General features: G+C 38.5%; 1 protein-coding gene across 4 annotated transcripts; it reads right to left on the bottom strand.

Annotated features, from left to right (window-relative positions):
- Positions 1-28,982: 28,982 nt before the first annotated feature.
- On the bottom strand, positions 28,983-126,855 carry col11a1a (collagen, type XI, alpha 1a). 4 transcript variants are annotated; one of them, XM_053494016.1, is made up of 67 exons: positions 126,630-126,855; positions 119,461-119,625; positions 117,430-117,643; positions 114,707-114,869; positions 99,770-99,895; positions 95,945-96,034; positions 95,134-95,238; positions 92,439-92,738; positions 89,207-89,272; positions 88,206-88,247; positions 87,954-88,016; positions 86,127-86,201; positions 85,700-85,783; positions 85,224-85,280; positions 84,520-84,573; positions 84,288-84,341; positions 82,172-82,225; positions 81,992-82,045; positions 78,876-78,929; positions 78,739-78,783; positions 78,096-78,149; positions 77,972-78,016; positions 76,794-76,847; positions 76,210-76,254; positions 74,246-74,299; positions 74,035-74,079; positions 73,186-73,239; positions 73,051-73,095; positions 71,966-72,019; positions 71,752-71,859; positions 71,253-71,306; positions 67,658-67,711; positions 65,907-65,951; positions 64,971-65,024; positions 64,796-64,840; positions 63,485-63,538; positions 63,304-63,357; positions 59,428-59,481; positions 58,985-59,092; positions 58,757-58,846; positions 57,836-57,889; positions 53,031-53,138; positions 52,701-52,808; positions 51,089-51,142; positions 50,555-50,608; positions 50,052-50,159; positions 47,367-47,420; positions 46,421-46,474; positions 45,714-45,767; positions 45,321-45,374; positions 43,249-43,356; positions 42,872-42,925; positions 42,687-42,740; positions 41,235-41,288; positions 38,474-38,527; positions 36,277-36,384; positions 35,936-35,989; positions 35,742-35,795; positions 35,327-35,434; positions 33,653-33,706; positions 33,532-33,567; positions 33,395-33,448; positions 33,062-33,302; positions 32,133-32,245; positions 31,287-31,355; positions 30,597-30,830; positions 28,983-30,415 (listed from the first exon to the last, which is right to left on the bottom strand). In XM_053494016.1, the coding sequence occupies exons 1-67, from the start codon at positions 126,748-126,750 to the stop codon at positions 30,269-30,271; spliced, it is 5,454 nt and encodes a 1,817-aa protein (XP_053349991.1). In that variant the 5' UTR covers positions 126,751-126,855; the 3' UTR covers positions 28,983-30,268. The 4 variants fall into 4 exon arrangements, with proteins under 4 accessions (XP_053349991.1, XP_053349993.1, XP_053349994.1 ...); XM_053494018.1 differs by lacking the exons at positions 92,439-92,738; positions 95,134-95,238 and adding an exon at positions 95,469-95,636; XM_053494019.1 differs by lacking the exon at positions 92,439-92,738.
- Positions 126,856-144,179: the final 17,324 nt, after the last annotated feature.

Genomic DNA, 144,179 nt, shown 5'->3' with positions numbered 1-144,179 from the left:
ATTCTGAACATGGTGAATTTTAAATATGTGTCAATAAAATCCCATAAATTGTAATATTTCTTATTATTTCTTCAAAAACACTATAAAAATACCAGGGTTATGAATAATTTTAAGCACAACTGTATATATAAAACTATGTTTATTTTAGGTTATTTATTTCTATATATGCTTTTGTGAAACAATTTTATAAGCCAGACCAGACAATAATAATGTGTTTTCAATTATTTAACTTATTTTCATAAATGCTCATTTATTTTTAAATATAAAAAAAATAATCATACATTTTCAATCAATAAGTTCATGCAGCTGTACATTTAATGCTTTTTGGGTCAGGATCACCTAAGTTTTGGATTCAGTCCCTATGATTTTGCTGTATATCAGAACATCATCAGCAGCAGCAGCTCTAACAAACATGATGCCACTCACAAAGATACAAGACCAACAGACTTAAATAACTAAGTATAAATAGAACCCTGAGGCGACAGAGCAGTAAGAAGTAAATGATCCCATACGTTTTACAGCCTTATATGTAGCCACACCACAAAAGAGTAACATTTATCTACACATAAGGTATGTGTCTGGTTCTTCATTGTGAACACAACTGGATAAGATGTCATCAAAATGTTTCAGGACAAGTTTTGTAACGCAGCAACAGAGCACCGACCTTCATAAGTCAGTGTGCCAAAAGACATCGTTCTGTGTACATCAGAAGCTGTGCAACTGCTGCGCTATTCTGACCATGTGCATTATCTATGTCTGTGATTTCTTCATTAACCAGTCTGGTTCGAATAAACATGAAGCATGAAACTGGGCAGATTTTCCGTGATGCTGCAATGAGTCATTTGAGGTGTTTTGAGTGGCATGCCTGCCTCAAGAGCAGAAGAACATCACTGGAAGATGACAACGAGAGATAAAGAAGACGAGCTCAACAAGCCCAATCTCCCAAAAATGTTGAAACCATTTGGCACCTTGTGCATGATGATCGTCGGAGAACAATTAACAACATTGCTGCTATTGTCAGTGTGTCATACGAAACAGTCAACCATCAGAGAACATTTGGAAACCTTAGCAAAGTGATCTTCATGTGAACTAATTCATACTTCATTGCATAGCATTTTTGAGTCCCTATGTTCCCAGGGTTCTATGGTCCCCCAATTTATATGACACATAATGTGAGCAGGGCAATGAGTCTTACGTTTCCAGAGCTCTATGTTCCTCTGGTTCACAGTATATACCTTATAATGAAAAACTGGAAAAGATCATCCCTAGCTTACTTTTTTGATGAGTGATTCAAAACTACATTAATTCTTCTTCTTCTTTGTCTTTCGGCTGTTCCCTTTCAGGGGTCGCCACAGCGAATCATCTGCCTCCATCTAACCCTATCCTCTGCATCCTCTTCTCTCACACCAACTAACTTCATGTCCTCTCTCACTGCATCCATAAATCTCCTCTTTGGTCTTCCTCTAGACCTCCTGCCTGGCAGTTCCAACCTCAGCATCCTTCTACCGATATATTCACCACCTCTCCTCTGAACATGTCCGAACCACCTCAATCTGGCCTCTCTGACTTTATCTCCAAAACATCTAACGTGGGTTGTCCCTCTGATAAACTCATTCTTAATCCTATCCATCCTTGTCACTCCCAAGGAGAACCTCAACATCTTCAGCTCTGCTACCTCCAACTCTGCCTCCTGTCTTTTCTTCAGCGCCACTGTCTCTAAGCCGTAGAGCATCGCTGGTCTCACCACTGTCCTGTACACCTTTCCTTTCATTCTCGCTGATACTACATTAATTGGTGACCATTTTTTTGTTGTGTTTAAATAATTTTTAAGCCATGTTTCAGTAAAGTGGATAACACTAAGGATTTATTTTATCTTGAAATGGGACATTTGTCTCAAATAAGAAAGGAGGGTTAAAGTTTGTTAACTAAAAAAATAACTAGGGATCGCAGCATTCTAGGAACAAAAGACCATAAGAACATACAAACGGTTTGTTTTATATTCAGTCCACATCTATCTCCATGAAAAGAAGGTATGTTTTCAATCATTAAAAAGCTTTAAAATTATTCTTTTCATGACAAAGTCGGTGTGAAGTTAGGTTTCAGAAACATGACCAGTATAAACGCTGAGGGAGTGTGACCATCGTGACATACAGTACACTTGTGTATGTAAATAAATAGAACTTCTGTTAGAAACAAGTCCTTCATAACTCTTTATACTCTACTTTAAACTGAATTCACTGCAGTCGTGATTAAGGTAGAACGTTTATGGAGTCCCTGTTGTGCTCTAATCAGAGTTCATTGACAAGCAGGTGTATTTTCTTGTCAATGATTACACGTTAAGTCCTGTGAAATGTTGTGCATTGTGTGAAAGAGTATAACTGATACAGAAAGTCAATTTTCAAGCACATTGTTAATGCTGTTCTAAGAGCCGCGAGTGTGATTATAGGGATTTTTAGTAATGTGTTCTCAACTGAAGAAATCATCATGGATGTAAAGTCTAATGCTTTGTGTTTAAACAAGGTTCTCATCATTATTGTTTCCATGGAAACAGCTCGTTCACAGTCTTGTGAGTCTTGTACATCAGTACATTACACTAACCGTAAAGGACATGTTTATGCAAGAGTCACAGGTAAAGCAGGAACTTTTTCCTTTAAAGTTTTACTGGGACCTGCTTACTTCGGAATCAAACCGAGGTTGACGGCAGTGAGAGCAAAAATCCCTGAAACGGCAATAGGAAGAAACCTTCTCAACAGGGAACCCATCCTCATCTGGGTGATAACAAACAGCAGGGATTGATCTGCACTCATACTGTGTGTTAGGAGGCTGAAAGTTCAGTATAACAGAAGATGTGTTTAAGTTAATATGGAGTCCAGTTCATTATTGAAGGCTCCGGTACAAAACTGTAGAACATTCCAGTCCTGACTATGGAGTGACTGCAGCCACAAGTCCTCAGAGAACAGCTGTCTCCATCAGCCGAGGCCAGGACAGTCTGCATGGTAAAGTGGAACCGTCCCCAGACACCACACGCATCCCAAACACATCCATGTGACCAGATCTCCAACCAGAAGAGGGACACCAGTCCTCCAGAGGACAGAGAGGTTCTAGATCAATGACAGCTCAGGAGCGGCATGTGTAGCTCAACAGAGAGATAGAGAAAGAGTGAGAGAAGAGAGGGAGAAATAACAGTTAGGTATGGTCACATTCACACAACCTATAATGTGAATGTACTGTATATATTTAGTGCAGAGTGCAAGCAGGAACCAACTATAAGAGCATACCTAAAAGGAAGAGCCAGAGGGAAACACAGACATGAAGGGGAACGAAGATGTTAAGCGGCCAATCACTTCACCGTGAACAAACCTGAGTGATCAATGAGAGTGGGGAGGACAGCGTCTAAACATACCAGTTCACCATAATACTCTACGTCCATGAGTCCCCCGGATTTCATCATATTTTCTGATAAATAAAGCTCTAAACGAATAGTTTTTCCTTATATGGCTTTGCATGTAATATTATGTCCACTGGACTATCCAGTATAAATATCTTTTCTTTTACATGTTAGTCATGTTTGGTTCTCTTTTTTTCTCAATATTACCTCTTTTTAGCTACAACTGCAAAGAAATGAGCTCGATGTTCATGGCGATGGCGATCTCCTCCTCCAGAGAGATCAGACAGTGTTATTATGAGTATAACATTATTTTTTATCAAGGTGGAAAATACCTGCAAGGCCCCAGGCTCAGCGAGGGAAAGTAATTTAGCCTGCTGTCTGCTTCTGCTATTTATTGAACGGCTTCTCATCTACAGGCCTGACGAAGATCAGACATGAAGCGATGCACGGTTTTGTGAAGGTTTTTCTTTTTTTTTGTCCCTGCATCTAAAAAAAAAAAAAAAAAAAAAGCTCTGAAATGTTGATAATTGATATAGTGTGTGACGGGGAATTCATTTCAGCTTGGTGAGAGAGAGTTTGCCGACATCGAGTGTAAGTGTATTGAAGCACGCTGGTTTGAAGCGACATCATTGACTACGGGAACAATCGAACATTCTGTGAAGAAAAAGAACATTTTTTTTTTAAAATGCTCCCACAGGGCATTCTGTGTAATCTGCAGCTTTGCAAGTCCGAACTGAGATAAATGAAACTTTTAGATTCGACCTGACGAGACATTCTAGCCAGATGCCACATCTTTTATATCTCAATGTAAGAGAAGACCAGATAATTACCATTGGGACAATGACCATTGTTAAAAGCGCTATATAAATAAAATTGAATTGAATTGAATAATCAGTAAATTCATAAGTACGCACTGAATCAAGAATTGACATGTACAGTATAAGTATTATTATGTGTATCTATTAAAATCTTTAAAAAAAGTGTGTATTATAACATAAAAGATTTTTTTACTGAACTATTTACAAAATTTTGTACAGATACTGTAAATCCTAATGTAATATAGATTTTATTATTATACATATTATTATATATATATATAATACTGTATATACACACTGTATGTTACAGTTACAAATAAACTGATGTAACACGTTCACACGCACACAGCAGTGACTGGGGAGACAGGAGGCTACTGCCGAAAGCGCTGATAAGACCATGCAACCATCAGTAGTTCAATTCAATTTTATTTGTATAGCGCTTTTAACAATTGACATTGTCGCCAAGCAGCTTTACACAATCAAAAGAATTATTTAAATTTGTATGAGCATGTATGAATCAAAATGATAAGCTCATCCTCACCCTGGTATTCCTCACAATGCACTGCAACTCTACAATAAAATACTGTATCATCTCAAGTCAAACAAAGAATATTTGCTTCCAAGAGAATTTTAAATAAAAGCGACCTATTATGCAACATTCACTTTTTAGTCATTTCAGACATACAGGTGGCTCTCCAGTGCGAGTGTAAAAAGGGATTTTTTATTCATTTTTTTTTTTTTTGTTAATTTCTTTAACCAAGGTAATTAAATTTCTACCAGCTTGTTGGTCAACTCCGCTGTTCTCTGGTGGGGGTGTGGCTCAGCAATAACTCATTTACATAGAAGGTGAAATGGTATGCTCGGAGGAGGAGTGAAACAGAGCGAGATTGAGAAAGATCTCATTATCTGACAACTATTTCATTTGCAGCATTAAGCGTTAAGTGTGTGTGTGTGCCCGTGTATACACGCGTGCACACACACACACACACACACACTTTGGAGGAGTGCTAAGACCTGTGTTATCTTGTTTAAGAAATAGTCTAATGTAGAACATTCACCTGGCCCCATTGGGAGTCACGCCCCTCCCCTTCAATCACATTAGTAATGCTTGAGCCAGTGCTCCTGTCTATCTTGACTTCCCTGTGTAAATATACTGTACAGCGTCCTCACTTTCTGCCAAAGTGAAGGTTCGGACTTCATTAATTTGACATAAAATCCATCATTGTGTGTTTGACTTGCACTAACAATAGACATAATCTATCATCAGTAAAATCAGCCGAAAGTAGCACTTCTGGTCTTAGGCCAAAAAAATGTAAAATTGAAAAAACAAAGACCTTGAAATAGAAACTGATTAATACAACAGTGAAAATATCCTCCAGTTTTATGTCTTTTACAGTTTCAGAATTAGACAAGCAAAGACAGACAGATAACAGAAATAACGATGGAAAGAAAGATCTATCTAGTTTTGAAAATGTGTTGTATTTTGTTCACTCCTTACTGTGTTTTTTTTCCGCCTAAAATCTCTGCTGAAGGTATTGTGTAGACTTGAGGTCTATAAACAGAAAGCTCAAGTGTTTGTGATTCTCTGTGTGTTCAAAGATTTCCTACAAATCATAATGATCAAAACTCATGGGTCAAGACACAGCTAAGGTTCAACAAGCTGGATATGGGCTGCGAAGTGATAATAGCCGGAGGTGAAGAGTGAACACAAACACTGGATTTGATTTGAGATAGCGTGAGAGAGTATTCTTAGCCGTGTTGATGATTTAAAGATGCAAGGCGGTGTGTAAGGGGACGAGATCATGTTCTGGAGGCTCGGCTTTATCAGGGGAATCGACTTGGCAGGAACAATTAGTGCATTCTTCACGCTACAAGCTGAAGATCATAAGGGTTAGGACCTTGTCTGAGCGTTTGAGAGTTGTGTTGGAGTAAAATTCCACGCTACAACACTTTCATATAGATATATGTGGTGTCTGGTGATTAATCAGTGATTTATTTGTAGATAAAGAGACGTTTCATTGTAGCAATACAACAAAATTGGTAGCACTGAAAGCAAGAATAAAGAAAATGTACGAGTAAGACAAAAAAGATAATTAAAATATAAAGAGGAGATGTCTGCACTAGTGGAGTGAAAATGTGCAAAGTAGTGATGCTCCAAGTGACGTCATGATGCTGTTGGAAGAATTAAGATGAAAGTGAACCTTTGGAGGCTGATCTATTTACATTTAAGCATTTGGCAGACGCTCTTATCCAGAGCGACTTACATTTTTATCTCATTACACATCTGAGCAGTTGAGGGTTAAGGGCCGCGCTCAAGGGCCCAACTTACACCAATATTCACTGTACGCAGACACAAGATTGCCTTACAACTCTTTGATGGTTGATTATTTTTTCCATTTTTCTTTTAAAAGAAACAATACTACATAAGGCAAATTATTTCCTAGTAGTCAATCAAAAAGATCAAAAAGATATACTTATTAGAATTTTGCTCCTTTAGTTTTCAGGCTAATGTTTCTATCAAGACTTAAGCACAAATATAACCATCAAATCGCACAGACTAGCTAATCTGGATTAGGACACTGTACACTTTAGGTTTTTATAAACATTTTATAAACGGACATTTGGGAAAACTGACATTCTTTCAAACTGGTTCTGTTTTCTTTGTAAATAACAAGAGCTAAAATAACTAACGATTTTATAAAATGATTCGGGGTATTAGTTGCAACAACATTTAATGCTTTCATTACAACAAATCTTTAGATCTATTTCTGTATAAACTTATTCAAGACTTCACAACAAAAGCCAAAGAAAGCCTTTAAAGTCGCACCAATCAACCAGAGTAACAAGTATCAGGTGTCGCTAATGAGTGAATTCAAACCAAGCTGAGGAACATGAATAAAGAGAGAAGGAACTCTCTGATGTTTATGGCTACTTTGTGTCGCAAAATGAGATATTGAAAAGGAAATTGCTGCATGAAATCACTAGAGATAATTCCTCTGTGACTAAACTGCTCCTAAGAGCTTTAGTTTAAACTTGACTGATGGGTAATGAGAAGTACAAACCTCCTGTGATTATCAAGCACCTGTTCGCTCTTAATCAGTCCCTTTGTGGTCTCTCCATTTCACTCTTACTCGGGGTATTTCTGAAACCTATCAGGATTCAGATTTGCGTGAAAAGCGTGAAGATGTGAAATGTTTCTCCTCCGACTGGGATTATTAGAAAGATGTGAAGACTTTATAGGAAAATAAAGTAATAACTTCAATTTCAAATTCAACTTTTCTCACACATATAATACAGAACCAGATTTCCAATAATTCCTCAAAGTAAATTCTGTAAACTCAGAAAGAACTTGTACAACATGAAAGGAACGCAGTAGAAGCCCATAAGGACATAGCAATGTCTCCCTTGACGTGGAATTGCCACACTTTAAAAGAGCCTATTAAAAATTTTTATCAAAGCAAGATACAGGAAGAGCATCAGTGCAATTAAAACCTTTTAGGGACATCATTAACATACTGATGGCATGACACAGATGAGAATGATTGGATGCTGTTGAGAGTGAGATGGTATTAGAATATATGAACATGATAGGTACATGCCATGATGTAGAAGAATGCATTAAGTTTGTAATACATTCCCCTGGTGTTTATCATGTTTATGGAGCGCATGCAGCAGGTTATCATTGTGGCTGTTCCACGTTTAGAAAAATTCGTATTAATACTAGATTCCTCAAACCTGCATTTGTCGCTGTATTTAAAGCAACCTGCCAAAGGGCATGATAAAAGCCTGGCAAGAGTGTGGTGTGATCTGATGAGATGTACAGTAGGAATAACCCAATTCGATCTCATTTGACCTTGTGAGTGTATCATCACGTGCATGATAAGAAATTAATGATAAGATGATGCATCGAGAACCTGAAAGGAATGTGGACAGGGAGTAGTATGAACATGATGTATAGTATGCACTTTTTTTTTTTTTTTTCATTTTGACACCAACTTCTTGGTCTTCCTTAAAATGTGATGGGGCCCAAATATAACTGTCCATTTATTATAAAAAATAAAAAAATACTCCAAAAAAATTAATTACAGTACAAATGAAGAATAAATGCTAGAAAAGAAAATACAATCATATTATGTACAAGATAAAATATGCAAAAGTCGATATTTAAAATTGGGTTATGAAACTAAGATAAAATTAAAGCAGAAATGTAAACTTTAAACATGTGAAAATATAAAAGTTATTATATAAAATATTATCATATAAAATGTCAAACACACATACTACATGTGAAATATTGCAAATAATTGAAGATACAATAAATCAATCTAAAAATAAATAACTAATGCATGAAGAACAAGTGTATGAATAGAACCATCAGATACAGCAAAACAAGAACAGCGTTGCATGTACAGTAAAAAAGCCCGTAAAGCGTACAGTAAGTGTCTAAAAACCATGTGTAAATGTGGCCTGGTCAGAGCTTGATGTTTTGCGTTGATGTGTCTCGAGCTGTGTGTACAGGAGAAGGTGAGTTTGTAGACTTTAATCTCCCTGGACCGCCTGCAGCTGCCTTAAACCCAGGTTTAACATTGAAGCTTTTGATTCCCACATGAAGGAGCAAATTCGTGTGAAATAGCTTTACTTTATAAAGGATCCAACAAATTGAGGTTATCCTGCTGCGATTGCCGAGCTTCCACACATAAACTTCTATCTACTTTCTTCTAAAATGCATTTTTTTTCCACCTAAAATTGCTTGTAACAAGCAGTTTTCTGCTTCCGCACCGTGTCCATGCACTTTACACTGCTGTATGATCCTCACAGATACCAAATGATTCTGGAGTTAAAGGACACAACCGATTGTGTGTGTACTGTAGGCGAGTCTGCCAGTAGACTTACAAGTGACCACTCTGAAGGTGCAGATAAATATAGTTTAGTCTGTAAATATTTCACATTAGATGAAGCCTGTTAGCGTGGTATAAAAGGTGCACACGAGTCTTTTATTTAATCCCACTCCTGCTTGCTCCTGAAGGAATTCCTCCTGCAGTTATTTTTGTTGACATTTAAAGCTAAATGAAATCGGGTGCTCTGATTCGGAGCAACCAGCGTTGTGTGAAAAAGCACTTTCAGAGCCTCGTGCTTGCCTCAAAGGGTCCGAGCCACACTCGGGTTCAGAAGCTTTTAAGGCTGGAGAAGAACAAAAACTTCACTGCAGAACTACAAGCCCCACTGTTTGATCTTCTCCCATAAGCTTAACTACTAACCTTAACCCATAAGCAGGTGTACACACACACACACACACACACACACACACACACACACACACACACACACACACTCCAGTATGAAACTGTGAGTTATGTCCATCACCTGGACTTGTGATTGTACTCCACCTAGGCATGTGAAACTTAATCAAATATGATTCCAACCTCAAGCACTTTTGGTTCTGCATCTTATAATAACATCTCAAGTGCTTTATACTGAACATCTACTGCAACATTAAACTAAATCAAGAACCTCTGCCACACTCTTTGTTCTTTTATTTCCTGACGTCCAAAAAATGATTTTAATATGGTGCACATCCTTAAATACTGCTATTTTTTCTTTCTAAGTTCATTGTTTGCATTCAATTTATTTAAAGTATATATTACAGTGTAGCCTGTTTATGACGGTGTGTAACTGAACTGTGGTTTGTCCTATTCGTTGCCTCATATAAGCAAAGGATTTTTAAAAGAGCAACATCCTGAACCTGTTATAGCTTTATCTATTGAAACAATGACCTACAAAAGTTATCATAGTATTTCAATAGGACTTTACAGAACTTTTGCTTTGAGATGCATGATCTATAGAATTATCATTTACTTGCAATAAGTATCTTTAGAACTCTATACACCTGCAATAGGATTTATTAAACTTCTTTCTCAACATGCATGGTCTGTTAAATGTTGTCTATAGAAGTCTATAGAAGTCTATATACCTGTATAAGGACCCCCCACCCCCTAGACCCCCCCCCCCCACACACACACACATATATATATATATATATATATATATATATATATATATATATATAAGTTTGGACACCCCTTGTTAAATAACAGATTTTGACTTTTTAACTTAAAAAAAAGATGTTAAAACAGTCTTTCTGAGCTGTGCCTGCAAGATGAAGAATATTACAGAATAAGAAGCCTTTTGCAAAAAAGAATGGGAGAAAATCCCAAGTACAAGAATTGAAAGACTTTTTATAGCCAGCTTTTTATAGCTGGCTATAAAAAGCATTAGCAAGTTGAGATATCTGCCAGAGGAGGTGTTACTAAGTATTGATTATATAGGGTGCCCAAACTTTTGCGCAGCGCCACAATAATGTTTTTATTTTTTTATCTCGGGAAGAATTTATGACATAAAAAATAACTATGCATCAATGTTTGCTGAAAATATATTCAAGAGAGACTGTGTTAACATCTTTTTAAGTAAAAAATTATCAAATTCTGTTTTTTATCAAGGGGTGCCCAAACTTTTGCACAAGACTGTATATATTTGCTTCAAAATTCAAGCCTTTCATAGATTTCTCTATTATGCAATGTTCTATTCATTTCTATAGACCTCTATAATATGCCTATATTAAATGTCTATAGAACTTTCTATTTAAGATAGATTTTTTTGTTACTCACTTCTATAGAACACTTGATCTGCAATAGGTATAGAACTTTACTTTCAAGATTTATCCTTTATAGTATTTTTTTCTCATGTCTCTAAAACTTTGTAGGCCAGCAATAGGCTTTTATAGAACTTCTGTCTCAACATGCATGTTTCATGATGTGTTTTTGTTTTTTACTTACTTTTATAGATATCTATATACCTGCAATATAACTCCATTAAACTTCTGATTTAAAATGACTGTTCTATTGAATTGTGTATTAACTTTTATGGAACCCTACAGATATGCAGTAGGATTCTGTAGAGCTTTGAGATGCATATTCTATAGAATTTCTAGTCACTTTCATAAAACTCTGTAGAACTTCAGCTTTAAGAAACAGTATTTGTTTCTTATAATATTTTATTATTTTCTGTAGACCTCTACAGACATGTAATAATTATATTTAAGTTATATATACTCTCTGATATAGATCTTTATAGACCTGCAATAGAATCATATAGAACATTCACTTTAGGATGCATTTTCTATAGATATTATATATCTATAGTATATATATATATATATATATATATATATATATATATATATATATATATATATATATATACTCATTATTATAAAACACTGTACCTGCATTAGGACACCATACTGTACAGCTTCAGCTTCTGATGTATGTTATATAGCATTTTTACTAATTTCTACAGAACTCTATAGACATGCATCATATATTGCCATTTTCTACTCCCTATCTACTGTGTAGAACTCTGTAGGGCTGCGCTGGATCTCTACACAACTTTGCACTGACTTGGTTTTGTAGAACTGTAGGGAATTTCTGATAATAAATGTATCTTCTGTTGAACTTTTATTTTGTTTACAACTTTTTCCTCTTAAACAAATCCCATAAGCTATTTAGAATTCTCTTTTATCTGCACTGCTATAAATATCTTTAAGTTACATTAGAGCTCTTCTTGTTTGTCACAATAATTTAAAATGTTCAGTCTTTGATGGATTATAGATTCTCTTTTATTTCTTCATTTTCATCTCGTGAGATCTGCACACAGACATGTTTCAATTAATTGGAGCAAAGCCTGCAGCCCGTTTCTTGGTTCCTTTACACCCATTCTATTTCTTTCATGCTGGGTTGTTCACATTGTCTTGTCATAATCATGTAATTTTGTTGACAGGGGTTTAGAAGAAGTTAGTCTTGACCGAGTATTAATTAATGAGGTGCAGGTAGTGGAGACAAAGGATTTCATAACCAGCAAAGCTCAATACTTTACTTAATACTTAATACTTCGAGACAAGAGGGTAGGTTCCCTGGTAAACTGTTGGCTAGAATTTTGTGCTTCCACCACTGGGGCCTGGACCCAACACAGCAAAAGCCACTGGGGGGTTACACAAGCCAGTGCAGTCTTAGGGTTGGGTCCGTAATGGAGGCTTGTGTCAGGAAGTGCAACTGGCATAAACCTTTACCTTTACTCACCACTGAACCATTTTTTATGACGCTTTCTACAAAACTCATTTCTATAGATTCTTTTGTTCTACAGAACTTCTATGGGATTTAAATTATTTTTTGTTATACACATTCATTTGAAGGGAGGTCGACTACTTATGTGTGGAATTTCAATTATGAATCGAAATCAGTCCGATTAAAAGTCCACACTATGACTGAAATATGGAGTTCTGCTTGGGCGTATATTTTATTAGGACTGTACTGGTTAGTCTAAACCAGCTTTAGGTCATTACTCAATTGCTTTCAGGTCATATGACAGAATGACAAACTTGCCCTTGGCAGGGCCGTGCTGTTTTGTGTCGACCATCTTCACAGGAAATCGTTCGTTATGCATTAGCTCGGAGTGTGATTCCCTCTGACACCGTGCTTCCTCATATTCAGGGCCAAGGCAATGAACCTGACTGAACTTATTTAAATGTCTGCGTGCTTTGAAGTGTGCTGACAAAGAGCCTTTATTTTTGTCTCTTTGACAGACTCATAGGTCTCTGGAAAAGCCAGAATGCCTCCAGGCCCATTCACCATCGTTTCTCCTTCCTCTCTGATCACTCTTCCTCGCCTTTCAAATTCACCCTTGAAGTAGCCTGAAAGACAACATGCAACGGGATGTCGCTTCACACCACTTCCCGCTCCGGAATGCCAATAAAGTTCTCCCCCGCCTTTCCCATCTCGCTCTGTTTGGACAGGGTGTGCATGCTTCAGCGGCGGCATCTCAAATGAGTGCCAGCGAAAATGAACGAGCGCTGCCGGGTCACCGAATCAAGCTCGTAATTAGAGGCAGAGTTAGCCAAGCATAAACACGCGCATCTCCAACCGAGCCCGGTCCAGGTGCCATTATCTCCCGGTTCAAAGATCAAGGGTTTGTCTTTGGAGTTTTTAACGACGCCTGTGTGCTGCTCATGCAAGGTAATGAATCGTTAGCTGATGTGTTGGCCATAATGAGCCAGTTCCCACCTATTGCTTTCATTTACTGTGTGTTATGGAGGGTGATGAAGACGTGGTTGAGTGGAGATGATGAGGATTTACCTCCACAAGGTTGTGAGTACGACTTCAATTAGGCTGATTTGCTACTTCAAAAGAGGATCGATAGCTACAGTAAGCTCTAAATGCCTGTAAGGACTCCGACCATGGTTGATCAGCTGACACTGAGCTCCACTTGTGGTTTAATAAGAAAAGCTTATAGCCACCAGCATTATCCTTCAAACACACTGTATGATGAGCTTTTATCTATAAACGTGGATGATTGACTGATTGAAATCCTCCTCAATCAAACTCAGGTAGGAGGTGTGGCATGAATATTAAGGTGTAAGTTTGTCATTCTGTCATATGACCTGATAGCAATTAACACACGTAGATGGTAAAAATCTCGGCCAAGAGAATGCTCTATAGAAACCCTAAAACAAAGTCTATAGAACATAAATAGCAAAAACTATTTAAAATCCTGTAGACTCCATGCGGATGTGGTTTCTGACTCTGTATGATGCGTTGTGACCTACGGTATAAACGTGGACAGTAGACTTGTTGCCATCTTTCTCACTCAGCCACAGATAGGAGGCAATATTAAAGGTGGTATTTTGATATAAGAAGGGATTTAGATGATTCGAAAAGGGTATTTGAGATATGTCACCTCACACCTCATTCATTATCTCCCTCATTGTCTATATCATGCGTCCTTTACAGGGTCACAGGAGGCCGCGAGTCTATCCCAGGAGGCTCACACACAGTACAGGCAATTTGGAAATGCCAATCAGTCTCATCTGCAAGGCTTTAGACGGAAGGAAAGCAGAGTACCCGGAGGAGACCCACCAAGCACAGGGAGAACATTCAAACTTTACACACACACACAAACCAGGACTTAAACCTTTAACCCCGAGGCTACAGTGCTAACCACTACGTGCCCATGCTGCTTCACACGTTACAATGCTGTTAACATGTTAAATCTGCTGGATCAGAAGGTTGTTGATTAGTTTTCTATAACAGAATGTGTTTTTTTCTAAGCTTTTATCATTTCTTTAGTAACTGCTCAGTCACAGGGAACATTTTGTTTGGTGAAGTTTTCAGTAACTGTACCATGTAGAAAAGGAGTCTCCAGTGTCAGTGCTTTATAACAGTCAGAGATTTGCACTTTGTTATTTCTGAATAATGTTACTCTCATATATCATCTGTAACATAAGCATAACATAAAAGTAGTAGTAAAAAAGTCATTATTGACACATTGCTGTTGTATTAAAGGAATAAAACCATGCAAACAAACTTTACTGATTATTCGTGATTATTTTCCTACAACAGCATCATTTGTTCTAATTTCCGTGTTTACTGTATGTAAGATCATTTTTCCTTCGGAACTAACACAAGCTCCTCCTCCATTTCTATAACTAAAGGTCATTGCATTTTATCCCTGGCCACTGCCTTTCATCTCTCTGAGACATTTTAACCATTTCATCCCAGTTCATCGATGTGGCACATAGCTCACTTCAATGCGGCATGATCAATAGCGTTGCGAGATGTTTCGGGTTCGTCCTCAGAGCTCGGTTATCTCATCAGACAGCCGTGTTCCTGAATCTATAGGTCACGCTGTGTTTACTATAGTGCTCCGGCTGTGCATTAGTATGGGTGAGATGGGGCTTCTGGAGCCTGCCTCTGCCTAGCAATAAGGCTCTACACACATTTTGGGCTGATTTCACGGTGGAGTGTGTGAGCCGCCTTCCTTATACACACACACACACACACACACATATACACACACAGCCACACACACACAGCATGTTCAGCAGTGGAGATGCTTTTCTTTTCTTTTCTTTTTTGAAGTCTCAAAGGGCCACTCGATGTCTTTTCCAGGCAGCTCGATTGTAAAAGATATTTCTTTGAAGATTTTTGGGAGGAAAATATCACAGGGAAATAAATAAAAAGATGAAACAAAGTAAAACCTCCAACGTCAGAAATGTGTGGAGCACCGGTAATGCTCTCCAAAGTCCATTAGACTGCTGCAGTGGATCTTGTGTGTGTGTGTGTGTGTGTGCGTGTGTGTGTGTGTGTGTGTTTGACCCTGATTCACTGAAGGTTGTCTGTTGTGTTGGCTGCGTCTGGCATACGCACACAGACACACACACACACACACACACACACACACACACACACACACACACACACACACACACACACAGACAGACAGACAACCATTCTGTATATTTTTCATGGCTGGTTTTTACTGTTTATTGTGATCACTGACATAAAAACTATCATAAACCTCGAGCTGGTTTGCTTTAAAACTCATCTGCTTTTATGGCTGAATATATTTCACATTAGAGCTTTTTGGACATTTTTATTTCACAGATCTTTAAGACCACACAAAATTGAAACTAGCCCAAAATCCAGTCATTGGGAAAAAACGAATGTTTCTTTTTTTTTCTTTCTTAGTACTTGCACCATAAGATCACCATGGTGTGCACGCATTTCTAAAGCATGGACCATATCCAAATTTGGAGAGGTACACATCAAGCCCTCTGTACCTCTCCAAATTTTTGCAGTATACACTATATCCAGTTCCAGATTACCTCTTTTCTATGACAATAAGTTCCATTTGAGGTCAGGTGCTGATGTTGGGAATGTGAGGATGCTCCAGCTCCAATCCCCTAACCGGAACTGTAAACTGCGGTTCAGTTTAGTCAGGGCTTTGTCTAATGTGCTCAAGGTCAATCTAAACACTTTTGTGCCTACCATACTGTAGAATCATCATTATCCGGGATAAGGGTTTATTTCCAGTGTAGGGAATATGTTTTGCAGCAGTGTATAGAGATATTTTACACAGCTGAGCTATCAGGGAGAAACACATACGGATGTGATGTCAAGGGAGCACATACTTTTGTCCACATACTGTACAATAGAAAATGTTCTGTTCTTTATTTCTTTTTTTTATTTTGTTATTACTTTTATGTACAGTATTTGAAATAAGGTGCAACGATAAAGGTGTAATGAAAAAGACTTCAGTTTAAGAACTAGGGAACATAAAGATCAGACTTTGGAGTGATGGAAAAAGGTCATGTGACTTGATGAGTCCAGACTGAGTCTATTCCAGAGCGATGGGCGTGTCAGGGTGAGAAGGGAAGCTCATGAAGTGATCATGCATAGTGTCCACTGTACAAGCCTCTGGAGACAGTGTTATGATCTGGGGTTGATTTATTCTGCATCATCAATATAAGATCTAAGGAAAAGTCTGGATTGAAATAAATGTTGAATAAAGATGAAACAATGGCATTTATATAAACTATATGTACTTTTTAGTTTGACAGTGTATGTTAAGCTTTGCATTAAGATTCCTTAAGATAATATAACCCGTCAATAATATTAATTAATAAAGTGCCAGTTCAGTTATTTTTTAAAAGAACAAACCTTTACAGAAATCTATCACTTACATATGCAGTACACATTATATACACTATATTTGCAAAAGTATTTGCCCCTCTGCCTTCCCATACATATGAACTTGAGTAACATCCAATTCTTGATCTATATGGTTTAATATGATGTTGGCCCCGCCCCCTTTTGCAGCTATAAACGCTTCAACTCCTCTGGAAAGACTTTCCACAAGGTTAAGGAGTGTGTTTAGAAAACACTGAATGTGAATGTTAGGTCAGAAAGTAAAGCTGTCTAATCAGAAACTTATGAGTTTTTGATCAGTTTATGAGAATGGGCAACAGAGACATTTCTGAATGTGTTATAGCTTCAAATTAAATTCTGTTGTATTGATCTAATGTTATTGGTTAACTGTTTATTGATGCAGACTTGGGTGCAAACTGTTTATGGGGTTACCAAATAAATAATATCATATATTAATAATTTATTAACGTTTTCCTTTTACATAAATATAGATTTTTTTTTGCACTGAATAATTAAATAAAGATTTATTTTTAATGAAGTTGAATCTCAGTAGTGACTATTTCAATTTCAACAGATCCTGTAATCAGTGGACAAATCCATATTTCTGAACTCAGCGGTCTCCTAATTAAGGGTTAATCTAAAACCCCTGAACGCTGGTGTGTAACTCTGAGTAATCAGGGAGGAAAGGCAAAAAATAAAAATAAAAACCTATACAGAGGTGTATAGCTACAGTAAGTGATTTCTTTAAATATGAATTCACTGTACTTGGTAATGAAACCATATATACAAAGACAAAGTGAAAAATAAACACAGGATTACAGTAACTTATTTAAAGAACAACCCCCTGTGTGTTTGTGTGCGTTTGTGCTAAAGGTGAGGAAATCAGGAAGAGTTTTTAAAGGGTAAACGTATTGTTCTTGTCCTGTTCAGAGACGTGCCAGACGTCTGCTAATTAGACACCACTGCAGGATGAACGATATGCAGAAGTAATTAATTTAACAAGCTCAGACTCATCAAACATTCATTTTAACCCCTGCGTGGGGTGTAATTATGACTCTCCATCTTCTTTCTTTTTTTTCCCTTGTTGCTATGATTACTCCAGAAGGAACATGCCTTCTCTCCAATATCTCAAAATGTCTCAAATATCTGTGAGCTATTAAAAAAAAAGTGTAAATCCTTATTTTTCAACACTATTATGTGCAAAACAGAAATTCTATGAACATGAATAAAAAATGATTTTAAATAAAAGTCTATTCTGCAACACTTTAAATACTGTATGTTTGGGTTCAAATATTCACCGCTCCAGGGCCAGGGGTCAATCCAGAGCTCAGGTTGCTCTAAGTGGAGGTTCCTCTTGGTTGTCCATTTTTTACGTCTTTCAAAAACAATATACAATAATAAGTTAAAAAAAAAAATTCCGCACAATTTATTTTAATTACCCTTGAAAAATAAAAAAAACATACTCATCGCTTTTCAATACAGTTTGTGAGGATGTTTTACAACAAAGTTTTACAGAGAGTCGACAGTGTGGGCGCTTAATCCAAGGTTTAGGCTTTTCAAAAAGTGTTTCACTGTAACGTGCACTGTTGATTGTTGAACCTTTTCTCTCATAATGTTTCAATACCGGCCCTTGAGAATCCCAAAAAAATGTAAGCATTGATAAATTTTCCAGCTGACTTTGGGAATTTTTCTCAGTCTGTGATTGGGGATGTTTCTGTTCCATACTCTGCTGTTTACTCTCAGGCTTGCAGTGATGAATTTGTGTCTCATCACCAGTAATGATTCTCTATAACCTGTCTGGATTTAGTTTGCAGATGTCCAAACATTTCCGTTTATGTTCTTCCGTGAGTTGTTTCAGCAGGTACACCCTCACAAAAAAATCAATTAATGGACGACATTTTTTTTCACACTGCAGATACAAATGAACTGATGCAACATGTTCACACCTGCACAGTGATGACTGGGGAGACTGGAAAAAAAACATGAGACAGTGCGGCCAAAAGAAAATTTAAAAAATAACTGGAGTGAGGATCATTTTGACTCACCCTCATAACAGGCGGGTAAGTGAGACCATAACCAGGTTCATACATTCACCGGTCACCTGCCTAAGATTGTGTAGGTCCAACTTATGCACCCAAACACTGTGAGATGTCATGGGCTGGACCCACACTGAAGGTATGTGTATCTGGCACCAATCCGTCAGTAGTACATCCTTTAAATCGTGTAGGTTTAAGGTTTGGCCTCCATGGATACAACTTATTTGTCCAACAAATTCTACAGATCCTTAGATTGAAATCTGGAGAATTTGGAGGCCAACAACACCTTAAATTCATTGTTGTGTTCCTCTAACCATTCTTGAATCGTGTTTGCAGTGTGTCAGGGCCCATTATCCTGCTGTAAGAGGCCACAGCCATGAGTATACTACTGCCATGGTACTGGGAGGACATGATCTCAGCAATGTTTAGGTACAGTAGGTGGCTTGTGTCAAAGCAACATCCACATTAATGGCAGGATCTGCATTTCACCAAGCAGAACTTCACTCAGAGAATCGCAATGCCTCTGCCAGCTTGGCAATTTTATAATGCATCCTATGATCCCAGAATTCATTAGACCAGACCATTTCTATTTTGAATTAATGGCATTTACTTCACCTGTCAGTGGTTTTAATTTTATGGCTGATTGGTTTAAATAGTGATAAACTATTGCATAACAGTGGAGAAATGGAAATGCAGAAAAACTCATTTATTTATCTTCAGTAACCATAACTTTAACAGTAACTTTATTATAAACAACAACATCTAAAAAAAAAAAAAAAAATTCATAAGAAAAATGAGCATTTGTATATATAAACAGGACAATGAGGTGGGGTTCTTCTTGGGCTCTTGTTCACAGTGTGGATCGTTGCAGTGGATTCAGAAGTGGTGCAGCACTACATTTTCATGATTAGATAACAGTAGGCTCATGTTGCCAGATAAATGTCTTGAAGTCATCTCTGCTGTTACGTTGGTGTAATGAGCCGCCTAAAGCAATAAACCCATTAGATACAGTAGGTTGTAGGACATCCTGGTGATCGTACCTCTAACTGATAAGCCGTACCCTGCTACATTAAGGCGTACTCTATGTGCAGCCTACGTTACTAGATTTCTTTGCCTACCAGTTTCAATTTTATGCTGTTATGTAAAATATGAATGCTGTTAAGTGTAAAAACGACTGAGCTAAAGTTTCAGGTCTGCTTTTTTATGATAAAATTCTATAGGGAAAGATTTGATCTCTAACCTGTAATAGTGTCTCCTCCACGCTTATAAAGCTCAGTGAGTATCTGTTCTACAACATCAGGCCATGGCAGCTTTTATATTGTTGACTCGACTGCTGTTATGGAGTGCTGACTTTTTGTCAGGGAGGTAACATTTTGTTTGTAATGGCAGCATCATGATCTTCAAGCTGTGATTTACTCTTATGTTTTGTCTATGTTGCCCTACAAAATGTCCAGTTTGCAGCAAGAGATACAATGCAAACAGAATACAGCTGATTATTTTATAATAGCTTTTGGTCACAGTGAAGCTTGAAAATATTAAACTTTCCTGAAAAGCACTGAGTGATATCAGGCACTTTTTACCTCCTGCCCATTTAGGATGCATTTAGGGGATAAGTGAGGAAACACAACAACATGGAAGCCAAAGTAAGGAGGCAAATGCATCTTGTTACACTGGGAAAAATCTTGAAATCAAGCCAAACCTATCAATAATTTCTTACAGCCCTACAGTATCTCACCTGGTCACCGCAGTTTCGGACATTGAAACGTTGGTGTGTGTGAGTGTTAACGTTTGTAATGTGTGTGTGTGTGTACAATAGGCCACAGATGCTGGAAAATAAGCCTTACACTATGATGTCACTGAACGTGATGTCACTGAATATAAGGTCACGCAATATGATGCCGCACAGAAAGTTATTAATCACTTTTCTGTGTAAGTTTAAGACATTATCACGGCTGATCGTATACATTCCCTAGGAGGCGTACTCTATACCAAATCCATCGAGTGCGTTTTTGCAACCACCGGCCTCCTGTTGAGTTTATCCCAGGACATGCAGTGCAAAAGTTGTTTGGCTCAATGAGTTCTAAATGTGTACCGAGATTTTTAATTCTGTGCCTACGTGAAAGTGTGTATGAGCTTTTCAGCAAAATAGCGTGTGGGGGCCCCGGGCCACGCGACTCAGGCATCCTAATGGCAGCAGATCCCAACCTGAGATTTTGCTCAACCTGAGCATGTTAAGACCCCCAAAAAGCCCAAAAGGGTGGGAAATTTTTTTTATAATCCTTTAGGAAGACAAGAGGGTCCTGCGCACCCTATAATGCGTAGGGGTTAATTATTAATCTTAAGCTTATTTCTAGTTAAATGTTACTAAAATTGCAAGCCAAAAATATCTTATTTAAGTAGCTTGGTAACTAATTTAGTTCCTTTGAAAATAAATTTCTAAAACCTAGCAAGTTTATCTGCCAACAGAACAGGACGGTTTGTTCCCCAGCAATTTTAGTAACATTTGACAACTATAAATTATCTTAATAATCTTATGTTCGGTTTGTTGTAATCTTTTTAACTTGTTTCTTATTTATTGAAATATTATAGATATGTTTGGCTAGATTAAGGAATATTTCACTTGCTAAGATTTTAAGTTTTTTTTTTTTTTCTTGCAAGCCAGTGAGTGAATACAGTATGAGCAGATTTATTAGTATTAATAGAATATTTGATAACCAATATTGTAGGTCTAAATAATAACTAACATCTAATATGCTGCTAAAATCTGTTGATTTTCTGCCGAAAAAGCAAAGTCAAAGTGGAAGCCTATTTCTTCTCGCTGAAGATTTTTTTTTATTTTTATTTACCAAGTCTTTATAAATAGTAATAAAATGTATATTAAATATCTAAACATAGTAATTTTTCTCGTTTTATTCATACTATGATTCACCGCACATTCACATCTCTGATGCCAGCAGCATAGAAACAGGCTGTAATCTTAAACTTATAAATTTTAGCTTAGTTTCTATTTAGTAATTAGAACAGTTTTTTTATTAGCGTTCTCTAATTAACGTCACACTTAAGAACAAATCACACACAGAGAAACCTCGGTTAAATATTTTATCTTCAGTTTCTTTGCGTACAGTATCATTTACACAGTCAGCCTTCATAGTAAATCACCGACCAACACACCCACTAACTGCAGGTGTAATTTATCAGATTGCACACGTGTATAAGCACCCGCTTTTTTTCGTAAAGCTTTATAAATCAGGACCATAGTGTTTTGCATTTGCCATTACTTTTGGGATATTGTGTGATAAATGCCTGCCAGGCTGCGAGGGTTTTGTAAAAGTTTCACAGCAAGACTTCGAGAGTCATCATTTTAAAAGGGTTGAGATTAGAATGCAAAATATCATGCCGTGCATTCAGTTAGAAATTCCTGACTGTGCTGGGAGATTGTACATCTCATTTCTAGAGTAGTAGTAGTGTTGATTTTACCTCCTGGATATCCTGGGTATCCGTGATATCTCTCACTGCTAAAAGTGTCCTTATTTATCAACTGTACATCTGTATGATTTTGTGCATAAACTATGAGCGTTTATGCGATGAATGGGGTTTGGCAAGTTTTGCTTTCGTAGGAAAATGCATGTATATTTCCATAAACTTCTCATCATGCATATGAAGGAACCTTTTGTGGTAGAAAAGGTCTTGAACCTGACACTGTACTGGCAAAGCCTCACACTCATTTTACCTAGTAGTAATGTACAGTGTTGTTGTGCTAGTTACTATTAGTCAATTAATACTATATGCTTTATACTATTACTAGTTGCAACTAGTTGCTTTTTATTGAAAGTAATGTGCAGTATGATATAAAGTACAGAATTTTTTTTAAGGTTGAGTATCTTAAGCCAAGTTGTACTTCATTGCGGTCATTTCTGTTTCTTCCCCATACTCACGGTAAACAATTGCTTCGATTGTCTCTGTTGAGTGACGTGAAAAGCCACACTCACTGTTTGGCCAAAGGCGCTTTATACTGTATGTCCCAAAAAGAAGTTGGCTGCTGTGAGGTAATCTGGCACAAAACTGCTCAGAATATCCCTTCAACTCAACATTTTTATTTAAATTATTGGTAAGGGAAATGTTGTAAATCTATATTACTATTACTAGTTACTATCTACTCTAATTACTTTTTTTCCCCTTACTTTTAAATGTACTATTCCTTTTAATTTTATTTTACTAAAGGAGTCAGAATGGCGGTGATGCAGGAGCAGTTACAGTATAGGAGGTTACCAGAACATTTAAACAGAGCATACAGTGGCTGTAGTCATGGAGTCAACAAGGGAGCTTTTTTTTAATTTATAATTTATTCAGATAAAAGACTGGCATATTACTTCAAGGTCCAGTCTGTCCATTTTCACCTGATGCACATGAAATATCGTGACGTTATTCCACCTCAGTTGACTAAATTATTATTTAAGTCACATATTCAGTCCCCTTAGGGAAAAAAAAAATAAGGTAGGGACGACCAGCAAATGCCCTAATAACACTTCCGCCTGAATGAAGAGACCTCTCACCTCTGATTCACACATGTATCGTGCCCTGGGCCAACTCTCTTTCAGCACCGTACCAAAGAAGAAAAAGAAGAAAAGATCCTTGTCCTTTAGTGTTACCATTTCCCAGACATTTAAAACATCACAAATAAATAATAATAGCATTTTTTAATATATATAAATATAAATATAAGAAATACATATTTAAAAAAATAAGGGTTAGGGTTAGGATGTCTAACCCAAGATATCATGATGCACAGTTTCTTTAGAACAGAAACCAAATTAACCTTCTTGACCAATTCTAAGCATATTCACCATAAAAGGATCATTAGGTATGAGCATGATGTGTTTTAAATTAGCCCACACCAATGTATATCCCTCAGGAACAGCTAGTTAGGTTGTAATGGTTTTGCTGCAGTCGTCAGACATTATCAATTAAAACTGTGTAAAATCATACCCATACCCAGTAAGGTAGCAACACAGCAAGACAGGTTATTAAACATATGTGCTACCCTAGCCTATTTAATTACATACAATATTATACTTATAACATTTATTACATAATTTCATACCTTTTATCCTTTGCCTGTTTCTGTTTCTCTTTTATTTTTTTAAACTGGGCAGAGAACCAAACAAATGCACCATGTCTGACACTTTAGAGTTTATATTGGTTAATGAATGAACTGTGGTTTATTTGGTAGCATTTTGTTATGTGATTGAATTTACTAGTTGCATTGCTGCACAAAGTTAGAGCATGCAAGTATGCATTTCCCCACAGTCTCCTCTGTAATCACACTTCCATTAATAAGACCTAAGGTGGTGCCCACCTTCTGCCATGTCCCCATCTTGTACACTACTGCAGTAGCTTGCCTCAAAACTAGATCCAGGGCACCAACCACAAGGTAACATAAAAAAAAGTTGCATGCAAGTGAGGAAAAGAAAATCAATCACGCAAGTGTCACCACTATTCAATTTTTTTTTTACGCTTGTGCTGTGCCCCCTTTGCCACAATGCCACCTTGGATGGTTGCCTATGTCACCCATGTCTAAATCTGCTTCTACTTATCAATGAAACTCTTTTGTAACAGTTCTCCTTAATAAGCAGCAATCTTAAACTCCATCTTGTCCAACATTTTGACTTAGCTAGCCACAAGCTTTAGCTGTCGCCCACATTTGATTACATCACATGCCAAAACTATGTTTCTACATTCTGAAAGGCTCTTGTGTTATGGTGCCCATGTGGGTCACTTGTATGTTGAATCAATCAGCAGCCACATATATGCATAGTGATGGACAGAAATATAACATAAGCACATTTGCATCACTAGTTCCTAAAAACATATATTACTATATATATATATAAATATATATATATGCACTGTCTTATATTCTGACATAATAAAAGCCTGCATTTGGACACCGCTGGCAATCGGCAGTAAATTGAAGCCTGAACATAATAAGATATGTTGGATGTTTGTTCCTGAAGGTCACCTCACTGTAGGCGATCATAGTCGATGCAGATTCAGACACACCCTTCATTCTTGGGTATAAAGATAATTTTTTTTCTTAGGAATGCAGTCATTTATACCTGGAGATTCTTGCCTTAAAGGGGTGATAACTATAATCTCCCTTGCTAATGCCTAGTGTCAGGACGAATTTATATACATGATTGCATAATCATAGGCAGAGAGTCCTTACCTTTGCAAAATCACCACTGCCAAGTTGCTGTAATACTTCAGGGCTTTACCAGATCTATCCTTTAGTTAAACAGAACCTTAAATTTGTCTGGTAGATATGTAATTGTTATTGATAATAGTGAATTAAATTTCTGTCAATTTTTTTTTTCATTCCCAGCATAAACAGAAAATGACTGAGAAAAACTATTCTTTTGTGGTCCAGTAGATAGGCCATAACCTTCATTGATAATTGTGGGCCTCACTGGCATACATTCCTATCTCTGGTATGATCATCATACCCAGGTACGATACAATAGTATGCATTTCCCCACAGTCTCCCCTGTAATCACACTTCCATTGGTGAGACCTAAGGTGGTGTCCACCTTCTGCCATGTCCCCGTCTTGTACACTACTGCAGTAGCTTGCCTCAAAACTAAATCCAGGGCACCAACCTTGTGGAATCCATGGAGGTGTGATTACAGGGGAGACTGTGGGGAAACGCATACTTGCATGCTCTAACTGCTGGACTTTCTTTTCACTGGGCTTCTGAAACAGATTTTTGGTTTGCTTTGTCGAATGACTGACTTACTGTATGCACCGATATAAAGCAGTAAGGATTTGTTGAAAGGATGACTCGGCAAGACCTCTTGGTGTGTGCTGTGGTGTCTGGCACTGGGACATTAGTAGTGGATCCTTAATCAAATTAAGACTTGGGAAATTTGAAGGCTGAAACAACACGCTTGAAATCTGTGCCTCCTGGGACCCGCATGTAGCAGACTGTGGTGCACTAGGTGCATTAATACCTTTCTATCATGGCTAGAACTTACCTTTTTTTTAGCAATTTGTGCAGCATTCGCTTTTCTGTGGGATTGGCCCAGACAGGCTGACCTTTCTTTTTCATTTGAAACATTTATGTCCATTTTCTGATTGCTTTATTAGGGCCCAACCACTAGTGTATGCAGGCCCCTCTTGTTTTTCTAAGGATTTTTTTCCACCATTTAAGCCCCTTACATGAGATTTTGCTGCATAGCTCATATACCCTTGCATCTATGCACACGAAACCCAGTACATGTAGAGCTCATTGATCTAAACATTTTCCGCATTGCATGTCATGGGCTCAACTCAACAGGAAGTCATATCAGGTCGTTATTTTATATTTTGCAAAACGCACCCAATGTAAATTGATATACTTGCCCTAGGAAATTTATACCTTCCCCAAAAAACCAGACCTATGTGACCTCAAGACGATGAGACGCAGGGTGCTTGGACCCGCTCATTGTTGCTTGTAACTATATTTTAGTATTGAGTTCCTGATACAAATGATAGAATCTTGTACGTTTGTAAATTTACATGTTCTAATCCTGGCATGCAAGCTGGGGGATGTAACTCGCCCCAGGCTGTTGATTTAAGCGCAACCATTTGATTTCTGCATGAAGGAAAGCTGCGAGAAGACTCCTGCGGCACTTATACTATAACGAAGAGCCAGCCCTCGGGATCCTGCTGTTAAAGAGGAAAAAAAGGCCACTGTGTCCCATCTTAAGGCCCCCATTTCCAGCCAGGAAAGCCACCTATCCCTCTAAACGTCAAAAGGAAATCCCACCTGAGGCCGCACCCAAAGGAGAGCTGGGAAGGGCGGGATGGCCAAGACAGCAGGTGGAGTTGCTCAGGTAGCATGTAGGAGCCGCCTTTTATGCAAGCCCACTTTGCCTTCTGCCATCGCTCGCCAGACTCATGCCCACATGCTAGCTGGGCACTGCCTCCAAAGCATTACCTGCACCCTTTACTATTTTTCATCCCTTTTTTCCATCCTTTCTCCTTAAACCCTATTCTTTCCCTTTTTTAGAAATAAAATTACCTAAATATAATAAAATTGATAAGGCCTCGTCTCATGGCCATGTGTCTGCGCAAAACCCGTTACACTTAGAAATTATGATTCCAGTCAAGCAGTGCTGTTGGACAAAACGTAATGCAGTGTGGAGTGTGATACAGTAGGAGCATTGAGGTAAGTGGCTGCTGCACTGACTTTTCTGTTGGATTGGCCAGGGCAGGCTGACCACCAGATTGCTGGTATTTCATTTAATTGTTATTGATGACCAATGTTATTCAATTCACCTTGTGGTGATGTTGATGTTGTGGCTGATTGGTGTATGTAGTGCATGAAATATCACCCTAATTAATTTTAAACCAGAAGGAGCATGGTAGTGTGGAGTAATAATCAGTGGCAAGCAAGGCCTGAAAATGTAAGTCAGTGTTGTCAGTTAATCGACTTTGTCACTAGATTCCCTGACCTTTTAGAACCCTTAGACCCTCATAAATATTTTTAAAGAGCATAGAGGCAATTACTTTAAACAGCTGTTAGTAACGGTCCTGCATTTTAATACAGTTTAGCTCAAAATATAACTGCCAGTCTTAGGAGAGTTTGCTGTTCGCTTGACTCACCCCAAGACAAAAGCCAATTTCTGGTCTTGGGTGTTTCCAACATCCAAACTCTAATATTTCCAATTACTGATCTCTAGTGTTTCAAACTACTTATATTAACTGTTTCCAACATCTAGTCCCTGTTCACCAGTGTTCCCAACATCCAATCACTAGTGTCTGATGTTCATCCAGTCACTGTTCCCCAGTGTTCCCAACATCCAAGGTTACCCCAGGTTACTGACTAGAAGTACCATCAGTCAAACACTTTTATTTTTTGATTTTATAAAAGTTCTATAAATGAGTGACTTGGTGGACGAAGTCATTAGGTACGGACCAGTACGGACATCTAGAGAAAGTCTGTCCCACAACAGAAAACAGTCTAGATGCAAGTCTTCCTTGATCCTTAAAAGATGTTGGGACCAGTCGAGCAGTGCTGGAGGTTTAAGGGGAACATGTTTCAATGTGGGGTTCAATAAGTGCTGCAAGGTAACTGACTCTGTTGGACTGTTTTTTTTTTTTTAGCTTGAAGGCAAGCATCAGATTTTTGAATCTGATGTAGCAGCTACAGGAAGCCAGTGAGGGAGCAGAGTAGCAGGGTGGTGTGGCAGAACTTAAAGGCAGGTTAAAAACAACTTGTGTAGCTGCATTCTGGATCATCTGCAGAGGAAGAATGGTGCTCAGGGCCAGACCTGCGGTAGTCCAGTCTCGAAATAACAAGGGACTTAACATCCACCTGAGCAGACTGTGTGAGGAGGATGCTTTGACTAAAATAGTCTGTGTTGACAATTTTTCATTTTTTTCTTTTAAAAAGTTTTAATCTTCGTGGCAAAACACAGCTTTCATTCTGAAGTCCCCAGCAGATTTAGGATCAGACGAGCGTTTATAAGTAATCGTGTGACACACAGTATAAAAAACGCAAAACAAAATGAAACTTTACAGAAACTTGGCAGCTTTCCAGCATCTTACTTCGGTTCAGCTCGCACGAAAGACACACACACACACACACACCTCTCAGCCCTAATGACTGAAAGAGACAAAAACAGCAAGTTAAATAACCATTAACAAACGAGAAGCAGGTGCGCCATGCTAATTTGCTCATTTTGCCACACTCCTGCCACACACTCTCGACTCCTGTTTAACCACACCCACACCTGTGACACTTATTTTCTGGTTTAGTACAACTCTGATCTTTTTTTTCTAAACACATTTCTGCTTTATGTAACATGCATTTATTTGTTTCCTATAGTGCTCATCCTGCACAGAGTTGTTGGGGGGCCTTAAGAGACTTTGGGCACGAAGTGGGGTACACCCCTAACAGGGTGCCAATACATCGCAGGTCACACACACAATTAACCTAATCTGCATGTCTTTGGACTGTGGAGGAAACTGGAGCACTTGGAGGAAATCCAACAAGCACTGAGAGAATGTGCAAACTCCACACATACAGACCACAAGAAGGGAATCGAACCCTGGGCTACTACTGTACACCACCGGGCCACTTTCATGTAACACATTTAAAATATTTTGAACATTTCGCCATCGATGCCCCCCAAAAAAATGACTTGAGAACACACACCGGTTTTCACGGTTGGTTTGGAATCCAGTTTTTAATATTCAGACGAACCATAAAGAACACATTTTAAACATTTTCTCATTTTAGTTACAAAAAAATAAAGAAAAGGGGGTCACTGAAAAAAAGAGAGCGTCTCATTTCATTCACAGAAATAATTTCGGAACAGAAGAGGAACAGCCTATGATATATGTTTGGTATTTTCAATTTTATAATTAGTTTTCCTTTTTTTAAAAGAAAAAAAAAATCCCTACCCAAATATATATAAAATGAAATGTGTAATCAAAGTATATTATATACAGGGCACGCTGGCCTGACTTCGCTATTGATAATAAGAATGTTTGAGGTATACGACTGAATGGACAAACTGGAAAAAAAAATAAAACAGATTGAATAAAATTAAATAGAAGGTGATTGAAAGCCACGACTGCTTAGAGGAGCGAGCACACGAGGCAGCGTTAGCGAGGCGCTTTGCGCTCGCGTGTGCCGGTGCGTCTCTCTGCTTCGGCGAGGTGTTCAGGTGGTCAATATATACAAAGGACATACGTTAGCGTTAGGAATGAGGGATGATTTCAATGCTGGCTTTTATTTTGGTTTAATAATAGGTACACAGTATTTATCACAAAAATATTATTTATTGTTTTTATTTAGTCTTTAATTTATAGATGTCGACTTCGAGAGCCGGATGCCGATACACATGCAAGTTTTGAAGTGGAATTGGAAAAAAAAAAGAACAGTAATGTACAAAACAATAATTACAGTTTTCAGCAAAATACACCTTCTTTCACTTAGCACCTCTTATTTTATTTAATTATTACTATTTTTAATAAAAATTTTTTTTTCATTTTACTCAAGCACCATAGTTGTTGACGTTCCTGTATGTCGTTTGTGTTGCACAGCACCGATCCGACTCCATTGGGGAGATCTTCCATTCTCTCTCTCCTTCCCTCTTCGTTCTCTCCCCGTGTTTGTCTCGCAGCTCTCCGTTCTGCCACTTCTCATCCGTGTCCTTCTCCTTTTTTCCCCCTCTTCTTTAACATTTTTATTTTTTTTTTGCTTTTCACACCCTCTAAACAGAAGGTGCCATGACTTATGGTATTATATTCAGCAAAAAAAAAAAAAATCATCCTTTACATCAAGACTATCATTCAAAACTTGCATGTGGCTTGAACGGAGGCTGGGTGATTCGACGGTACAAATAAAAAAAATGATTGAAAAAACAAAACAAAAGTCCTTCCCTGTCAAGTTTTTTTTCTGTTTTTTTTGTCATCGTGATGTCGTTCTCGGTTTTGATTTTAGCCAAGGAAGCAAGCCGGACCGACTTCGAATCCGAACTTCTGGTTGGGATCCCCGAAGTCGTTCAGCATGACGTCGGCGATCGGAAGCTGCTCGATTTTGGGCGTGTCGAACTCGAGAACGGTTTTTCCGTGCCCTTTCCTCAACTGCAGGACAAACGGAGACAAAAGTGTGTAGGTTAGACACACATTAACACTTTCAACATACAAAGCTGCAGGGAACATCATCCGACCAATCGGAATGCCATACTCGGGAGCAATGTGTTGTAACGAGCAATATCCTTAATTAGTGTGTGAGTGAACGTGATGTGTGCGAGGAGTTTCATACCGAGCAGGTGTCGGATAAGGCCTTCATGTAGGGGTTGTTTTCGTAGGACATCTCCTCGTCGTTAGAGCCGAGGAAGCGCAGGGCTCTGTCGTAGCTATCCGCCGCGGCATCGTGCCAGCCCACGGACTGGTGGCAGATGTAGGTGAAGTTTTGCCTCACCGAGGCCGTCAGTAGTCTGAGGAACGTCATCTGCACCGAGTTTATCGAATTGCCCTCGGCGTCCACGTACGACAGCTGGTGATGTCCACCGAAAAACAAGGGGAAAAAAAAAAAACAGGATTAATGGCAGAGAAACATTAGCAAACTGTTCTCTGTAAACTCTCTCTCTCACACACACACATACGAAACAATATTATGCTTTTAGGGTGTACAGAGAAAGGCTTGAATACTTGAATAGAAGTAGATATGTATTACACATTTTTGGCGTCCCCCCATTTTCCCTTTGAATGCATTAAATATGGATACAGTGTGTGTGTGTGTGTGTATGTGTGTGTGTGGCCTAAGTACGCCTTTTGTGCTCAAGACCTGGGGTCAGCTCATCTTAAAAACCATTTCAAAAGCAAATCTGCTATTACAGTGCATTTCTATGGCAGAGGAGGACAGTGCAGAGGAGCACGTTCGGGCCCTTTTAGCTCGGAGGAGAAAACAAAACCAAGAAGAGAAATGGAAAAATGGGACGAGTGCACTTACGAGATGGCCGTGCTTGAATGAACTGTACCATGAGCCGGGCGTCTCTTTGGGCCAGGAGGAGACGTGGACCTTTAAAATAAACAGAAATAGAGGATTCATAAACACACACACACACACACACACACACACACAAATGCTCTGCAAGCATTCAAATAAAAACAGGGATTTCTTTTTAGTGTTAGTGAATGACCTGCTTTAAATAGACTCTAATGAAACATGTTGAATGAATAGGTACAGAAAATATCAAATTCGCAGGCAGTAGAGTGACGAGAGTATAAAGTGGAGTGTATTAGTGCTGAGCAGAATGATTTACAATATGGGAAGACTTAAAGACATAAATTCCGTGCTATGTTTAATAGTGAAAGAAAGTGATCTCTCATCATTGGGACAAAAACAGCTGACCATGATCTAAAAAAAAGGCTTCAGTCTGCTGGAAGCTTAAAGATTGGACCTCAGGGTGATGGAACAAGGTCATGTGGTCTTGTGAGTCTGTTCCAGAAAGATGAGGGTAAGAAGGGAAGCGCATGAAGTGATCATGCATAGTGTCCACTGTACAAGTCTCTGGAGACAGTGTTATGATCTGGGGTTGATCAGTTACTCAGGTCGAGACTCAGTAACGTTATGGGGCAATAAAATGAAGTCAGCTGACCACCTGAATGTACTGAACCACCAGGTTATCACGTCTATGGAGGGTTTCTTCTTCCCTGGCCGTGGGTTAAGATATAAGTAAAAAAGTGTGTGTTATAAATGTTCCTGATTATTAATCAATTCTTAACGATGTTAATCAATCCACATTATCGCGTTAGCTTCCCGAGATATTATCTCTGTTTCAGTCATGACACTCACTCTGCTGGACCTCCTCTCAGGGAAGATGCAGGTCTCGCCTCCTGCTGTGAAGTTGCAGTAAACTTTGAAGGAATCCCCGGAGCATCCCTGATTAGGGTCGATAAAGTATTCACCTGGGGAGAAGCAAGCAAAGCGTCAGGACCCTCAGACTCTCCCAAACTGAGCTTATTCACCCAGAGTTACACATCAGTCACTTAGTTCAGCTTTAACAGTTTTTACTCGTTATTACTTAATTGATAATTAAGAATGCACAAAGATGGCTAGGGTTTTAAGTAGCAGTATGTAAATATTTATTACATTTAATAATGGTTTAATTAAAAAATATTTGCATTTATAATAACATTTAGATATAAGTGATAAATAAAAAGAGATTTATATTTATGTTAAATGCATTCTTTAGTGATTTTATATAGCATGCTATCCTTTATTTTTTCTTATATAATTTTTTTTTTTTTAAATAATAAAATAATGTTTAATAATTTTTAAGCTGTTGTATCATGTACATTTTTTGATTGCAGACTCACTAGCACAGATCAATAGGTATATTAGGGCACTATGATTAAACTACAACATAACGATGATCTTCCCCGTGTAAGTGACAGCCTGAATTGCAGATGAGGTGAAGACAGCAGAGGTCAAGACACCATAATTGAAGTTAATAAAAATAAAAATCCCTGTGATCAGGAACACTTTTCACGATGTATGAGTTATCTGACACATCGTAAAACTTCCACAATAACTTCATTTAGGTTTCCTTGACATCTTGATTGGACGCTAACGTTTGGGACACATCCCTGGTCGGTGTCTATATATACAGTATATCAAGTCTTTAATTATTAATTGATAAACGAAAAATGTTGCACTGCCTCCAGCGCTTGTGTTCAGATCTGTCCTTCATGTCCGGACCTGGTGCCGTTCTGTCCACTCACCATCAGGGAAGTCGGGCTGAGACAGCTGCAGGTCTTTGCAGGACCTAGCTGGGTTGTTCTGCGTGCCCATGGGGTACTTCAACCTCTCAATGTCCTGTTTGAGATTATTCAGGGAGCTGAAGATGTCCTCCATGCCCTCGCCGTAGTCCAGCCCCGCCTCGTCAGCCTGCATCTCGCTGGCACGTCGTGTCTTCTTAGAGGAGCGGATGGGCAGCGGCTCGATGATCTCACCCGGAGGACCCTGACGTTCCACAACAAAGCGAGGTCAACCTTTTAATCTTTTAGTTTCTCAGATAAAATGTGATGTTAAAGACATGAACGTGATATACTCACAGGAGGACCAGGAGGTCCCACCACTCCGGTGTCACCCTTGGGACCAGCAGGACCCTGAGGAAAACAAAATGTTAGGTTAAGTCAGTTTGTTTTGAAATGTTTCTTTAAGAAGATGCAAAGAAAATATACACACTTACACTTGCACCCTTTGATCCCTTTGGACCTTGTGGACCCTGATGAGCAAAAGAAATGATTAATGAAAGAATTTCTATAAGAATATAACACGAGTGTAGAGTCAGATATGAACGAGAGACTCACAGGAAGTCCAGGAGGACCAGGAGGACCGAGGGGTCCAGCAGCACCAGATATACCCTACGGGAAAAACAAAAAGAGTGAGAAACCGTACAAGTGGTAAAAAGGTGGTTCTGCTCACACAGGGGAGGAAATTAAGGATTAATAATGCATACGGTGTCTTCTTGGTTCTTATATCTGCGTGTGCGTGTGTGTGTGTGTGTGTGTCCGTGTGCTTGCAAACATGTCACTTCCAGACGGAACAGAACAACTTCAGGAAGAGTTTTCAGTGGAAATCAATGGAAGTCCTACAGTAGTAGAACAGAATCACAGCAGACTATGTTTTCAGTGATCTTCAAAAGCTACTTATCCATCTGTCCATCATTACCTACCTACAGTATTCACCTGCTTATTATTGCCTTCATCCATTCATCATCAAGTTCAAGTTCAAGTTCAAGTAGGCTTTATTGTCATTACAACCATATACAGTTAGTACACAGTGAAACGAAACAACGTTCCTCCAGGACCAAGGTGCTACATGCAACATAAATTTACGACATAAATTAACATAGACACTAAACTAGCTAACCAAGAGGCCTAGTTAACTGGCTAGCAGAGACAGGACAGAGAGACCTAACATAAATTACAACATAAATTAACAATAACTAACTAGCTAAGTAACATTTTTATAGACAACATAAAGTGCACGTGCAAATGTGCATCATCTGCCCATCCATACATATAGCAGGTCTCCTGTTGTCTCTCCATTAATCCCTATTTCATTCATTCATCTATTAAATAATCCATTGTGATATACAGTACAGATATTCGTCTATACATCACTTATCTATCCATCAATTCAACTGGCTATTAAACCATCCATTACTCTAAATATTTATCAATCAATATTCCACCCATGTATATCTGTTAACCCTCTAATTACTCATTAATCCAGAGACTAGCTGTTTATTCATCCATCCATCCATCCATCCATTCAATATTGTATTTAGTTATCCAATTTGTCTATCCTTCAAATAATATCAAATATAATTTTGTATAAAATAAAATGAAAAAATTTTGGATTGATAGACAAATTGCTGAATAGATAAATCTCTGCATGGAAGGATAATTAAATACAATATTGAATGGATGGATGGATGCACAGATGCACGGATGGATAAATATTTAAATATAAATAACTTTTTTTTTTAACTTAGATTCAATGTGTGTAGAACACACATTCAGTCATCCTTTGATGATCTTTTCATTCATCTGTCTAACTGTAGATCATCAAAATCTCTACCTACACAATATCTACCAAGTCATTTATCCCTTCATTTTCCGTTAGCTATTTTCCTGTTTGCCTATTTATTTATCCAGCTACTAAATCTCCTAAATCCCTTTCTATTCCTCCATGGATAATCCATCTGTCTGTTCATTTCTCCATTAGACATTCACCTACTGTACAGACCTTACCATTTATCTATCTGTTCAGACCTTTATCCGTCTATCTATAGACTAACTCGCTATTACTCTGTTCTTTCATTCATTTATCCATTTATCTTTTCCTGGTGGAATCTGGGATGAAGCAAGTGTAAAAGCAAGTGTACAAGTGTAAAAGAGGTGAAGTATAGTCTTACAGTTTTGAGGTGGGATGAAAAGAGAAAGAGAGAGAGAGAGAGAGGGATGGAAGTCACTTACAGAATCACCCTTTACACCAGGTGTACCCTGAGGTCCAGGTAATCCACGGTCTCCCTTCTCTCCCTGTTCACCAGGAGGACCAATCAGCCCGATCAAACCTGGGTGTCCCTGTATACACACACACACACACACACACACACACACACACACACACAACCAAATAAGCATCAGTGAGATACAGCAAGGTTTATTAACTGAAAATATCCATGACCATTAGTCTATGCTCGGACTTAGCCCTAAAACAGAGATCATTAACAAACTTTGATTCATGAATGACAGGTTTGTAAGAGTTTAAATCTCACGGAAAAGATTCCACGACAGGATTTAGTAGTGAATTCACATATTTCTGGCCCTGGAATTGGTGTAACACACCGCCAGACGAAGGTGACAGGGTGGAAAATTGATTCTGACTTACCTTCTCACCCTTGGACCCAGGGTCACCTTTCAGGCCAGGCAGTCCAGGAGGTCCCTAAAATTGAAGAGCCAACACTGATAAATCAGCTCACATACAGTAATAAGGTGGAAGAGAGGGAGCAGAAGCAGATGAATAGGAGAGAAGCGATAAAGAGTAAAACAGGAGAAGACAGGAGAGAAGTGAGGCGCTCTCACCATCGGCCCGGGTGGCCCGTCTTGTCCAGGTGCACCGGGAAGTCCTTGTTCACCCTGCGAGAAGTAGAAAAACCATAGATTGTGTTATATGAGGGATTATTGCCTCTGTGTTGCACTTCCGCCTCGCTATCGATTGGGAGCGGATGGCAGGATGATTAATCGCCTGTGAAAAAGTCTGCTCAAAAAATGGAGAAAGAAAAAATAAAACACTTCAGACACCCATAGAGGATATCGATTATTCTCTTAGGGTGCCCAAGCTGCTGCTTGACAATATCTGGATTTGTGTGTGTGTGTGTGTGTGTGTGTACATTGCCCAAGTAATTGCCTAAACTGACACTCACCACAGGACCAGGGATTCCTCTGAGACCCTCAGGACCAGGCTTTCCGGAAAGCCCTTGGGGTCCAACTGGACCTGTTTTACCGGGTGGACCCTCGGCTCCTGCTTCACCCTGCACACAGACGGTGGTACTTTCAAATCAATTGAAAAATCATAAATGACTTAAACAGTGATTTTTGAAGTTATTTGGGGGGGTCTAAACACAAAATCCCCTTGTTTTCTAAAATTATGTCATGAGGGTATTAGTAACACCGTTACTAATGTTAAATGCCACTGTGCCTATTCTCTTTCTAGTGTGCCTGGGTGCAACTACATATAATTTCTTTTTACACCATCCAGGGCTTTTTGGGGTTCTTAACATCGTAAAAAAAAAAAAATCATGACAATCGGCAGACAGTTTGAAATCTGCTGGACTTTTGTGTGTGTTTTTTGGCTGCTTCCTGAATTAATTGATTGAAAAGTTATAGTTGTGTGGTGTTCTTTGACAGCAGCAGGTTCCCTGGGTTCGCGTCCCAGTCAGGGAACTAGCTTAATAGCTGTAAAAAAAAAAAACCTAACATTAATAGTATAATTATTTCAAGGTTGTATTATAATGTATAAAAGTTGTTTTAAAGTATTTGCAACAAGATTTTGGGATCGTTCGTTTAACGTTATCCCAGTGTCGCAGAGTCAATGTTGGTCTAATGTCCTTTTATTGAAGTAACTCAAAAACACAGGCTAATGGTTCAGCTAGCGGTGCCGTGTCCATTCTACTTGCGCGGATAATTGCCGCCTTAATTTGTTTCAATTAGATGGCTGTAGAAACTGCTAGATACCATATTTGAAGTAGGAGTATTTATTTGCCTTACTAATACAATTCTCATGCCCAGTTGTGCTTTTCTGTAAGTTTATGTTCTCATTAGAAGTCTGAATGGAGCACACAGACACCCCTCTCTATTTGGGGTATTCGGTTTATTCCAACGGAGAGCGCTGAGTAGTATTGGCTGAACCGCTCACCAGCACGGCTGTAGGAGTCAAACAGAGATATTACGATCTGAAACACCCCGGTGTCGTGTTGACCGCGGTGTGAGGAACCAATAACCAATCTCAGCTCGCCACATGACAACGGTATGACTTTAATAAATGTGTAAATCACAAACCGCTTCAGAATGTCTGTTTGTAGAGCATCTTTAGCATCAGTGTTAAACTCATAACTGATAGTGTTAGTGTTAATGTTAGCTTGTTAGCCTGTGCTACGATCCAATCGAATAAAATGAACACTACAGGGCCTCCGAGTGGCGCAGTGGTAAAGTGCTCGTCCTATCATCCGGAGATCGCTGGTTCAAACCCCAAGTGATGGTGTTTTCCTCTCACAGCCGGAGGTCTAGAGAGAGCTGATTGGCCGAGCTCTCTCAGGGGGGAGAGATGAAAGGTACTCGCGCTCCCACATTAATCACGGCTCTACAGCCAATCAGGGGCGTCTGTGAGCTCGCACACGCGGAAGCAGCGGCTAGCGTGTGTGACTCCGCCCCTAACGGTGCGTGAGCAAGCAGTTCGAAAAGATGGGGTCGGCTGACATCATGCGGTTCGGAGGAAACACGTGATTGTCTTCGCCCTTCCGACTGAGGGGTAGTAGTAGCTTTAATGTGGAGCCCCCTAGTGACGGGGAGGAATTGGCCACGACTAAATTAGGGAGAAAATTTTAAAAATTAAAAAATTAAAAATTAACACTACAGCACTAAAATATATCCAGACTGATATATAGTACTGTATTACTGTGTAGATTTAATATAGTTGAATTAAATATGAATTCGTATGAACAATGTACATTTTTGATGACAATGCCGTGAAATTGTGCCACCTTAAAAACATTGAATACGTGATGCCTCTGGATATATACTGTACATATATAAATATATATATATATATATATATATATATATATATTTTTTTTTTTAAGCCTGGACTTCTGCTTGCCTGAGGCTCTATACACAATAAAGCTAATGCTGATTCATCTCATCTGTTAATTTCCAGGTTCAGTGGTTATGTTTAGGTGTTACTACCGTACACCCCGGCCTCACACAACATCCCTGGACTTAAAAACCAGGGCCTTTTTTTTTTTGGTATTTAAACACAACCCCCTGTGTGTTTCAGGCTGCGCAGTATGTACACTCACTTTGCTATTCCACTAAAGACATTTTTATGCCGAGATCCCATCTTACCTTGGCTCCCTTCTCGCCCTGCCTGCCCTCAGCTCCTGCCGCTCCTGGGGGTCCCTGAAGGACAGGAAAAAAAAATTAGTATATGTGATCGTGAGAGTGTATTTCTTTTCTCCATCTTCCACAGGAATACCTGATACCTCACACAGCACCTGATATCTGCTTCGGTTCCGAGAGAAAACTAGAAACCCAAGATAAAATATTAAAAAAATATATCTTAGAGCAAGTACAACTCTGATAGCTAGTGGCTATAAGTTCTCTCATTTTAATACCTGCATTAATAAGTAAAGCAGAGTTCTGTGAAAAGAGCCAACCAGATATCTAAGCTGTTTTCCAGAAGAAGAAGAAAAAAAGATTAAACGCGGATTTTACATTCATAGGGCTGAATTACGGATGCAGATGGTGAGAGAAAGAGAGCGTGGTTCCTCCATATTAAACATCTCTGCTGATTAAACAACTCTTTTTCCCTCTTTTTAATCCCTCAGTCATTAGCAACTGCATCTTCTGCCTAAAAGTCTCATCATTTTGTGATCATATTGTACAAAGAAGAAGTGATTTTTTTTTTTCCCCTGCCTGAATAACGCATACGTGAGGAGTGAACTTTGTTATCAAGCTGGATGAAATTTTAAAATGAGCAACCATGAAGCACGAACGAAAATATATATTTTTTGCTGCGGAACGGATTGTTCTTTATAGACTCATCTATCTGTTAATCTGTTGAATTTCCTTGAGTCTGTCAATTCTTTTATTCACGACAAAGATTCATTTATATTTTGATTCGATGGCACGTTTACTATTCGCCACTGCAATTCATTCCTGACTCGACCGTTCAGCCAATCATTTGGACGTGACCAAGATTCGGTTCTTACTTCTTTATTCGATGAATCAATCTGTCATATCAGAGCAAATCAGAGATTCACTCCACCTCACTCATTTCTTCGACAAATCATTTAGCCTCGACTGAGTCACTCCTCCTGTTCAGCGAGCGACATTTCCTCGTCTCTCGTCCAATAGATCAGAAGTTACATTTGTGGAAATTTTTTTAATTTACAGTATGACTTAAGAATTAGATGAATCATTTGGTTATGTATTAGATTTCCTCCTCTCTTATTCAGCAGCTTAGTGTTAAATCATTTTCACTAATCTATCAGAATTAAGAGATTTCTTCCACTGGTGGATAGATGATCTTTGTTTGAATCAGTGAATCCTGACTTTAAAGCCTTTAAAACCTGAATCCTGTTCAGACTTATTAGATGCGTCTTGGACCTTTTCAGCATTCTAGACATGAACATACGATCTGGATATTAAGTAATTCAGAAGCATGGCAGTGGTGGCTCAAATGGGTAGAGCTCTGGGTTACTGAACAGAACGTTGAGGGTTCAAGCCCCAATACTGCCGCTGTTGAGCAAAGATGTTAACCCTATCTGCTCCGGCGGTATTGTATCCTCTCTGACCCCAGCTTCCTAACTGAAATATGCGAAAAAATCCTTTTACTGTTATCCTATACAGTATGATAACCTTCCCATACACACTGTATAATACTGTATATATTTTAGACATAAACATGCAAGCAGATTATATTATAAGCATTCTGAGTGTGTGGAAAGGTTACCATACCTAATAATTACCATTTCATTATGTGTCATATATCTGTTATCTTTACAATATTTATGGTATTTATTGACCATCTCCACTTCTATGAACACACTTGAAACAATTTGCATGTAATGTTATATGATCAAGAACTTGAAACAAGCTGCTAATCACAAATATCATAGTGGATAAATCCGTTGCTTTAACCTGAGAAATCATTTTTTAGTTGTGTTTGATTTGCAGGATGATGATAAGTAAATTGAGTCAAAGATTAACATGATATAATTTGCCAGCACACGTCATACTGAGACATTTTTCCCCCGTCAGCATTACACATTTTGTTTTTTGACAACACCGCCGAGACGTCGAGCCCAGCCCTGAGTGTTTCAGCAGGAGTGTGGAGGTGAGGACAGGCAAATGAATTAGAAAGCACCAGGGGGGCTGTGAAAGAGAAAGCTACTTCCTATCCATCACCCTGTAGGTCCTTAGTGTGTCTATTAAAAAGACAGAAGTGCTGTTTTAAAAGGTGATACCGATAATTCATTGCCTGATTCTACAAAAAAAGCCAGTCCTCAGGTGAAGGCTGCTCCGCTGTTTCAGAGCACGTTTTATTAATCTAGTAAGAATTTTTTCGAACTTAATCCCACTGGAGTCGTGACATCGTGTCTACTGACGAGCCAACTTTAAAATGGGTCGAATATGACGGCTGAACTCTCTCGGCTCTTCCTTACACGCTTCCTAAAGTAAGTTACGAGATTGTTTTCTCATCACTGTCACTCAGGATCGATATTGAAACGTCTCTCGACCTGATCGTCCGAGGAGTCGGAAATGAGCACGGGCTCAGGTGCTTCTCTGCGTCTCGATCACGTAAATGATGAATTATCAGCTGCTCGAAGTCGCCTAAAGAGTTTCTTTATCCGAATGAAGGATGACTCGGCTCTCTACACGTCTCGCCGGAGTCAAACGCAATTTCCTCTGAACATTTAAAAAAATAAATAAAAATGATAAAGTGTATGATAATGTTGTTTCTGCTGCCTCTTAAGACAAACAGACAAACAGCGCCAGTTGACAGGGCTGAGATTTTCCCCAGTCTCTTAAAGATAGAGCCAAGTGGAGTGTGTTGATGTGATAAATGGGGGAAAAAATACAACAACAAAAAAAGTAGACTTACTCGTTTTCCAGGAGGTCCTGGAGGTCCAGCTTCTCCAGATGGACCAGGAGGCCCCTACAGCACAGAAACAGAGGTTATAATAAGGTAAGAACTATTAATATACTTTATAATCAATCTATTTTATGACACTATCAATACTGTATTTCATCATCTAAAAGTTACAAAATAAATCAACAAGTTTATGGACATGAGAAACCCTGAGCTGTATAATTTTTAAATGTCCAGTTAGCACATGGACTTTGAGCTGTTTTATTATTAAATATTTAATGACTTTTTCTTGCTGTAAGCAGTATTATGGGATGCTTTGGAGCCCCTCCAGACCACCAGGGGGTGCCATTCATTTTAATAAATATATGAAAGGGGAAAAAAATGCTGTAAAAAGGAAAAAGAAAAAACTAATATAATTTATAAAAAGGCATAATGTGTTTATTTCAATCTTACCCAAAAATTAAAAAATTAAATTAAATTAAAAATAATACAGTGTGCAGCAGCTAAATCGACAATCGTGATTAGCTTGTTCGCGGCTCTTACAAACATTACATTTCATTTAACAGAAAAATCTTAACAGTTTCTTCCTTTTTTTTCACTTTCCCACAAGTTTTCAAAGTATCAAATTAACAAAAGAAAATAAACTTAGAGTTAGCTATCTGCATAGAAATAAAATTTACACGTAATTATCTGGAAATCAAACAGACGCAAACAAACGCTGAGGCTTACACAATATTATATTCGAAGCGCATCGTGATGAAAAGCACACGGCCGTGATAAGCTGAAAGGAATTTACGAAGTCACTCAGCTGTGTGATAGAGCCGTATAAATCTCTAATCAGAGAAGAGAGCTCGGATGGTTCGGTGTGAAGGTTTCATAGCACTACAAATCTCTCCTCATTAAACTTTAATAGGACTGCAGGGTGGAGATAGGGCGCCGCATTAAAGCCGGCCGCACAATGCACGAGCCGACACGGCAATCTGTATAAAACACAGCCTTCAATACCTTCTCTCCACTGGAAGGTAAATTAAAGATTTTCCTCGTGGCCTGAGAATCTAAATTACATTCATAAATTATAAGAAGGATCACGATTTATAGAGGCTGATGAAATACAAGAAAATCTGTCCTTCCTATTTCCTGATTATATTTCACCTCATTTATTACTGCATATGCATGCCATCATGGATGGGAAAAAAAGCTCTACTACAAATTAGTTTATTTATATTTATAATAAGATTGAATATGAAATCGTTTAAGCGGTATCCGAACTGCACGACACTCATATAAAATCCCATCAAGGCCAGGCGTAAGCAGGTTTTCAGATTTGTAATAGCAACAGCAATCTCTAGAGGGCGTTTTTCAGTGTCATGCCCGGATTTATATTACTGATGAGCCGTGATTGCATCTATTCAGTTTTGTTTTTGTTTCAAAAGTGATACATAGAATCAGATTTTGGGTACTTACAGGCTGACCAGCCTCACCATCTTCTCCCTTGTCTCCTGAGCTTCCATCAAGTCCCTATTATTGGGAGTATAGTTTGGAGTTAAACAGGAACTAATTGTGCATTTTCTTTTCTAAGTTCAGATGAATACTAAACCATTTGATGACAAATTGCATATTTATAGATACACATAGAGTTTAATACTCACAGCAATACCAGGCTCACCAGGAGGTCCAGGGTCTCCAGGAAAGCCAACAGGACCCTACAACAACAAATGATCAGGATACAGTGAGTTTAACTAAATAAAAACTGTGGATTATATACAAAAACAAAGTACCAAGGACACATCTGCTATAATGATAAGTATAAAAGTCATGAGATGTTTTTAAACAATATTTGAACAAGGAAATGAAAAATGTTGATGAGTCATTAAGGGATAATTATTACACTAGCATGAATTTTCAGTAATTTGTCTTAAAGTGCACTATGCAGGAAAGGCTAATAATTCATATTGCTATAATAGTCAATTAACTGTATTCCATTAGCATATCCGTCAAAAAATATTTTTACAGTAGATGCACTTACAGGATTTCCCTTAGGGCCGTCATCTCCAGGTGGTCCTTTAGGTCCAGCAGGTCCTGCAGCACCAGGTGGTCCAGCTTCTCCCTTTTCTCCTCTCTCACCCTTGGGGCCCTGCAGATAAAATCAGAAAGATGAGTGTACCAAGCTAATGCCATCGATGTACACCAAATATCTGAAGCATGCGTGGGCCAAAAATATCAGAAAAGCACGAATCAGGAATGAACACACTACCTTAGCAGTCCATAAAAACACCAAAAAATAAATTGACTAAATGCATGTCTTTGGGGTACAGCCAAAATCAAAATCATGTCTCTGAGGGACGCTGTAAAATATGACACATTAAGTGGACCAAGCAGAAATTCCTGAGGTATGAGTGGATGGAAATACTGTTCCTAACATACACTGTTGGGTAATAAATATGAATGCAATGGAATTCTGTCCGTGAGGTATTCCAGAAAATAACAAATATGAGTTGAGTGAACATATCCATGGGGTATGCCGCAAATACCTGAGGTATGTTGTAAACCCCAGAAGCAAATCCCTAAAGTATTCCATAAATCCCAGAGATACAGTGAAGATCTCTGCAGTACACCGCAAATCTTTGAGGTACTCCATAAATCACTGAGGTAGGGCATAAATTGCTGAGGTACCTCATAAATACCTGAAGTAAGATGTAAATCCCCGAGGTATTTTTCCATTTTTCTAAGTTACCAAGTAAATTCCTGAGGTACTCTGTAAATGTCTAAAGTAGACAATAAATCACGGAGGTACACCATAAGTCGATGAGGTACCCGGTAAATCCCTGGGGTACACAATAAATCCATGAGGTACCCAGTAAATCTTTGAGGTACACCATAAATCCATGAGGTGCCCTGTCAATCACTGAGGTACACAATAAATCCATAAGGTACCCGGTAAATCCCTGAGGTACACCATAAATACATGAGGTTGCCAGTACTGTAAATCCCTGAGGTTCACCATAAATCCATGAGGTGTCCTGTCAATCACTAAGGTACACAATAAATCCATGAGGTACCCAGTAAATCCCTGGGGTACACCATAAACCAATAAGGTACCTGGTAAATCACTGAGGTACACAATAAATCCATGAGGTACCCAGTACCTCCCAGAGGTACACCATAAATCCATAAGGTACCCGGTAAATCCCTGAGGTACACCATAAATACATGAGGTTCCCAGTACTGTAAATCCCTGAGGTTCACCATAAATCCATGATGTGCTCTGTAAATCAGTGAGGTACAGTACACCATAAATACATGAGGTTCCCGGTAAATCCTTGAGGTACACCATAAATCCATGATGTGCCCTGTAAATTACCGGGGTAGACCATAAATCCCTAAGAAAGCTTGTCATTTGCTAAGTTACACTATAAATCTCTGAGATACAGTGAAAATCCCTGGGGTACCCCATATACTGAGGTATGCTGTAAATCCTTGAGTACATCAAATTTGCTAAGGTACACAGTAAATCCCTGAGGTATAATGAAAATCATTCCCTGAGGTACACTACAAAATGCTAAGGTGACCCCTAATATTGGTGAGGAAGTACATCACAAATCCCAAAGGTTTGGTGGAAATGACTGACGTACTCTGCAAACAACTAACAACATAAATTACTGAGGTATGGCATAAATAAATAAGGTGCTCTGTAAATCACTTAAGTATGGTGTAAATCTCTAAGGGACACACTAAATCCCAAAGGTGTGGTGTGAATGGACTGAAGTAAGTCAGGTCACAAACTCTCTGAACACTCCTGAGCATTCCTGAGCTACATTTTAAATGTAAATGGACCAAACTGATGTACCTGATGTACACCATAAATCAGAAACCTGCATGCAAAAAAGATTTATTAGAATAAGAAGATACTACTTAAGAAAAGTAGTATACATTTAAGCATTTCAACTTTTGCAACTGGAGAACTACCTTTCCACTAAAGAAACATCTTCTTAAGACATATCTCACATGAGAAAATCTGTTTTGAAATGTGATTTGAAAATTCCGATTAAAACTTCAAAGTTAAACACACCCACACACACACTCACACAGGCCACTTACTCCTGTTCCAGGCTCTCCAGGAGGTCCAGGATTGCCAGCTTCACCTTGTTCTCCCTGTAAGAGATTTTACTGGTTAAAAGCTTCACCATGGTAACCAAACCCAGATCTACGGCGCTGCTTGTCAAAAAAGGCAGCATAATTAAATATGACAGCAGCACGGCTGAAATAACACGAGCAGCAGTTGACAAGCTCTCGCTTTATTTCCGTCGATATACATGTAGGTGAGCTAAATGCGGTCATCTCTGTACCAGGCTATTCCCAGATCTCTTAGCAGGACAAACATCCTGGAGGTCTCACTCCAAAGTCATCTCATCAACACAATTAAATATTGATACTGAGAGATGAGACCTGACAAATAACAACATGACCAGAGGAAGAGGAAGCGTTACTAACCTTCTCTCCCACTGCTCCCATGCCTCCAATACCACCAGGTGGGCCTTGAGGTCCCTGAACAACAACACCAGGTTAATAAGAGAGGTCTGTAGAAAAGTGTGTTTCTATGTGTGTGTGTGTGTGTGTGTGTGCACATATCTTCCTGCAATCTAAATGGCTTGCCTATACAATAACATGAAGTAAATAAAAAACAACAGATTTAAGACAAAAGACAATAAATGTAATCATGAGCAGCGTTTGCGGGGACCAAGCACCAGTTGCAAATAGTTCCCCTAGTGGCTAATTATTGCCAAGTACAAAAAAGTGACTGTAGTGAACACGAACAACAATATTTTATATTCATTTTCACTCTAAACCAAAAAAGTGCATACTTAGGACTGATTGGTGTTTACTATTATTATTAATAAAAAAAAAAAATAATAATAATAATAATAATAGCACTTATAGAGCACTTTTAGATGTACACAGTAGTAAGATATAGAATAAAATAAAAATAAAATGTACTTGAGTACAACAGGTAAAATTAAGGATAAAACAAATATAGTGTATGTGCAAAAACAATCATGAGAAATAGAACGTACACAAATACAGAACAAAAATAGCTAGTCATGTAGCATATGAAAACTAAAACATTAAAACTATAATTTTAGAATAAACAATCTATAGAAATGTAGTAAATTTAATTTAATTCTGTTTAAGCTACTTACATCAGCACCAGATGGACCCTGAGGACCTCTTGGACCCGGTGGACCAGGTGGACCCTGAAGACAGAGACACATGGACATCATTTATAAATATTGGGCACAATTTACTTTAATTATTTAATCAACAATTAATATATTCTATTGTATTTTATTTTTTTCTATTCTATTAATAATTATGTACCTATTCATGTAACAGAATACAGCTTCAATTATTGTGTTTGTGTATTATATAGGGCTGTAGCATTTGGCAAATTTCTGACAGATTAGACAACAAATTAATTTCGTAATATAATGAACTGCATCGTAATATAATGAACTGCATCGTATTGTAATTTACAGGAGCATAAGAAAAATGTGAGGTCTGCGTAGGAGTATTTTATCCAAAAAATTACATATGGAAGATTTTTAATAATGATTTCTGAAAGATATTATCGTGTTTATTCCCCTAAACAAAACATTTGTCTTTGTTTGATGTTTCTTTATTTGTAGCATGGAAATTGAGTTTTTTTTTCCTTTTTTTGTTTTAATTAACAAAAAAAAAGTTATCATTGCGTAAATGATAACAATTTATTAACGTTAGGAATAATCCAAAAAGGAAGCTCTGACTCTAGTGCTAAACTCTGTGTGAACTTCGGCTCACTTCCAGGAATTTACAAAGAGCTAAAATTCAAGTACCGAATAACAGACTATATGTTGAATTAATTGGCAAAATATATTTTTTTTTTACTAAGTTACCAAACCCCTTATTTAAATCTATATGATAAAATAAGATTTCTACAAAGTTTTCCTTGTAAAAACAAACTCACACTGGCCATACTCAGGAACCGCACATGAAACAGTAATGACACATGGTATCAAATTGGAACGTGTTGAACCAGGAATCTAAAAACATTCCAACCTCAAATCACCGAAATGCCACTTAATACCTGATTAAGGACCAGACACTCACCATAGGGCCGACATCTCCGTTCTCTCCCTTCTCACCTGGAGGTCCAGGAAGACCCTGCAGAAAAAAAGCACACATACTTAATCAGGAGGAAGGAAGGAAGGAATTGGCTCTGACAATGTGCTAGTGGTGGAGATTCCTTCCCTCCATGATAACTAATACACATATCTGTGAACAAGCTGTTACTAGAGAAATGGTCACCAGCACATTAGTGTAAACTTGTAAAAGTGAATCAACACCTCCTGACCAATCAGAGTGCAGGATTAAACAGTGATGTAAATGTGAAACAGGAAAGGGACAAAGTGCAGTGTGTGTGTGTGTGTGTGTTTGTGTGTCGCTTGAGGTTGGAGTGCAAGCTGATGTGAGACTGAATTGCTAAAAGGATGAGCTCGTCGTTAGTGATAAACACTCGAGCATAGGAATGAGAAAGAATAAAAGAAGAAAACTTGGCGTGGATGGAATTACACACTGCTGTCATGCGGGCAGAGAGAGAGAGAGAGAGAGAGAGAGAGAGAGACTGACTTTTTAAATCATTTCTCCACGGCTGTGCTCTTACGTGAAACCGGATTTTAGGCTATTTAAACTCATTTTCTGCCTCTCGCTCCTTTTTTCTCAGCCCTTGGTGGGCAGAGTTGTGACCTCAAGACACTACAAAAGCTTTTCCGCCCACGCTAGAGCGCTGGGGCTTATGCAAACGCGCCACACACACACACATCTCACGGTTCAAACACAAGGAAGGTCCACAATTGTTCCTGTCTTTTTATCTACTGCCACTCTTTCTTATATTGCTTTCATTTTAAAGCTTTGACGTCTGAACTTTAAAGCCCTCTTATTTTACTATTTCTGTAACACATTAACGCAGGTCTCAGAGCGCCCCCAATGTGCGTGAGTGTTAATGCGCCAGCTTAAATAACCCTCTTTTTTTTACACCTCAAATTCCCTTGATTGCACTCCTCCTCTGAACACACTGTTTCAGTGTCTATGTAAATGCGCGACAGCTGAGCAAAAAAGCCAAGGGCGGCCGATCTTCTTTTCTGAGGTCACACTAGGGGGGAAATGTAGGTGTTTTTTTGTTTTTTTTATTAATTTTTTTTTATCCCAGCCAATACAAAATGTAAAAAGACCAACAATAATTTTAATGTTATGGCCCTTTTTATTTTTTTATTTAAATTAAACACATATTTAAAGTTTATTCTCTTAGAAAATTTTTACTTTATTGATGTCATCTGATTATTTCACCCCAGCAGTAGTGTACACTAGCCCTGACATTTACTCTAATTGCTCGTCTGGTCTTCATCCGGCTCTCCATCTCAGTCTGACGTCTAATTCTCTGTGATATTTACACTCCAGGTATTGAGGGGATTCACGCAGCACGCCCTCATGGTCGGACACAATTAGCAAAAAATAAAATAAATAAATAAATAAATCGGTCTTTAAGGCCAGTGGAGAGCAAGCGTGGTATGAGAACCAGTGTCCTAATGCGTAGTGGAGCGCATCAGCACTCCAGAGTAATTACTGCAGGCACATTACGGCCAATTAAAGCTGAATCGAGTCGAACGGCTCGGAGGTTTGGTGGCCATCGACGTAGTCGATCTAATCTCATTGTGGTGCTGATTCCACTTCATGGAGGCGAGCTCGTAATTCGTTTGATGATGAATTGAGAGATCGGAGATGCTGATGGCTGCCTGGGATATTATTATCACAGAGACAGGCATACTGCACACTCCCCTCGGAGCGCTGCATTTACTCGAGAAAAATATACTTTAGGAAATAATAATGATAAAGAAATGTTAATCGAATTAATTAGAAAACTAGTTAAAAAAATATGCCCAATAAAAAATAGACAAAAACGGCAACAAAAATTTATTTTTTTATATGACAAAATTTGATTTAAAAAGACTAAATCTAAAAGCAGGCAAATTTTTTTAAATATACAGAGCATTAAATGCTATGTATATTTATACAATTTTCACATTTTATTTATTATATATCATAAAAGTATAAATTAAAAATTGAGTAACATAATATTAATTAAATTAAAGTAATAAAACATAAGTATAATAGTGATAAATATAAAATGTAAAGCGTCTTTATTTAATATTAATACATATTAGAGAATGTCAATAAATATTAATATTAATAATGAATAATAATTATAAAAAAACAATATAAACATTTTTAAAATAAATGCTGTTTATAAATGGTCAGATATATATGACTGGTTAAGGGGCTGAGTAACTAAACATCTGATTGGTCAAACAGTTTTACATTGAAGGTCATGGAGTAACAAATTTATACCTTTTAAACTAAATCGTGGATAAAAAAATTAACAGAATGCAGCTTTATATTATATAAAAGTGTATAAAAAAGTATATAACTCGTTAAAAGTATAAAACCCGTGTTTCTGTTATGCCACAGATTTCATAATTTATGTAATTTATTACATAAATTAATATAATACTGATTATCGATTACGTCTCCTGATCTCTGTATATGTGTATATAGACCTCATTGCCATGGAAACCTCTTTTAATTCTCTCCTTCAGTATACAGCATTGTGTTTAGTCTCTGTGCCTTATCCGTGACATTAAACGCCTGAAGAACTAAAGAAATAGTTTGAAGGCTCGTCTTCAATATTGTAGCGTTGTGAGTAATACACTGGTACGAGAGACAGGTGCGCGGACTCACCTGCAGGCCGATGGGTCCGGGTGCTCCGGGGAAACCTCTCGTTCCTTCGTCTCCTTTCTGTCCGAACATTCCCTGCTGTCCTCGAGGACCGGGCTCTCCATCCCCTCCCTGCAAACACACACACACACACAAATCAGATCTAACTTTTGTAGCTGTAGCCTAACTAGATAATAAAAAAACTAAACTTATAATGTTAATTAAAGTTAAAAAAAATTTCACTCTTCAGTTACGTTCACAGATTTAAAAAAATTGAAGCAAAATCATTTATTATATTTCCAGTTAATTAAACAGCGAGTAATAGAGTAGTAGTGTGTCCTGATTATATATAACATCATATAATCATGATTAGCTCATTCATATATTAACTCATTCATAATTATAATAATGATTGTAAAATTATTTAACATACTTTAACGTGACAATGAGTCTGTGTTTACACTGAAATAAGGTGTGTGTGTGTGTTTGTGTGTGTGAGTGTGTATGACCGAGTGAGTTCTCCTTACCGCTGGTCCTGGTGCTCCGACTGGACCCTGCAGACCTGCTGGACCTGGAGGACCCTGGAGAAGAAAAAAAAAACACACAAGATTACACATCAGAAAATAATTACTAGCTATTTAGTATTTTTTTCAATTTGTATAATTTTATAATTTATTCATTAATTAGACAGTCAGTAATCACATGATGCCAAATAGTTTTTAGTTTTAGTTATAGTTTGCTTTAACATATAATATAATATAATAAAATATAATATAATATAATATAATATAATATAATATAATATAATATAATATAATATAATATAATATAATAGTCGCAGAAGGACATGTGATGGTGAAGGAAAATAACTGGTTAAATATACAAACAAATAATTTGTCAAATTTGTTGTTATTTAATGTTGTTTGTGAAAACACACTTGGTGCCGTGCTCTTGTGTGCAATTTTATTCAAACCTAAAATTTAAGTCATGAAATTATAATAAAAATCTGAAAAAGATTTGTTTAATAAAGGAGGAAGAAGTGAAGAATTCTAAACACTCACCTGTTCTCCTTTATCGCCTTTACTTCCTTTCTGTCCTGGTTCTCCTACTTCACCCTGAAACACACACACACACACACACACACACACACACACACACACACACACACACACACACACACACATTATTATCACAAACCACACTACATCAGGGTGTAGACGCACGTGCGAGTGGGTGGGCAGGTCTGAAGCGTGTGGGACACTGACCATGTTAAACCATGAGCATTAATGTTTAGCCCAGTGAGACTTCATTAGTAATGGCCTGGTCAGGGTGACGCTGCTGTGAATTACACTAGCTGTTTCTTAGCATTCAGGGAAATAGGAATAACTAACTATCTACATTTGTTAGAAATATTACAAGTAGGTATGAAGACATATTTCGAGTTATGAACTAAAGTGATGTAGTTGAGGTTGAGGAACTGTCAGAGCTGGTTACCAAGCGCAGTGCTACAGTAACACGCCTCACATTTCTACATCTAAAAAGTTTACATTGCTGTTTTTCTTCCTCCCAGAGGACATGTTAATACAAGTCATTTTAGATTTTTTTTATAATAGTGGTAAAAATATATTAATAATGGTTTAGGCCACGGCCACTTTATGTTTGTCATCTGAAAGCAACAAGCTAACCAGCTAACTGTGATGAGTAACATATAGATATTTATACTGTAAGTACAGTATACACATATTGTATGTTTAAATTAAAGGCAGAATTTCCATTAAAAGTTAAATATGTAAGCTGAACAAAAAATAGTAAAAAAGTTCAAATTATGTTTATGTTAAAAACAGAATTAATTTGATTTAAAAACTTTTTGGGGGGGATAATTGATATACTATCTATATGTAAAAGCTACGCAAGCCCTAAATCTATTTGGTATTTCTATTTTCTTAGTACATGTCTGTATGAGGATTAATCTAAAGCTAATATTTGTATCACAGTACAGCTTTTTTAAGAGTAAACCATGCTGCTGTGTGTTTGACGCGTTGACCAGCAATGTTGATTTGGTGTCCTGGTGCTTCTGAGCAGGAATTCTAAGATAAATAAGCATTGTTTCTCTTTTTTTTTTTCCCCTAGTTGGAGATCATAAATAACAAGCTACAACATTTTGGTTTAACACAGGTACCGATCGTGTCATGGTGTTATATATCTTTATTACATTTCTGCTTTTCATTTATTATAACATTTGTATTTCCTTTTTTTGCACTTTAACACTTTCTTTGAGTGTCTTTTCTTATTTTTTTTTCCTTTCAATCATTCGTCCACTTTGTTCTGATTTATTCCTTTTGTTTTCCACACTAAAAAGCACTCGCTGCTGCATTATAAATGCATACAAGTCCGGTCTAATGAGTTCCTATTGACTGAAAGATAAAACACGGCACGTTGAAGACTGTACGTGATAAACGCTCAGTCCCTCGTGCAGGACTCTAATGAGACGTAGAGACGGAGAGCCGATGGCGCTGATTATGATGGATACGGTCCTGGATACGGGAGACTGATGTGTGCTGCAGATGGACGAGTGTTTGCGTGCCGTGATTATGATTAATCACATGTGGAGCTTATATGAGATCGGAATGGAATAAAAAGCTACTACTGTCTCTGTTTTTTATCTTTTCTTACCTTATCACCATCCTCTCCGGGTGGTCCCTGGGGTCCAGTTGGGCCTGGCAGACCGACTGGACCTTGGACTCCATCACGGCCGGCTGGACCTGCTGGTCCTTTCTCACCCTGAACACACACACGTGAATATTAAAACCGGTATTATGTGATAACAAATACATATGAGTCATTCTTCAATAAATAAAAAATGCTAATATCTTCTAATATCTATCTTCCTGTTATAATAAGTCTTATAACAGGAATCAAATGCTTCAGAACATGCTTGTTTAGGACATAATCAATGACAAAAACCTTGAACTTCTAAAAATGACTTAAAAGCCCAGTACTTACAGGAGCACCTTTCTCTCCAGCAGGTCCTGGGGGTCCCTGAGGTCCAGCACGGCCGGGTAAACCAATCGGACCTGCAGAACCGGCAGCTCCTCGCTCACCAGGTGAGCCCTAAAAATACCAAACAGATAAACCTCACAATGTTTCAATGATCAGATATTCATATTATTGCACTGGAAGTGATCATGGTCACCTGGAGAACATCTCAGATCTGAACATGTCACCAGGAACATGAGAAATTGTACTAACTGTACCTCACCAAGTCATTGGAACTGTACCTTTCTCTGTATAAAATAGTTACCTTAAAATTAATTATAATTTGACTTACATAACTGGTCCTTTAAATGTACATTATACCCAAATTTCTATTAAAAAAAGTGTTCAATCAAGAGTAGCACCAGTTTATTAACCCTTTAGAACCCTTTAAATGTATTGTTATTTTAGGTATTGTATAAAAATGTATTGTTATTTTAGGTATTGTATAAAAATGTATTGTTATTTTAGGTATTGTTTATTCCACCCACCCTCGAGCAGGTCTGCTTTGGAATTTGTTCAGCTTGGATTTAAGCTCGTGCATTGACGATGCTCTTCTTTAAATCTTAGGCACAGAATCTTGGCGTTTTTCCCACAAGCTACGTCGAACACTCAGCAGTGAATTATGTACTCTGTAAGCGAGGTGTATGAAGGGAAATTAAAAGCTCTGGTGGTAATCTAAAACAGTGCAAGTTTCTGTCCTTGGCTTTCATCAATCCCGTCCGTGATTCTGCCAGAAATGCTTCTTAAAAAACGCTTATATAAATTACAGAGCATCTGGAGGAAGTAAACAGGAAGTGTTTACAGGTAAAGGCTAGGATTTATATGACGTTTTAAAACAAACAGTCACAGCTTGTTCAGACAGCATGGTCAGATCTGATCACTGGGCCAGATGACCTTCTGAATGAGAACAAAAGTGGACCCAGGACGAAGCCTTGGAGCGAACTCTGTAGTCAAGATGTTAGCACGGGATGATTCAAGTTACTGTAAAATTCATCCTTCTGTTTAATAAAAAATTTAATGGTTTAGGGGAAAATAATTAAATTGATAGTTAAGACATGCACAGGTAATTTTGCTTTATCCACTAGGGGGACAAAACAAGCACCAAACTCAAGATTAGAAACTCAGATAGTAAAAATATGCCAATTATCTAATTATTTGTAAGCAATTAATATTTTGTCATTTAGGATATATTAAGTTAAGCATGAACTTTATGTTCAGTCATAATTAATGCTTTCAGATGCAATTAGTTGCTGAGCCTTGGTCTTACTGAAAGGAAATAATATAAAGGAGGGTACAAAGGTGTTTTTCTGTATGAATATGTTACTTTTAAGATTAACCATAATGCTAATGGATAATTGTAATGTTGCCATAGTAACAACATAATGTTCTTTTTTATTTATTTATTACTCTCTCATGGTCTATACCACTTTATCCTGTATACAGGGTCGCAGGAGGTCTGGAGCCTATCCCAGCAGACTTAGGGCACGAGGCAGGGTACACCCTGGACGGGGTGCTAATCCACACTCTCGATCACATACTAGGGGCAATTTGGGAACACCAGTTAGCCTAACCTGCAGGTCTTTGGACAGTGGGAGGAACCCGGAGTACCCAGAGGAAACCTATCAAGCATGCAGAGAACATGCAAACTCCAGGCGCACACTAACCTGAGGCAGGAACTTACCCAGAGGTAGAGGTGCAAGCGAGAGCGCTAACCACTTAGCCACCATGCTGCCTATTTATTTATTTATTTATTTATTTTTACATCAACTAAAACTTGGATGGTGGTGAAATGAAGAGCCTGAGCAATCCTGGCACAATTAAATAAATAAAAAACAAACAAAGTAAAATAAAATAGGAGAGCTATTCATCTTTCCTATTATTTATTAAGTGAATAGCTATACCGATAAAAAAAAAAGAAATATTATATGTAGAAAGAATAGGAAACTAAACATCACTTTGCCTTATTATACAACATAATTACAATGTCCGATGACCTTTTTTTATTTTTTGAAACACAACAAAGCTACGGCATGGTGGGGAAGGCTAAGAAAACTCTTATAAACACTTGATAAAGTGCCTATACAGTGGTGTGTAATTCCATAAAATAAAAATAAAACATAAAAAAGAAAAGCTAACTTCGATGCTCTGGCTCAATCCCATACCACTCCTGGTTTTACGATGGGTTTCGTCTCTGAAATGACTTCCTCCTTCTGAGTGCTCTTCAGACTTTATGAAGGCTTCGGAAGGAAAAATAACCGAGCCTGGGCTAAGTGGAAGCCGTGTATGAAGTGGTGCGAGTGTCTCTGAGAGAAGGGAAGACCGAATCGACAGATTCAATCAGAAATATCGATGAGAGGAGAAGCTCTGAAACGTCTGGAACAGCCTCGGGTCTGTCTAGACGCTTCGTGTGGGGAGTCTGCTTTCTGATTAATTCCTTGACAGTGTGTGTGCGTGTGTGTGTGTGTGTGTGTGTGTGTGTGTGTGTGTGTGTGTGTGTGTGTGTGTGTGTGTGCGTGTGTGTGCATTAAATGTGTTGTTTAGCTATGCTGACGCAAGCTGAGTCAGTGTTGTCAGAAATCAGCACTCTGCCTCGGATCTAATGATGAGTTATTAGAGGAGGGTAAGGCAGGAATGTCACTCTTTCATTACTCCTCTCTTACAAACACATCCCTCTTTCTTTATTCTCTAAAGAAAGCTGAATTGATAGACTTCATACAGGTGCAGTTGAGTCCTTTATCTGGCTCTACATGAAAGTCAAATCGATGACACTTCAGACGGCCGTACTAATCCCACACGGCCCTTAAAAACCTCAATCAGGGAATAATAACACTTATCTTCCTCGGCTTTATAGGCGAACACGTCACCTGCGGACAGGACGTCTTTCCAATTCAGCTTCCCATTAACCTAATGCGCGCAGTCCATCAAATCCGACAGACTGCAGTGTAAAATTACAGGAATTTGTGATTATCTTTATTACTAGAAATCTCCTTGTCACTCAGTGTAACTTGGTTTCGTTTAAATCTTCTTTTTCTTTTTTTTTCATCTGTACTGTGTCTTTACTTTCTGCTATTTTTGTTGTTTTTTTTTATCAGTAATTCCTTATATTCTCTCGGCCTGCCTGTCCTTTGCAAAGTCTTGCCAATTGTCATTGTTTGCTTCTTCTTAACTCTGTTCTTTTAGACTTTTTTCATTCCTTGTTTTTTGTACCATTATAAACAGGTCTACAAATACCCATAATGCATCACTGAATCAGTTTACTTCGGAACTGATTATACACATATCTGAACTAAACCTAAATTTGACAATAAATCCGGACTCAGAACTGAGCCCTGAGGAACTCCTCTACTGAAGCAGCAAGACTAAATCCTTTTTTTTTTTATCTGAAATCTCGTCAAATAAGAGATGTTCTGAACATTAAAACAACAATCGAATTTAAATAAATATATTTTAATAGATTGACATATCATCACTTAAATATCAGGTTAAATTTTTTTAATATAATTTCTGTGTCAAATTCATGTCACAGCTCTGGATTCCGATTCTTACAATCAGCTTAATAATTGTTTTTCCGAAAGATAAAAAGTGTCCTCTAGTGGAAACTACTAGCAGTGTTGAACTCCACCATGTAAGCAACTGAAACACACACACACACACACACACACACACACACACACACACACTGTACAGGGCATATGAGGCTAAGTGGATCGGTGGCCTCTGTGTATCTCAATTCCAGCAGGAATTGAGATAAAGAGATGGAAGGCTGGAGCAACAGAAGAGTGGAGTAAAATGGAATGATGGAACAATAGATCATAGGATGGGAGGCTGGAGGCTAGGTGCATTAATAGAGGGATGAAGGAAAGTAAAAATAAAAGAATGGAGGAATAAAGAAATATAAACATGAAGGTATGAAAAAATTGAAATAGAGAGAGAGGATGAAGATGGAGGGAAAGAGGATGGGATGGTCTTCACGAAGGGTGGGTGAAATGATGGAGAAGAGAAGACATGAAGAGACAGGGCAGTGAAGAGATAAAGAAGTAGTGGAATACACAGATGGAAATGTGGATGGATAGTGAGTAGGATGGAAATGGGATGTGAAGTGATAGTGGTGTGTTGGAGAAAATGGGATAGAAGGATACAAGAGTAAAGGGATGAAATGAGGCTAAGCTGGACAGATGGAATCATATCGGCAGAGAAAAATAAAGAGAGAGGGATTAAGAGATGAAGAGATGGAGGATAGTGGTGGAGTGATGGCAGAGTGGAAAGTTGAAGTAAAGGAGTGGATGAAGGAGTTTAGAGATGGATTGAGAGAGAGATGGAGTTTTGGCACTTAAACTTTCTTTTCATCACTTTTTGTTCCTGTTTTACTTTTTGGATTTAATGTTTAAAATGTTTTTTTCCTCTTTCTTTTATCTTTTTGTTTTTCTGATTTTCCACCTAATGTTTATAATTTTTCCTTACTTTTTTCAATTCACCATTGTCTTTCTTTTTCTTTTTCTTTCTTGTTTTCCTTCTGCATTTGATTTCTTTCTTACTTTCTTTCTTTGTTTTTAATGTTTATTCCTTTTTCTTTTATTTTATTTATTTACTTTTAATTTCCTTCTTTTATTTTTTTTCTTATTTTCTTTCTTTTGCATTGTTTTTTTTTCTTCTTTCTTTTTTTTCCTTCTTTCCACTTTTGAAGTATTGAGAAGTGTTGAAATGGAGTGATGGAGGGATGTTAAGCCGGACATGACAGTGAGAATGATGCTTGATGGGAAATGAAAACTTACCACAGGACCAGGGGGACCCTGAGGACCCTCAGCTCCTTTCAGTCCAGCTGCACCCTACAGAGAGAGACAGAGAAAGAAATAGAGAGAGACAGAGAGAGAGAGAGAGAGAGATGTTGGGTCTCGTTTATCACACTATATACAAACCCATTTATTGAGAAATGTGTGTATAAGGAAACTCACTAATAGCAACTTCGCCTGATTGGATAATTAACTAATAAATCTATCTATAAATTAAGAACAACTGTCGATTAAAACAAAAGTAATGGCACCCTGTAAAACAGAAAGCGTGTGTGTGTGTGTGTCTGTAGCTAATTTAGCACACACTGAGCTTTCGAGGTGCTCAACATTCAAACCCCATTTTGATATTTGCAGCTCATTTATGGAGTTTGTGGGCGGGGCTAAATATAACCACTTAGCTGTGTCAAAAAACAGGTCTGTGTGTGTGTGTGTGTGTGTGTGTGCTCAGGCTGTTCTCAGTAATGACCAGAGTTGAGTGAAAGTGAATTGCACCACTGGGGAACAATCACTCCACACACACACACACACACACACACACACGCACACACACACGATGACCTTGAGGTTCTCTGTTATTTTCAGCGTCCTCCTTAATTTCAGAATTAATTTATTTACATAATATAAACAAAGCAAAACTCTCCTCAGATTAGCATAATGCATATAGTGCTACACACCTCAGTGCACACATACATACACACACACACACACACACACACACACACACACACACACACACACACACTAATTGGTGTGTTTTGTTAATTGGTAATGTGTCCTCTGAGAGTAGTACTGCTATAGTGGAGCGCAGCCGCGCTAATGAACTAGCACAAATTTAAACTGCATGTGTGTGTGAGTGTGTGTATGAGAGAGAGTGAGAGAAAGAGTTTGTGTGTATGAGCTTACCAGTGATCCAGGAAGTCCTCGCTCTCCAGGGAACCCTCTCAGTCCAGGTGGTCCATCTTTCCCAGAAGGACCTGGAGGACCTGGGTCTCCCTACAGAACACACACACACACACACAAACAGATCAGGAATAATCTGATGTTACTGATGTATCTCTCAGAACATCACACAGTGCCAGACAACGTCCTGTTTGTTTTGAGCGCAGGTTGTCATGGAGACAGGAATTTCACCTTTGAGCCTTCCTTCCCTCCTGCACCTGGAAGACCCTGCTCTCCAGGAGGTCCTGGGGGTCCGGGGTGTCCTCTCTCTCCGACTGGACCGGTCTCTCCAGTTGGACCCTGTGAGCCAGAGCATCGGTAGATGATTAAAACCCACAATCTCTTTCTCAACGTCTCTTTCATATTTCTCTCACTTCTCTCTCAATCTCTCTCTCTCACTTTCTTACAGTTAGTATCTTTCCTACTTTCTTTCTTTTCTATTTAATATTTAAAATTCACTGCATTAATCCTTTTCTTTTTAATTCCTTTCTGTTTCACTTTCTTTGTATTAAACATTTTTTTCTTTCTTATTTTTTGTTCTTTCTTTGTCTTTCTTTTCCCACCTTCCTTCCCTCCTTTCACATCTGTAAAATCGCCGTGTGTTTAAGAACACCCAGAAGGAGGTTAAACTCTACCTGAGGGCCGACGACTCCTCCAGGGCCGGGGGGACCTGTTTTTCCTTGGAAACCCTGTGAACGAGTGCAGAATATTACACACAATATTAAAGTGTGGGACTGTACGTCTGTATACGATTCACCTTTAAACCGAACAGCGATTAAAAGGAGCGTCAGGGGACATAATGCTGATCAAGCGCATGCAGGACTTCAACAGAGTGTGTTCAGTGTGCGTCAAGATCAGCTGCAAAATTATTACATGATCACTTCTTGCTTTATTTGTTAGCTTTAACAGCCTGGTTTGGAAAAAAAAAAAAATCAGGAAAAAAAATCCCAGACAAAAGCAACACTGTGAACGTTTTGTCCGAATAAATGCTACGTGAGCATTTATTTACTTACTGACGGCCGCCTCATGTCCGAGTCGCGCGTTCTGATTTGAGATTCATAATCACGTGCATAAGAACTCAGGGATCAGAAATCAGAACTCTGCTTGATTACTGCGAAGAGGAAGCAATCACATGACCCTGGGGCCAGTCACATGACCCTCAGGCTCAGCTGTAATAGGAGAGTTAGCATGACCAAGGATGCGGCAATCGATCAAACCGTACAATCAGACGGAAATTAGAAATCGGATGCAGATAAATAAGTTCTGAGAAATCAGATGATATACCGTGCAGGTTTCCGTCATTCCGCGAAATTTTACAGACAGATTAGCAAAACGAGCAGGAGTGAAACAGCAAATGTGGCTAATGCAAGTAGCATTCTATTACACAACATTGTGGAAGACTAATGTATGATAGCAATGTTTAATGCTAGCAGGGAAAACTGTAAGCTAAAGACGACTAAAAGCTACGACACAGAAAAAATGTGTTTCAGAAACAGAAAAAGTGTTTCAGTAACTATCTTGAAGAATCTGTTTGGCGCAACATTGATCTACTTGCATTAGCTAGACTTAAAAAAATGTTAAAGGTGCAAATCAGGATTTTTTATAAAAAAAATAAATAGATTATTTGCACTTGGATTAATAATGTTATTTAGTATATATAACAACTTGGATTATTATGTAAAAAAGATTAAATGGTAATAAAAATAAATAACTAAGAAAATGAATAAATAAATAAATAAATAAATAAGTCAAAGGTAGACAATAACTCCCAATAATTTTTACAATATAATTTAGTTTTTTTTTTTTTTTTTTGTGTGTGTGTGTGTGTGTTAATTTTTATACTTAACATTGCCATGTCTCATAACTTATTAAACAACACTGTTCACCCTGAGCAGCTCAGATGGGACGGATAAATCATGTGCAGTGTTATCATGACTCTAATAATAATAATAATAATAATAATGAGTGCATTCATTATTTACATTTAGTTTAGTTCTGAATATTTGTGAATATTATACCTAAACATTCTGAGACAGATCTTTAACAGGTTCTACACTGTATATAATTATGTCTCAGCAAGTGAAATTATCCTGAATACAGTTGAATTTATCTACACTTCATTAAAATAACAATAAAACAAACCACATTTCAAGATTATTAACCTTATTTCTCTTCGAACATTACTAAAATTGAAAATGTCTTGTTCTGTTGCCAGATAATTTTGTTAGTTTTAGGAATTTGTTTCTTGAAAGAAGCCAGATTATCTACCAATAGAACCAGAAATTCCAATTCAATTATTTTTGTAGAATTTGTCTAAAAATAATGTTAATAATAATATAGTTGGTTTGTCGTAATCTTATAAAAAAAAAAAAATTACAAATAGGTTCGCCTAGAATCAGGAATATTTCACTTGCTTAGATGTAATTTTTTTGCAGAATTCCACAACGGAGAAGCCGCATCCTCGAAGGTTATATTGCAAAAGAATAAAAACCCAATGGGAAGTTCTACTAAAGTTGCTTGACTTTGTGAAGAAGTACATCTGCAGCCTGTTGCAGGACGTTTCAGCCTTCAGCCTCATCAATGATATTAGGTGTAGCCGTGTCAGCGCAATGTCTCTCATCAGTTTAACTGTGCAGTGATTAATGAGGAGTTCTACTCCACTGAGCGTTTACTGTTCTACATGCAGAGCAGTTTCAGGGTTCACACACTGGTTAAGCAGTCGCAGGTGGGTTGGATGATATGCTTCAGACGTGAGGCATTCTGAAAAGGTTCTGTTCATGGTGAGCTCTGGGACAACGCCAGGTACTGCTATCAGTACTCAATATCAGTGGGTACTCAAACGAGTGAACTTACTGTACATACTCGGTCTGGCGAGTATTGGTGGTATTGGTGCATCACTATTAATTATACAAAGAACGTCTGGGGTACTAAGAAATTTTTGCTAAATATTAAACATCTATTAGGCTCTAGACGTTAGGGAGAAACTAACACACAGGTAATCCGAGAGGCGTTCAACTCAAAGCAGGATTTTTTTCTTTGTGCAGAATAACAGAACACAGTTCTGAGAGTTGCCAACAGCCTTTGATCCTCTGCATAATCAATCCCCTGTACATTCGATCAAGAATAAAGGATCTTCATTTTTATACTTGAAAATTAACACTTATACTTGATTGTGATCATTTAACAAACAAACCTAATTACTCAATAAATATACAAATGACCTGGTGAGATTTGCTACAGTACATCCAGACTGGAGCTTTCAGGAATGAATGTATAACTTTAATATATGTCTTGGTGTTTTACAGTCTTAATTAAACCGGCCGTTATATTTACAGGCTGCACCGAGACTCGAACCCTGGATGCTTTACTATCCCGAATCCGCCTATAAATCAGGTACCGCATCCTAATGAAGCTTATTAAGAGGCAGTGTGTTAAACCGAGACCTCCAGCATATTCCATCTGCAGCATCAATAAACAAACACTGGAAGATGTTACAGTAACTGTTTCAATGTTTGTTTGTTTTTTCCCTAAAACAGCCAAGAATCCAAACCTCTCCTGGAATTGTGACTGACAATAGCACTTGTGTTTGATCACTAACAATAAAAAATAATGTTTGGCTTTGAGGAGCGTTGTTATAAACCAACACTTGTTTACTGTTAACTGTCTATACAGTAAATACAAACAACAACAGCGCCACCTAGGTAGTTTTACACAAACAATAAAGAATAAATTTTCAGTTTCATCAATTTTAGGGAACAGATTATGAAGTCGTAAACATCATTTCATTTCCAGTATAAATGATTAGGAAGCTGGGAGGCATGTGATTGGATAATTAAATACCTGTTAAGCCTAAAACAACGATTTAATGATTAACAATCATATTTAAGCCTTGCATATATTTACAAGTCATATTAAAACATTTATCAGTTAGCGAGCTAGCATACAGTAAGCAGTAAACTAGCATATGGACAGTCTTGTCGCTGTACACTTTTAAACGTCCCATTTCTACCTGTGCAGCATTTAGTGTTTCGCCCGCTCTGACACCCCGATATGACTTTATCATTAAGTGATAAGTCGTGCCAGGTGTGTGAGAGCTGTTAAAACACCAAAGGTTACACGTGCAGAGCTCTCGGAGCTGAACAGTCGCTCTTTAAAGTGACAAACGAGCTCCCGGATGCCAGCTGGCACCATCAGCCTCTTATTAATGCACCTTCTGAAAATAAATCCTGGCATTAGAGAGTGTGAGTGAAAGCATATGTGTGTGAGTGTGTGTCAGAGTGTGTGAGCGGAGCTGGAGGTCATTCTGGGTGCCGAGGCTCCGCTAAAGCGCGGCGGCTCTCAGAGACACGGCCCTCCAGGTGTTAGAGACGATATCGACATGAAGGGGACAGAATAATGAGCGTCGCCGTGCTCCCCCACCCGGCCGGAGGTGTCTGTCAGACCCGAGCGCCTCGCCGGACAGCCCAACGAGCACCAGCTCCCAAATATCTAGCGCGCAAAGAGAAACTCACCGTCTCACCCCGCTGGCCAGGGTGTCCGGGCAACCCGTCCTTTCCAGGTGGTCCCTAAGGATGACACACACACACACAGATATACACACATGAGTTATTTAATATACACCACATTATAGTGTAGTACTGAACAGAACTGCATCATTAGTACACAATGATATGGGAATATAGCGGTACTTACAGGGGGACCCTTCGGTCCTGGGAACCCGACGGGGCCCTGAGGTCCTTGAGGTCCCTTTAAACAAACATTTCAGATAATTACCATAAAGAATACACACTATTATTATTATTTTTGACGTATAATGTTAATCATGCTCGAGCCAGAGCTTTAAATGTAACCGGTGTGTTAGATCGTTTAAAACAGGCGTGTCAGGAGAGTTTAATGTTATCTCAGCTCGAACACACACAAATTGACTCATTAGCACTGCGGTGATTAGCTAATGAGCCGAATCTGGCGTGATAAATGAGGTTAAAACTCCATTCTATCGTAACCTGACATGATTTTAAAAAGTGTAGCTACCACATGACCGTCTACACGTCTACATGCTACACGTCGACACTTCATTATGTATCGTTTAAACATGCAGATGAGATGCAAATTTGACATGCGCTGCAATAAAGATGCGCATCTTAATTAACAGGACATGCGGCGTGTCACTCGCATGATTTGCCGTCTCCGGTTGTGTTTCACGCAACGTTCACAATTTGCCGGCAAGAAGCTGGGGCTGATTATACACAAACGATTAGCACCTACTTCAGAAGGGTAAGTCTAACACAATATTACAAATCAGCTTGTGTTTATTGGATGATGCGGATTTAAAAAAAAAAAAAAAGACATTAAAAACATCAGAAGAACAGGAAAGGCGTAAAACAAAGAGGAATAAAGTAGAGAACATTATGAAATGTTACATTTAAACTTTACTTTTATATTGACACTGGTTCTTTGCCTATTATTATTATTATTATTATTATTATTATCTATTTATAATTGGTAAGTTTTGGGAAAACTTCCATTTCTGATGTATCAGGCTAACTATTCAAAACTACACATTAGCTTAGCATCAATTTGCATTTGATTGCAGATTTTTCAGTTGCCTAGCGACAGTGTTATCCTAAATTCAACCGCTACAACAGCAACCATCATGAATTTGGTGCTAGTTGTAGTTGGTGAAACTTTTTTCTGTTCAGTTGAAAAAATCGGAAATCCTTTTCAGGGAATTGGTTAGTATTTTCATCATTATTTCTTACAGTATTTGCAAAAGAATATCCATGCACCGGTGCAGGGTGGTATTCCATAAACAAGTAGCAAAGGAAACAGAGGATGGGATATTTCTCTGAATATGAAATGAGCTGGATTCTGTACAAAATAAATCCCTTTATAAGTCTGCAACAGGCACTTCTGGAGGACGATAATAGATGTTCGGTTCTGACCTACTGTATGTGCAATGCTAAAGTGTAGACAGTGCCGCAGGGCATTATGGGTAGCACTTACTCTCTCTCCAGGCGGGCCAGGTGGACCATCATTGCCCGCTGTACCCTGAAAGAGAGAGGAAGATAAACAAAGAGAGAAAGAGAGGGAGAGAAAGAGAGAGATAGATGCATTTAGAATACATATTATGCGAAAAAAATGTTAATAAACAAGAAGCAAGAAAGTATTGTGCTGTTACCTTAGGACCTGGCTTTCCAGTAGGACCTCTGGCACCCCGAGCACCCCGTGGACCCTGACGCCAGGACACACAAACACATTCACAATTATAAGATAACATGTTACTGTATGTTCTTAATAACATAACACAACACACTATATAACTATATAACACATTATATAAACACATACAGTACACTTAACAATCCCTTATGTGTGTCAGTGACAAAAAAGAGGTGTGGCATCTGTGTCTTAGTATCAATGAAGAGGTGTGGCCCCTGTGTCTGTTAGTGTCAATAAAGGAGGTGTGGCCTAATAGAGGAGGTGTGGCCCCTGTGTCTGTTAGTGTCAATAAAGGAGGTGTGGCCTAATAGAGGAGGTGTGGCCCCTGTGTCTGTTAGTGTCAATAAAGGAGGTGTGGCCTAATAGAGGAGGTGTGGCCCCTGTGTCTGTTAGTGTCAATAAAGGAGGTGTGGCCTAATAGAGGAGGTGTGGCCCCTGTGTCTTTTAGTATCAACAGTATCTGTTAGTGCTGAAAATGCGGCGTGGCCTGATGGAAGAGGTGTGGCCTCTGCAAGAATTAGTGTCAATAAAGGATGTATGGCCTATTGGAAGAGGAATGGCCTCTAGGTGTGTGTGTGTGTGTGTGTCAATAAAAGAGGTGTGTCCTCTGTTTTAAGCCTGTGTATCAGTGATAATAAATGAGGCCTGGTCTTTACGTCTGCCAGTCACAGTGATGGAGGCATTGCAGTGATGTGACATACAGTATACACATAACTCATTTAACAGAAATGTTTGTTTTTTTGTGTTTAATGATTTTGTATTAAAGCAGCTCTACGAGATACAGAACTAATGCCGCGATTGTAATCACTGGTGTTACTAGTGTTTCAAGTTAAATTTAAATATATACTAATAAAAACATACATTTTATGCACAGTGACATGCAGAGACAGCTTACCGTTGGACCTCGCTGTCCCCTTGGACCGGGTTTCCCTGCAACACCCTTTCAAAAAGAAAACCGAGAAGTGAGTGTGGAGAATATCAATGGTGGGGTTCGATATAATGCTGGCAAAGAGCTTGGCTAGGAAGATGCCAAGCTGGCATCCACACTCACATACTCTCTCTCTCTCTCTCTCTTTCTCTTACACACACACACACACACACACACACACACTCAGGACATTAGCCGCCTGTTGTCTATTCCTGAACAGATTGCAACTGCATTATGTGGCATTTTGCCTTCTGTTAAAATGTTTATGAATTCATTATTTAACATTATTGACGGATGAGTCTAAAGCTTGGAAATCACTGGTGGAAATAGCACATTTTTTACGTGTAAGTTTACATTTTAATTTGTGTTTGTGTTCTCATGAGGTTAGAAAAGATGACACATTGGTAGCGTCTTAGCAAAGAGAACTGACTAAAGACTGAAAATCCCTTACAGTAATGGCAAAGATGATTTAAAAAAAATCCAAAACAAGGTAAAAAATTGTGTAATAAAGCCAGTTCATTTACTATAAATTTCTGACTTCCTATAATTAGTGGGCTCTAGTTAACCACTTTATCTAGCTAGCCAAAAAGAACTCCCTGCCCTGATTCAAGCATTAACCTTCTGAGATAACTTTAGCTACTGTAGCTAGCAATAAACTCCTGACTAACTAAAATAAACTGAAATAACTTTCGCTAGCTGAAACTTATTTCCCATCATAACTTTAGCGATTCAGAAATAACTTTATGGTATTTTTTTGGATACCTAAAAATAACAAGGAATAATTTTTGCTAGCTGGAAATTTAACTTTAGCTAGTTAAAAGTAGCTTCATAATGTAACATTGCCTAGCTAAAAATAGCCTGGAATGACCTGTTAGTACTTTAGCTAGCTAGAAAGTATTTCCTGTGGTAACTTTAGCTAGTCAGAAATAAATGTATAAAACAACATTGGCAAGCTAACAATATCTGTGGTTACTTTAGTTAGTCACCTTCTGTAATGTGTTTGGCTACTCAGCTATAAGCACTTACCTTTAGTTCATTTAAAGTAGCCTACTTTGACAACTTTATCAAGCTAATAACCTCTTTTGAGAAGTTTTGGCGTCTAACCTCCTTTAATATTATTTGTAAATAATTAATAATCAACAAATGTTAACATTGTGAATAAGGTGTCATGCCTGGTAAAATAACATGGATCCAGCTAGCATTTAAGCTAAAACAGCCATGGTTTAATTTGTGACTCCTGTTAGCTGTCAAGTATAGTTCCTGTGGAATAACTACTAAGTAGTTTCGGGATTTGTTTAAAATTTTTCGGTTTGGTGATAATGCTGTTTAGCAAATTAAATTCAGTAGGTGAAAAACATCTTAATTAGCTCCACTACAGCAGGTGCATCTGCAATGGCAATGCCCGAGTGCTGGCACGAATCACACGCCATCAGCTTGTTGTGTGTAAACACTGGCTGGTGGATCCTGTGTGTGTGTGCATTTAGCATAAACGAACACAGACCGTGTCCAACAAGGCACAACACTTCACCTTTCAACTTCCTCACCACCGATCGACATTTTCCTCTAGTTTGTGTGATTCAGCATCTTTTGTTCTCGAGCATCGATCGGCGTCAGTGTTTTCTTTGCAAATCCCTCCATGATGGGAATCAATGAGTCCTGAGTGTGTGTGTGTGTGTACATGTGCGTGCCTACATATTAATGCACAAATCACATCTTACCCTGCCTCCTTTCTCTCCGTTGGCTCCTGGGAATCCCGGGAATCCGGTCGAGCCCTGAGGATCAGAGAAGTGAGCGGGATGAATAATCATTTATATCCAACTGATACAATTACACACCAAAAAAAGGTTATGCAAAATAAACTGTTACCCGTCATACATTACACGAGGCTGGTGTAACCAAAGAGAGACTCAGAAACACAAATGAACAAGCATGAACTATTACTAGTTATAATTAGCGTCATAAAATGTAGACTTTTAAACTAGAGAAAAACATTTATATCAAAAACCATGAACAAACACACGATTCTGATTGGCCAACAGAGAGACCATTTGTTTATCATATCATGGTTTCTCCTCATACTATAATCATATTAAAGTGTAACCATGATGACCGTAATAAATAAGAGATTAGATTTAAGCTAATAGTTAAGCTAATATATTTTAGCATAATATAGTTTAGCCTGTTTTTCTTTTACTAGTCAAATTGCTATAAATGTTTAAAAGCGACAGTGAAAAAAAACATATCAAGTTAATTTTAGTTTTTGAATTTGTACATAGTAAAAAAAAAAAATTTAAATCTTTTTTAATATTTGTTTGTGTGCAATGCTGTGAGGTGCAGACAAACCTAAAAAACAGCTCTAAAAGTTAGTTGATGCAAGCATAACTTTGTTGACGCTAATAACACACCCGCTATTCAGTTATAGCAATAACACGTTTTTGAGTGCCTTATTTGACCAATCAGAATCGAGTATTTCACACTGTAGAACTGTGATTGTAAATATTAGCTTATGGGAATGCGTTTTTTAATCACATCACATGACAAAAAAAAAAGAAAAAGAAATTATATAAATGTCATTCAGAGTTGCTTACGGGCCTCTGGCCACCAGGGGGCACTGTGATTTTTAAAACATTGTTACATTGCTATCATTTGGTGAAATGGTTTATGTATCAGGCACTCACAGTAATGCCCCCCCCCTCTATAAATCTACAACTTTCTTATATCTTTTATGTAAACTACATTATAACTACATGATAATTAAGTAATGAAAGAAAGTAATGTAGCTTTCAATATAAGAACGGTATATGTGTGGTATAAAAACACTGTGAATAGATTCATTCTAAGCCATTAAGTTGAGTTAGCTTGTGCATTTTCACATTTTTGCCTGTTGACGTATGAATTTGTGGTTAGCGAGTCTCTGAAGTAAGAAGTATTAGGCTAATGCGTGTCAAGTTGCTAGTCTGTTACTACTTATGGCTACTAAATGTTCGGAAACGAACATGCGTTGCCACACTTACACACATATTTCTGTATTAATATCATTCTGAGGACCTCCCACTGAGGACCTAATCATTAACGCCGCAAGATAATGCTAGGCTACAGCTAAACTTTAACACTAACCTAAACCTTAGTAATGACAAGGAAACATTTGAGCTCTTGTAGCCGCAGTTTATCTTGTGTGGACCAGATCAATGTCACCACATGGTCAAAACTGGCAGACAGTTCTATCCCGGTCCTCACTAGTATATAAGAATTTTTTTTTAAAAAACACTTTCTCTCACACTCACACACACACACAGGAGACAAAAAGTGAGGATTGTGCATGCACGGTGACTGACTGAACGAGGATGGTCTTACCCCGGCTCTCCGTTCCCGCCAGCGTTATTTGGAGTAAAGAAAACAAGTCAGTGCTGTGTTTTACTGCCCCCTCTATTTACACACCGCATCGCCACTGTGATTTAGCTCACACACACTATGTTTTACAGAAACAACATCAACAGCGTCTGAACACCACCTCTGTGATAAACAGTGAAACTCTGTGCAATGACAGCTCATGGAAATGCAGAAGTCTGGAGGTGTGGTGAATTGAAGTGGACTTCTGCAGCCTGCGGGGATGATGGGAATTCAAACACAACCACAAGCTCTTCACTCATTCATCTCTCTCTCTCTCTCTCGGTATTAAAAACACGAGCTGGCTGATGAAAGCTGGACCTTGGCAACGCTATGCGGCGGTCATAAAAGATAGAGGCTTTTTATTATTTTATTAAAATTGGGTTCTTAACTACCTTGTGGAAAAGTTTAAGCTTTCTTATGAAAAACTGAGACGCTACCAGTGAATAAGTTTGGAAACACTCAATTGATTATATATTTTTTATCATTTCAATAAAAGCTTAAGATCAAAGTTTGTTTCTAAAGCAATCAATGCCCTGTTACAATTTCTGTAATGTAAAACAGCTCTAGAGACACACACCACACAAATCACAGCTTACTAATCCCTAATTAAATTATTTTTATCACACTAGTTAAATTATAACCTTATAATAATCACCTGTCATTAATGCCTAACCCCAATCTTTAATTGTTACTCCCTAAAAGCACAATTCAACTATCCCTAGTCCCTAATCCCTAATTACTAACCCTAACTCACCAATGCCTAATCCCGAAACACTAATTACATATCCCTAACCTCAACTCATTTATTACCAGCCCGTAATTGCTCATTCCTAATCTTAACTAACCAATCCCTAATCTCTAATCTCTAATTCCCAATTGCTAATCCCTAACCTCTAATCGCTGACTACTAATCCCTTATCTCTCATCCATAACCCACCAAATGTTAGTCACTAATCCCTAACACTTTATCCTGATTTGCTAATCCCAATCTCCCAACCCTTATACACAAATCCTGAACACCAACTGCTAATCCTTGATGGACCACTATTTGCTAATCCCTAAATTATTTATAACCCCAATCCCTAATCCTTAATCTCTAAACCACAAATCCTTAATCACTTAACCTTAATCGATAACATCCAATGTCTACTCAATAATCACTTAATCATTTATGTTTCATCCCTAATACCTATTTCCCAATCATGAAGAATTAATTGTAATTCCTAACCTTTATTATAATCCCTAATCACTAACTCCTAATCCGTATTTGCTAAATTGTCTTTTTTTTCTTTTTTGCAGTCATCTCAATGATCTAAAATATTTTTTTAAAAACATAATAGAATTTTTTTTTAATAATGTAAAATTATAGTCTATCAATTTGTTGGATTTATTTTAATCCCTGATTTTTCCATAATTAACAATCTCTGTTTTCTGGTTTTGGATTAAACCAACCAATTAAAAAGGGTACTGTAATAGCTCTGAGAATTCAAATATAACGATTCCAACTATTAAATGTTAAAACCTTTTATCAGTGTTATAAAGATGGATATAAAATTTCAGTCCTACTGCTTATGATTTAAAAAGTCCAAGGGGATCACACTGATTTAAATGAATATTTAATCCCCTGAAATGGGCAGGTTGCCATGACTGCAAGGAGATATCAATTATACAAACCAACATGTGTTATATGTATCTGAAGTAATACAGGAAGATACACACATACAGAGAGAGAGAGAGAGAGATTGTGTATGAGTTATGAGCTCTCACAGCGCCATCGCAAACGTCACACCAGCATCACTCCATCATGGGCGTGTCCCAAACCTCACTCTGTTCTCAGCACAAGCCACGATTTACTACGCTGCATCACAGACATTATGGAGATGTGTGCACTTTACAGAGTGTCTGGGAGTGAACATACTGTACCTTCGGTCCCTGGCGTCCTGGATATCCAGGTAATCCGGGAACTCCGAGTTTACCCTGCAGGAAAACATCAGCAGTACATGCACAGACGGTCATTCGTAGAAGAATATACAGTACTGTGGGCAGCCAATTTATTTTAACACTAATCATCACCCTGATGTCTCTGACATCTTTTAAAAGTTTTAAAAGTGACATTGACAGTTTTAAAATTAATATTTATTTTAAACAATAAAAAGTAAATATGTTACACAATTGCATGTTGTGTTTGTATTTTATTCATTATTAAATTTTATATCTTTTTTTCTTTAATATTTATAACAAGCCCTAGCCGCATGACTACTGTAAGTACTTAAATATTATACCGAGTCTCAGTCGTATAATGTAAGTATCATAAATGCATGATTTCAGGGCAGAGCCATGTGTTCTGTAAACTAAATACTCTGGATATATGTTTTATATACTTTATAAAGAAAATTGGTAAAAGACAAATAAGAGTTCGAACCTTTTCTCCAGCCAGTCCCATGGGTCCAGATTCACCAGGAGGACCACTGCGACCTTTAGGACCTTCAGGGCCGTCTTCACCTCTGGGTCCAAGCAAACCGGCCTCACCCTAAACACACACACACACACACATTTTACAAAACGATAATATTCAATTTATTATTTTTCAGATTAAATATTCAGTATGCAGGGAATATACAAGTATATGTACTCACTCTGTCTCCTTTGAGACCCATGTCTCCTTTAAACCCGGGGAATCCGTCTTCACCCTGAGGAGAAAGAAAAATTATATAAAAATATAATTCAATTTACCCACAATACAGCTTTTACACAGTGAAACAACAAAAACAAACATTGATTCTTTTTAATCTTCCTATTTCCCCCCTTTTTTCTTTTTTTTTTTACATCAAGTTACTCAGTAAACCCAGTTTTAGAGCAGGAAACTGGACCATGCTGCCCCCTACAGGCTACACGGTAACAATGCCATTAGGCTTATCCTCCATTTGTTTGCATAAAATGATGAATTGTATGTAAAGGAATTTATTGAAAAGCATGTGATGTAAAGTAATTTAAAGTAATTAAAGTTAAAAATTATTTAAATTAACTTTAAATGTAAAGTTGTTTAATTCAAACAAAGTCATAAAACTGTGAACTGTTAAGAATAAATAGTCTCCAACTAGGAATCATTTACATGATGAACAAAATGAGCAAAGATTTAAATCAGGAATTATTGATAAGGAATAAAAATCTTTAACATTAGGGATCATTTATAATAAACAAAGTGAAAAATCTGGACTCATTTATGACAAATACAGTCTCAAAAGTCTGAATAATTTTCAGTAAACAAATCAGGAATCATTTATGTTGAATAAAGTCTTAAATTAAGAATTATTCACAACAAATAAACTTCTCATTTACTGTAGGTATCACTTAAAATAAATGAAGCCTACAAAAACTAGGAACCAATTACAAAGAAATGCAATCTTAAATTAGGACTCATTAAGGACGAATAACGGTTAAATTTACAATTAAATAGTCTCAAATTATGAATTATTTTCACCAAACAAAGTTTTAAGCTATAAATCATTTACAAAAATTCTAAATAAAATAGGCATCACTTATTATGGATACAGATTCAACTCTATAAATAATTTACAGTCTCAACCTAGGAGTTATTTACAGTGAATCAACTCATTTAATCATGTACCTGAGTACCAGACCAAATCTAATGATCACAGATTTTCTTATCTAACTCATTACTACACTATACTTTACCACGACACAGAATTCTGATCCTCACCTTCTCTCCTTTTCCACCTTTAAGTCCTCGAACTCCATCGGCCCCCTGTTTAAAAACACATCATGAGCTCAGACCTCACACAGTGAATATGTACTGTATTTATTCTCTGTACAACTTTATGTTTTTTCTTTGTACCTTCACTCCACGAGGTCCCGGGTATCCGATTGGCCCCTGAGGACCAGGCTGACCCTAAATTAGAAATAAATAAAAACAAAATGAATATAATAATTCAATATTCAGTGTTCTATATTTTGTTTTAAACTAATGATTTCGCATTATTGGAAATATAAGCAATATAGCAATCAGTAATAATTAAATAAGTAATAATTTTTTATTTTATTTAAATAAACAATTCTTGTGTCTTGATTTTTGGGAAAAACAATTTTTTAAAGTACAAATAAATTTGTATGGAAATGTAAATATTATTCTGTAGTTTCAACTGTATAAATATTTTAAAATGTATAAAGTAATTTAAAAAAGGTATTTTTAGTGCAAGTGTGATATTTGTTATATATTATAATGAGAAGTTAAACATTGGATAAGACACAATGTAACATTTAATGCAATTGTTTTGTTGTATTATCCAAAATATTTATTTATTTATTTATTTATTTTAAGGGGATCATGTTAAGGCTTTTTTATACTTATTTGTTTACTTATGTATGTATTTATTTATTTAAGTAGTGTGCATTTTTTATGAAAATAAGCTCTGCGAATTTGGACCAATCACGTGTAAGATTGGATGATAAAAGCTAAGAAAACTAATATTCATAAATATACATATATATATGTACAGTGTTGTTGCACAAACGTGACTTAAATGAGGGGGCTAATATTAATAATTCCTCATGTTTTAAATGTACAGTGTGGTCTGTCAGTACGCACACAGCTCCAGCATCACCGCATATTATTTATGACTTATGATGGACTATATATCTCCTCGTGTAGAGTTAATCGTCATGACAGCATGTAATCAGGTCTTACCAGAGCTCCTTTCTCTCCTGCAGGTCCCTCTTTTCCTGGATGACCCTAAAAAAGATGAAGGAGGTTATGAGTACAGACTCATCTGTCATGAGTTCAGACTGTATTTGTGCTCCAGGATTACTCTTTGTGTGTGTGAGTGAGTGAGTAAGTGTAGTGTGTGTGTGTGTGTGTGTGTGTGTGTGTGTGCAGGTGTGTGTGGAGCGATACGTACAGGAGGTCCATCAGAACCAGGTAAACCAGGCAGGCCAGAACGACCTTGAGGACCCTGCGAGAAAGAGCGAGAGGACGGGGAAAATCAGGGTTGCTCTTGTTAAAACAATGCATTAATGTTACCATAGCAACGATGCTAAACTACAGAAACACAATGAACACCTTTATGAATGAGCTCTGATGTTGGCGTGATGAAGCCAGCTATACCCTACGGTGTTTTGTTCTCGCTGCCTTTTAAAATGTTAAAATGTATCACATGTGTAAAGGTTAAAAGGCTGAAAGTTTATGATGCTTAAAGATTAAAATGTTAAAAAAAAACTGTAACAATCTTTTCTGAAGGTTAAAATATGTCAAAAGATTAAAACAACAGAATGGTAAAAGGATGAAATGGTACAGTAGCACGATTTAATGCTAGGTGATTTCTAGGATGCTGCTATGATATTCCTTTTTCTTGTTGAAGTGTTGCTAGGTGGTTGCTATGGTGAACCAGAGGGTTGCTAGATTGTAGGTCTGTAGATGCCAGTTGGTTGTTTATGTACAGTGTTGACTATAATATTACAGGTGGATTTTATACTGTTGCTTGGTGGTTGCTCTGATGGATGCCAGTGTGATGCTGGGTGGTTAATATTGTATTCAATTTTGATTAAAAGGTTGTTGCTAGGGTGTTGCTATTAATTTGCTATGGTATTCTAGGTGGTTGCTAGGGTCTTGGCTAGTCAGTTGTGATCCTACTCCAGATGATTGCTATATGGTTTGTGCTGTAGGCGGTTAAAATGACTTGCCAAGCTGTTGCCCAGGACTTGCTTTAATGGGTTGCTATGGTGTTGCTAGGTGGTTGCTAAGTTATTTCAGGTAATTGCTGTGATATTCTATTTGGTTGCTAAGGTGTTGCCAGGTAAATGCCATTGAATTCTATTTGGTTGTTAGGGTGGTAACATGTTACTGCATTTACTTGCTATGGTTTTATTGGGTGGTTGCTATGATTCCAGGTTGTTGCGCTGATCTTTTTCTAAATTGATTTATCAATTAGTTGATGAGTTTAGTTGGTTTCTATGGCATTTCAGGTGGTTGTCATGGTCTTTCTACATGGTTGCTATGATATCCCATGTAGTCGTTAAGCTAATGCTAACAGATGCTAATGTTTTGTTAAAGGGTTACCATGGCATTTAATTTGATTGCTAGGTGTTTCTAAATGATTGCCATGGCATTTCATTTGGTTGCTAGGGTGTTGTTAGAGGTTTGCCATTTGATTTTATTTGGTTGCTAGGACTTTCCTAGCTGCTTGCTGTAATATTCCATTTTATTGCTAAGATGTTTCTAGGTGTCTTTTTTTAATATTGGTTGCTAGCGCATTGCTAGTGTGGTAATTCCATGCAATTATTAAAGTGTTACTATCTAGTTACTACGGTATACCAGATGTTTTATAATGTGTTGTTAGGTGTACAGTTTATGAAATTATTTATTTGGTTAGTAGTTTGGTTTGGTTGCATTTTTTTCATACTCTATACAGTAGATTCTATGATGATACCCAGTTGGAATATGAAGTTGCAAAAAAAATAGACTGATGATGTAAAAGGAATAGACTGATGATGTAAATGGGATAGAATGATGATGTGAAATTAATTAAGTGGTGAGTTTGGGAGAAAAAAATGGAGAAAGGGGACAAGGAACAAAGTATTTCAAAGGTTTAAAAAAAAAAAAAAAGGGGAGAGAGATTAGAAAAGGAGAGATCTCCATGTGGACAAGAAGGAGGTGGTGATGCAACACCAAAAAGAAGACAAGAGGGCCCTTCACACATTATGATGTCATAGTGCTTGGGCCCTAAAGAATAGACTGATGTAAAACAAATGGACAAAAAAGTATATGAATAGATAGATGTAAAGAGAATAAACTGATGATGTCATAAAAACACACCCTATGATGTTAGCAGAAAAAGTCGATGATGTAATCAGCAGGTCTACTTACTTTTTCTCCAGGTGGACCAATTGGCCCTTGGGGTCCAGGCAGTCCCTGCAAGACAGCAGACAGCAGATCAACAGAAAGTGTGATCTTTCAGTGTGTGTGTGTGTGTGTGTGTGTGTGTGTGTGTGATTGGATACAGATTTAAACCCAATAATGCCCCCAATTGTTTTCTTGTGAACCAAAAGTGGGACTGAAAAAGTGTTTATTTACGGTGTGTGTGTGTGTGTGTGTGTGTGTGTGTGTGTGTGTGTGTGTGTTTGTGTGTGTAATGTGAGCCCAGTGCTGTATGAATGAGGTGCTTTCACTTGCCTCAAACTGAGACCCAGTTGAGTTGAGACTAAGCCCCGCCTTCCCACAAACCCCAGCCAATTATAACTGTGGTATAATTACCCGTGTGTAGAGAAGAATTATTATAATAATAATAATAATAATTATTATTATTATTATTATTATTATTATTCATTTTATTTTTTTAATACTAATCTGAGATTATCTGGATCCTATCACTATCATAATTAAATTAAGCATCTGACTGAGAAATAGCGAGACTGCTCCTGGGGTGAAATGTGTGTTAAATATTTACAGACCTGTGTTCCTGGGATTCCCTGCTGACCAGGGGGACCTGGTTCTCCTTGAGGTCCCTGAAAAACGAGAAGAAATAAACAGTGAAGAAACTGTGTGTAAAAGGTGCAATCCTTCTGGACAAAGAAAGCTTATTTTCGAACAAGGAGCTAACAGACCCGTCAGTCAAAAATAAAAATCTTATCAGTATGTCATGACAAACAGATGATTCTTCTGAATTTCATTACACACTGACATTTTTAATCTGTGGGTCTATATATGCTTGGATACCTTCGCAAACAATGTTCCCTTTCATGCCCAATTAGCGCTACATTGCTATGTTTCTGACCTGACGTAAAGGGCTTGACCTCCATTTTTTATTTTGACTGAAATTTTCGGATTAACTGTTGATCGAAGGGTTAAGCTTATTTACGTAGACTTGGAGTAAACACCCTGGGCATCAGTGAGAGCTGTGGCAACAGGGCTAGCTAGCACATTTCTGTGGCGTTAGGTTACGCAAGGTCGTTTAAAGTTCGCATGTCGCTCTTCATTTCTTTGCTAGCTCACTAACAAAACATGTGCTATTCAGTCTGTAGAAACAGGTGAAATCCTGGTCATTTCATTAGAAAAGCAAGGTTACAAATTACTATTTGTTTCTTAGTATAGTTTATTAGCATAAAAAAAATTTTTATAGTTAAAGTCTATTTTTTTTTTACATCAGTAGTATACTGTCGATATACTAAAACAAGAATACGCTAATAAATGTAGTGTTGTCGGAACAGAATTTGTAAGATTTAAAAAAATATTTTCTATATTTCTAATATTTTATTCTAGTTTAATAAACTATATATATTTATAAGAATAGATTAATTGTAAATTTTATTGTATATTATTATTATTATTATTATTATTATTATTATTATTATTATCTAGGCAATTTCTTTGGTAAAATTTTGCTAAATATTTTGAAGCCATTCTTTATAGCAATGCAAATACAGTATTATTTTTAAACGACAAAAATGTATTTACAACATACTTAAACAATTTACAATTTTACCATAGTTATATGCTAATAAACTCAGAACTCTGTCTGAATTACCCTAACATACTGTGGTGAAAATATATTTTTGTAGATGAACCAAATAAAACTATTAAAGTGAGGATACAAAGTTTAGCTTTAAAGGTGAATATCTAAAAATCTTACCATGTTTCCTTTGGGACCCTGAGGACCGTCAACACCGGCGACACCCTACAGAGAGACATCAAGTGAGATTAGCACAATGCAAAATTAAACAAACAAACAAACAAACAAACAAACAAATACTCACAGGCTGGCCAGGAGGACCTGTAGAACCTCGGGGACCAGGCAGACCTCGTGGACCCTGGGAGGAAAAACACAAAAAAGTTTATGTAAAAATCAAAAACGCACAAAAAACTAGAACACATGTTTCACTGTATGTATGCTGAATACTGGAAATAATACTGTAGCAGACGATACTGTATGAACTAAAGCATAGGTGCTTGAAATTAATTAATAAGCATTAAAATGTTTGTCAATGTAGTATCCACATTTGTTAACAAAGTTAATTTTGACATTTTAGTAGTAGATACAAGAAATTAAAGATGTTTTCTATTTCTCGTAACTTTTGCAAATCCACTTAAACTTGTTAGACACTTTATTTTTGTTAACTCTTGTATGTAAATGTTGATTTACAGTTTAGCTGGAATTCATTAATCCATTAAGGACACCATATGGGATTAGACTCAATTTTGAAAGTCACATCACCTATTGCATAAGCTCCACCCACTTTTATCTAGCCACATGAAACTCACCCAAACATACATAGGATAGATAGGATATAGCATTGATTACATTTGTAAAGTGAATATGAAATGTGCTCTGTATGGCATCAGGAAGTAAAACAGGAAGTTCAGATGCATATTATACAGTAAGTGGAAGTGGTAACTTACGCTTTCTCCAGCCAGCCCTCGTGGTCCGATCTCTCCGTCCTCTCCCTTCGGAGATGAGACACAACAACGGGTTTTATACTCCAAACAAAAGCTTTGTTTAAACCATGACATTTACACACTTATATAAAAACACTTACCCTGGGTCCATCTTCTCCGGGAGCACCAAGGGGTCCGGGAGGACCGATATCTCCCTGACAACCAGGACAGAAAAAGATAGAATCAGAATCAGACAGAACAAAGGGACAATATGTTGATGTTTTAACCCTTTGCATCCTCGCTGAATAATGGTTTGTCTCGGTGCCGGTGAGTTTTGCTCAGGACGCTGGTGTTTTCGGAGCCATTAACAAAATGTGGGCAATCCATCACACTGACACATCATTTACTACCTCTAACAGGCTCATAAATTATAATGAGATGTGAACATATTTCATAATCAAGTACACCTAAATGTTTATTAGCCATTATTACCGCTCGTTTACAGTGTGCCTTCTCCTGAGCCTGCATCAGTGGGTGAGGAGTTACTGTGGCAGTGGCTTAATCTCGCATTTGATTACTGACTCACGCACAATACCGTTAATCAGACACTGAAAATATTTCATATGAACACATACAAATGTTTAATATGAACCCAAACCCTTCCAGCCAGTCACCCTAAATTACATTTCTGATGACTTTCATTTCTGTAATGTAATTCTATGAAAAGAATTATGTGACCATACTGCATGAATTTACAAAAGTGATGTATTGTCAAGAATGGCATTACCGTACAGTCATGTTCAAAAGTTAGCACCTCCTTTTAATTCAATGTTTTGAAAATCTAGCGTATAACCTTTTTTTTTAAGAGGGTAGGTTGAAGCCAGGTCCTGCTAATCATGAGTCCTTGATTAACTGATCATCAGCAGATGTGCAGATCCTCAATAAAAGCATCTAGGTGCCAAGTGGAAACGATACGAGCGATGGTCTTAGAGAAGCGATTGTTGCTGCACATCAAACCGGATGGTGTTATAAAACAATTGGCAAACAATTTAGAGGTCAATGTGAGAAAGATTATTCATCAGTCAGTGAAAAGCAGTAGCCAGGATGGGACGTCTCAGGAAAACTCCCCCCAAGGTCAGACAGTGTAATTCTCAGAGAAATATAAAATTAATTAAAACCAAGAGCTACCCTCAGACCCTGCAGGCCTTCCTGAGCATGTTAAATGATAAAGTCCATGACAGCACAATTACAAGAAGACTGAACAAGTATGTTCAAGCAAAACATGTGCTATTTTGCTTAAAAGATGTCCCGGAGAAACATATTCTGTCTAAAAACAACATTTCCACGTGCACTTTATGTTGTCTTTTTCTATATAGGACTTAGATAGTTTCTTCTTTCTTTCTTAGTTAGTTAGCTAGTTAGTTCTTTGTTAATTTATGTTGTAAAAATATGTTGTATGTAGCACCTTGGTCTTGGAGGAGCAGTGTTTCGTTTTATCGTGTACTGAGCTGTATATGGTTTAAACGACAATAAAAGCCTACTTGACTTGACTTGACTTAACCTAGAAGCACGACTGAGGTTTACAAAGCTGCATCTGAACAAACCACAAGAGTTCTGGAACAGTGTCCTATAGAGAGATGAGACCGAAGTGGAGTTTTTGGCCTTCATGCCCAGAGCCATGTTTGGTTAAAGCCAACACATTTAAGCAGAAACACCTCATACCCACTGTCAAGTACGTTGGTGTAGGGGTGATGATTTGGGTTTGTTTTAGCAGCCGCAGGATCTGGGCACTTTGTCGTCATTGAGTTGGCCATGAAATACTCTGTATACCAGGGTATTCTAAAGACAAATGTAAGGCCCTGGCAGGTCTCTGACAGATAAAACTTGTTCTAAATTCGTTCATGCAACAGGACTATGATCCGAAGCACAAAAATAAATATACATTAGAAAAGTACATGAATAAAAGAATCAAGGTTCGGAAATCTGGAGCTTTTGGAATTTGGAGGTCTGGGCAAGGTCTAGACCACAACCCTATTGAAATGCTGTGGCGGGACCTTAGGAGAGCTGTGCATCACTGCACGTCCCAAAACCTCAATGAACTAAAGCAACGTTCTAAAGAAAAACAGGCCAAAGCAATGTGACTTATATGAAGGAAATGATCACTTTAAGTTATTGTTGCTAAATGTGGGTCTACAAGCTATTGAGTCATGCAGGGTGATTATTATTGCCCACATGTTTATTTCTTTTTGGTTTTATTTTTGTTAAATAAATGATGACACGGTGAAAAAGTACAGTAAATGTTGTTTGTCTGAGATTATATTACTGAGACCTGCTATAATCGGATCCTTTTTACACACAAACTCAAAGAATTAAAAGAAGGAGGTACTAACTTTTGAACATGACTGTACACTATACAAGGTAATGTTCCCACAACATAACAGAGAAATGACACCACACAATGTAACGGTAATGGTGACACAATGTATCATTCGTTATGGAGTAATGATGATACAATGTAGCGTATGGCTAAGGATAATGATGATGATGTCACAACATAAGATAGGATATGACATAGGAAGTAATGACCACGTAACATCATATACATGACAGTAGGGTGATGAAAATGTAGTGATGTAATGCAATATAATATTTGGTACTTTCATTTGACAGTAAAATACAAATAGGTTTATAAGCTGCATAAGCACACACACACACACACACATATACACACCTCTAAAAAAGCTATCTGGCCTAATGTAAACCTCCTTAGAAAGAGAAGTTAGTGTATGTTTAAGGTGTCTGAGTTGACCTCTTTATTTACGCCAGGTGCTTTAAACCTTCTACAGAGGTTTTTTTTTGTCCATAATCCGATAAAAGCCTGTCTCTCATTCACCTGGAGTACAAAGCAGCACTATTCAGCTCTGAAATGCCACTGGCTACACACACACACACACACACACACACACACACTGGACTAGATCATTTGAAACACTCAACAAATCCTCATATTAAACGGTCTACATTTAGCTCTGTTGGTTTACACAGAGGAGATAAGTCCTGCCGTTACGTTCCAGCTGTGAGCGAGAAGGCTTTATACGACAGATGCTGCTCTCAGAGTTTACTCAAGTCTGAGTGTCTGTTCTTAGGTGTAAGGGCATGGGCACAGTAGCTTGAGTAGCTTGAGTGGTTGAAAGCATCAGTGGGTGTGTGTGTGTGTGTGTGAGTGTGTGTGTGTGTGTGTGTGTGTTTAATCAAACAAGACAGTGTTAGTACTCACCCTGTGTCCTTTCTCTCCTGGGAGACCTGGAAGACCATCGAACCCTCTGTCACCCTGCAAACGTACACACACACAAACACACACACACACAAATGTCAGAAATGCAAAGAGTTTTAACACTTATAATTACATTATAATATTATGAAACAGTATTTTAATTATACACTTAAGTGTTCTAACCTTAGATCCAGGTTCTCCGGGCATTCCACGAGCTCCATCAGTTCCAGAACGACCCTTTCACACACACACACACACACACACAAACACACACACACACACACACACACACACCAGACAAACATTGTTATTAGTAGTAATAGTGGTAAGTTTGAAATATAATGAGGTTCTCATACTTTCCTTCAGTGTAAGTTAGTGTGTGTTTCAGTGCGGAGTAACAATAAAAAATTCTGATTTACTGTTTCACGTCTGAGATCCTGATTTGTCTCGTCCTCGTACTGTAATTACGTGAGGAAAAGCCCTGAGTGTTCCCCAAACCCACTCACATCGACCCACTCCGATCTCACTACTGATTTGTTTTAATGTAAAAAAGAGATGAGGGTCTTCCAGAGAAGACATGTGTCGCCTGCAAACTGGACGTGCGGCGTGTGTTCTAGGGCTGTACAAAATAAAATAGTTTGTGCTGTGGGGTGATCGCTAATAAACGGTGTGTGTAGGTTTGGTCAAATGGTTTCTGAGGCCTTGCGAATGAAAGAAAAGTGTTACGATGATGATAATCGATGACAGAACCACCGCTGCCACCACCGCTGTGAGGCGACACATCGTGGTCCTTACGTGACAGATGGCTCAAAAACATTAATTTAAATAAATCAATAAGTAAGTAATTAATAAAATTAATTAATTAATGAAATTAAATAAATAAATAAATAAACAAATACATATAAAAAATAAAGTATAAATAATGTATATATAAATATATAAATGTATGATGTTAAAATGTAATTTCATAAATAAATAAACAAATGAATTAGGCTAAAATTAGGTAAGTAAATAAATGATTTTTAAAATACATTAATAATTTGAATTTATTAATTATTATTTTTTTAATAAATTTGTATAAAATTTAAATTGAATATGTAAATAAATATATAAATGTATAGCAATAAAATGTAATTAAATAAATCAATAGATAAACAAATAAATGAAACCAAAATTAAATAGGTAAATAAATAAAGAGATATTAAAATATAATGTTAAATGTATAAATAAACTTATTATTATGTTAACATGTTATCTAATAAATAAATTGTTTAAAAAACAAATGAATAAAACCAAATTTAAGTAAGAAAATAAATAAATTCATTTAATAAATAACAAAAAAAATTCAACTAAAATAAAGTTAAATATATAATTATATAAATGTATCACATTAAAATGCAATTAAGTAAATAAATATAAAAACAAAATATAAAAATAAAATTAAATATAAAAAGAAATCAAAAAAAATTAATTTATTAAATACTTTCACGTCGTTACCGCTTAATCCTGTATTCAGGGTCTGGGGGGCTTGGAGCCTATCCCAGGAGACTTGGGGCACGAGACAGGGTACACCCTGGACACACTCACACACTACGGGCAATTTAAGAACGCCAATCAACTTAACCTACATGCTTTGGACTGTGGGAGGAAACCGGAGTACCTGGAGGAAACCCACCAAGCACGGAGAGAACATGCAAACTCCATGCACACAGAAACGGGAATCGAGCCTGGCTGGGAATTGAACCTGGACCCTGGAGGTGCAGTGCGACAGTGCTAACCACTACACCATGCCGCCTTTTATTGCATAAGTTTTTTTTTTAAGTAAATAAGTTAAAGTTAAATATCTTAATAAATGTAAAAATCTATTGCATTGAAATGAATTGAAATAAATAACTAAATAAATGAAAAAATAAATACAACCAAAATTTTGATAAATAAACAAACACAATCTTAACCAAACAAACCAACAAGAAATAAATGGATTAATTAAAGCACACTTTAACCAAAGGACAATTTTAAACAGATGATGTGGACAAAACAAACTAAAACAATTATATTAATCATAAGAAAAATCTAACTTCAAAGGATTCAATTTTAACTTTTTAAGCTACACATAAGAGCATTTTGTTAAGCAAAAACTTGAAAAAGTTAATCTGATTCAAATTACAAAAAGAAGTGAATCTGATGGGAATTTCTAATTAATTAATTGTTTTAAATAACACAGTGCCAATCATCAGATTTTATGACGTATGCAGTAACAGCCCGAGACAGAGACATGCCGAGGTCAGGACTCACTCACCCTCTTCCCTGGTGGTCCCGGTGGTCCTAGTGGACCCTGCATCCCCCTTGGACCCTGTGGATGACATTATGGTCAGGCATACGGCTAGCCAAATACTTTTCCCAACAATTTCTTTGACCTTGTTAGGGTTTTGTGTGTGTGTGTGTGTGTGTGTGTGTGTGTGTGTGTGTGTGTGTGTGTGTGTGTGTGTGTGTGTGTTTGGAGTGGAGTGGAGTGGAAGGCGGTGCCACACCTGAGGACCCTGATCACCAGCATCACCCTTCAGACCTGGAGAACCAGGAAGCCCCTGAGGGAGAGAGAGAGAGAGAGAGAGAGAGAGAGAGAGAGAGATCATTCACATCCCACACTGTGTAATACATTAACATAACCACCAGAGGGCAGAGTCACTCAACTTCAAAATCTGATCACCGTCACCATGGACTTAATTTCCTTACAGAGTGTATTAAAGATACATTTCTTAAACACAATTTATTTTTAACATCATAAATTGCATGTAGGATAACCGCAAAGGAAGGATATAATAATTAAATATAATAATTATTATGAATATAATAATACTAATAAGCATAAACACATTAAAAGGCAAGGGAAATAAATAAATGTGGCATGGGTGCTTAACCCATGTTCATGTTCTGTGACAGGCTCTTGGATTGATTGGCAGTAGGAGAGGGCGGGGCAGTTTGAGATCTAAACTTCCTCATTGACATCATGGCACACTTTACAGACATCGGTTTCTCTGCAGCCCTGAACAACTCCATCATCACTCACACTAACAGGAAGCTGATTATATGATGGGAAATCCCTTATTTATTGTAGAGACCGAATAATATTATGATGAAATCAGTACTTTACAGGTGTGTTACACATGGACTGTCCTGTTATATGATATAAAATACATTGAAATGTTGGAATGGTGAGGAGTGACGAGTGACTCACCACAGGACCACTGCGTCCCGTCAGACCCATCGGACCAGGGGGACCTCGCATGGCCAACTGACGGGAGAGACAAAGTGAGTTTAAACACATGCAGTATGTAAAACAGTGTGTGTGTGTAAGTGTGTGTGTGTGTGTGTGTGTGTGTGTCCATATTGGAGATGTGATGATGCTGTCTCTGACACCTGTTATCCCACCTGTGGGTCATCAACCCCATTGCTATTTTTACTCTTCAGCATGTGGTCAGTCCCAGACCCAGACTAAACTACCCCTTCAGCCCTTTACATCAACCCCCCGTCCCCCCCGTCCCCCGATCTACCCCCCCCTTCCCTTTAATCCACCCCCTCACTTCTCACACGAAAGGCTGTAAACTTTACACACAGACACTCAGTAGGAGCTGTAAAAAGCCAAAAGTTTTAGCCCCCCACTACGACAGCACCCCCACCCTCCCTTCACCCTCCCAGACAACATGCACTTACCCTGGCCTGGGACAGGATGGCCTGAGCCTGAGCCTCCTGAGCCGAGACTACTGGGCCTTTCTCACCGTCACCACCGAAACGGAACTACAACACACACACGCAAACACATTATACAGTGTTCACTTATCACTCCTAATTAGTTTAATCACATAGATAGATAGATAGATAGATAGATAGATAGATAGATAGATAGATAGATAGATAGATAGATAGATAGATATCGTCATAATTAAATTAAATTAATAATATCTATAAACAGATTTCATGAATAAGACAAGAGCAAAGTGTACACTGAACATTAACCCTAGTTTTTGTCTATACCTAACAGATCCAATAGCACTGGATTAGCTATTTCAGTTCATCACGTTCTTCATGTACAGTGAAATAAACGATATTAATACTAATAATATGGCAGCTAATATTTTACCGGTAGCATCAGCATGGTTCCTGGAGGACCTGGCATCCCGTCTGCTCCTGGAAGCCCCGCCCGACCTGCAGGACCCTAATGGACAAAACTTATATATTAATAACCTAGTGTACACACTGTCCAATATCATACTATACACATGCCATAATACAACTTTACACTACACACTAAACAGAAAATTTTCAGAATTATTCTTATTGTATAACAGCATTTAAAATAATGTTACGATACATTAAGCAAACTGACAATGTGTTCCAAACACTACTTATAATGTGTTATAATTTATAATGCATCATAACAACTGCTATATTTTGTGTAAAGTCATAGGTAAATGCTCTTACTGCTGTTACTTCATCTAAAATCTACTCATAAAAACATTTCAGGGAATAATAAACTCTTCGACTCCCTGCACTGTGCAGAACTGTACACATTTCTTTAAGAGCTTCATTACAGTTTAACAGCTCCAGTACTCTCTTAAAAAAAAACCTTCTCCCAGAGGTGTACTTCACTAAATTGAATGGCTCAACTGTTTCCCTCCCTGCAGTTACACAGCGATTGTTAAATAAACAGAGGAAACAAGCTCTTCTGGCAGAGGATTAGCTCACATCCTTCAGAAGAGGCCCTGTGGAGTCGGCCATCTTGGATCTACAGCACAGCGTGCATTCATACATCAGATACCAGTGGGCCCACATGCCGAGCTGGTGTGCTTTCAAATGTCAACATCAGGTAAAAGATACCTGATAGTAAGTGTTGGTGGGTGATGGTGTATGATGGTGAATGCTTGTGTTTAAAGCAGGTGTTTGATGGTGTATGATGGTTAATGTTGGTGTATTATGGTAATAGCTGGTGTATGATGGTTAATGTTGGTGTATTATGGTGAATGTTGGTGTATGATGGTGTATAATTGTAAATGTGGGTCGGTGATGGTGAATGTTGGTTTATGATGGTAATTGTTGGTGTGTAATGATGATGATTGCTGGTGAATGATGGTTTATGTTGGTGTATGATGGTGAATGATGGTTTATGTTGGTGTGTGATGGTGTATGATGGTGCATGATGGTGAATAATAGTTTATGATGGTGTGTGATGGGTGAATGACGGTGAATGATAGTGTATGATGGTGTATGATGGGTGAATGATGGTGTGTGATTGGGAATGCTGGTGTATGATGGTAAATGCTGGTGTATGATGATGAATGTTGTTGGTGTGTGATGGTGTATGACGGTGTATGATTGTGAATGATAGTGTATGATGGTGAATGTTGGCGGATGCTGGTGTATGATGGTAATTGTGGGTGTATGATGGTGAATGTTGTTGGTGTGTGATGGTGTATGATGGTGAATGATTGTGAATGATAGTGTATGATGGTGAATGTTGGTGTATGATGGTGAATGTTGGTGTATGATGGTGACTGATGATAACTGTTGATGTATGATGTTTAATGATGGCGAATGCTCGTGTGTGATGGTGAATGATAGTGAGATAATTACTGACAAAAATGTACTCATATGATCAACTTCACACTGACATGTTCATTTCATTATGAAATTTCGCTCTGGGAAAAGTATAGAGGCACCAGATAAACTGTTTCAAATTATCCATAAGGGTCCAGGACCAGATACAGTCTCATACAGATAAAAAAAAGTCCTCCATCTATTTCCTGTCACCAACATGAAAGTCTAAACAAATACATAACAAATATTTACATGGAACAACCAAAGCCTTAACCCTTACTACTTCCGGGATGTCTGTCCTGAAAGTATCAAAAGGTCAAAGTTCGTTTCCACGAAATCCTCAAACAGGATAGCAACAAAAATTAACCCTCACCCTGTCACCAGGATCTCCAGCTGGTCCGGGAGGACCTTGTAGACCAGGAGGTCCGGGAAGACCCTAAAAAATCAAAGCAAAATCAGAGTCTGTTTTTTTTTTAAATGTGTGTATTAATGACAACGTTATAGTTTTAATAGAAGTATCAGGGAATATAAGGCTCGAGTGTGTATAGAGTGGGTTGCCAGATTACTATAATACAGTTCAGGTTTTTGGATACAAGACATAGTATTCTGGATGTGAGTTACTTACAACAGGACCAGCCGGACCTGGAGGTCCCTCTACCAGCATTCCCTGAAATAAACACACAGAAAATAAGAAATGCGCATGTTTACAGCAAACCATGCACCCCAGGCACCCTGGCACATTGTTTATACCAACTTTAACTTCTTCAACCACACGCCTGTGCATGAGGTTAAATCAGAGTTAAAAGTATCGCTCAAAGTTTTCGTAAGATTTTATCAAATCTCAGCGTACCGTGTAAGCTCTATCTTTATTTATAATTAAGTAAGTTGCGTATACATTGTACACAAAACTACAATGTTACAATGTTACGAATGATGTTATTATTCAATATTTACATGTGATATAACATTTCTACCAGAAATGTTTCTTCAGAATCTGAATTCTATTCAAGCCAACAATTTTAATGTGAAAAACTGTCAAAATAGACAAAATTTGTGTTGTGGAAAAATTTGAATTGTTTTGTAACAAGAATGTAAACAAAACATGAAGCTCTGTTGTGTAGGACTATGTTTAGGTACAGTAAGCAAGCAGGTGGCTAGGCCTCATTAGGTATTCGGTCGGGCGACTAGGGCCTGTTGTAATATTTATGTACGAGGACAGGTGATCGGAGCTCGTTATAATATTTAATCACTAGGTCATGTGGCTAGGGATCATTATAATATTTCAGTATTAGGTCAGGTGACTGGGGCTGGTTATAATATTTAAGTACTTGGTCAGGTGACTAGGGTTCATTATACTATTTAGGTACTAAATCCTGTTAGTATTTAATAAGTGATAGTTATTTTGACACAGTATTTATTTTTTGCTAGCTGCATCAGCCATAGTAAGCTAGCCCTTTTTTCCCTTTTTTGTTCGAATGCAGTCTTATTGGGACACTTGCTAGCTTTAGTAAAGATATTAATCCATATTAATTTTTATCTATGATGTCCACATGACTTTCACACGAAAAACACCGCCTTAACATTAACTTCATCCAGGAACTGTTCCTGTTGGCGACCCTGACTTACCGGCTCAACAACGGCTGGTTCTCCTTTCTCTCCTTTCGGTCCCAGGAACGCGGCACCGCCTGCAACCTGAGGACACACACCCGGTCAAAGGTCTACATCAGAGCATGTGTAGTCCTAAGTGGAGGACCGAGCAGTAGATGGAGAGAATCAGCTGCATGCACTCACACACATGCACGGAGACGATATGAATGTTGGAAGTGTAAAGTGTTAGCAGTGAATTCTGGGTTCTGATTGTGTAGAAGCTCAGAGAAAGGAGAGGCTGGGGGAAAAAAGACTGTTCTACTTGTTTTACAAAAGGTTTAATTTAACTATAAATGGAATAACCTTCATTGTGATGGTTGTTGATGATTTTCGTATAACAGCACATCCCGAGGTGTTTCATTCCATATACATAGATACATACCATTTATTGGTAATTTACTGAATTGAAAAATTTTATGAAGTGAAGTATTGACATTTAATCGTGCAAGAAACACTGTAGAGGCAGGTCAAAGGTCAAACCAGACTAGTGAAGGAGCATAAATAGAAATTTAAAATTCTCTGAAACTTGACTACGCACTACAGCAAGCATACTTACATACTTGTCTTACTTTATACTACTGTGATGTAGCGCAAAGATGAATACGATGTACGCATAAGACAAGGTAAAGTGCACAATGAGATCTGAAAAGAAGTGCACTTGATCAGACGTTAAAGCTCTTAGCGTAGTGTTTATTTCCTTCAGAATTTAGTATAATTATTTATTTATTTGCTGTTATAATTCTCTCCTTCCTTACAGAATCAAAAGTGGTTCCTAAACCGCTCTGAGTGGTTGAGGTTAACCTTTATAAGGGGCTGAAGCAGATGTTTTACGGATGATCCTGAATTCTGACCCCAGCTTCCTAACATGTTGGGATATGTGAAGAATTTCATTCTGCCATTTGTTAAAAAATACATCGGCTAAAAAAAAATAAAAAATCAGTAATTCTTCAGTAATATTGGAAGTATTTGCTCTTTTTTATTTTTCTAAAAAAGTTTATTAAAGTTTGGTTTAAAAAAAAAAAACATTTTGTTTATTCTAAAGATGTATTCAGCTTTTATTTTAATCTTAATGAAGGAGCAAAGTCTTTAACCCCTAACTGCTCAGATGTATAATTAAATAATAAAATACTCTGGATAAGCATGTCTCCCAAATGCTGTAATATTGTCGTAGTATAAATGATTAAAATACTTAGTTTACTTAATCATTGTCTATATCTTGGTTTAATCCTGTATCCAGGTTCACAAAGGGCCTGGAGTCTATCCCAGGAAATTTAGGGCAATGGACAATGTGCCAATCCATTGCCAGGCACACACACACACACACACTCACACGCTCATTCACACACTACAGACAATTTGGGAACACCAGGTAGCCTAATCTGCATGTCTTTGACCTGTGGGAGAAAACCAGAGTACCTGGAGGAAACCCACCGAGCACGGGGAGAACATGTACTCCATGCACACTGAGACGGGAACTGAACCCGACCCTGGAGGTGCAAGGCGGTAGTGCTAACCACTAAGCCACCGTGCTACCTAAATACTTATTTCATTCTAAAATGATCCCTCTAACCCGATCAAAACAAATGAATAAAAAAGGAAAAAATAAAACAGTGGAAGTATTTTACCATCCAAATTTTAAACAAATGTTTCAGAAGGGCATACACAGGCACGTAGTGACTACTACATAGTGTTATGCGACATGAGCTCATTATGATAATTAAGTACTGTAATATTAAAGACACATTAAAGACATTAGAGACACAAGCAAAGATTAAGAAATTCATTGAATAAAACTGCACAAATTAATAATAATTGTCAATACCCCAGGTTGCTTGCGAATCCAACAAGTCATGCACATTTTGAAACAAAAAGGTAACTCGTAATTATTTCTGATTTTTAGTTTTTTTATTTCAGTCCGAATCTTTTATTTCATGTATCAAAACATTAGCAAAAACAAATACATCTTTAAGATCAAACACTCGTAAGCATAATCTGCCCTGAGACTATAACTACTGCTAGTACAAAAAGTTATCTAAAATATACTATCTCTGCTAACTTTACAGCTTTTATCAGCTATTTCAAAAATAAATGTCTTTATATTATGTTTAAGTTATTTAAATTTTCTTACACTTCTCCGTAATAAGAATCATTTTACGTAACTGATCAAGTAAAAGCGCTTCGTACTCTAAGGGTGTGCATGTGCAAGGTTTAGTTGAAAGAGGTGGGAGATTGGGGATGTGTGTGTGTGTGTGTGTGTGTGTGTGTGTGTGGAGGAGATCAGTGCATGTTTGAACACACAGCTGGCTCTCTGGAATGAGGTAATTACTGTGTCTTCAGGCTAACGGGGCAGATAGAGTCCTGACGGGCCGCTGGGTACGACCAGACGAGCGGGGCATAAACTTCATTCAGATGACTTCATTCAAAGTGCAGAGAGAGAAAGTGTGTGTGTGTGTGTGTGTAGGTCCAGGAATGCATCAGCCCTCTTATCAGATCTTTACTTATCGGTGGTCTTGTCTTACCTTTTTTTAAAGCAGAGTTCAGCCAACAAAATAAAACTAATCAATGCACCGTAAATCCCAGGCTTCGGTCATGACATGTTGATTTTAGTGGTTTAGCTAACATTACACATTACTACTGGAGAATGAAAGCGTATAATGGACCATAAGCTACCAGTTTGGCATGTCTCAATGGGCTCTGTATGACACATGATTATGTATACAATATAACTCGTACAAAAGGACATCATGGAGATAAAACTGACATCACTGGAGCTCCATCTTAAATAAATCTCTTCCTTTGCAAAGTTTGATGACAATAAGACATAGGTAGGGGGCCGTGTTCCAAAGTATGAAGGCGGAGACTGTATGGTAAACCTGACTCGGATGTATTCTGCCATTAGAAGCCAAACTGGTAGCTATAAGTGTCCCTTATGTCTTGTTGCATTCGCCTTGTGGTCTCAAACAACAAACAGCTGGAAGTACATTTAACCCTCTACACTGTACTGTTACTGGTCATGCTGGTAACGTTAACTTTAAAAGAATCGGCAGCATGATAGTGTTAAACTCATCCACACTTACAACGGCATGACAGTGATGGATTCCTCATGCCGAGAGTTTTGTTAGAAAGAGACCAAGCATGTGCAACACTCGCACCCACTCACTCACTCACACACACACACACAACACGTTCAATGGCATGTCATGATACTTACGTCTGCTTTAATTTGAGCTTCTTCCGTGCCTCTTTCAGCAGGCACGGCAGGCCCAAACTCGTCCTCGTAATTGGGTACGGGGTTTGAGCCCGCGTTGCCGAACTCATCGTATGCGCCAAAGTCATAGTGAGATCTGTCAAGCTCGCCCACGTCGTACTCCTTAAGGTCGTATTCCTTAAAGTCGTACGCGTCCGCTCCTGCTGTGGCGCTGGGCTCGTTGTGCTCGGGGGCGATTGTGGGGTCCACCGCAGCAGGGGGCAGCTCGGTGACTGAGTTTTCCACAATCCCCTTTTCCGCAGCCTTGTTATTGCCAAGCAATGCAGCAGCAAGGGGAGGAGAGGGAAAGAAGATGGGACAGAGGTCAGAGGATGGGAAAGAGGACGAAGGGGAAATGAGGAAATGGGAAGTAAAATTAAGGCAGTAAGAAAAGGACAAAGATGGGTTGGAGACGAGAAAGGAAAGAACAGGAAAAGGGAGAGGAAAGGAAAGAGGAGGATAGGGGGGAAAGAGGACAGAACAGGGAAGTGAAGATTGTCATAAGAGCAAAAGGAAGGAAAGTTAGGTTAGATGGGAGGAAATAGTGAGTGAGGGAAATACAGAGAAGAACAAGGTAAGGAAGGTGAAAAGTAGTGAGATATGAAGGAAATAGATGAGGCAATGTGAGGGAAAGGATGTGAGGGAATGTAAGAGAAAAGAAAGTGATGTAATGAGATGAAAGGCAAAAAATGGGAGGAAGTAAAGGAATAGGAGAAAAAAGGAGGTGGGTAAATAGGTAAAGGAGTACGGAGAAGGTATGGAGTTGAGAAGGGACAAAGATTGAGGAAATGGGATTAAAAAGAGTTAAAACAATGAGAGTTTTAAAAGGTATGAAAATGTAAGTAAATATAAAATAAGTGGAGGAACGGAAGGAAAGAGGAGGTGAGGTAATGGGAGAAGAGAGCAGGTGGGGAAATGGTAGATATATAAGGGGGATGAAAAAATAGGGAGAAAAGCAGATGAAGAGAACAAATTGATGACAGATAGGGAGGGGAATGGGAGGAATGCGAAGAGAAGAAGGGGAAGGGAGGCGAGCGATATAAAAATGGTGGTTAGTTAAGCAGTTAAGACTACTGGATTCATGTTCTACTGCAGAGCAGATGAGTTAAATATCAACTTTGCATCAATCTACATGAACGAAGTTAAAGCCTGAAAGCAAGAGGTCAGACTTTTATTGTCCCAGAAGATCAATCAGTGATTAATCCTTAATGAACTTTACATCATATCTTATTCATTTAGATTGGAGTCATTTAATAGTGAGTACATTTACTCCGGGACAAATAAAGCATAACCATGATTATTTACACAGCATTGAACCTCATTAGAGTCAGTTGTACTGTGTCCCAGTGACAGAGACAGACTTGGACATATCCCTGTCTTCTTTCACATGAAGCGTAATGCTAGTGAGGAATTAAGTTATGTGCTTTAATGTGAAAAAAGACAGAAATAAATAAAGTCTAAAATGGCAAGTCAGAGAGGAAACAGCAAACTGTTCTGCATATTGTTTGGGTAATGTGCTAACAGGATTACTGAATTATTACAAGCATTTAAACAAAACGTATTTAGCATTTGGGAGTTAGCATTCAAGTGGAGAAAAGATCTCCAAAGGTCGAAAGGTTTTGCGAACATTAATGGCTAAAACAAGGTCACACAGGTAGCATTGCTGCATCCGACTAAACTCAGAACCTCATTTTCGTTTTATTTTTATTTCATTTTTAAGCTTATTCTATCCTAATTCAAATAATAATAAAAAAAAAAATGGTATCTATAAATTGTGTATTTTGTAAGCAGCTTGCTAGAGAGCTAACTTGACGGAATTTCATAATTCATAATAATTTAACAAAGACATGAAATTTATAACTAATAAATCTACATCAATTGATCTTAAGTTATTATGCGTATAAACTTATTTATAACAGTAAAATATTTTTGCTTTTTTCTACAGATAATACTGGTGTGAGTGGCCATGTTGACCTGCTAATCTTGTGGTTGAGGAGCGTTTCCTGGCTTTCAGGACAGGATTTTTTAAATTGTCTTTATTTGGTCTTTTCAATCCACATGCGTCTTGTACTGTACTTCTAGCCTGGTTTGCACAGTTACACTGATCATAATTCTGCGCCAGAGCTATTTGATCATAGTGAGGTTTTGAAATCTGTCCCATATGGATAAGACATCGATTAGGATGAGTAACCAGTTACAGTAAGATTGATGACTATGTCTTTAAATAAAATTTGACTATGGCTAGTTTCCTTCCATGATAAGTAATGCTGTAGTCGAGTATAATATTTGCTTGAGTTTATTTGTTATATGTTTCTAATTTAGCTACGTTTGCATTTCTGGCTAATTCTACTATAAATGTTTTATGAGATCTCACAGCTGTAATTAGTATGGACAACTAAAAGCCAAATGTAAAGCAGAAACAATCCTCTGAGATGATGGACATGTTGAAAACATGGACATACTGTTCAAAGTGGATTGCTTTTAGTCAACCAGGACAGAACCATTCTGAATTGTCTCTGGTTTTTGCCACTCCGTACCAGTTTATGGTCCAGTTGGCTAGGCTTACTACCCCAGGGCTTATCCACTTTCTAAAGCTTGGTTCATTCTTAAAAAAAAAAAAATAATAATAATAATAATTAAGAAGAAGTTTAATATTTACCTCGTTGGGTCCAGGGGTGGCATCAGGAGACTGAGTCTGAGAACCATCTACAGTCCCGTAGTCAAGTTCAGTTTCAGTATAGAACTCGCCATCTAAGTTGTTTGGCTGAAGCGGACGTCAGAGTGAAAGACAAGGAGAAGGAAGAATGAGAAAGAAAGGATTAACAGAAGTGCACACTACAGGGTCGATCGATAGGCCTCTAGACCTGCCTGCCTTTCAGATTAGAGGACGGGCATCGGAGATCTCCCTCAGGAAAAAGAAGATAAGGAGAAAGAAGGGGAGAAGAGATCTCCATGCCATCGGAGTTGGACTAGGGCTTTTTTTTTTTCTTTTACCCTTGTACCGGGCCTCCTTGCTGGCGCTGTTGCCTGGAAACCAGGTCTCGTCTCTCGAAAAGTTTTAGGTGATTTCTTTATTGAGACGGGGTACTTATACGTAGACTTGGGTTTGGACTTAGTGGACTTTGTCGTCCTCTTGGACTTGGAGATGCTACGCTTCACTCTCTGGAGGGAGGGTGATGGTGACACAGGGACAAAAGACACAACACATCAAAACATCAGGATTGAGCAAGCAAGACATGACACAAGAACAAAGAACAGGTGCTGGAATGATGAGAGAGCGAGAGAGAGAGAGAGAGAGAGAGAGAGAGAGAGAGATGTTTGTTCCCTCAGCTGGACATGGAACGGATAGTAGTCTGAAAAAATGTGAAGATGCCAAATAAACAACACTCGAGATGAGAACAAGGGAAATCACGCGACAACCAGACACCACACTGACAACCGCATGCACTGAGATTTCGTTTTCTTTTTACCTTAGTTTCAGAAAATTCGGTTGGTGTGTCGGTAGTAATCCCAGAGTCATAGTAATCATAAGACTCTCCATATTCTACTGCAGTATCGTACTGGACAGAAGGAGGAAATGAGGTCAGAGTTAGGTTAGTACAGAGTATGTAATATAACACAAAACACTTCTTCTGATGTAAGTCCAGCTGGATGTTACATACTGTTAGCACAGACATCCCATCGGTCTAAAACCAGCAGTTAATTATTAATTATTATTTTAAAAGCATAGTCCAATGTCATGTGTGGTCCATTAGCATCATATTTAGGAGTTAAATGCAAAAGCATCACATTTTACTTCACGCAAAGGCAGCAAGCATCACACTTATGATGAGATAGCACTCTCTTCAAGAACATTTATAATCTTTAAAGTAAAAATGGCATAATGATTGAATAATTATAGTCAAAGATCATTTACATCTCAATATGTTTTCTGCTGGAATATCATGAATATTGTTTGTAAATTTTTCATTTCAAAATGACTTAAAGCAGTTTGTCTGATTTTAACTTTAATGTGTTTTTTTTTAAGAAATGGTAATATGTTCAATTTCTCCTTTTCAGTGTTAAATATCTATACAATTATTGTTAAATAAAATTGTACTTATAAATAATACATATGCAACACGGGTATTATCAGACTTTTTTCATTGTAATAATACTGTATTACTGGTAATATTTTGTTCACAAACAAATATAATACATACTATGTATCATAAAAATGTCCTAATTTATATATCATAATTTAATACTTCTGCCATACTGCCAACTTTACTAAAATGTAACATTATAAAACATTCGAAATGATCACCTGATTCTCAGAGAAGGAGAGAGGAATAGAGAAGAGAGAGAGAGAGAGAAGAGAGAGAGAGAGAGAGAGAGAGAGAGAGAGAGAGAGAGAGAGCTGTCAGGCTAGTTAGACCGATTTTAATTAAAATATGAAAGAGTGCAGGTGGCTGTTTAGAACTTTTAAAAAGACCTTGGAGTAACAACTTGGTGTGTGATCTCACATCCAATAACAATGAAATCACAGGGAGTTGTAATTAGAACATATAGCTTTAATTAGTTATGGGAAATATGTTCGCGAGCGTATGTGAACTGTAAGAAGAGAGTAAGTAGGTCAGAAATAGCATCAGTCATTTAAAGGATGGTTTATTCAAAAGCACTTTTTAAGCACTTACTTTGCTAAAATGCGAAATACGCATCCATTCATTATGACATATGATTATCAATGAATGTAGAGTTGAACAAATGTTCTATGCCTTCTAGTCCAACAGTTTGCTCTATCCAAAAGCATGAAGCTGTTAGATGAGTGTGGTATGTATTAGTTCTGACCCATTAGTTCTGTCACTCTTTTATCCCAGCACAGGAAGCAGTAGCAACAACCGTTATGGCACTGATGAACCCCACTTAGAGCCTCTTCTGTCCTAATGTCCTTAATCCATCATGCACCATTGCACTTTAGTTCCTTTGCAGCTGTGCAGGAGCTTATAAAAATGCCCCCCTACTGTTAAAACTGGCTTGTTTGCACCGCCTGGATTCACTTCAAGTTATTGCAATCACATTTAGCTAAGCCTAATGTCCAGAAAAGCCTAGCAAGGCTTAGTTAATACTTTCCAGACCTAAACAAGCCCAGCAAATGCTAGCAAAGAGTAGCCTGGTTCAAGGTCAGGCAGGTCCAGCAAAGCTCAGTCAGACAGAGCCAGTGCTGGCACAACTAGCCCATAACCAGCAATACCTATCATTAATCCAGGTCCAAAAGAAAAACCCAAACAAAATATAAACCAAGTGCCTAGTCATTATCCAGAGCATAATTAGCCAAAAGGAGAAAGGCCTAGTCATCATCCAGGTCTTTTAGACTCCAGCCAATAGAAACAAGCTTCCGTCAAGACTACAGAGTTCTAATAAAATGACCAAACACTATCAAAGTCTAGCCAGATCTAGCTGAGCCCAAACAAAACAAATCAAGCCCTTGCCAGTCTCAAAGAAACCCAGGAAGTTATACCGAAGATAATCAAAAACACAACTAGACATTCTAAACCAGTCAAGCAAAGCTTGCCCAAGGCAATTCAGTTCCAAGTCAGGCCCAGCTTAACCCATCAAGGCCTAGCCAAGCATAACCAAGCCACAAACATGCAAAACCTAGTCATTATCCAGTCCTAACAGATCTTAGAAAGGACCAAACAATATAAGATTTGATGTATCCATAACCAGTTATTCCTATTAGGGTTTCATCTCATTGAAAAGACCCTCAAGCTCAACAAAACCCTGCTTAATTCAACTAACCACAGCAAGACCTAGTCACACCTAGCCAAGACCCACCCAAGACCAGTTAAGCTTAGTAAAGACTACACAGTCTCTGCCAAACACAGCATGGCTGGATCAGATCTAACCAGATCTAGGTTAACCAATCAATCAACTCAGTATTATTATTCTAATATGTTTTACACTAAAAACATCCACTAAGGGTGGTTGGGTGATGCTTATTACTGTTTAAGCATTAGAATGAGAATTTCTCAATCTGGTCAGAGCTTAAACCATTCAAGGCACCCCTGCCATACAGTACATGCAGTAACTACCCCAAGATTGTTAGTAACTGACTGTAACCCAAAACTGATTTAAGATCAGCACGAAGTCTCATTTCAGATCAGCCATGTGCTTGGCATCAAGAGACCACTGCATGTTAATGTCTTATCCTTGAAAAAAAACATTCCACTTTTAATATCCCTAAAGAAGTCAATATAATAACCCCTGAACACTGTGTTTAGGCAAACTGTGTTTCACATGGTAACTCCAGCTGCTGTTGGCTGCGCTTATACGCCACGCGCCGAAACTTCCTCCCAAGATATCAATATAGCTAAGAATCTGCAGAATGCTTTAACAGAATCAAGCCATGAGAAACACAGAGCTCTCTGCCAGAATATGTTCAGCGCTTCACTGACATTGGAGCTTGCTCTTTGTGTTTCAGTACATTACGCAGTACATCATCCAGAGGGGGAAAAAAAAGCCATACGAGAGCATGACTCTACATGACCAGACATTTTTGAAGCAGAAGGCATTAAACTAAAGCCTCTGTAGGGGCAAATTCTCAACCTGCAGCTCCTAAATAAAAAAGGGGCACTTAAAATACAGTATAATTTGTACCTTATATAAAGTTTAGATTAGATAGACACTTAATAAAAAACCATATGCTGCATAAAAGTGCTAGAAAATAGATTTTTTCTCATCGTTACCCTTTTGAAAAGTGACCTTGTTTAAAAATAAACATAGAAATTACCTTTTTTATAATACACTATCTTTATGTATGCCTACTCAGCATCCATTAAAATTTATTGATTGGGCAACAGGAATGCTTTGAAATTTTGTCAATGTATGCCCATAACGCATGCATGAATGTTGACCGGAGGTCCTACCACAGTCATAAAAATGAAAATAAATACAATTGTCGCCATTAGCCTTCACATTCTCTAATGAGACTACAGTTGTTCCTAGATAGATGGATGGAATGCCTGCACATATTTCTAGGTAACCATGGCAACAATCAATGTAGCTATGGCATAAGCAAAAAGCATCCCAGTACCAGGAAGACTTAAGCAAGACTAGGACTTTCATCTTTGTCATGTAGTACCAGAAAAGATTTAGACTTGTGACTAAAAGTGTCCACTCTAAGGTATAGTATATATGTTTTAATTAGATCTATCATCTAATTAAGGTTACTCATTACTATCAAGGCAATCTAATTAAGGTAATGTAATTACTATCAAGGTTCCTAAAGGCCATCAGGTTACACTGATACTCACCCCTTCTTCCGGTTCCTGAGCTTGCAATGTGTCCTTATGAGGCGTGTCACAGTCGGGCATGTAGTGTTCACAGTAATCATACGCCGCTTTAGGGTCAGCAACGATCAGGAGCTGCTGGATATCACCCTGCGACAGCCCGGGAGAAAGAGAAAAGAAACAGATGTTTAATTTCCTCATATTTAATAACACACAATATAAACACTGTAATAGGAGGGAATCCCATAAAGATACTGCAGTGTCGAAATGACAGTCAGCACTGTAAACCACATTTGAAAATCATACAGTTGGGCAGTATTACATATTTTTGTTAGACGCACACGGAAAATAAGGCACGGGTAATTACTGCTTTACAGGTTTATAGGGGTTGAAATTAAACATGTCCGATCAGGACAGAGGAACACCTGCAGCAGTCGCACAGCTCCGATGATAACCAGGTATGATACACACACACACACACACACACACACTAGGCAGACATACAGTGTGTAGGGTGCATGTTTAGATAAAGAAGTCAGTGTGAGTCACATATGCAGACACTTTTCCACGTATATTGTTAACTGGCTTAGAATCTGAATTTATAACGCTAGCTAGCTAACATGCGCTAGTCTGACAAACTTTCTGACAGGATCCTGAAGTTACATAAACAATTGTTTCAAAGCTGCATTCCAAACCCAAGCTAACTAGCTTAGCTAACTAAGACAATACTTATAAGACTTATAAAATGAGACATATTTAAATTAGAAAAGTTTATAATACATATACTGCTAATGTTAGCTAGCTAAATTTAACTAGCCTAATTGTTTTCACAGAATTCATTTGAAATTATCTAATTGTTATTCCTAGTCAAATAAAAAACATGATTTATAAAATAATATACATAAAAATATATATGTATGCATTATACAAAATACTTAAATGACACTAGACATCTTAGCTAACCTGAGAGGATTTGTGTATCATTTATTAAATCACTTTATTTTTAAACACTTATCTGGATTTCTAAGTCAGATTTCTAAACCATTCTTAATCTTTTTTGCTAGCATGAGATAATCTGGGAGGATATATTAAAAAGTTAAAAAAATATATTTACAAATTTACAAAGTTTAGCATTACTTCTAACACTAGTTAGCTAGCAGGAGCTAACCTGAGAGGACATTATTTTTAAGTTAAACATAAAAATCTTTGTAAGCCAAACAGACGGCTAATTTTGGCTAGCTTGGCAGCATTTTTTAAAGGACCTTTGTGAATGTTTCACCAGGCTAACCTGACATGATTTTTTGAGATAGCCTGACTTTAAATGTACACTAAATATAAATTCACCAAGTTAACCTCATCATATTTAGCTATAACCTTGTAGCGCAATCATATGTTTTGCTTGAATTTAACATTACTAAAGAAGGGTTAACAGAACTCTCAGGGATGGTGCTGTGTGCAATCGCTGTCGAAGATTTAGTGGGTTTGGGTAAACACACACATACACACACAGGATTTAGGGCATGTCTCGTCCTGCTCATTTCTACACCGCTGGTATATGTGGTACACCGCAAGCGCCCACTCTTCTCTATCTCTGAGTCTCTCACATCTTTTTTTCCCTTCAAGATGGCCAGCAGAACTATTCTTAACTCTGCTGCAACCTTTCATTCATTTTTTTATAGATAACGGAAGGCATGTAATTACCAAACCACCCAACCAAACCCTTAAGGTAAGTGTATGATGACTTAGCCATGCAGTTTCTACCATGCTACGATAGTGGCTATAAAGTGAGCATCACTTAGTTGCTAGCATCTTTACAGCAAAACTACGGATAGTAAGGATATATATATTAGAAACAAGCAGTATGTACTGTATATGTTTAAGCTTTATTAAGTTGGCTTGAGAAAGCCAACTTACTGATATCCGACTTAAACTTATTATTAGTGGTGCTTGCAAAGCATCACTACTATTCTCTTGCAAACTTATTATTATTATTTTTATTATTATTCTTCTTCTTCCGTACAAAAGTTTGGCGCGTAACTAGTCCCGCACCGTTTGTCGTAGACCCATGAGTGAGGTGTCAAATCGTGCGGCTTATACGGGAATGGGGTGCTATGACTTTTCTAAGGGGTGGGCGGTTAATTGCCCCCGCAGGGGGCAATTAACCACCCCAAAAATCCCATTGACTTAACATTGAGACCAACTTTGACAGATTGTAGCGCAGAGAGTGAATTTTGTAGAGACGTCAGATTTACCAGATTTGAAGAGGTTTGCAGCCTGTGTCAGAAGATACCATGCCCAAGGGTATAAGTTTGACCCCCGGGGCAAGAGAGGTCCCCAAAGTTGCCCCATAGAATTTGAATAGGGATTTTGGCGACTTTGCCCATTGACTTATAATGGGAATTAAAAAAAATTACTAGTGCCGCACCGTTTGTCGTAGACCCATGAATGAGGTGTCAACCCGTGCGGCTTATTCGGGAGTAGGGTGCTTTGACTGTTTGAAGGGGTGGGTGGTTAATTGCCCCCGCAGGGGGCAATTAACCACCCACAGACTTAACACTGACAACAAATTTGACTGAGTCCCGCACCGTTCGTCGTAGACCCATGAATGAGGTGTCAACCCGTGCGGCTTATTCGGGAGTAGGGTGCTCTGACTGTTTGAAGGGGTGGGTGGTTAATTGCCCCCGCAGGGGGCAATTAACCACCCACAGACTTAACATTGAGACCAACTTTGACCGAGTTCCATGAGTGAGGTGTCAAACTGTGCGGCCCATTTTCGGGAACAGGGTGCTGAGACTTTTCTGAGGGGTGGGTGGTTAATTGCCCCCGCAGGGGGCAATTAACCGCCCACAGACTTAACACTGAGAACAACTTTGACTGAGTCTTGCACCGTTTGTCGTAGACCCATGAATGAGGTGTCAAACCGTGCGGCTTATTCGGGAGTAGGCTGCTTTGACTGTTTGAAGGGGTGGGTGGTTAATTGCCCCCGCAGGGGGCAATTAACCACCCACAGACTTAACATTGAGACCAACTTTGACCGAGTACCATGAGTGAGGTGTCAAACTGTGCGGCCCATTTTCGGGAACAGGGTGCTGAGACTTTTCTGAGGGGTGGGTGGTTAATTGCCCCCGCAGGGGGCAATTAACCACCCACAGACTTAACATTAAGTCCAACTTTGACTGAGTCCCATGAGTGAGGTGTCAAACCGTGCGGCCCATCTTCGGGAACGGGGTGCTGTGACTTTTCTAAGGGGTGGGTGGTTAATTGCCCCCGCAGGGGGCAATTAACCACACACACACTTAACATTGATTTAACTGTGGAACCGACTGTCGTAGAGACACTCTTTTGCATATATCATCATGCTCATAAGCCACGCCCCCTAGCACCCTCATTAGCATGCTGTTAGCATGATGCTAACGCGATTAGCATTTTGCTAGCATGATGCTAACAAAATTAGCATCTTGCTAGCGGTATGCTAATTTCATCAGCACATCGCTAGCATGATGCTAACGCTATTAGCATGTCGCTAGCATTATGCTAACTTTTCGCTAATAACATGTATAGAATGTTCCTAGCATCATGCTAGTGTAATTAGCATGATGTTTAGCTGATTAGCATGGTGCTAGCTTGATGCTAGCTATATTAGCATGTTGCTATCAAGATCCCATTGTCGTGGAGATATGGACGGCCAGAGTTTCGCCACGGCAAGCACCACTCACATTTTCTTCAGGAAATGTACCTCTCTAGTTATTATTATTATTCCGAGACTAAAATTATCAAACGCTTCTCCTCCTAGAGCTTTAACTCCACTAACTCCAAACTCGGCCCAGACCTTCAGACTGATCTCACGGGGTGTGCTATATCTTTTTTAACTGATCGGACTTACTAATTGCCCCGCAGGGGCAATTAACCGGCCCAAAAATCCCATTGACTTAACATTGAGACGAATTTTGACGGTTTGTTGCGCAGAGAGGGAATTTTGTAGAAACGTTAAATTAACCCTATTTGAAGATGTTTGCAGCCTTTGTCAAAAGATACCATGCACAAGGGTATAAGTTTTACCCCCGGGGCAAGAGAGGTCCCCAATTTGCCCCATTGACATATAATGGGGATTTTGGCGATGAACTAGTCCCGCACCATTTATGGTAGACCCATGAGTGAGGTGTCAAAGCGTGCAGAATATTCGGGAATATTTTTTATATGACTTTACTAAGGGGTGGGCGGTTAATTGCCCCCGCAGGGGGCAATTAACCGTCCCATTGACTTATAATGGGGATTTTAGCGAATTATAACTGGTCCCGCACCGTTCATCGTAAACCAACAAATGAGGTGTCAAACCGTGCGCCTTATTCGGGAATGGGGTGCTGTGACCTTTCTAAGGGGTGGGTGGTTAATTGCCCCCGCAGGGGGCAATTAACCACCCACAGACTTAACATTGAGACCAACATTGCCCGAGTCCCATGAGTGAGGTGTCAAACCGTGCGCCCTATTGGGGAATGGGTTGCCGTGACTCTTCTAAGGGGTGGGTGGTTAATTGCCCCCGCAGGGGGCAATTAACCACCCACAGACTTAACATTGAGACCAACATTAACCGAATCTCATGAGTGAGGTGTCAAACCGTGCGCCCTATTCGGGAATGGTTTGCCGTGACTCTTCTAAGGGGTGGGTGGTTAATTGCCCCCGCAGGGGGCAATTAACCACCCACAGACTTAACATTAAAACCAACTTTGACCGAGTCCCATGAGTGAGGTGTCAAACCGTGCGCCTTATTCGGGAATGGGGTGCTGTGACTTTTCTAAGGGGTGGGTGATCAATTGCCCTCGCAGGGGGCAATTAACCCCCCACAGACTTAACATTGAGACTAACTTTGCCCGAGTGCCATGAGTGAGGTGTCAAACCGTGCGCCTTATTCGGGAATGGTGTGCTATGACTTTTGGTAGGGATCCGTCGCACGGTTTTCCCGAAATTCCCAAAGAACCACCCCATTTTCCCCTATTCATTTCAATGGGAAATTGCCCGAAAAAGGGTGAAAACATGGGTCACTTTGAAAGCTTACCGTTCGGCCATAATTTGTCGTAGAAACATCATTCAAAGTTTAAATGGGTCACAAGACTTTGGACTTTTACGGATTGGGTCCATGTTTTGATAACTTTCACGGTTGCTTCACGAGAGCAGTTTAAGTTTGATGAAAATTTTGATTTTTCACCACGCGTGCCACTGTCAACTGCCATATTCACAGAGTGTGAATCGGAGGGTGTCTTTACACTGTCACCACGTCAATATAATACACTCTACGGGCATGAGGATTCAATATGTCGTAGTCAGGAAGTTCCTGCCACTCACGGTGAAAGAATTTTTGCGATCGGACCTACGGTTCTCGGTTGGGAAGCGTTTGTTTGAGAGCTTAATTATTACAGTTTGCGGTTCTCTGTGTCTGTCACAGAAGAGTGTGCGTGCGCATGCACGACCCATCCCCTTCTATGTACTATTTCTAACCCATTCAAACTCATTCAAACTCATCTATCTATCTATCTATCTATCTATCTATCTATCTATCTGTAATCTGATTATTTCTATCTATCTATAGACTTCCCTTCTATGTACTATTTCTAACACATTTTAACTCATTCAAAATTATCTAACTTTTCTGTCTATCTATCTATCATCTGACTATTTCTAACTAATCTATCTATCTATCTATCTATCTATCTATCTATCTATCTATCTATGTATCTATCATCTGACTATTTCTAACTAATCTATCTATCTATCTATCTATCATCTGACTATTTCTATCTATCTATCTATCTATCTATCTATCTATCTATCTATCTATCTATCTGTAATCTGATTATTTCTATCTATCTATAGACTTCCCTTCTATGTACTATTTCTAACACATTTTAACTCATTCAAAATTATCTAACTTTTCTATCTATCTATCTATCATCTGACTGTTTATAACTAATCTATCTATCTATCTATGTATCTATCATCTGACTATTTCTAACTAATCTATCTATCTATCTATCTATCTATCTATCTATCTATCTATCTATCATCTGACTATTTCTATCTATCTATCTATCTATCTATCTATCTATCTATCTATCTATCTATCTATCTATCTGTAATCTGACTATTCCTATCTATCTATAGACTCAATCATGAATCTATCTATCTATCTATCAATCTATATATCTGTAACTGTCTATCTGTCTGACACTATCTATCTATCTGTCTTTTAAACCTTTTAAACTTAAACTGTTTTAACTTTTTTAACTTCTTAAACTATTTTAAACTTTTCACACTTTTAAACTTCCATCTCCGGCTTTCTCAAGCCAACTTAAAGTTTGTCTAAACAAACTTTTGTATCTAGTTATACTTTGAGGCACATTGCTTTAGTCTCAATGCTTAGTAAACGCCACTGTAAGTAGCTCGAGGTCTGTTTGTGCACACACCCGCTCCAGATTTCCTGCTTAAGCTCCAGCACCACCCAGCTCAGCTTATTTTAACAGTGTGGCGACTCTGCCCTGACTACAGAGAAAAACTCTGAATGACCTCGCCAGCCTGTTCCCCCTCAGGAAAACACCCAACCCCCCAAACACACTTAAAGAAGCATCGCTTCCACACGCCACGGCACTGCTCACAACTCATAAATCACTTGCACATGTTCGAGCCTATCAGGCTGGTCCAAAAATGAAAAGTATGCCAGGGTAAAAAAAAAAAAGGAAAAAAGAGAATGACATAGGGAGATGTGAAATTTGATTCTTGAACGTACAGTACAAGTCTCCAGAGTGGTTCAACGACAGGTTTGGTAGTTGACTTGTAACTGGTGGGAGTGTCAATGAGTAGGATAAGTGGGCATGTCTCTAAATGACACAGGTGGGAGTGTCTACAAGTGGGATAAGTGGGCGTGTCTCTAAGTGACAGGTGGAAGCATCTATGAAATGGACAGATTGGTATACCTATAAGTAGGGAGGGTGAGGGTTTCTCTGAGTGAGACAGGTATGTTTGTCTATAAATTACATCAGTACGCATGTCTGCTAGTGACACGGGTGGGTGTGTCTGTGCATGAGATGAGTGGGCTTGTCTCTTACTGAAACAGATGGAAAGGTCTAGGAGTAGGACAGGTGGGTAGGCCAGTCAGGAGGGTAGGTTGGCGTTTCTCTGAGTGAGCAAGTAGGCATGTCTGTGAGTGAGACAGGTAGGTTTATCTATAACTGAGACCAGTTGGCATGTCTGTACATAAGGCAAGTGGGCATGTCTCTGCCTAAGACAGGTGTGTTTGTCTATAAATAAGACAAGAGGACTTGTCTATAACTAAGATAGGTAGGCATGTCTAAGTAGGAGAGGTGGGTATGTCTCTGAGTAAGACAGGTCCGTATAAAAAAAGACAAACATTTATACAAATATGAATCATGAAAAACTGCATGTGAGTCAGGAAGGTGTACATCAATTCTACTAGTTTTAGTTAGCATTACTGATTAGCCACTATATCAGAGTAAGTTTTTGGCATGTCCTGACTAGTTATAAATAGCGCTGTAGTGTTTAATTTTATTAAACTCAATTCTTTTCTTTTATTTATTCAAACTCTGGTAAAAGCCTGTAATTACGGAGCTTTCTCAGAACAATAGCCTCGAGACGTCAATCTCTTTCAAAACCAGCAGGGGCGTTCGCTTTACCCCTGCCCTCGGGCCACGAGAAGTCGACTGTCCCTGCTACACACACCCTACACCGCAACATCATAATTATACCCTGAATAAAACAACTGCAACTCTATTTAAAGAGCCAGGAATATTAGCACTATTCTCCGCAGCACCTTGTTTTACTAAAGCATCACTGTATAATAAAAATACACACATCATTCTGCACGCTATTTAGTGCAATGTAATTTTTTTTTTCTTTTTTATGAAAGACATGATTTAGATTCTTTCATTTTCAGTCAGGTCAAACCACAACCAAACAGGGAGTTTCGTTTCGGGTGTTTCTAAAACCGCAGGCATATTTTCAATTACCAGTGAATGAAAGCGTTCAGACAAACAGGGTAAACTCTGTCTGGTTGCATGGATGATGATGATGATGATGATGATGATTATGTCATCAAGTTCACTGGGCTGATCTGAAATTTAATCCAGACACACATTTTTTTTTTTTAAGGAGAATGGTGCAAAGAGCTACAAGTCCAGACTCAGCCTGAATCCAAGACCCTGCTCTCAGTCTTTGACAAAAGGGAGTGGTGAAATTTATAGGAACAAGGGAGGAGAGAAGACAGAGAGAAAGGGGGAGAGCATTGTAAAAGCTGTCAGAGGGGGTCAGGTTGGCTGGAAAAGGACAGATGGATTGAAACAACTTTTACACTTAACTAACACAAAAATCCCTTAACCTTATTTAAGACTGTGTTGAATTCACTGTGAATAGATTAATGATCAGCGCTAAGTCATTATGTAACTAAAGAATAAAGCTGATGGCTAATCAGCCTCGTTTATACAAACCGGGTATGAATATATTTTAGTCATAATTTATTATGCAACATTGTGTTCTTCAAAAAACATTTATTGTTTATCCTATATTGGTGTAATTAACGCATAAAGAAACTCATTAATGTGAACCACAAAGGATCAGCATCACATGAGATATCTGGTGATCATTTTATGGGATTTTATATACAATTGAAACCAGAAATTTAAATGTAACTTAAATTCATTTAAACTCTTAAAACTCTTTAAACATGCATAATTCCTGACATTTAATTCTAAGAAGAAAAAAATCCCTGTCTGGGGTCGGTCGGGATCACACCTTTATTTTAAATATGTGAAATGTCAGAATAATAGTACAGGAAAAGATTTATTTTCAGTTTCAGTCCTTTCATCACGTTCCCAGTGGGTCAGAAGTAAATTGTTTAACTGTGTTTAAACGGAAATACTTCAGGTCGCCTTCCACAAGCTCCCTACCACAGCTACTGGAATTTTATCCCATTCCCCCTGGCAGAACTGGTGTAACTGAGTCAGGGTAACAGTCCTCCTTAATCAGACACACTTTTTTTTTTAGTTCTGCCAACAAATTTTCTATTTGATTAATGTCAGGGCCACTCCAACACCTCGACTTTATTATCCTTAAGGCATTTTACCACAACTGTGGAGGTACGCTTGAGGTCATTATTTATTTAGAAGCCCCATTTGTGACCAAGCTTGAACTTCCTGGCTGAGATGTTTAATAAATTCACACCATCATCCTTCCTCATGATGCCAACTATTTTGTCAAGTGCACCAGTCCCTTCTTCACGGTTGGGATAGTGTACTTTGGCTTACAAGCCACCCCCTTTTTCCTCCAGACATAACAATGGTCATTATGTCCAAACAGTTCAATTTTGGTTTTCTCAGAGGAGAGAACATTTCTCCAGATCTTTGTCCCCATGTGCAGATAGTATGTATTTAAATGTGTAACTCCTGTTTTTGGCTTTTTAAACATTAAAGCAATAATCTTTTTCTCCTACTGATCTTCTGCACTATGCTCCGGTCCAGCAGGAGGCAGTATTGTACAAACCATTAATTAAAATTAAAAGAAAAAGAAAAAAGGCTGAATGAAGGATGCAAAAAGAAAGGATGGAAGCATTTATGCATTTTCTGCGTCTTTTTTTAGAGAGATTTTAGAGAAGTAAACTTTTGAAATTTACATAAATTGTTCAAAATGTGTTAATTGATGAATCAATTAAGTTAATTGAATTGGTCAACAAAAAATCTGTTAAATTGCATAATTGCTCAGCTCTAGCACACGCAACACCGGATTAGGTCTAAACCGTCGCTTATTCCTGCCTGGAATCTGTTGTTGTTGTTTTTTTCCCACTCAGTACTTGTAAATTACAATCACAAATTATTTACGTTGTTATTTGTTAACTGTTGTACTTAAGTCTGTTTGTCTTTTACCATTTATAATGACTTACACTGAATTACAGTATATCATTAGACAAAATGTTTTTACTTTAACATAAGAAGATAAAATGGTCGTTTGGTTTAATTAAATGAATTTAATGTTAGAATTAGAGAAGGAAGATGCGATAAGCTTTTCTCCCTGGTGTGTCTCTGAACTTGGTGTAATCCTTCCTGTCCTGAACTCATGACCCTCCGGTTTCGCCAGGAGAAAAAGCCAGGCTAAACCAAGGGCATGGCATGGGAGTGCTGTCTGTGTGTGTGTGTGTGTGTGTGTGTAGAGACAGGTAATAGTGGATAACATCAGTGTATCTGAGAGACTGAGAGTGAGCATCAGATGAATAGTTGAGTCTCATAGCTCTAGGTATATGGAAGCGCAGTGAAAGCCCATCATTCATCCTTTCTGGCTTTAAGGGATTGAGTGCCTCAGTATATAACGCTCAAATTATAATCTATTTCGATCGCCAGTCTTTTTTTAGGAGCCCAAGGGTGGAGAGGTGCAGGAAAAACATAGCACTCTTACTCCACACTTCAACCCGGGGCAAAAAAGCCTACGTGTGGGCTGTGAGAAAACACTGAGGAGTGTTTGGATTTAAGAGGAGGGGCAAAAATGCTTCAGAATGCTGACCAGGTATTTCCTCCATATTTCCCCAGCACGCACTTCAGAGACGCTGGAGAAGAAAGGACAGACGGTGCCCCTGTTCTCTGGCTCTGAACAGAGAACGCTGTGTTTCCTAAACCTCGACTGACACCCAATCCACCTCAGGACTCCAAATATGTGTTGGCTTAAGAGGCAGGCAAAAGAAGAAAAAAAAAAATCAGTGAATCTATTAAAGGCGACAGTTTAATGGGGCCATTTTTCAGGGACCTTTGGTCTCGCAGCAAGGCTGTGATTGTCGGGATGTCGTTCGTTTTGGACAATATCTTATTTTTTAAAAGGCAGGGATTCTTAAGCAGGCTTATCATGAATGGGTTGACGGATTTGCTGAAGGCGAAACTATTCTAAACCTTTTTAATTTCAGCTGATTGTTTGGAAAAATATGACAGAAGGAAAATAAATAATGCTGAAAAAACATTCAACAGGCCTTATGGAACTTCATATGATTTAATTTCTGATATGAGCACTAAAAGCCAAATTTTATTTTTAGTCAAAAATTTTCAAAAAAGTTTTTTTTTTAACAGGTTAAGAGCCCACTGCAGTCATTCCAGTGAACAGGGATCCATGAAAATCAACGTCGCCAACTTGCAGAAGAGACATCTGTCTGTGTGAACTGTACACACAATCATTCACCAACACTACTTGCACATTACAGGAACATGTTTCGGTTATTAAAGGAGTTCTTTGGAGGCCAGCCTTTCACGTTGTAGCTCCAGCGACCTGAGAAATCTTTCTACCTTGATGGTGTCCAAGCTCTAGTGTAACGCTGTGGTATGTGCATTAGTGTATCGGGGGATTATATAGAGAAATAAAGGGAGTTTTTACTCTCAGAAGTGTGTTCTGTTTTTCTGCAGACTTAAAAGTCCTGATTTGACTTAAACACCGCTTATACTGTATAATCAAATACAATCTGCAGTTGGCAAAATTACGAGGAATCTCCCACATATATCTAACATAACAATCAAACAGCAATATTAAATGTAAGAATTTTGCACTTTATATCTCGCTTTCTGATTATAATAAAAACTTAAAGTAATAGAAAAAAAAATTTGTTTGTATTTAAAGATTAAGATTAAGACTCTAAATATTAACTTAAACACTTCAAAAGATGTAACATATGGCTGTATATTACCCTAAAGAATGTAGCTACATTAAAAAAAAAAAGATGATGACAACCACTCCTCCTTTAGGCATGCAGATCAAGCACATGTCCCACCAGGCTCTCAGATCCCACTGACAAGATCTGTCAGTAATTTCAAGAGCAGAACGTGCATCTGCGTAAAACAGCATGAATTCGAGTTTTGTCCCAGGCTATGTTCGCCAAGAAAGCAAGAAAAAAAAAAATGGATATAAAATAAACACCACCACAAACAACAAGAAATTAATAGCTGGTTGGAGGAATCAAAACTCTTGTGAAAAGGCCAGCCATCACCCCTTTCACATCCCCCATCAGTTTAAACAAACGTTTCGCTTCAGTGACAAAGGCTGACCCCTGAGTCTGAGCACGCCTTCCCCTCGCGCAAACGCAACACGTTTCAAACCCACGTGACAAGAGGCCAGTGAGTATCAGCATTCAAATTAAACTTTGCTTTTTCAGTTTTTGCAAATACAAAAACTGCAGCAGTGGCTTTCTCCCTTAAAGTCTACATACACAAAACGTACATGAACGCAAATTCACACCAGATTGCTATTAATTAGGGCCAAGTGCCTTTGAAGTTTTTTGTTTTTCCCCCCTAACTGTAATCACAAGTAGTTGTAGAGATCAGACTGCTTTTTTTTCTTCTCCTTCTTCTTGTTCTTCTACTGCTTCCTTAAAAGCACCGCAGATGTTCCTGGAATACCGCTAATTGAGAATCTTCCCAGTGCTTCCCGCCAACACACACACACACACACACACACACACACACACTCGTACAAGCACAAAGACACCCAAGCTCTTCCTAGCCAAACACTAAATTCCTAGAGGCAGTGAACAAGACATGAATTGGCTTTGACATTTTTATCTTTTACAGAGGTCATCATTTAGGCTAAAAACAGGTTTCGGTAAAGTGATGTTTATCCTATAGCACAGCAAAGCTCCACAATCTATACAGTTTAATGCTAAGCAGCAGAGAGAGCTTGTTTTTCCGCGTTTCCAACACCTGCAGTCCATATGGCGAGCCAATTCTACACAAAATATTCCTGTAAAGCCTAATAAAATTTCCCAGAACGTCAAAACTAAAGCTTTAACTTTCAATCCTCTGAGGACATCCGTCCATGTTTTATGCTAACCATGATTTTCTTTATCTTACGCGTGTTACTCATGGTTTGTCAAAGTCTTTACCTCGAATGATTGCCTACCATGCAATCCTACCATGAATTCTTATCATTTATTTCCTGAAATCAACTATAAACAATATCAAAACTTTATTAATTTTGGTATTTTATTACCAGTATTAACAGTTGCTTGTCCTGATTCCTGAACATCGATCCCTAAAAAGTTTGAAATACCATTGTATCTCCAGTTTATTTGGGTTGAATCTGCCTCTGTATTGATCTCTAAGAGCTTGACCGAACAGAGGAACCCCTCTGGCCTTGAGTGGCTTTAATTACAAGGCAAACTGAGACGATCCTTGCAGCCTGAGGAGTGTCTTCCTTTAAAATAACAACATGTGCCACCAATTTAGGGCATTCTGCAGACCGGGAAGTCAATTAATATTTTAGATAATGCACTGACTAGCCTGTTAAATTATCTTTTAGCATCCCAAATACTAAGTCCAATGACTAAGCTAAATCTGCTTGTATAGCCAAAAACCATTAAGTATGATGTTATCATCTAGTAGCTGCTTCCAAATCCTAGTCTTGGCACTAGTCCCTGTTTCTTTCTTCTGATTCCAGGTATTAAAATTCCCCCGGATAAAATCTTTCAACCAAGTGGTAAAACACATATCTAACATTTATAGCTGACATCCTATATCACATCCCATTTTATGGAAACATCCTCCATTATCATGTGCTAACACCTTCCAATGTAGTTCCTGCGAGTTTTTATCTTTCCACTTATCATATCTTCTCAGTTCAAAGGGGGCCAAATTCCAGCCTTATATACTACACCCCACTTTTTACTTACTCTAATATCTGTACTCTTACTTAACTCCATTTCTGCAAGGCATTGCGTTACCTAATGGCAGGAGTGTGTAATATTTAAAGTGGGAATTTTAGCCCCTTCTTACTGTCACCTGCTGGCTGTCTTTCGAGACATGCCTAATAACGTAACAGGTGTTTGAAATCAGAATTTGAGCTGGTTACAGACAGCAATGAAAACAGCAGGTTCACAGAGAGAAAGAGAGAGAGAGAGAGAGAAAAGAATTACTATGAAAAAGACTTTTGTGAGCTAGCACAAGCTCTGTAAAATGCCTTTGCCGAATGCCTAAACGTGAATGTACTTTTAATACTTAAGTTAATTTGAAGGCGGGTAATTCTGTACATTTACTTATGTACAGAATTAAATGGAAAACTTTGACTCATGCACAGAATTTGTGTACTTTGCCCATCTCTGCACATATGCACTTGGGTAAACCACTTATCCTCAAGTACCCTACTTTGGTGAGATATAGGCTAGGTTTTGCTGAAGAGTCCAGCCCTAGCTCCACTCTTTAGACAAATCAACAGTTCAACAACCTAACCGCTGAACCACTACTAAAAAACTTAACGCCCTTGAAATTACAGGGTTCCAAAAGCATGCCCAGAAAAAGCTCATTGTACTGTACATATGTCCAACTCCTAGACACCAGTAAATCCTGAAAATGAATCATCACTCCTGGCTTTCTGCCCACTTCAAGCTGTTTCTCAGTCCCACAAAAATCATAATATCCTCAAGCATACATGGAGGTATAGCGTTCATTTATTTTTAGTAACTGATTTATCCGGGTCACGGCCTAATGGTCTAAAGCAGGGCTCTTCATCTCCAGTCCTGGAGGGCCAGTGTCCAGCACGGTTTGCAATTCACCAACACCTCAACACACCCACTGAACCTAGTAATTAAAGGATCAGTTGAATCAGCTGTGCTTGAGCAGGAGTCGCCAAAGTTTGCTGGACACTGGAAAACCCCGGTCTAAAGCTTATCGGAGGAATGTTGCGCATTATTTGTGAATACACATTGTGTGGGACTCGTTGCTTAGATATTTGTATCCTCAGCCACATTTACTGTATTTGTGTCAACTTAGAGTTACAAGTCCATCTTTTAACACAATTTTCAGTGTTGGAACCAAACCAGGTTACCTGCAGTGAACCTCAAAAAGGTATACAAATGAACTCTTGGTGGTACCACTGAGGGTACAATTTTTCTCCAATACTTAGGATTATCTGCTGTTCAGAGTGGACCTTAAATGTACTTACCTCGAAGACCTCCTCATCCAGAATTCTGCTTCCAAACACAGTAATGCCTTTAGTGTCGAGGTTGGCATGGTCGCTTCTTTTTAAGGGCTTAGTGATCTTTTTCTTGCAGTCCACAATGATGGTCACAGTCTTCTTCTCCACGCTGATGGCCACACGATGCCACCTATAAAACAGAAGTAGAACTCATGAATGCATGGACAAAATGCACTTTACCAACTTCAAACATTGAAAACATGAATTATGTTATATGTTGCACTTTTTTATTACTTCCTTATTGTGCACACATGAATCCCATCAGAGATATAACAAGCTAGAGCAGGGGAATCACTTAAAAATACTCGAATACTATGCCGATGTGACATTGGAGAATCGGATGTATTCTGAATAAGAAACTGTTAAAAGTCCGATGTGGACTAGTCTTGCCTCAGTATCTGTCGACTGTGGTTGAGTCCTGAACAAAACTAGTGAAGGAGCTATACTTCTTCTTCACCAATTGGATGTTATACTTTTGTACTTGCTTGGACGCAATTTTCTACAGTGCATTATGAGATTCCTGGAGACTTTAATACTAAAGCACACTTACTGTTGTTTGGAGTTTTTCTATAAATTTATATCTAAAAAAAAGCAATACACTTATAGATTCTCTGAAACCCATATTCTTATTTTGAGACATGACTATTAAATGGTTTTCCAGAACCAAGATGAGGAGTACAGGTCATAGGACAGCAAGCTAACAAAGAGCACACGTGAGTCCTCCAACTCTAACACCTTAACTGCTCCACATTCCAGACAGGACCACATTCCACCATCAACACAGATTAGTCTCATTAAAGTCCAAACCAAATGGTTAGTCTGCCTGACAGACAGCATGAACACTGTGGAAAGTGTGCTGGAGAAGAAACAGTCAGCCAAAATATGGACTACAGGGATCTTGATCAAATTTTATGAACAAACCAGAATTCCCAGTCTGAACCATGTCCCGAAGCATTCAGACAAATGTTTATTTTCTTAATAAACGTTATGATGTTTTTTAGTACTTCAGTTTGCTTACATTTATACATTATGTTAAATTCTGTTTTATTAGGCTTTTAAATAGGTGGCATAACCTAGCTCTGAAGCCTTCTCAAATAGTGTCTATGTAAATGAGCCACTGTTGAGTTATGCCCCTTCAGAGAACAACAGAGTTGTGGAACAAACCAGGGCAGGGGGCTCTTCTTATATGATGTCACAATAGAGGAGAAATCTAATTGGCTTGTCTAATTGGCCAGCCAATACAAAATAAAGAAAACGTGGCAATAAACAGGGAATTTTTGCAAAGAAAGTGCTCTTTAAAGCATTAAATTAAAGCATGGGTAAATTAAGAGAGTGCATGATATATTATATTATATATTGTAATGAAGTCATAAAAAAGTTCAAACAAAAAAAAAATTTTGTACTAAAAACAGGGTGAGTATGACTTTTGCACAGTACTGCACAAAACATTAAATTACCTTGCAGTTAACGTACAATAGCTTAGCATGTTAAAAAGCTAATTTCATCTGATCGTCCTGGCTGACAATGAGATGGAAAACAAGGTCAGTTAGTTGCTAACAGTTAAGCTAGACACTTTACCGCATATGAATCCATTTTTTGTCTTTCCTGGTCAAATTATATAAAAACAACATCATTAGCAAGAAAATCTGTTTACGCTTTAAAACTAAATTAATGAGCTCCAGATTTCAGGACAGCCCATGTGTTTGGTCATGTCCCGCTGCTAAGAAATGCATCAGTTCTGTCTTAACCAAGATGAGGAATTTAGAATATGAAACTTAATTCGATGTGATGATCACAGAGGTCACAAAGGTCATGTTTAACACACCCCATCTGCCACCCTGTCATGTTTTCTTTTTTTTGCAGTAGCAATGCACATGAAGAGGTTTCGGGTAAAGATCAAGTCTCAGCTGGTCTCTTTAAGCCTCAGAGAGTTTCTCTTATACAGATATATATGGTAATGTCCGGAAAGTCAAAAAGAGAGATAACCGTAATACCAGCGTAGCATTTCTGGTAAAAAAAAAAGAAAAAAAAAAAAAAACACATGACAGATCTAAGTTAGCTTTAAGCGTGCTTAGCATTTATCATATGCATTGTGGTTATTCAAAGGAAGCTGCAAAAATGCAGACAGTGATTTTTGATTACAGCGTTAGAAAGCTCAAAATAGGAAAGGCAGGGCTGAAAAGTCTGTCATTACAGCTGTATGGAACGAACCACAAGGACGCCGCTAAGCTAACACTGCATATGTTCAGAGCTTCATAAAATATAATTAGAAAAACACTGAGACATACACATAAATGGGTTTTATATGAAAGATTCATTAATACTGCTTTAGGGACAAGCCCTGTAACACTGCTAAGCTAATTTCATCTTTGAGAAGAGCCTCAGAAGCATAGCTAAACATTACCTTTTGACAGAGAGATATAAGTCACAGCTAAGCTAACACTGCTTGTGGAAAAGCACTGTAAAAAAAAAACAGCTAAACTAACATTGACTGCGTATTTAAAGTTTATAGGACACAGCTGAGCCTTGTTAGTACAGCAAAGCTAATTCTTCCTATCAAGTCACAGCTAAACTAACACTGCCAATGGAGGACCCTCAACGTAACAGCTAAACCCACTCTATAGAAAGAGACAAAAACATCATCGAACAGTCTTATAAGATACCCCAATGACAGCTACACTCTCACTTACTTTCCGTCAGCCAGGTTTAGGGCACGGAACAGAGGGTAGTCCTCGGGTGCGGGTTTGCCTGTCTGGTCCTCATAAAGGAAGACGGGAGAACGTCCAACCTCCACACCGAGCTGCTGGATGCCTTGCTCATTGTAGATGGACAAGAGGAAGGACTGGAGACCAGCTTTAGCTTTGAAGGTAGTCAAGATGGAGAAGTCTTCAGGGAAAAACCCAGCTATGGTTGGGAGAATTGAACAGAGGTTAGTGTAAAGGAAAACACAGTGATTGATTTAACCATGACTGAGATTTAGCTTTGGACTGGGCAATAATAAACCTCACTGTAACTATCCAAAAATTCCAGTTCCTCCTGAAAGATGAAAAGGCTTTACTATAATTCTTTTAAAAAGTCAGTGGTGTTTCGCAGATAAACCATGAAATTCCTCAGCACTTCAACAGCATCATGCTAACAAAGAGGCAACAAGTTAAACAAAACCCAGCTGCACCACACCAAACCTCGCATTCGTTTACTTACAGTAGCAGCATGATAACATCTGTGATTGTATTCCCAAAACAGCTGTCACCACATCTGGTTTTCCTCTAATCAAGTTTGCAGATTGAGTTTTTAAATCAAATATGGTGTCAAGCTCAGGATGTATGGGACATTTCTGAGGACACTAAAACGCATGCATTATCATTGACTATGACAAGCATTGACCCGGTGAACACCACATGCTTACATATGAGAGTACATGAACATTGTACATTATATATGATTTGGGGCAGTGGAAGCTCAGCGGGTTGAGGCTCTAAGTTACTGATCAGAAGGGTGGTTCGAGGCCTTATCTGCCAGGTGCCATGGTTGGGCTCTTGAGCAAGGTCTTTAAGCCTGTCTGCTCAAGGGGTACTGTGTCCTGGTTGTCCCTACATTCTCAGCCAACAGTCCTAATAAAAAATAAACTTGTACAGTATATATTATACATCCCCTAATAGAGCACCAGAAACTAATATTTTTTTTATATTCTTCTTTTTCCCCAGATTACATCTATGGCATTTGGTAGACACCATTATCCATTTTATCCCATTATACATTTGAGCTGTTGAATGTTAAAGGCCTTGCTCAAAATCTGAACAGAGGCAAATTGATGGAGATGGGATTAAAACCTGAGACCTTTCTATGAGTAGTCCAGAAGCTTAAACACCAAGCTATAACTACCAAGATATTCTCCACAGTTTAGTGACGTCCATTTCATTATGGCACTCCCATATCAGTAACATCTACCAACCAAGAACAGAGCAGGGCTAACACATGCTTCCCCCGATGCACGTGGCGCAGCTGACCAGATATTTTTTAAATGCTGCCACCGCACTTGGAAGAAAACTGCTATCCACCTCCTTCCACTTGCGAGAGTTCATAGACACCAGTGATTAGCTACTGTACTTATGATTGATGTGGGAGTGTAAAGACAGCCCTATCGGGACCCACTACCGCCCCTAAGAAAGCACGGCCAATCTGTTCTCTCCAGTCTCTTGTGTACGGAGGGCTGTAGACAGAACCTATTCTTAACGTTTGCCAGAAAAATCTATTTCTGCCCCAAAACCCTATAATAAACTAAAATTGTATACTCTCAAGATATGAAAACTACTTTGAACATGACAAGTAAAAGATCGGAAGTTCTCCCAGAAAAAAATCAAGACTTCATAGCCAGTCAATAATGTGATGATCCTGAACAAGGCATTAAATCCTGCAACAATTACCACATTTGTTTCATTTATAATTATATGTTTGAATCATTAAATTCATAAATATGATTTATTAAAATATTTTAATTAATTTTAGAGCTGCACTGTCTGAATTTCAAAAAAGAACGACTTCAATAGTTTAGCCACCCCCAAATCCAATAGGTTTGCCAAGTAGGCATAAACCATAAAAAAACAAGGTTCAGCCACCAAGCCCATGATCTCGCCTGATCGATCAAATTCAGATTAAAGTGGAAACTGTAGTGGTAGTGGTATACTACCACTTAATCCGATAGTTTGTAATGGATGTTTTACCTGGGAAGAGCTGACTGGTAGGAGCGCTGATCTGAGCCGCCTTTGCCACTCTGTAGGCTGTGTCAGGCTTGGACGATTTCCGATTTACGCAGAACCCTGAAGACTTCTCCACTCCTTCAGGGGTGTTGGGAAACTCTAAGACTTTTAGCACATCCACTGTTTTAACTGTAAAAAGACAGAGAGAAAAGACAAGAAGAAGTGGGTTATCACCAAGTTTTTAGCCCAGTATAGATTAGAGGCTGGTGGAGAATTACCTGAGATGAAACTACAAGCAGAAAAATCTTAACCAGGAACAATGTCATATTTAAGATTCCAGTCTTCTAACAGGGACAGGGCTGTCGTTTTGGGAAATGTCATGGACCTTAGTGAAGGTCTGGTGTTAGTGACTGAGAGATTGTGATCTTTGAGTGACACTGTTGGAACCCTGAATGAGATCTTTTAAAATGCCACATTTAACATTTAACCATCATTCACCTCTGTTTCCTCAGAAGTGCACAATCGTGTAACCAACAAGGGGCTTAAACCTTTATACTAAAATGACCTTCTGATGACACATTTTGGGGTGAGGATACATTTTTAACACACTTCCAAATTGTAAAGGAGCTATTTGAGCTGTTTATTTTTCTACAAGTCACAAAATATCATATGCAAAGGTGTGATACGACACAATACAATACATTAAACTAGGGGCGTTCAAGTCAAAGCAGGACTTTGGATTGTGCAGAAAAAGAAAACACTGTTGTAAAAGTTTTTTTTCATTATTTGTCTATATAATCGCCTGCTACACTAATGCACTTATCTGGTGTTCCACTAATGCTTGGATATTATTAAGGTAGCAAGTTTTTTCAGTACACCGGAGCCATGATCAGACTGCCTGCTTCATGTCATCGTCACTGCTGCTTAATGTTTTTACTGAGTCTCATCACCATACTGTACGTGAAGTCTTCTGTGAATGTTTATCACTTTTACCACTTCATTTACCAAAAGTTTTATCACGAATCCTGGGTTGACTTTAAATCCCCTCATAATTTGCCTGAGGTTTTGTTCTTTTTTTCATTTTTCTGGGTTTAAGTACGCCAATAACATAGACATTGACGAGGTATGTTTGAAGCAAAAGTGAAATAGAGGGAGTTTGAAGGATGAACGAAATGCATTATCTGAAGTGTATTTATTAACACACACACACACACACACTTTGTGGAGCTTTCAGGCCTGTGTTAACTTGTTAAATAAATAGTAAAATATGGGACTTTTATATAACAAGATTTATTTAGTTCTTCTGTCATCTTATTTCCTCTTAAGATGCCTCTTCCTCAAAATTTGGCTTTATTAAATCATCCACTTAAAGATTCCAGATGCTTTAGCAAGACTGTGTTAAACTATTATTTCACTAAATTTGTTCATTGGCGTGAAAAACGCGTGTCTAATAGCTGTAAGTTCTTCCAAAGTCTAAGGGCGTAGAAGTTAAATGCCCGCTCATCCTCGAGTTTTAACCCTGACTTTGGAACAGCCAACAGATTTTGTAAGGGAATACCTTAAGGGTTTTGGCACGGGCTGAAAAAGTGACAGTGCACTCAAGAGCTGTCTTTAAAATGGACGTGGATAATGCAGTAAAGTGAAAGTCATGAAGAACGCATGGCTTCGTGCCACCCCTGCTTGTGCATGTGAGTGTCATGTGACGGGAAACATCTGTATCAAAGCCTGAGGCATCATGGCCACAGCTGGACAGAAATATGAAATGAACTGGTGAGTTCTTAATATCCGTCACATCTGTGCGGTTATAGTGAAAAGTTTCCCCAAACGATCTCTGGACACAAAGAGGACGAGTTAATTGTGCATCATATTAAAGGCTCCATCTAAAAGCTGAGACGATCCAAACCTTATAATGCTTTGCGAAACTTGATTTAGATCTACTGTTCAGACTAGCTCAGCTTCAGGCATTCTCTCTCTCTCTCTCTCTTTCGTTTTCACATCCTTTCGCTCTTTTGATAATAACGACATCTTAATTTCCTTTTCCATTGCTGTGGGCTGCAAAACAAACTCCATTACGAACGCTCGTCTCACGGCACCAGTATCTACACAGCTGATACAAAATGTATGCACATCTACAGTCCGGTCTCTGGGAACGAGAAGGAGGTGTGGCCTCTTTATCTGTAAGTCCCAGAATAACAGCGCTAACATCCTTAAAAGCTGAGATCTAAACCAATCCTTGTTGAATCATATCATCCTCGACAGAGATAGACATTATTTAAAAAAAATCACAACTTCATCTTACAGCATCCACACCTGATCAGTACAGTCACAGTAAAGCTCTGAGGCCATAACGCTCTGACATCGCAGCTCGGGAAAATGCCATCATCTCCTTGTGCTCTGCTAATCTGAGCTGAGGGCCAGGTTAAAGGGCAGGGGCTAATAAAAGCAAGCCTGAAAACACCACTCAGGCATTCCACCTCCATCCTGCATTTATCACACCCAAAAAAAGACAACTCAGTGTGGAGCGAGTGACTAATCAACCTCAGTGCATCTCCATCAGCCAGACATGCAGTCATATAAACTCTCACACACGCCGTGCAGAATAAAGGAGCCTTGAGGAACATCAGAAGGAACAGACATGGGGTTTCCACCTCACACACATGGCCTTTGTGTGTGATTCACTGTTCCCTTAGACTGAGCTATAAGGTCCTCTGTAATACTCTCTGAAGGACTACGCTATTATAGGAAATACCTCACACACACACACACCCTCCCACCCACCCACAAACACACACGGACCATTCAGCCTAGCTCCAACACTAAAAGACTGTACCATTTATTTACCATACCAGGGGAAATATTATTTTGCCTGATACCTGATATTTTAACAATGCACACTATGGACCATGATATCAATCTGAGCTAACAAGATGCTATAATAGTGTTAATGAAATCTGTCAACTTTCCTGGTGTTTTTTGCTTATTAGATGCTAAAATGAGTTAATCTAGTTCATTGCTTTGTATTTAATGCATTTTATTTCTGCTGTCACATTCTGTTAATTGGCTGCACTACATTTGTGTCAATATTTCAACATTTTAATGTAACACATTTCTAAAATTTAGATTTTCTTGTTTGGAATTGTAGAGTATTTTTACAGTACTGTATAGGAAAACTACATGCACCTTTCTAAAGAAAAACATACACACAAAAGGAACCGAATGTGTACAGATAAGAGTACGACAACATTGCTGAAGAAAGCTGCCCTTCTTTTTTGAGTGTGTTTCATGAAGCTACTGTCATTTCATCTCATTTAAACAGGAACTGCAATTCCACATGTGCTAAAATCATGATTCCTCCATCCATCAACCTCTGTGGTGCAACTTGGGGACCATGGAGGCCCCTGGTGACCATTGTGTTTATTCCCACTTTACGACCGTGTTAGGACCTCCGGTCAACATTCACCCTCGCATTCACACATTATGGGAAAATTTGGGAACACCAATTAGCCTAATCTGCATGTCTTTGCGCTGTACCCAGGAGAAACCCACAAAGAACACGCAAACTCCATGCACACAGACCCCGATGCGGGAATCGAACCTGTGACCCTGGAGGTGTGAAGCGACAGAGCTAACCACTAAGAATCATAATAATACCGCCTAGAATCATAATAATCAGTTAATTCATTAAATTAGTTTAAATTTAGATTAATTAGGCTAGATTACAAGTAGCTCCAAGAATATATAGTATATATGTTATAGTAATGTAGTCATTGAATATAATGAATTTCCACAAACAAATGTTAAGTTTAAATGGAGCCAACGTGTCTATGATGGACAGAAGCTTTTAGGGTATATTGTGAAAAGCTGGAGAGGGAAAAAACAAAGATAACTAAGTGTAAAATGTCTGTACATGAGAAACACGTGCGCTCCATGTTGACCTTGTTTCCCTAAAAAAAAGTAAATATATATAAAAGTGTGAACTGGACATTTGTGCTAAAACTGGGCAAACACACCAAGTGTCGAGTTGATTGGAGTGGGTTACTCTAAAAAATTCAGCTCTAGCAGAAGAAAATCCTGACCGCCTTTCAACCTCACTATATCTGTATAAATGTCGTCGTGCAACACTGAGGCCCTAATCTACTCTCAGAATCCAGCTTTACACCTTTAAATTTAATTAAAGGGAAAACTTGCACACTAAAGGAAGAAATGGTTCTACCTGAGCAACAAAACATATTGTAGTTCAATACTTCTATTTCTGGGCGTCAAGAGTGTGTCTATGGGAAATAAATCTGATTCACGATGCCTGTCTAAGATCAAACACACATACTATAATATACTCTTATCGTATCATATATCTCGCTGGGAGGCGCCAAAAAAAAGGAAGGGAAGGGTAAGGAGAGAGCGAAGGATCAAACAGAAGGAGGGATTGTTAATCCTACTTCGAAAAATCATCTTGATCGCGTTGTTAAACAAGAATTCTTAGATGGAGCAGGCGTCCGAAACGGACAGTCCAGGTTTGAGCTGAGTGTGGCGGATTTGGGTCAGTCCATCCGAGTGGAAAGGCGCAGACCTTTTCACCTGCAGCTCCCTGAGACTCCACTAATGTATTCAGTCAAAGACTCGCTCCCTCCCTCCTTCATTCCCTCATTCACCTCCCTCCCTCCCTCGCTACCTACCCCCCTCTTTTGACACACGCTTGCCGTTCAAACAAGACGGCATTTATGCCACTGAGCAAACTTTGTGAGAAGAAAAAAAAATGAAAAGGTCCCTCTTTTTTTCTCTCTCTCTCTCTCTCTTTCTCTCTTTCCCCCACTTGTGGTCCAACACTCCTCTCTGCTCTCTGTGCTCCTTACACTCCTGAATCATTTCTGTATGACACAGACAAGGACATATGAGATGCTATTAGAGGACATCAGAAAGGACGGACAGAGCTGCCAAAATCAGCAGAGTTGAGAGGAGATGGGTGAAATGTGAACATTGTTCAGAGGAATGCACACCCGAGTCTGTTCGTGCCCCGGGGGGCAAAGGGGAAAAAAAACATGTCTGTACGCGGCAAGCCTGCAGAAATACCTTCACGTGAAATTAGACATACAGCTCATCAATTAAACGTTATCATAAGAAGGGCTGCCGATATCGGTATTGCGATATATTTTAATAATATGTCCACTGATCATTAGGAGTATCTCTGATTAAGTACAGTAACAGACGACTCCAGCTGATCATTATCATAATGCATGATGCATTTTCGCAAGCATACACAATGTACAGTAAGTTCATCGTTTCCTTGCTTTGTTCTCGCGGGGTCGGACGCGTTCCCAATCCCTGCTAAGGCCCAAGTGTGCGCTTGTCTTTGAACTAAAATAATAGGGATGAGCGCAGAGGACCATCATCAGGGAACGGCGGGGATATGCAGGACAACAAGGCCTTGTCTCAACCACACACACACACACCCACACAGTTCTTAGAGAGAGGAAGGGGGAGAAGAAAAAAAAATCAGAGCCCAGGTTTACCCAAAGCTCCTTGATGGCCTTGGGTACGTTTGGAGATATGTTCTGATCAGAGCTCATCTTCAGTGGCCTAATCTGGTTCTCCACACACCAGAAACCACACAGCGTCCCTCAAAGCGATCCAGCTTCCTTCATGTTCCAAATCCTTAATTGCTACACTGCTGCTTTATTGAGGCACGCCCATAACGAGCAGCCTGCGAGAGCTTCAATTACAACGCATTTGATCTCTCATTAATATCAGACAGAGCCCGCTAATTGCAGGGGAAGCTTGTCCAGACCCTGGTCCAGATTTAGAACAAGGGTCTGCTGAGCTCCTCTTTCTCTCTCTCTCTCTCTCTCTCTCTCTCTCTCTGTCTCTCTCTCTCTGTCAGCAGTCAGCTGGTAGGATTGTTGCCGGACGACCTGCTGAAAAATTCTTCCCTTTAGTGCGAGACAGGGATCTGAAAGCCTGGAGGAATTTCTCCCCGTGTCCGCACACACACCTAACGGACCATTTGCTCAAACAAAGAGGCTTTAAAAAAAGAAAAGAAAAAAAAAAAGCTTGGCTGAGGCATAAATCTTAAAAAGTCGTCTGAAAGGATGCCTTCTGAGCGCATTCCTGCTCCCTCGTCTCACTACCATCCTAGAGGGCTGAGGTTGAGCGCACTAGACTAAACTCAGTCACCTTCTTTGCAGGAGTCCACACACACAAACAAACACACACACACACAAACACACACAATTTCTTTATATTGATTGATATAAACTATATATAAAGTTGCACCATTCTGAGACACTTTGTCTGCTTGAATTTGCTTCTCAAATCTACACACGTCAAGTGTGTTTTTGCATCTTCTGACCTTAAAATAACAGATCCAGATGTGCTATATTCCTAATTTCAAAGAGCTTAAAGTGCTAAATAACACACTCCTTGCTTATTTACAGTCATGCAATTATTCTTAATTAATTCAGATAAAGTGCTTTCGGATTTATCCTTCCTGAGGAACTTGAAAACTAGAAAAACTGGATCAAGAAGAAAGCCTGAAGCATTAGTGATTCCTAAGGGTAAGGATTTTACAGAAGAATAGGATAAGTGAAGAAAATACTGTATGAAGGTACTCCAGGTGGTTCTTTCAGCACAAACCCTTAATGTTAAGAACGCTTTCTCAGTTTGGTTAATTTTTTTAAAAGAGAAAAAAAGTTCTTCTGATGATCCTTTCTGAGGAACCTGAAGATATTCTAACCAAAAAAAATTGGATTAAGAAGAAAGCCTGAAGCATTACTGAGTCCTGAAGGTATGGATTCTTTGGTTGAGGATAAGAGAATCTGAGGTGTTCTTCTCAGCAATAATAATAATAATAATAATAATGTTAAGTGATCATTCTCAGTTTGGTTAGATTTTTTAAAAGAAAAAAAAAATTCTTCTGATGATCCTTCCTGAGGAACCTGAAGATATATTCTAAACAACAACAACAAAAAAAGGCTGGATCAAGAAGAAAGCCTGAAGCATTTGTGATGTCTAAGGGTATGGATTTTGGGTGAGGATGAGAGTTTATCAAAGGTGATCCAGATGTTCTTCTCAGCATAGACTCTTGTGGTGAAAACGCTTATGGTGAGTAAAACATCTGGAAAAGAACATCTGAAGGTGCACCACACGTGTTATCTATCTATCTATCTATCTATCTGAACATGTTGGATGAGATGATTTACCTGCTCGGACGTGTGGAGCCTGGAGCGCGAGCATGAAGGTGACGATGAGGAGAGGTTTGGTGGTGATGTCCAGAAGCCACCTTTTCGTCCTCCACCTGGTGGACCACCGCTGGGTCTCCATGGTGGACGGAGAATGCCGAGATGCCGGACGAGTCTCGGGGAAGTGTAACGGCTTCTCAGCAGTCCTCTTCCCAACTAAGAACGCACCGCACCACACGCGCGCACGCACACACACGCACACACACCGCGCGCGCGCACACTCACCCTCTCTCTCTCTCACACACACACACACACACTCCAGTCCGCACAATCCCTCCAGGAACGCTCTAGAGCTCTACAGAGCCATGGAGGAGCAGTGGGTTATGAGCAGGTTCTCCTCTCTGCGCTCTTTCCCCAAAAAAAGAAGGAGGAAAAAAAAGAGAAAAGAAGATGAAAACCCCACGACTTCCAAAAAAAAAAAAAAAAAAAGTCTCTATCTCTCTCTCTCCACGCGCGGGTGTGCGTGCGAGTGGGTGCGTGCGTGCGTGCGCGCGCGTCCGTCCCCCCGCAACTTTTCCGCCCAGCCTCCAGAGCGCACGGGATCCACGGGGGCTTTAATCAGGACGCACGATCTCTTTACCCCCCTTCTTTATTCACACACACACACACACACACACACACACACACCGACAGGAGGGCCAGTCGAGCCGGAGGAGACCTACCATTAGGCAGAGAGGGGAAAAATGACAAGGGAGGGAGGAAAGGAAGGAACAGCTCTGATTAACAAATCAGGAGGGGTGCAGGATGGAGACTCCTGGCCGAGGATCCACCCCCTGAGCCCCCGATACACCACCCACACACACACACAGACACACACACACTCCAACTGTTCATGTCACTGTTGAATCAGTCAATTTAGTAAAACTTTTAATTATTTTAAAAAATCCCTGAAACCTTGAGTCCAATTATATCTTTTAAATCATATTGACTCAAATTAGATCTTTTAAATTATAGTGAATCGATTCTTTTAAAAGATCCCCAGGTCTGAATCAAATCATAGTGAATATAATGTGATCTTTTAAACCATATCGAATCGATCTGTTTCAAGGATCCCAGAAACGCTGAGCCGAATCAGATCTTTGGTCAAATTCAATTGTTTCCTCATGGAGAATCGACTCCTTTCTAATGAATCCCCCAAACTCAGAATTAGATTAATTATTTTAAATCACACTCAACCAATTATTTCAAAACATGCCTCCAAACTATGAATCGCGTCCATTCAATCCGGTCTATATCTGTAACACCATCCTGTGTATGGTTTTTAGCAGACCTGGAGCCTATCCAACACAACAGGGCACATGGCACATGGCACAGTATACCCTGGATGGTATGTCAATCATTCACATGTCACATCCAATCACAGCACTATAGGCAAACAGTATCCAAAGGAAAACCCACCAAGCACAGGAGAACCCGTGAACACAGCAAAGAGGTTCTCTATCATATAATCTCAGGGTTTAATTCTAAATTCTAAATTTGTTTTTGACAAATTTCTATTTTTATTTTATTTTCTATATTTTTATATTTGATATATTGATACTTTTACTTTGTACAGTACATTGCACTAGTTAATCTTATTTTCCTAACGTATTTCTCTTATTACAGTATATTTTACTTTGTACAGCATATTTTACTAGTTAATTTAATTTTTAAAAGTATTTCTTTCATTCCTATTATTTCTTATGTATAAGCTTTTACTATTTTTTTAAGGTCACTGGCGGTCGTATAAGCATTTCACTGCATATCGTACTGTGTATGACTGTGTATATGACAAATAAAATTTGAATTTGAAAAAAAAAAAATTAATTTAATTAAATTTTATTTCTATAGCACTTTTAACAATGCTGATTGTTGCAAAAAGAAAATGATGGAATGTGTATGAATCAAAATTATCAGATTGTCCCTGATGAGCGGGCCGAGGGCAATGGTGGCAAGGAAAACTCCCTAAGGTGGCAATAGGAAGAAACCTTGAGAGGAACCAGACTCAACAGGGAACCCATCCTCATCTGGGTGATAACGGATAGCAGGAATTGATCTGCATTCATACTGTGTGTTAGGAGGCTGGACGTTTAGTAGCCTATAACAGGAGATGTGTTTAAGTTAATATGGAGTCCAGCTTATTATTGGAGGCTCAGGTACAAAACTGTAGGAAATTCCACTCCTGAACTATTGAGAGACTGAGGTCACAAGTCCAAAAAGAACAGCTATCTGCATCAGTCGAGGGCAGGAACATCTTCATAGGGATCTGGTACGAAGAGGAATTGTCCTAAAAGAAAATCACAGATTGTAAAATTAGGATTAAAACATTCAAATCACACAAAACAACCCATGAGACAATCCCAACACTTCGCCAAAAATCACAGAGCGTGTTTAAACCCCCAAGGCAAGCTCAGCAAAACTCTGAGCACTATGGTAATTCAGAGTGCTTTACAGATGTTAAAAATTACTAGTGTCTGATTTAAATTCATGTCAGATCACCATGAATCAACAAACTCTCTTGGGGATGGAGATCTGGAGCAACGTTTAATTAATAACTGATGTTTTGTCATCTTCTGAAAAAAGTTAGATGCAGACAATTCCAAACAATTAATGGATTATTAAAATGACATTGTAAACCAGGAAATATAAGTTACAAAAGTTCCTTTTTTAAAAAAATTAGGGAAGTAACCCTCTTGGAAGAAAGCACTATCCACCCACTTCTGAGTGAGCTCACAGACACCCATAATCAGTTTGTGTCGCTGTGATTGATATGGGAGAGAAAAAAACCCAACAACAATAAAGTTGTGATGCAGTTATAATAAAACATTACATATAATTATTTTTTAAAAGCTTTGACAGGTTATAACCATGTGTATGGTGCATGCATCAAGAATCAGCAGTAATTCTAACCCTTATTAAAACTAAACCCCTAAAGCCTTGTTTGTTTAATGTGTTATGTTTAATAATAGGCACCAATTAAAAACTAAATAAATTAATAAAAAGCAAGAAAAGATGACCGTCTTTCAAACAAGTAACCTAAAATGTTAATTTTTGTTTGGCATTTTTCTTCCTTACAGTAAGAATCTACACTGCGGGTAAATGTATACAGATGCAGATCTAGAGCATTACATTTACAAAAATCATAATGCACCATGCTAACATTTTAATACCCATGTATTTTCAGAATGGGACTTTTGACTGTGCAAAATAACAGAACACAGTTCTGTTATCCCAGACTGACTTGAATGCCCCTCGAATATAAGACTACCTTAGGAATTGTTTATAACATAATATAAAGTAATGTGGGTTTATTTATAAATCATAGGAGTTAGGATAAAGTGTGTGTGCATTAAATCAGGAGCTGCAACGATATTTATGATAACATCGGGAAATTGCGTATGTTTGTGTAAGTGATTTATTTTCCTACTTCTCTTCTTTGTGCACATGTAAAGCCACTCACGCAAGTCATGCTTCCTGCACAAGGTTGAGATCGCTGTGAAATCAAGGACTGCACAGTGTGTTATCCCTATTATTAGCTCATAAATAACTCCTGGAAAATCTGACCTCAATGTTGCCAAGAACACGTGTAAGAACTGCTCGAGACATGTCCCAGTCTTATCTGCTTTTGTCATCATCATCATACACAGCTTCAGCATACTAGGAAACAGTTTTTATAAATGGTTATTATTTAAAGTTTATAAGACACGCCATGTCTTGCGGCTGTTAGGTCAGAGACCTTTGACCCACTGGAGGTAAATGTGCTGGAGTGAGCAGATGCAGGACAGATGTTAGGGATCGTATATACAGTGTTGAGTCACGCATGAGTGTGAAGTCTAACACAACCAGAGCTGCTGGTAAGGTGACAGTTCAGCTAGAATATAATGTCTGCTGCATTCTGGTTACTGTCACCCACTTTTTATTCAAGAATACACTTTCTCAGCATCACACTCTCTTATATCAGAATAAACTCCCTCGGCATTACACACTCTTATTTCAAAATACAAGAAAAAGATCACATCATGCAGGACCTCATGCTCCTCTTACATCAACACTGTGGTGAAAAAGGCCTGGCACTCTACCACCTCAGACTGCCCACCAAGGTGCTTCAGAAACTTTTACACCTGCACCATGGTGAGCATCCTGATGGGAAACATCACAACCTGGTTTGGGAACAGCACCAAGCAGGACAGACGAGCTCTACAGAGGGTGGTGTGATCATCTGAACACATCATCAGTCCCAAGCTCCCTGACCTGCACTCAATCTGCAGAAAGCTGTACTGAACCAATGCCAGGGAGACAGTGAAGGACCTCAGGCCCCCCTAACCCCCCAAATGGACTGTTCTTTCTGTTGTAGTCAGAAGAGGCATTCCGCTACCTGAAGGCCAACACAGTGAGACTGAGAAGAAGTTCTTCCCCGAGGCTATATGAGCTCTCTACCAAAACTCCACATAGGACTCAATGATTGGACTTGCTATGTTTCCTTCACACATGTGTTGAAGCACACCAAAATACCAATCACACTGCACATTTGAACATTTGCACATGACACATAGGTTGCACATTTCTGGTTCTATTTACACATACATGAGGACTAGCTATGCACTTCAAAACATGGACAATACCACTGCTGCTATACACACATCATCTCATTTCACATAAGCTTATACAGTTTATGTTTCATATTTTATATATTTGTATTTTTCTAATTTTATAATGAATAGTTCCAATCTTGGGGTTCCAGAGTTACCCCAAGATAGCGGGCAGTGACTGGAGTAGTGATCCGATTGTTGTCCAGGGAGATCACAAGGGATTTCTTGACAGGGGAATGAACAGTTCAGTTTACTGAAATTGAGTTTCAGTAGAAGAGCTGTCATTCAGGATGAGATGTCTGCCAGACATACTGAGATCTGGGTGGGAACCTGAGTGTCTAAAGGAGGAAAGGAGAGAATGAGTTGTGTATATCATCGGTATAACAATGGTATGAAAAACTGTGTGGGGATATGACCTAAACAAGTGACCGGGTATAGAGGGAGAAAAAGAGAGGACCAAGTACCGAGCCTTGTGGGAGTCCAGGGGAGAGTTCACGTCACTTCATACAACTGATTTTTTTAGGTATGAAGCAAACCATTGCCATGCTGTGCCACAGATTCCAAGGCTTGTAAAAAACGACAGGAGAATTTTGTGTTCACCATGTCAAATGCAGCTGAGAGGTCCAGGAGAATGAGAACAGATGACTTTAGCTGATCCAGCTGCATGGTGCTTCTAAGTGTCAGACAGAAGGGCAGTCTCTGTGGAATTTGCCACTTTAAATCCGGATTGGTTGGGATCATTAAAGATGTTCCCCAAGAGACAGAGGGACATTTGATTGTAAGCAGTGCACTTAAGAATTATGAAAAGAAAAGAGAGAAGTGATAGTGGGCAATAGTTACTGATGCCTGCTGGATCCAGGCAGAACATTACTGTCTGTCTGTCTGTCTGTCTGTCTATCTATCTATCTATCTATCTATCTATCTATCTATCTATCTATCTATCTATCTATCTATCTATCTATCCATCCATCCATCCATCCATCCATCCATCCATCAACAGCTAGTGTTACAGTATATGACCTGCTGTGATATACAGTAGGAGCAGCTTTACTTCTCACAGGCATACGCTACACAGCCAGTGACTCCTGCCTGCCAGTTCCTGAATACACACAGAAAGTCAGGCACACACACACACACACACACTGAAATTAATCTCAGACACCTGTGATAATTACTTTGGCAGATGAGCCCAATTAAAGAAAAAGTACTGAAAAAGGTTGTTCCACATTATTAAACAGGCCACAGGTTTCAAGCAATATGGAAAAGGAAAAGGATCTCTCTGCTGCCGAAAAGCGTCAAATAGTGTAATACCTTGGACGAGGTATGAAAACATTAGATATTTCACGAAAACTTAAGCGTGATCATCATACTGTGAAGACATTTGTGGCTGATTCAGTGTACAGACAGGTTTGTGCAGATAAAGGCACAATGAAGAAGGTTTATGCCAGACAAATTCATCGGATTATGAGAGCAGCTGCAAAAAAGACCATTACAAAGCAGCAAACAGGTATTTGAAGCTGCTGCTGCCTTTGGAGTCCCGCAAACCTCAAGGTGTAGGATCCCTCAGAGCCTTGCAGTTGTGAATAAACCTACTATTCCGCCACCCTTAACCAATGCTCACAAGCAGAAACGGCTGCAGTGGGCCTAGACATACATGAAGACTAGTCTTGTTTACTGATGAGTGTCGTGCAACCCTGGATGGTCCAGATGGATGGAGTAGTGGATGGTTGGTGGATGGCCACCATGTCCCAACAAGGCTGCGACGTCAACAAGGAGGTGGTGGAGTCTTGTTTTGTGCCGGAATCAAGGGGAGAGAGCTGGTAGGCACCTTTAGGGTCCCTGAAGGTGTGAAAATGACCTCGGCAAAGTATATAGAGTTTTTGACTTTCTTCCATGGTACAAAAAGAAGAACCGTGCCTATTGTAGCAAAATCTTCATTCATGACAATGCACCATCTCATGCCTCAAAGAATACCTCTGTGTCATTGGCTGCGATGGGCATAAAAGATGAGAAACGTATGATGTGGCCACCATCCTCCCCTGACCTCAACCTTATTGAGAACCTTTGGAGCATCCTCAAGAGATCTAGGATAGGAGGCAGTTCACATCAAAACAACAGCTCTGGGAGGCTATTCCAGCAAAGAAATTCAAGCAGAAACTGTCCAAAAAACCACAAATTCAATGGATGCAAGAATTGATAGAAAGTGATATCAAAGAAGGGGTCCAATGTTAAGATGTAACATGCCCTGTTAGGATGTTCTTGATTTAAATAGCTTTTGATTTCAGTAAATATGACCTCATAATGCTTCAAATTCAACAAAAGCCTATTTTCAGTTCTTTACAACCATAAAATGTTTTAACTCTGTTGTGCATCATAATTTGGAACAATGCGTTTTTAGTTTATCATTTTTTTTTAAATAAATATTATCATCAGGAGGTTTGTTCAATAAAATTTGAATTATACCCTAATGGTTGATGACTTGAAAATCATACTGACTGTCATTTGTATTGACTAATTATTAAAATCAGAGAAAGATATCATTTGCGTAATAATTTGGAACACGGTGTAAAGACCTTATTCTGTGCCTGGAGTTCAGGAGCACACACCACCTAAAGAACTTTAACTAAAGGCTTGTAAAGAGCGATAGCTGAGAGAGTGAGAAAGACAGACAGAGAGAGAGAGAGAGAGAGAGAGAGAGAAAGGGATGAGAGCATAGCACATTGCAGAATGTTTTCGGACAGAAGGAGGACTGTCTCAGTCTTGTCGTCTGATCCGTTTGGACACTGTGAGCCTGTGACTTGGACCGCCATGTCGATTCTGTTTGGTGAAAGCTGTGTGGGAGTATAATGTGTGTGTGTGTATATGTGTGTGTGTGGCGTGGCACGCGTGCTGACTCAGTGTGTGTTGCTAACTTTATTTAAGTAAATATACATATACCAGTTAAGAAAGAACAAGAAAACAAAACACACACACACACATAAACAGTCTGTGGCTACTTTCTCTATGAAAAGGAATATTGTTGTTACAGACATTGCATTCAGTTCTCTCTGCTTCATGGTATTTCCCTTAGTCAAACCTGAAACAGTCTGGGCTTCATCTTCATCCTCAATTATCTGTGTCTATCTGTCTATCTGTCTATCTACCTACCTATCTATCTATCTCACTCACTCATCTTCTATACCGCTTTATCCTGTATTCAGGGTCGCGGGGACCTGGAGCCTATCCCAGGGGGCTTAGGGCACGAGGCAGGGTACACCCTGGACAGGGTGCCTATTTCTCTCTCTCTCTCTCTTTCTCTCTCTCTCTCTCTCTGACCCAGAGTGTACAGTAATACTACCTGACAGATGACGCTGTGAGCCGCACCGTGAGCGAGTGCTGAGTGTGTGAGCTTCTCCAGTGTAACATCTGCTCGTCATCTCCCCACAATACAATGCGTCACCACAGTGATCTAAAATGTTTCGCAGTGTGTTCGAGCTGCTCGTGATCAATTAGTGTGAACGCACACTGATCTACGTGTTGACTTAAATCATCGCTAAAAAATAAACTCACAGGGACAGCGAAAGAGCAGTCATGTGGTTAGGATCAATGGCCTGATGGTGTTCTGATACATACACTGTTACCATAGCAACCGCCCACTGACAAAGGACTTAAAGCACAAATGCACCGTATGTGTTAATATCTAAGGAAATGTGTATTTCGAATTCTAGAGAAGCAGTCTCCAGTTTCAGAGGTAGAGCTGTGTCTTCAGGCCAGAGCAGACATTTTGTCCATATTAATTGTTAATTATTTTAAATACATTACGGTGGATAGGTTTTAGCTACGGAGGTGGAACCTGGCAGTCATCCACTCCTTCCACATTTTGAAGTGTGTGTGTGTGTGTTTGTGTGTTCCTGTGACTGATGGAGTGACCACTTGTCTGAAAGACTGGAGAAACTCAACAGACTGTAAAACAGCGATGAGTCAGGTGACCTCGAGACCTTGAGTCAAACGACCTCGAACCATATGGCTGCTGGAGATGGTGGGAGGTATGAGGAAACTCTCTCTCCAAAAAGCAACACTCAAGAGGATTCTGGGATTGTTTGACTGTGGGATTGTGGGACCCTGGGTGGCCCGGCTGCGCTTTCACAGCTTCTCTGTGTCACTGAGAGTGATGAGGCAGTGAGAGCTGAGGTCATCAGGTGTGTGTGTGTGTGTGTGTGTGTGTGTGTGTGTGTGTGTGTGTGTGTGTGTTTGCAGTCTGAAAGAACATCTCAGAAGGTCTCAACTGCAACCAAACATCAGCTGTAAAACACGTCAAGGAAAGTCCACCTCTAAAATCTGCCTTGTCACTAAAACAGTTTACTTTATAAGCCTTCATAAGGGATTCATAAGCACTAACACATCCATGGTCACTCCATTACATTTTAAATATAAAAAAGAAAATTATAATTATCTATTCTAATTCTAATTCTAATTATTTTTATACAAATATAATTATAATTTAAAAATAGAAATGACATTTTTTGTTTGTTTGTTTTTAAATATATAAACATTTCTCACATCATTTGGGATGTTTTAATTTTGTTTAATTATTTCCTACAAAAATAAATTTTCTTAAAAAAACATCTTCTTGTATTTGTATTTTATTACATAAGACAATGAAGAACTTTACAAATAAAAGTTTCTATTTAGAAAAAAATTGCATGTTCATTTCAGTTTTGTATTTCTTTTTAAAAACTAAAAATAGTATAGTATAGTATAATATCAACTTACTGTACAAAAAACATGTACAAATCAACATTTTAACCTTTAATTGGGTGATGAACCACATTTGATAAAAGTGGCAGATTTTTGTATTTTTGCACATTTTTCCGTGCTTTTAACTTTATCTGTTGTTTTTTAAATATTTTTATATTAGCAGTTTCTTTAGAAAAATTATTTCCCTAGACAGATGAAAAACCAGAAATGGTACCTTATAGACCCTGATTTGCAACATTAAAATGGCAATAATAAAAAAAAAACTAAGTATTTTACAAAATTTTGTAAAATAAATAAATACTTGATTTGATTAGAAATAAATAAATAACTCCAAATATTATATCTTAATAATAAATGACTAAAATAATTTCCATGTATTTTAATGAGCTCCCTATAAAGGGTTAATAAGGTATTCTCTGCATGCTGTACGCACGTCTTAATAAAAGTGTTATTATCACAGCTAGAATGTTCTTTGCTAACACAAGGTCATAATCACATTATGTTATAAAGTAATAATATTAATTATCTATTATAAACTGTTATCCTGACAATGTATGAAAAAGTCAAGCTTATAATGCCTTATAACTGTGTTACTGAATAAGCCATGCAGATATACTGTAGAATTAGAGTCTAGATATAATGCATCATAAACAGGTCTTGTTTTTACATTCCTTAAACATTGCTGTAACCTGTAACACCTTTTATTAATGACCATCATGATCACAACCAGGTGAAATGTTACCTTGTGAGTGCATTATAAGGCAACTTGACACTACATTAAATGCACTGTATGTGTTAATATGTATGGAAACATGTATAACTCTGCCTCATATCAGACTGAAGGCTAACATGTGTCTCCTGTGAGACATGTGAATCCAGACAGTTCTGGATAAAAGTGCTATCTGCCCTCTTCCACATGTATGTGCACTCAGAGATGCCTGTGATTGGTTAGATGTTGCTATGATTGACAGGATAGCAATAGTATGCTCCGCCCCCTCAAAGAGTTGCTCTTGACATCTGTGGAAGACTTGCCTCTTGACACATCATCTTTCTTAACATTAATCACCATCTCCAAATGTCCCCAGCTATCGTTACCACGGCGACCATATTTCTATAACATCTAGTCCCGACGCGACATCTGATACTAAACCCAGGATAAAGACCGGGCCAGACATTTCCTGCCCTCTTCACTTCTCCCAGAAGGAGAACGAAGAGACTTCAGTCTCAGAGTCTCGAGTTTAACGTTGTGATGTTTTCCTGAATAACATCCGTCTGTCTGCGCGTGGTTTATTTAAATTTATAAAAGAAAAAAAAGAAGAAACCCTTGAGGAGACCACCCGTCCTTAACTATGTGGACCAGGCCGTGTTTGTCTTATCTCCTGAGCCCGGTTTAACCTCCTCGAGGAACCAGAGAAACAAAAACACAAACAGATACACATTATTCCTCCCAGCGGGGGCGCCAATACTTCCAAAAAAAAGAGACAAGCAGATTTCTTTTTGTTTTTATTAATTCAATTAGGTAATTATTCAGCATTAAGAGGTTGAAAACTTGAAGCAAATTCCACATCCAGGAGGAATCCTGAGCCGCCCTGCTGACCACAGCTTCCCTGTTTGCCATCCACACCCACCTGCATACTCAAATACACACGCACACACACACGCATAACAAACACACACACACACACACACACACACACACAAACACACACACACACACACACACACACACACACACACACACACACAAGAAAGTTTTTGTTTATCCTCAGGGTTAAACGTTCACCAGATGGTCCTGAACATCTAATAAAGACTCAAGTCGACACATTCCCAGAACATTCCCAGAACATTCCCAGCTCTCTGTTCTTCTCAGGAATCCTCAGAGGTTCATCACGATGGAGCAGCTCCAACTCGTCTCTCTGCTCGCAGAAGTGAGATTCCTGTTCACAGAGGCTCCTCTGTGTGTGTGTGTGTGTGTGTGTGTGTGTGTGTGTGTGTGTGTGTGTGTGTGTGCATGCTCTGTTTACTTTGAGATTTTTCTGCCACTAATGAAAATGTGAGAAATCGTTTCATATGAAGAAAGAATGAAAGAATTTGATGAATGTTATGGTTTATAAAAAAAAAAGTCAAGAAAGGAAGAATTTATCTGGGTTTTAATAGTTCTTAATTGTAATTAATTGTACTGCCTGGCCAAAAAAACAACAAAAAAAAGACAATGACAATGCTGTGGTGAATTCAATAAGCAATCAGTGCAGAAAGGCAGAAAGTCAGCTACTGATTTTTATCATATTAACTCTATTAGCACGAAAGCTCAGAGGGATTAACAGGAGTTTCCTAAAGATATAAAAGCTAATTGTTGTAAATAAAGTCAGTACGAACATAAAGCTTATTTGTACAGTAGAGCTGTAGTTCCAGAGAGCACAAAAATTACAATGTCTAGTCTATAGGTCAGACTGTCTCTGTCTCTCTCTTTTTCTATTCTTTGATTCTTTGCCTGTCTGTCTGTCTCTTCTCAAATCCTAGAGACGCGGTTGGAGATCTCATCGCATGAAGGTCTCTGACTTCTTGCTGCTGATGCAAGAATTCTCTGTTGAGTCTGGTTCCTCTCAAGGTTTTCCCTGAGAGGGCATTGGTAGCTCAGTGGTAGGTTTCTCACCCTCCATGTGGAAGGTCCAGGTTCAATTCCCACCCACTGTCCCAACCCCAGCACTGGATGCAGGTACTGGTTCAAAGTCTGGATAAAATGGGAGGGTTGTATCAGGAAGGGCATCTGGTGTTAAACCTGTTGTGTGCAGATTGGATGGTCCAGTGTTGTGACCCACCAATGGGACCCAAAATTGGATAGATAATATATCAATGTTAAATAACAGTTACGGTCATATTGAGATTACTGTAAAGGAGAAAATATTTGTGAACTTCTTTGATTAGTTTCTCCTTGATTTGGTCCATGTTCATTAAAATCTTAACTTGATTTAAAAATGGGCGTGTAGAGCAAGAAGCCATTGTCAACATGTGGACCAATTACAGTGTAGTTACGTTATTTTAGGGGATGTGCACATCTGGCTACTCTGAAGGTTGCATAATAGGGTATGTGGCAATGTGTATACTTGAAGGGTTATAAGGCCATCTTAAAACGATTTGAAATTTAGCATTCTAAAAGCTGAAGAGAACTGGGCATCTATAAACGCCCTCAAACATCAATGAACTGAAGTTACCAGAATGAGATAACACTCCAACTTTAGGTTAGGATAAAATACACAATTGATAATCATTTGAAATTACAGTGCAGAATATGTTTAAAATAAACCATAATATAAAAATAAGAAGGTATGTCACCATGTTACATGGACAAGATCTGCAAAAATCCTGTCTTACTGAACCACAAGTATGTAGTGTGGCTCGCTGTATGTAAATTTTTTTTTTTGGTTTGGACGACTTCCTGATGCCCAATGCTTCTGGAACGAAACGAGTCATAATTTATGTTAAACAAGTCTGAAGTATGGAGTATATAACATGGGGTCACTTTAGGTCATTTACTCACAGTTTAAGATTTATTCAGGATTCAGGTTACAGTTCTGGGCTCTATTTTCATCTCAGTTACTAAATTAAGTAGGAGGATAAAGTCTCGACAGAACCACCACTAGACTCCATTTCCCAGAATGCAGTATGGTGTAAATACAGGGCTGTGATGGCACCAGGATGTTAGCAGTGGATTCTTTGAATTCTATGGATTAAGGGGTGGTGCTTAGGATCAGACTTGTTTTTCCTGGTGGCATCCCATGGGGGCTTAATCGGACTGGGATCTGAGGAGTTTGGAAGCTGGGTCGGTGACCTAGGATTCTCTGCACCTTGTTCAACAGACTGTGGTGCACTGGGTATTCTGATGCCTTTCTCTTGTGGCTAGCATTGACTGTTTTGCCAATTTGTGCTTTTCTATGGGATCAGATTGTCCCTGGACAGGCTGTCTTTTGGTTCCAGTTGGCCTTGGGTGACCCTGATCCTATCACTGGTTTACTGGTTTGCACACATTGCATTAGGTAATTAAGTAACAACTAAACAGTTGTTATTTTTAGACATGACGGTCACCTGTTCTGGAACAGTTCTTGCAAGAACAGTATCGTCAAGTCCAACCCATCAAGCTCCATGATGAACATGTCTCTCATGGAGACCTTCCCAGGAAAGCAAGACCAAAACTGACCCCTGCTGCAGAGGAGAAGTTCAGTTAGAGTCACCAGCCTCAGAAATCACCAATTAACAAGCAGCAGAAGTAGGAGATTCTTATAATAAAGCATATTTTGGATGTCTTCAGCATTGTTTTACAGTGTAGAAAGAAAAAATAAACAGGAAAGACCATGGAATTAAAAGGTGTGTCCAAACTTCTGTTATCATTACAAAATAATCAGTGTGGTAAAAGGAATAAAACACTAATCGTCATTATTCTAATTTAATCGAAATAATTATCCAGGTTTTATAATAATAATAATAATAATAAGATGATGAAGAAGAAGAATGTTGCATGCTATTTGAATGCATTAATTTGTTGCATGCTATTTGACGAGGTTGTACACAAAACTAGAATTCCGTACCTCAGATATCCCCTGGGAGCGTAACATTACAAAGCTATGTCTCAGTGGTCAAATCCTGATTTAAATCTATTGTGCAGAATATTTTAGACCTGCACACAAAACCTGATCCTGTAATTTACTTTCCACAGCTGGTGAAGAGGGAACGTGCACGTCTCACATTTACAGGAACTGTAAATGACAGAAGGAAGTGACTTCTTATTCTTTACACTGATTTTCACTTATTCTCTATACGTGCGTATCATGTTGAGTGTCAAAGCACTCTGGACAGCGTACCAGCCCATCAAATGGCAAATAAACACACACACTTACTCACACACTACAGGCAATTTGGGAACACCAATTAGTCTGATCACCCTACGACATGTGGTCCCACATCACTGCAGTTTACAGTATTCACAATCAGATACCTGTTTACACATGGCAGTCCTCTACTTGATTAATTTATTTTTATGAGAATCTTTTCCTTGCTTTACGTACAGTAGGACATGTTACTCATATATCTACACATGAATGGTGTGTGTAAAAGAAGTTCCTTAAAACTAAGTCTAAAATGACACAGGGTCATTAAATTTTGCCCTTAACGAGTCATAAAGACGCTTGAGAATATTTAATATGAATCAGTTGAAAGACTGAACACGGGACAGACATGGGAGTGCGTGTCCCGATCCGTCTCCTTCTCTCTGGATGAGTGAGTTTATTCTCTAGGAATGCAGTGAAAAGCTCGAGCAGAAAGATTACAGCAAAAAACGAAACCCCTCGGAGCTGACAGGTTGAAAACAAGCATGCTGTTCAGCTCAAAACCAGATAGCATCTTAACTCGGAGTAGTACCACCCGCTCACTCGCTCCATCCGACTGTAAATCTTCTGTCCAGCGTCTGGGAGACAACACGGCAAAACTAGCATTTTTTGAACGCCATCAATTTAGATGATGACAGTGCAGATGGAGGGGAAAGAAACCTTGCTGGATGATGGAAGGGTGCAGACGCCTACAGGCTAATGATACATCTCTCCTCCAACAAGATACGAAAATAAAACCCAATCTCACACACTTGATAGTCGGGTTCTGCAGCCACCAGGGGTTTAAACGCCCCGACACCAGCGCTCAGATTGCACACCACAACATTTCTCTAATGATACACAGTCTGGCTGCGTGCTGGGGATCTTCACAGAGTGCGGAGAGTGAGATCGTTCACTAGCACCATCTTCCTCTCGGCATTTTAAACCATTTTCTGCCGCAATGTGTCACTTTTTTATAATTACAAAGTCCGAATCGTTGATCATTTGTTTTATAAGAGGAATAAAATACTTTAGGATGTTCTTTTAGAAGAAAATAATCATGTTTGTGTATACTTTAAACACATTTAAACATATAAAACTAACCGTAACTAAAAGCCACATAACCACAGTGGCAAGAAAAAGTATGTGAACCTTTAGCATTTTCATGGTTTTATACATTAATTTGTCATAAAATGTCGTTGTCATGCTTGAATAAAGAGAGGAATGTAAATAGAGATAATGGTGTGTGTTCGGCTCATTTAAACCGTATTTTGTTGTTACATTTGTTCACATTTGTTTATATTTCATTAGAAATAGTGACGTATCCCTTTCTTTGTGGTTTTTCATTTAAGGTTATCAACCACTAGTTCAAACCAAAACCAAAACTCTGAACCAAACTGAATGATTGTTGTCTAGCTGCCAAGGTACAAAAACTAAAAAGTGATCCCGGAGTTGTTCCCTGTGTCCCCTGTAGCTGGCTGATGACTTTTTTCAAGTAAGAAGCAGAAGTTGATGCGCAAATTCCCAAGTAACTCTACAATGTGAGCTTCGTTTATTAAGATGGATATGAACATCCCTCTGTCCCTCCCTCCATTAACAGGGCGTAAGATTCGAACCCACAGCCTTGGAGGTGTGAGGCCACTGTGCTAAGGCCACTGCACTGCAAAAACAAATGATATCTTAGCACTTTCCTAAGACACGATTATAACAAACAAAATGTAAGATTATTAAACTTAATTCTACTTAAAATTACAAGTAAAAGATGTCTTGCTCTGTTGACAGATCTTTTAGGAATTAGTTTTAGGAATTATGTTCTTTAAGACAATTTTTACTCTTTATTTTATTAACATTTTACTAGACATAAGCTTAATAATATGATATTAGGTTTTGTTGCCATCTTATTTTAAGAAATTTAAAAAAACTAGATTAGATTTAAAAATAATATACATTATATGATGTCATTTTTTGCAGAGTGGATATTAAAAATGATTTATATTAACACGATATTTAACACACTTTAGTATTCATTAAAAAAAAAATTAATTTTGGAGAATCTTTCTATCCTAATTACACTCCATGACCTGATCAACATTAAATCTGATAATCTGTCAGATTATACAGTTAGCATCTAACGAGAAGTGCATTGTCGCATAATAATAAAAATAAAATAATAAAAAATAGAAATAATTTTCATATATAAACAGTACACAGAGAAGGAGTTATATACAGTAAGTGCAAATATTTAAAAGTGGCTGGTTGCAATGAAAGCAAATATTGTACACCATGGTTATGATATCGTGATTCGAGAAGGTTATAAACAGTACATGCATTCAAATTGTTATTGGTAGTGGAATGAGAGAGGTTATTACATACAAATTCGTGCAACAGTTATGAATAGTGCAATTCTGAGTGTTTACGTTTATGTACAGTAGTGAATTATGAGCAGCAATTATGGGTATAGTGCAATTCTATTTACAGTGTCTGTACAGTAGTATGTTATGGGTGGTGCATTTACAATCTGTTAATTAAGTACAATACTTCTAATTTATGTGTTATACCATTTACTGTAATGCTACTGTAGTTTATGTGATAACCTGTTTTGCTGTATTTGTGCTTAATAAGATATGAGATAAACCTGGTTCCCTCCTCAGTTCTCTCAGACGTTTGGGACGTGACTGCAATATTTACGTCTTCTTACATTTTTCTTCGCCGTATGATTGTGATCAAAAGTTTCCCCCCACCACTAAGTACCGTCTACACATCCAGCCTAAATATGAGGTTTCTCATGAAAGCAACCGTCTATTATCCAGCGGCGAAAGCGGCCCGGAGTGCCAGCGTGAGGGAGACGAGCTATTCCGGTACACTTTCATCCATCTCTCTCTCTCTCTCTCTCTCTCTCTCTCTCAGAAGACAGAAGGGGTCAGACAGACAGACAGACAGACAGACAGATCATTGACCCCACGTCACTTTGTTTGGTGATGGTGTTACCTGTTCTATGTTCCCTCACTGAGACAAGGAAAACTATCTATATGTAATATTTTTATTAGTTCAAATAAATACAACAACAAAAGTGATACATATTTTTATTTTAATCTATTTTCTTTAATTGTCTTCCATTAATATCTTTGTAATGTTTAGAATGTTTTTTATTGCCTCCTGTTTTTTTGTTGCTTGTGGGGTGAATTATAAGCCCCCTTCAGTCTCCCCCTGATCAGTCTATTCCCCTACTCATTTGCGGAGGTGAGAACGCCTTTTGAAGACTTATAGTTACCTCTGTGTACTGAGACGATTGTAAAATCTACACACACACCTCATCTCATCTCTCTACTCCGTCTAATCATAACGTT

This window comes from Clarias gariepinus, chromosome 4 (assembly GCF_024256425.1).
Source record: "Clarias gariepinus isolate MV-2021 ecotype Netherlands chromosome 4, CGAR_prim_01v2, whole genome shotgun sequence".
Classification (NCBI taxonomy): Eukaryota; Metazoa; Chordata; class Actinopteri; order Siluriformes; family Clariidae; genus Clarias; species Clarias gariepinus.
Note: the sequence above shows the minus strand (reverse complement) of the source record. Positions and strands in the feature narration are given on the sequence as shown.

Coding starts and splice junctions, on each gene's coding strand:
- col11a1a (XM_053494016.1), bottom strand. CDS start 126,750: ATGGAGACCCAGCGGTGGTCCACCAGGTGGAGGACGAAAAGGTGGCTT. Junction 117,644..119,460: donor TACCAGTCAGCTCTTCCCAG/GTAAAACATCCA, acceptor TCCCAACCATAG/CTGGGTTTTTCCCTGAAGAC. Junction 65,952..67,657: donor ACGGAGAGAAAGGAGGCAGG/GTAAGATGTGAT, acceptor TCTTTTTGAAAG/GGTGTTGCAGGGAAACCCGG.